The 126,267-nt window shown below is 45.7% G+C and overlaps 2 protein-coding genes across 3 annotated transcripts; both read left to right on the top strand.

Annotated features, from left to right (window-relative positions):
* The first annotated feature begins 8,511 nt into the window (after positions 1–8,511).
* Positions 8,512–14,025, top strand: LOC144141408 (uncharacterized). Its single transcript, XM_077672979.1, has 4 exons — positions 8,512–8,699; positions 9,254–9,434; positions 10,927–11,074; positions 13,936–14,025. The coding sequence occupies exons 1-4, from the start codon at positions 8,585–8,587 to the stop codon at positions 14,023–14,025; spliced, it is 534 nt and encodes a 177-aa protein (XP_077529105.1). The 5' UTR covers positions 8,512–8,584.
* Positions 14,026–28,941: 14,916 nt separating this feature from the next.
* Positions 28,942–71,390, top strand: LOC144142267 (venom metalloproteinase BumaMPs1-like). Of its 2 annotated transcripts, none has more exons than XM_077673634.1 (13): positions 28,942–29,066; positions 37,545–37,717; positions 38,449–38,541; positions 39,012–39,150; positions 40,056–40,213; positions 54,777–54,848; positions 54,922–55,049; positions 55,129–55,178; positions 56,706–56,814; positions 63,145–63,312; positions 66,200–66,338; positions 66,446–66,595; positions 70,786–71,390. In XM_077673634.1, exons 1-13 carry the CDS (start codon positions 29,021–29,023, stop codon positions 70,867–70,869), a joined length of 1,509 nt encoding a protein of 502 aa, XP_077529760.1. In that variant the 5' UTR covers positions 28,942–29,020; the 3' UTR covers positions 70,870–71,390. The 2 variants fall into 2 exon arrangements, with proteins under 2 accessions (XP_077529760.1, XP_077529761.1); XM_077673635.1 differs by having other exon boundaries at positions 28,986–29,066; positions 37,545–37,601.
* Positions 71,391–126,267: the final 54,877 nt, after the last annotated feature.

A 126,267-nucleotide genomic window follows, 5' to 3' on the forward strand; every position in this document is an offset into this window, starting at 1 on the left:
TGATTTCTTTGCTGAAGAAACCAATTTCTCTTTGAAGAATCCTTCGTTGAAGAATTGTGCACAAATTTAGGGTCAAAACAACTTTTGATCAGGGTCTCAATTTTTTTGTGCTCTAAATTTTGGCAGCCTGTCTCAGCTTTTCGGACGTGTTTCCAGCGATTATCCCGTTGCCAACATTGTTGTTTTTGTTCTCCTTGTCGCTCCTCGTATTGGTGGTGCTCTCCAGATTCCTAGGTTTGCGTGGCCTACGCATACAGATGCTGAGATGACAATGAAATCACTTGGAAGCGGGTTGTTTTCTTATACATAAAAAACTAGAGAGGCAACTGTCTTCCAGGGGAGCTGCGACGACAGCAGTTGGCGCAGCAGTATTCGTTACTGGGGTACAAAAACGGTGTACGCTACATGGTCGGCTTGGTTAATAGGATCGTCCCGGCCGGCTTATAAGCAATAAGTGCGTGTTATACTTGTTTGTTTCTTTTGCAAGAAAATGGAGGTCTGTATGCTATATCGGCGATTCTAAAGAATTTACGCACTTTTATGTCTATTGCTAAGGCACAGACGTCGACACGAAAATTACCGACCAATTAGTGGCTAACAGCTTCTCTGTTGCTCAAATACTGTCTTTTTTTTTTCAATCGTGCAAAGCGTTGTAGCACACAAAAAATCGGGCGTAGTTTGCGTGATAACACAACTGCGGCATTGCAGTGCCTCTTTGCGCATATATACGTAGAAAGGGCGGTAGTTACCTTCTAGCGGAGGTTACGTAGCCATTGCGCGATTTCCTTCTTCGGCCCGCTTTGAATCCTAGAAGCCTGTAAACAGGCATTTCAAATAAAATGCATGGCTGGTTTTCCTTTTCAAAAAGGGAGATAGCCCTACATATACAGATCCTATTACGGGCTTTCGGAACCATCGTACCACATTACTGTATTGTGTGTACAGGGATGCATATAAGGTAACTGGTTTTCCGCCAACGCGGTACATAAATACTCTATTCAACTAAAAATTTAATTAATTATGTTGCATCGTTATCTGTATACCCTTATCAAGATTTAATGCGCGTCGTATACCATAAATGGCCGCTCCTTCTCTGAAGTGTAAATATTCCCACTATGTTTTGGATTAACACACACTGTTCTCTTTGCCAGTCTACGTTTGTGGTAAGGGAAACTACACACGGAATTTTCCATTCGCAGGTGAAGAGGTCGATTAATGACACAACATTAATACGCAACGCGTTCTTGGCTTTGCTTCATGTGAGCTACCCACCCCCTTCTGCTTACCTGAAGTGTAAATTTCCTTGCTGCTGACTTGCAGTCGTCTATCAGCGAGAGTTTTCTCACAAGTTTTAAAGCGAAGCTCGCTGTTCCTCGCTGATGACACCTAAAAGCGAAAACACACTGCAGGAAAGCCAAATTTGTACAATGGGTTTTACAAAACGATGAGGATGATGAACGAAGCACAAAGCGCCTCAAAAAAGAAAAAAAAAATAGAGAAACGCTTCTCGTGGTCTGAATCGCACATACGAAGCCGACGTCTATCTCATGGCGCCATTTTGATTTGTTTTGTTCGTCACATGGTATTTATTGCACTGCAGGGAAATGCAGGAAAGGATATATACAACACATTACAACTATGACACTGTTACGTGGGCGAAGAAAGTTTGTATTTTGTCCTTTGACTCTGGTGCTTGCTTGTCTTTTTTACCAGCTTATTCTTAAGAATGGGGCTTTGATTTTTCTTTGTTGGTGATGTCCTGTTGCTCATGCTTTCAGTGACCTGAAGCTGTGCAATGGAGCCACAGCTGCAGAGGAAGAACTTACTGCTGATTGGAACAACAGGTGCCCCATCGAACCTGGAAAATACACAGCTCGCCTCTCGTTTCCTCTGCCGGATAATATTCTCACGAGAGAATATTTGGGGGTAGGAAGAATTCTAAGAGTTTTCTTAAACTTTTCGTGTCGGTTTTTTGCGTCACGCGATTACACTAACCGCTCCCACCAGAAGAAAAATGCATTACGAACCTCTAAAAGCAGCTTATTTACGTACGCTGTTGAACGAAGGATGGTAGCAGGAATTATTAGAGAGGTAAAGTAAGGAGGGCGCAAAAAAGCCCCTAGTAGTTTGACCCAAATTCATTGATCCGCACGGCGCATAATAATGCACGTGCAGAAATTGCGTTTTACAGTGCAAAAACAAAACTGAAAAAAGTTTTACATCGGCTTAAAGACAGATTAATCGTCGTCTGGGCGACATTCATAAGTATAGTCGCAGGCGTTAATTACCCTAAAAGTGAAGCGGTGGTGAGTGTAGGTGCTAAATTAGTTTGCATAGCAAACAACTACGAAATCTCCTAGCAAAGCTAACTCTAAACTTTCTTCGAAGCTAGCTCAGTCATTTGGGTTTTTTAACCCAAAGATAAAATTTTGACAGGTTCAATGGCGCAAAAGCTGTTATTCAAATTGATGCAAAGAAGGGATCCTCCTACTTGCAATATAAGCTACAATATTTTTATTTAGAAAGCAACCAAATTCACCACATTTATGTTTGCCGGCCGCAGAACACATGAGTTACACTAAGGTGACGAAAAGTTCGTATTGTGTACCACATTTTTCTTGCAACATTCACCTTCGTGTAGTCTCTCAAGCATAGTGCAGCCACGTTTGCGCCATGGCTATGACAGGTAATGCACAGTGGCGGCAAAGCAAAAAACAACAACAACAAAACACAAGTCCTGGGCACGGCCGACAGTGTTTGGATGGCCGCAATTAAATTTTTTTAATAGCAGGTTCTAATGCTATCACGAAACAGCTGTGAAATCTTACAGGGAAATACGCTGGTGGTGGAGGGGTGTAAAATGGCTTACAAACGCGTACGGAAGGGGGCCAAGGGGGTAATGAACAAGGCCTCCAACTTTGCGTATTGTTAAAAAATGGCTGAAAAAGAGGAAGAATAAATGTTAATTGCTCCCATAGATCAGGAAAAAAGAGCGGTGTACGGATGTCGATCATCAATTATTACTTTTTCTTCTGGTAACGTATAAGCCCAAACCTTACGCAACTTCCATGGTTCATTTTACGTTTACGACCAGCGGTTTTGCAACTATTCTTAGAAAAACAAAAATGGAAAATAAAAGTTACACCATCTTTCCACGTGGCAACCCTGAGGGGATGTAAAGCCGTGGAGTAGTAGCCTGTTAATTGGTTGTTAGAGTAAAGACACGTGTAGTAGCGTAATAAATGTCTTCTTCATTTATCGAGTAGTGGGGAACGTTTTGCGGCTACTAGTTTTCGAAGCGAGGAATCGGCTGTTCGACGCTGGCGTTTCGAAGCGTTGACACGTTGACAAACGCCAGCGTCCATTGTCAGCTCATCGGACGGCGCAGCGTTGACTCGACAGAAAGCAGCAACTGAAGGGAGCAGCGGCGTGGACCTGGTTATCTGAAGTGGAGAGGAGGAGGGGAGAGGAGGAGCAGCGCGCACAGGTGGTGTGGAGAGGGGAGAGGAGGAGCAGCGCGCGCTAGCGCACACTTTGCATCTAATAATCGGAGTGTCATGCAGAGCACGTCCAGGGCATTCCTAGTTTTTTTAGTTGACCACGTGTATCAAACCATACTTTTGTTTTCTTTATTTATTTGTGTGTTGTTTTTGAAGTCTCAACGTTTCTTTGTTCGATAGTCGTCCTCCACTGAAATCAAATTCTGCGAACACCCCTGGTAACTGAGCATGCTTTGTTTTAAAGTGCGTTGTTTAGAGTTCCTGGCTTGTTACTGCTTAAATGCTTTTTTACGGCAAATCCTTCTGGGGATTACGACTCACATGCTTTCTCTCTCCTCAGTCGGTTTTGTCCCCTAAGAAAGCTGAAGTGCATTGGATGGCACACAACAACTTGAAAACTTGCAATTTCAATGAGAATAGTCTTTAATCCGCAATGTGACATAAATGTTTGTAAGTATTTCGAAAAAGGTTGAAAAAAAAAGCCTTGAGCAAAGTTAGGAACTGTCAGGACCCATTGCAGACCCTTGAATAATCTTTGCATTAGCAATTACGCGAGATGGGCAGAACAGGTGGTAGGGGTTCAGAATTTCATCTTTGAAAAAACATTTGGCTGAAACTTTCAATGTCTAATGAACATAATATAATGCACTGGTGGAGGCACACCCAAATATTAGTTAAACAAATTATTCTTAGTGCGCAATGAAAGGCGACTCACAAATATTTAGTACACCATATTATCTATATGAAATGTGTAGTGGACAAATATAGTCGGGTTTTATAACGGAAAGTTTTCTTTTTGAAAACATCGAAAATATTAGTGTTTAATTATTTTCATAAATTTGTTTTGAATTTCCCGCCGTGTGGTTTGAAAAGCGGTTATTGATCACCCTCATGAAAAAAAATAAAACACCGGTTAAGATTTCACCCTGCACCTCCACTAATAGCAATAGCAGGCGTTGTGATTTGCCTGGCTGTACTGCATCGGTGGAAGAAAGTAGTTCTTTGCCAATAATGCCAATGGGTGGAAGAAAGTATTTCTTTGCCAATGCCAGAAGCAGAAGAATCCGCAAGAAGGTTTCATCACAGGACTATCCTAAAAATATGTTGACGCCCTTTTAACATGCAAAACATAAATAATCACATGTATCCGGCTGGCTTCTTGCGGGTCTCGCCAGATTAAAGGGACAAGCTCTATCAGCTACGTAGGTAAATAAAATAGGAATTTGGTCTCACACTGTAGGGCTAAATTTGGCAAAAAAGATGCCTCAACAAATATGAAATATTTAAACCGTGAATATCGCCACGAATAAACTGGGACTAAGAAGCACACCACTGACGCCTTGCGCGTTAGTTCCCGAACAAAGTGTTTTATGATGGGCGCCATTGAAGATGATGTACAAACAACTTCTGCTGACACCTTATTTCACGATTTTTCAAATTCTGTTGTGTATATTTTGTCCTGTGCATGAGGGGGGCATACGTAATTGTTCAAATAAAGGCCATTGAAAGGACATCCAAATTAATGAGGTTATACAGGTAGAAGCTATAATTAGGCTATCAGGCGCGCCGTAGTGTAAGGCTCTAGACTAATTTCAATCACGTAAGGTTCTTTTCCGTGCTCCGAAATATTGATACCTTGGTGTATTATTCTTTCGCCTCCCCGAGAAAACGGCTAACAGGGCCAGGAGCCAAACCACGTCCTTGGACCCAGCAGAAAAACGTCTAAGTAATACAATGCTGTGGTTGAATATAAGTCGCTTACTGTATCAGCAACACTCTGTAGCCACTGTAGCAAGCACACTTTGCACGTGTAAACGGACTTTGCGAAATTTTTTTGTTTATTGTATATTGTGTTTCAGGACGGGAATCTTGTTGTCACCCTAGAAGTTGAGAACGACGGGAAAACCGTGGAATGTGTCTCACTACCCGTCAAAGTTGACGTAGACTGACAACTGTTTTTACTACAATGCCTTGAATATTCATCGAAGAATAAATGAATTGGAGATGTTTCATATAGACAGCAGATTTTCTCATTACATGCACGAAAAGAACGGATTTGAAAAATAAACAAATTCCTGTCACAAAACTACCTTGAAGAGAATTTCTGGTTCGTTTTAAATGTACCACGTCGGCTTTGATGTCCATTTTAGCTACACAAAGAGGTGGCGCTTCGGAAGTGATGTTTTTTAAGGGGTACCCACATGGAGTGATTTTGGCGTGTGACGCGACAAGCGTAGCCGAATAGTTTACAGTTTGCTAGTAGTGTGGTCGCCGTCCCTACAAAATACACTGCCGCCGAAACAGGCCCCCATTCACTGTCGCTTGTGCCGGCCAGAATGAGCGACACTACCAGCTGTCAAGAAAGGTTTGATTTGAGCGAACTTTTTAACGATTCTCAGACTATTCATCACTAATAAGGAGTAGCTGTTTGTATCAGGGTTTTCATGATACCAGGCCATGTTAGAGGTCTGTTGATTCTCTTTGCAGCTTGAAAAACTATCATCTGTTGTTTATTTATTATAGTAAAGATTTTCTAACTTTGATAATTTCTTGATAATGGCAATAACGCTCCAGACTAGGTTGATAATTATGCGGAAGTTAACTCTAAGCAGCATCGTGACGAGTGTTTCCCTGCAGTGCATTTACGGTAATTTATAAGCAGCGCATGTATGCTCGTCTGTCGATAGTACTGCCGATGTTTTTTTCACTTTCGATATTTGAACTGTCGGTCATCTATCCACAATATTCAGAGATGCGCTATTTATAGTTATGCATCGCCCCTGCGTAGCCATTTCATGTGGCCGGCTATAAAGGTCATGTTTAGATTTATCTCTTGTTATGTCAGTTCCCACGGAAAATACGAGAAAACAAAGTCGCAGGTTGATTTCAGTAAACAGGAACTTTTGTGCGAAGTGAGGGTGCTGGTTTAGAAGGATACCGTGGCCTCCGCGATTTGCTGCCGGCGGCGAGCAACGGCGCGCCGCCGGTAGCCGATCGCGGAGGCCACGAGGATACAAGGACCAGGGTAGTAAAAGGAAACAGTGAAAGCTAAAACGGCGAAGGCATTACCTTGCATACGTTGTTTTTGTACTCGGGGTTCTAATTTACGGGAAAAGAGAAATTAAATGTGGTGCACAGCTCTGGCTTTATCCAAGTGTTTAGTTTCCTACCCCAACAATAAAAGAGACCATTTGGCGAGGGAAATCTGTTACATGGGAAAGGCTTAAATCTAACACTGTCGCACACCCCATTTCCATTGGAACTTCTCAGACATGTAATCACAGACATGCAAATCGTGCGGCAATTCCTGTTTTTTTTGACGCACATGGTGGCGGCTTTTTCCATCGAAAAGCCTCAACATTAACGGTTTAACCACACACGTAGGCATCTCTAGCACTATGCAATGAGAGACTTTTGTTCAGCGACCAAGACCACTTCATGAACAAGTCATCAAGCTGGCGGGAGATGCCTCTAGGGATCTAGAACCCATGGCTGCCGTCTAAGGGAAGGGGTTGACACAACTATATCGGGAATCAACCCTTTATTATCAGCAAGTGATAACGAGGTTTACCTGATCGCGCATGGCGGCAGAAACCATAGAAAGTCGCGTCAAAACGGCGCAGATTACTTCTTGCAAAGCTTTTTTATATACCCTACTGTCATTATGCGCTGCGGTTTTGTGTGCAACAAGGCTAGGCGTGGACACCAGTTTATGCGGTGTATTTATTCATTGATTAATATACAGCTTGTAGAAGCATTAATAGAAGCTTGTAGAAGCAGCGTCTGTAGAAGCATTAATGGCCGTTCATAAAGCATTGTTCATAAAGAATGAACGGCGGGTAACGACATTCGGTTTTCAGGGCGGTACAAGCCCTGTATTTTCTGTCAGCACCCAACGCTGTCTACTGGTTCCCTTTGAACAGCCTTTTTATTTTTTCGAGCAGCTGCTAAATGACCGCCCTTGCTTCGTCATTCCCAGCGTTGACATAGAATCACGGGTTTTGACGCGAGCGCCACGTGGCCTCAATCCCTAGCAGTACTAAAACATTTATCAGAACCAGTGACTTTTAAGGCGAAGCTTTCTATGCCTTACTAATAGCGGCCGTTCCTACGCCAAAAGGCACTGCAGGAAAGCCAACTCAGTTTCGCAAACGATGATGATGATGATGATGATGAGCAGCACACAAGCGCCACAGGAAAATAAACGCTTCCAGTTGTTGGAATCGAACCTGCTTTTCTCGCGTTGTGAAGCCGACGTCTATCCGATGTCGCAATTCCGACACGGTCGAAATAGTTTGGAAGCAAGCCCATAAAGCCTGATGAAAAAAATCAAACGTCCGTTCGCCTAACGGCCAGTCAACGTCATACTCATATTAAGTCGAGTGGTAGTTACCGGTTTGCCAGATTTGACTTGAAACTGGGATGTCATGCTTAGCAACACACTGAGGAATACTTGCGACGCTCCTTTGTTTACAGGGCGCCAACCTTACCCAAAGTTGGTTATAATCTAGAAAACACGGGATGCTTCCCTAAGAGTTGGAGTTCCTACTTTCGAAGAATCAACCGAAGGAGCCTAATGTTGTTTTCACACGAGAACAATGTCTCACGTCAAGATTAGATATTGCGCAATTTTAAATCAGCGGGATATGTTCAAAATGGCATTCCTTTTTGGAAGTGCGGAGCGCATAGGTTTAGCTCATCCCATTTCTCGTTTTTGCTCGTAGAGAAGCGTTTACATGTAAGGGGTGTTTTACAAAGCTAATGGAGTGGTTTCCGACAGTAATGGTTGCCCATTAAACAATTTTTGTTACAAGGGTGTTTTGTTATCATTCCCAAAAACGGAAAGGGAAGATCGCTGTAAAGGTAAAATAACGTAAATCAGACTGACAAACCACCACACGTCGAGATGCATCCTGCAAATAATCTGCCCATCCGGTGTTACCGACGTACTGAACGGAGGCTTAACTATGCCGGTTTGAATATCTAAAATACAAATATTGGCGTACTGCCTCGGAGGCTAAACGAACCTAGTACGTATAAAAGTCACCGTTAGTTAAAGGGTGGTGTTTATCGGAGCAGTTGTAATGCTGGTAACAAGGAACATGGGTATACAAAAGATGTTTGCTGCCGTCTACCTCTTTGCTCTTGTTGGTCTTTCAGCGTCAGAAAACCAGACACCGCAGCTGACCGACTGTCCAGGTAAATTTACTAGAAATGTTGAGTTAGGGTCGACGCAATGTATTTGTCTCCACTGCTGTGTTTGGGGAGTGAAACAGGGGGCTGTGGAGCACGTAGTTTCACGTTCGATTCCACGAAGTTCTTCGGTATTTAGTTCTTCGGAACAGCGAGGAAAATTCTAAGCACGCCAATGAACTTCCGGCCGCCCGAATTTTTCCCCAATCTTCCGTTACTGCGAAACCCGTTGCGTAACATCAGTGTCGGAAAGTATGGTTTAATAACAGTGCCGGTGTCCTCACCGAAAACATATAAGGTTGGGAAAAACAAGTAAACAATAGTTTATTCGTTTATGCGCGTAAACGTCTTACTCTCCGTAATGTTGTACATATACCAAAGGTGGCCATTATTTAGTGTTTTGAAAATTGCGTGTTTGTTTAAGATTGTTTCGAAAAACATTTACAAAGACTACTTGCGCGCACGGCATGAGAAGCACGTAAAAATATATTATTGAGAATACCGAATTTCAAAATAAAAAATCTATGAACTCCATAAGTGCGAAACAATTTTTTTTGCAGGTGAAGACGAGGAATTCCTGAAGTTTTACGGCTTCACCATCGAAGACGCCACATTGGGTGGTACGTTAAGGGCTCACACAGAGGTTAGCTTTACCAAGGAGTTCACTAACCCGACGCTGCACATCGGGATTTCAAGGCCAGATGGCACGGAGCTTCCTTGTATCAAGGGGCTGTGGCAATGGTAAGTTAGTGAAAAACTGACGTTTGTAGAAAACGTAACACCAGACTTGATTAGTGTGGTAGTGAAAACGGCGATTACATTGAATGACATTTCTGTCGACGGCGCGTGGGCTTCCGCTGCTGAGCTTGGCAAACATTTCTAAGACCAACTTGTGACCGGGTTCTAGATTTTTAGCTCTTTATTCTGTCTACGAAGGTTAACTTGTCCTCATACGACTGGTCACCGTTTATGATATTTTAAGGCTGTTGAGCAGACCAACAGGTCATAATGGGAGTTACTTTTAATGCGAAAGCTGTAATGTGAAATGGGAAAACAGGGGTTGGCGTTTGCGTCGGCTCCTACGTCACGAATCGTTTAAGCATTTCACAGCGCAAGACTGAACTCGCCGATAGCAAAAGGAAGCCATGCCCTCAGTGCCTCACAGTTGAAGTGTGTAGACGGAAGAAAGCAGCCAAATGAGCGAAGAGACAGGTAGCGACATACACTATGGTCTTCAACTGTCCCAATTCGTTTAGTTGCACCAGCTCACAATCTACACAATGAAACTTGGGCCAAACGAACGACCACACCGAAATATACAGACAGACGAGAGCTTGCCCATTTGTAACAACGGATCAATTCTTACTAGGTCCGCTCGCTGTAATGGTTTAGCTGATAACAAATGCTTGATGACAAGCGAACTGTTAAGACAAAAGTGGGTAAACAACGGTTATAGTGTATTTGAACTAGGTGCGGTTAAACTGAAATTTCTTTTTATCTCTGTATCGTTTTGTGGTACCAGGGAGGGAGACAGGGGGTCGGGACAAACACACCTTCGTTTTATTCGGTTTGAGAACCCGCTACGCCCTTTGGCCGCCGCAATATCCGCGCCTCTATGTGACGTGACGCAGTGAGCGAGAACAAACTACGTGATATAGAGGCTTCCGAGCAACTTGTTAAAGGACGTCATTATGGCGGAATTGCTGAGCAGAATATGAAGAAACAATTCAAACGATTGTCGGGCAATTAAACAAGAAAATATCCGCTTGCAATAAGTAAACTATATAAGTTATATTAAATGGTCACCTACGACTGCGGAAAGGAGAGGCTGCAGCTGTTAAGAACGCCAAGAAAGGCAAACAGAAAAAGGTGTTCGTCATTTGTTCCTAATGAAACGAATGTAGTTTTTGAGGTGCGTATAGGATAGAAAGCGGAGGAAAACCTGCTCCCCGGGTGAGGCCCGAACCCACAAAGCGCGCAATACTGCTGCGATGCCATACCGCCTAGGCTAGCAGGGCGGCTGCGCTGGCTTGAGAAGGAGTAAAACACGCATCAGTAACAATTTATTCCCTTTTTTTCTGTTTCAGCCCAGTACCCTAAGATTTTATTGCCACGTAAAAACGTTTGTGTGCTGGTCTAGTCGTGCCATCTAGCAGCACGAGTGTTGTAATGGCTTGTTTAGTAACCATTTTGTTTTGCTTGTGGTCCAATATGACGGCGTATATGCATGCAGTGACCTGAAGCTGTGCAATGGAACCACTCCTGAAGAGAAGGAACTTAACGCGGATTGGGACAACGAGTGTCCCATCGAACCGGGGACGTACACTGCACGTATGTCGTTTCCTTTGCCGGATACCAAGGAAACCCGAGCATTCTTTGGGGTAAGTTGGCCTTGAATCTCTTTTTTTTTTTTGCTTCGCGTTCAGGCATTAACGACGTCTTTTTTTGGATGGAAAATGATTTGAAATGAGTCATACTACAATGTACCACGCTGTTACGCTAATAATAGTGATCTTAGCCATTAAAAGACGTTGGAAGCTCACATAGCAAGGCGTCCTTTGACGCCAATTGATTAACCATTGTCTGCAAATTTTCATGACAATCTATAAATTACGCTTTCAAATTTAAAAACGTGAAACAAAAGCTCCATCCAGGCTAGATTCAAAGTTAAGCGCCCATTCAGGTAGCCGCAGCAGAGATATTCTTGGTTGTTAATAACTTACCAAGATTGAAACGTAAAATCAATCTATGGGTGTCAGAGCGTGTTAAATAAAAAATTCAATATAATCTTCTGGCAAAGCAAGCTTGTTTTTTTACGCGTTGTAAAGCGAGTGTGGGCTATGAAGGAAAGTTTTCTGCCGGTTGTATTGCACAACAAGCTCTCGGTGGAACCCATAGAAAGATTTGGGCTGGTATGACTGCAATGCGAGCTTAAACACTTTTACTTAGGGCGCATTAACTCTAGTACTTTAATTATGCCAATTGTGTTTTGCTCTTCTGGCAAAGCAAAAATGCCGAGAATACACAGTCGCACACAAGTTTCTCCCTCGAAACGCATTTCTGTTACCTGTACCCTTGTGCTTCGCTACATTGTACTGCAGCCCTATCCCATTCCCGGCGATAGGTTATCCTAAAACGGCGGCAAAGTAAAGAAAACTACCCGCGTCCAGTAGCTTCCTAATCCAGTGAAGAGAAAATAAAAGCTTTTAGAAACCAGAAATAGCAGATACAATGCTACACTCAAGAGACACGAGAAAGAGATACCAAGAGTTCATAGCTAGTGCGCCTACGGTAGTTCATGAGGAGTACAAAAAATTTACTACTCTCAATTTCAAACTGTAATGTTTGTATCGTACGTTCCCCGTTTAGAGCAAGTTTGTTGCGGCAAATCGTTTTGAATCGTCCCACTTAGATACCTTTCCCTCACACGGCTCCGAGACACGACAGACGCAAAGTTGAAGTCCAGTTTACAGCCTATAAAAAGTTATAATCCCCAGTTCCTGTTTTATAATGTTGTAAGCGCAAAATGAACGCGAAAGTATTTTATTCTCAAGCAGGCTGAATTTAATTTAAAAAAAAAAGTTGAAATCCATAAGAGCACACAGCAGGCATATTATGCATTTACTGCATTGGCTATGAGGGCAAAAGCACAGAAAGCACTTTGTGCGTTCAAAATGTCAGCGTTGTGAAAAAGATAATGCTTCTTAAAATTTTACTAGCCATGCAAAGGGAATAATGCGAGATGTTCAGGCACACACACTAGCACCAAACCTCAGTTTCACAATGGACCGCTGGATGCACAATACTAATCACTTGTACACTGCACCATCTGTTTTTAAATATGTACCAAGTTAAATTAGTGGTGCGTTACAGCGACGAAAGGTCATTTATTAAATACCAGTGGTGGTGGTGGCGTAGTTTGTCCAGGTCGTGCTAGCCTTCCATTACAAGCAGTCAATCCTCCACCCGAGTGGCACCTGATGCGTCCAATATATGCCTCCTTCACCATGAGTCCGAGAGTTGTGTCCGGAAGGAAGCTGATAACGAGGCGTGATACCTCTTTGCGTAGTGTCCAATGACCTTCTGGAAAGATGATGGGGTCCGAGGCGATGTGTGGGGCTGTTGACTTGTGCATCGCCGATAAAAATGTTGTCCGTTTTGCAGCAAACTGTAAGAAAAACATTGCATAGTGTTCCACATTTCGTAACACCACACATGCTGTGCACAGGGGCGATCGCACTAGCACCACTTTTTATCTCCAAGGGGTGGTCTTCGCTGACGGTGTTCGAATGCTGTATAATAAAGTGGCATCCACTCTTGAGGCCGCTGATGAGATGGCATGACATGCACTGTCATTTACAACTACTGTGAGTTGATCATGCCTTCCGTATCGTCTAAAGAAGGGAGTTAGCGACCATTTCCTTGAAATAAACTCTGCGTGCCCACCAACATTAACCTTGAAAAATGTAAAAAGATTCGTGATGAAGTATTTTTGATAACCTTGATTTTAATTTCACGCTGATCAGCCTGCAACATTACAAATAATTGCACACACAGAAACCCCCGAACAATTGAATGAATAAAATATCGTTCTCCTCCGGCTATAGAACCCGTGCATGTCTCGCCGTCATTGTGTTTTGCCTCGCTGTATTGAAGAGCTAGAAGCAAGTAGGGGTTTAAAAATTTATTCTCTAAGAGCGGGTAGCAAAGAATGCGTTGCAGTTTTTGAACTTCATGTTGAAGAAGGACATTCGCGTAATTACAGAAAGCAGAAACGCAAAATATTTGATGTTATGCGCATGGCTAGTTTTGAGTTTTCTCCAAACTGCTGATACCCTTAAAATCAGCAACCGAGCTTAATAATAAATCAGTTATGATCTACATGACACAATACTGTGTAAAAGATTCCTAAGAAAGTTTTTAATCTTTAGAACTGTGAGTAGCTCCAAAAAATAACAAAGATAGCATGGACGGGGATTTCACAAATAACGCCATTTTTTGTAGTAACCGTTCCCATCTCTTCACAACTACAAGTTTCCTGATCATCTAGTGAAACAATCTCTTGTTTGGTGAAGCATGCAATTTTTGTATCCTTTGTTTTTGTTCATTTCTGCAAAAGATGGTATCATTCACTTAATAAAAATTTGACTGTATCAGGAACATAAAGCAGCTCAACCAAGAATACGTGGCATATGTTGGTGAGCAGGCATGCAATTTTGGTTTATCATGTTATGTATTTCAGGATGGAAATGTTGTGATTACCCTCCTAGTCAAGGATGGCAATGAAACTTTGGAATGTGTCTCACTACCTATGAAAGTTGACGTCGACTAACAAGAATATTTCTCTTACACCGCTTTGACTGTTTGTTGGTGATTGAATAAATCAGGGATGGCCAATATGAACAACATATTTTGTTCTCTTTTGTCTTTGGAACATGCCTGCAGCTGATTGAAAACAACTCACTTGTAAAAGAAACTAATTTTTGTACAAAGCTACCTGACAACAACATATTACTTCTAAGGAGTGGAATTTCCGAAGACGCACGCGAAAATATATAAACGCCGCGTATAAAACTAACAGCATGTTCGGTGCATCTCTCGGCTACGAGCACTAATTGATAGCCTCGATTAAACAACTTTTGAATGACTTATTTTTTATTATACCTGCATTGCTATACTCAGTTAAATTTCTGAGCAAACAAATGAGAGATTAGGAGGTGGGAAGTGAACTGCTAACAAAAAACACCCTTGTACATTACCCAAACATCACTCGCACAAAACGCCTGGTATTTTGAATTCCTCCCCCCTCGAGCCCTGAGTGGAGAAGATCATTTAAAGCGATTTTCTCACGTAAAAACATTGCGGTACCCTCAGCCAAGCCTACTAGAGGAAACACACGGAATGGAGAACATACTCAGAATACGGCCACCAGGAATGCACTCGCGCCGTTTGTAAAAAAAATGGTAACAATTTACGGTACCGAAAAAAATAACTTCGGATTTTGTCGATCTGTAGTTCATTCTGGAACGTGAATGGACGGCTTAAAATATGTTTCCTGTTTTCGAGTTAGGTGTATTGTGTAAAAAAGGTTCAAAGTTTATTCCCTCGAATCTTAAAGTAGGTATCGTAGATTTATGGGCGCATCCACTATTATCATTACTGCGAAGAAAGCGCACCGCAATTTTAAAACTTTTTGCGACTGCTGGGGCGAAGCCAGCATACGCCTACATATTTAGTGCCCAGGCAACACGCGGCCTTCATAAGATGAATTTTCTCCGAACATTGTTAGTACTGCTATGAAGTGGCACAAAACTGGATAAACAGCTGAACCGTTCTAGGGTGCATTGGCGAAATATTTCGTCACGCATTACTACCGGGGAAGCGTTCGTACCCACGTCGTCTGAACGTAGTGCATTTGGGTTTGAGTTGCTTTGTTACGGAGTATACCTGATGGTGCTAATGATGGTAAACAATACCCCATCTTCGAGATTGTCTCCTTTCATTTGCTTGTGGTGTTTAAAAAAATGCAACACTGATTGCTGCTTTTGCAGAGCTTTGGAGACCAATAAACAAGGTGCTCTGTTCTATACACAACAGCCGACAATCGTGTGGATGGCTAACCGTGGTAAAAAAGCGGGAGTGTGTTTTTATGGACAAAAAATGCTCTAAACTTACTGTGTCTGATATACGTAAGCCTGTTAAGCGGCCCGAGCCATAGAGTGTGAATTCCTTTTCGGAGAATACTCAGCTATGATCTCGTCTAGGTTTACTTTACCTTAAAGCGTTGTGCCAGCTAAAGAAGATGACCTAGGTTGGCTCTTAGACTACACTTGTACATTCACTTCAGCATTTACAAAGACTAGACACACGTTTATGCGGATGCCTTGGTTACAGCGGATGCAATAGCTATCGGCATGTGGGTCCGGTCAGCCCAGTGCTCCATGAAAGAAACACTAATTCAGAAAACTGTCTCGACCACTACTGAACCGGCAGCTGTGAGGGCTGCCTTTCATTACGTCAGTCAATCCCATCCAAGAATGGGTAATCTTTTTCGTGATAAGAGGATGGTGGTTGTTCCTTACACTCACCGCGTGGCCCACCGACCGAAGAAGGTTGATGGGAAGTTTGATTTTAAGGTTGTGTTCTCGGCAGTAAACAAATTCTATTCTTTATGTGGGGCTATTGCCAGAAAAACCCACCAAAGGAAAGAAATTCGAGGAGAAGGGTGCGGGCTCAAGCATGGAAAACAATACGTAAAATGTGCGAAAGGCGTTGTTTACGAATGCAGTTCGATTGCGGTGGATCTTAAGTATAGGCCAGACGGGCAGGTGCCTGAACATCCGTCCTCGAGAACACTCCTCTTCTTTAAAGGGGGACCCATGTTCCCATTTATCGGAGCACTGTAGGAATCATGGGTGTGTGCCTCTGCTTGAAAAAACAGCAGTTTTATTTTGGTACTCCAAGCAACGTACTCGCGAGGTGGCGGAGGCTTACTTCATCTTTTTGTACAATAAGAACGGAACTTGTGTCAGCGCCTATTGTGTACCCCTTAATAAGGAATTTGCCTATCTTGTAGATAGCTTTCACTAAATAGGCGGTAAATCTCTTGGCTTCACAAGGTTCGGTCGCACTGCTATCGATGTGCCAACATTCGCGCGGAACGTTGGCCAACTGTTGCGGCGCATGTGTGATTGCTGATTTCTTCCCCATTGTTGTTTAGTCATGTTGGTTTTGTACCGTAAGCTACACTGGCCGAGGTTGAGTAGTTTCTCGTGGACCCTGAAGGGCCGTGCTGCGCAAGCGCGAGGAGCATTGGATTGGGTTAGATTTGATTGGATTAAATTAAATTCTATTGAATTGGATTGGAAATCCAATTTAATTAGATTACGGGCATCTAGAGAACTGGGTCTGCACATTTGCTGGTCTGCGCATTCCAGAGGAGTGACGTCATAGCCACCGCAGCCGTACTGGCGCTGGCGCGTGCCCAGCTATGCGCCTCCGTGGCGCAGTAGCGAAGTCTGTCGGCGCACCGGAGTCGCTTGATAGCCATTTCGCGTGGCTCCTGGAGAGACGTGCTGCGCATGCGGGAGGAGCAGTGACTGGAGTGGACAGGACTGGACTGGACCGGAGTATAAAATCAGGGAGACCGGGGTACTTTCTTCGTCAGCCTTACGCTGATAGCTGAAGCGGTCCTGGAGCTCCCTGCCTGGTAAACAGACCGGGAGCCGATCCGTCGGAGCTTGATCTAGGCTCCGACGGCCACCGTTTGAGACTTCTACCCTTCACCTTAAAACACATCGCCACGGTTGAGTACAGCTTATGTTTGGGGGCTCGGCGTCCGCGGAGTCACCAATACCGTCACCAAGATTACTCAAGGTGCCCCGTGCGGGGCTTACGATACTCTGAAGTACGAACGTATCTTTAGATCGCAAACAGTGCAAGCGGCTCAAGATATGTATTGGTTTGCGCTGGGATCTTGATATCTTCCGTTTTTAATTAGTTCTTTCTTTTCTTCGCTTTCTTGATATTTTGGTTCAGCGTTTACCCTTACGATTTCCGTGTAATCTTTCCTGTCTCAGCTTTGTTGCACCGTTTTCTCTTATCCGATTTCGGACGATTTTTTTCCTTCCCACTCCTCTCGCAATTTCCAACATTCGCTGTACGCAAGTAGAGCCATGCCAATATAACGCACCAAGCCCTCCCGCCGAGAGGGCTGACCTTACCAGTTCACATTACACAGCCGTCTCTCTCGCTTTCTCTTGTACACTTAGTTTGTTTAGTGGTAGCAGGGGGCTAGAAAAATAGGGTGGATGTCAGAGGAACATTAAAAAAGTTTAATTTTTAATAAAGCATAAATGCGCGAGTCAGCCTAGGTTGAAGTGTGCCATTTTCGTAAAGAACTAGAAAACACAAAGAATTGTTCTAGCGCTGATTCTTTTAACAGAGTTGTGGACGAATCAAATGTGTCACACACCGTTATCTTCGAAGGCCACTATATTGTTCGAAGCAAGCCTACAAAGCACATCAACGTAAAAGCCCAAAGGTAGATGAAAACTTAAATATCGGTTATGGGAGCACTGGGCATAAGGTCAAGTGGATACTGAACTCGCTTGAGAAAATAAAAGACAAAGGTTACGAGAGATGCTAAAAAAGAAGTACGGTATTCTCACTACCAGATGTCGTTTAGAGGTAGCCAGGACGCTGCAAAAAATCAAAACTTAGGGGCAGCGAAATCGCCTGAACGCATTGTGACATCACATGTATTGAAGCCATGCACGATTTGAAGCCATGCCCTTCAAAAAGTGCATGGCTTCAAAAAATATATTTCTGTATGCGCAAGGCGGGACGGGTGATATAAAGAGTGCCGTCATCGCGAATAAAGCTGAGAGCAAAAAAAAAATTACGACTTCATATCGCCCGAAACCGGAAACGGTAACCTCGATTACTTTAGCGCAACAAAATGAAGATTGTCTTCCAACCGAGTTAATCGGGTGCAAAAGACCGGAACAGCTTCACAGCAAGGCGGAGTAAACGCGTCAAAGAGAGCGCACATCAAGTCACTCACGGATCAAAATCACGAATGCTTTTCTATTTCGTTTAATGCACGTCTTCGCAGCTATATAGAAGACCCCTAGGTGTGTCTTTTAAAGAATGAAATATCAAAATGTAATACAGCATCACTTACAACAAAACGAGGAAATACGGGCACCGCAGGCTAGAAGTAAACCCATGGAAAAGCAAAATAACATTTCTTTTCTGTAACTTTTATCGCGTAAAGGTGGGATCACCAAATGTGCAATTTGGTTTAGAACTTGATATATTCAGAAAACATGAACGTTTAAAGAACCGATCACACTAAGACATCCTGCAGGCGTGAAAAATACTCGTGAGGAAACCTTCAGTCATTCCAAATCATAACTATCAGATAAAGGGCTGGGGAGGGAATGATAAGCGCATTTTTCAATTGGAAGTATAGAAGAACGGACGCATTATAAAAGAGATGACAAAGAATTGTAGCTGTTCATCGGCATGTGCTTGCTCCGGTCCTGAAGGCTGGTGGTCGCCGAATCACGAGACTGCTCACATCATAAAGACAAAGATCCCGATACGCCTCTCGATAAGAAAAACAAAGCTTTATACCGTTACTACCCTTGCCCTCCCCCCAACACACGCGTACACACAGACACACCAACACACAATTGCCGTGATTAACCTGATGATTCTGCATTCGTTCCCACTATCCGGTATTGCGCCCCACACTTTGTTATGGTGAGCAAGTCTGTAATTATATTCTTCGTTACTCTCCTCAGGTTAGTATAGACAGGTATATCATGACACTGACGATGCCTTATGGAGTCACGTACCTAGTGTGGGAATCGTGGAGAACCGCGACCTGCGATCCCGAGCCAGCGCGCGCTTCGGGAGAGACGCTTGCGCGCTGAAACCGGTCCGGCGCTGCGTTGTTTCGTCGGCGTCCCCCGAGAGATGGCACCACCGATCTATGCGGGCATAGGCGCGCGGGCGGCGCGGGAGACGAGGGAGTCTCGTCGGAGACCCGGTCGGGGCGAGATCGGCGGAACGCGGCGGTGATGGATACTTGTGTCTCAGGTGGGAGCTTTGTTTGTCGCGCGCCGTGAGTGCCTGCCTCCCGTTCGCGGTCACGACCCGGACGGCGTGATTCGTGAACGCCGTCGAGCCCTGTGCTCGCATGCTTTGGGATTCCCCAAATAAACGGCTGTGCTTCGGCACTACTGTCTACTGTGTTCTCGTATCGGCGAACCTCGCTGGGCTGCCGTAGCCATGGGAGCCCGCGTGGTTGACACGCCGGGAGCTAGCGTGGTGACCTTACGCCAGGACTGGCTGAGGTCCCCGAGGAACCCCTCGTATATCCCACATGGCGCCCGAACGTGGGTCTCGTATTCGGACGAATTCGAGGTTGCTAGCTCTCCGAGAAATGCGTTGCTGCAGTCGTAGCCCGCTACCCTTTGTCCGGAAGACTTCGGACGAAACGCCTCGCGCCAGTCGGTTGCAGGCAGACAGTTATGATGCCCGATACAGCCGTGACGGCAAATGCGTAAACCTTCCTACACGCACCAGGCGGTGAGTCAGTAGGATGTTTCCCCCAGGCGCGGCGGACACTACCGAGCGAGGGTGCGGTGTTTGGGAGTTCGCAAGCCGCACGATGAGCCCGCCGCTACTGCGCTTCGAGTCCGAGGCGGAGTGTTTGCCGATTTGACGCCTGACAAAGAGCGAGGGGGATCGCCGAAGAATCAGTCTCCTCTCGCTGCGGGGGGAAGCGGGAGCAATGGGACCGTTGTCTCCGCGCTTCCGGAGTGCGTGCGTCTCGATGCCGTGAAGTCTCCGCTTGAGATTGCGTTTAGGCAGTAAGAGCTTCGCGCGGCTCGGCAGCGGGCTCGTTGGTCGCGAGAGATCGCCAGTCTTAGTAAGAGACGGACTCTCAGGCGACCTATACCGGTGATGTGCGCCCGTAAGCCGCTGGTATTGCGGTTGGCGCTGGCTCTACGGCAGCTTGTATTGCTGCGAGTGAGTTGCAGGAGCCCGCCTGCTTGATGCTGACGCTGCTTTGCCGACCAACGCACCAGGCCGAAATAGCTCGGACGGGCGTTTCGATGCCGACAACCCGTAATAGTCAGGCGAGCTGCCTCCAGGCGGGGGTGGCGGCTGGAGCACAGTTGCCGGACTCGTGATTCCGCGAGCAAGCGAACGTGCAAGGGGGAGTCCCCTCGGGCATCTTTGTTACCCTATTTGGCGAGATCGTCGATAAGGTTTCCGGCCAGTCACAGGAGATTGCGGAGTCCCGCTGCTCCCCACTTCAAGTTCGGGAATCGTTTAAACTGGACGGTGAGAGCGAGACCTGCAGCATACGGATACCACCGGGAGCCACGCCAGTCACCACTGCCACGGACAGCGAGGATGGCCTGCTGAACCACCGGCGGGGCCGAGCGCGGTTCGTGGAGCTGCTACTCCAGTTGCTGCTCCGGCCTGCCGGGCGGCAGCCAACCGTTCGGGAGGACCTGCGGCCGAAGCGGCCACGGAACCCAGGAGGCGGCGGTATCTGGCGCCTACGCGAGCGGCGCGAGCCTTCGGGCAGCCGCAGTGGGCGCGGCCGTTCCTGTTGCCGCCTCGAGCTGGGAGTGGGGGTCGCATCATGGCGCGACCCCGGCGTTCGTCGGCTGCGGCTGCAGCTACCCCCGGGCCTGCCAACCTGCTGTGCTGCCCAACCGCGAGAGACTTGGAACCATTGCAATGTGTTTGCGGGTTTGTGAGGCGAGCATCGCGACGGCGGCATCGTGTGGCGAACTTTGGTGTGGAGTGGCGTTCGGTGGCTGTTTTGCTGACTTGAGACGTGACGAGTGTGGTGCACTGTGGCGTCACTCGAGCTCAAGTGGCGTCCAGTTTTAGGGGGGAGGAGTGTGGGAATCGTGGAGAACCGCGACCTGCGATCCCGAGCCAGCGCGCGCTTCGGGAGAGACGCTTGCGCGCTGAAACCGGTCCGGCGCTGCGTTGTTTCGTCGGCGTCCCCCGAGAGATGGCACCACCGATCTATGCGGGCATAGGCGCGCGGGCGGCGCGGGAGACGAGGGAGTCTCGTCGGAGACCCGGTCGGGGCGAGATCGGCGGAACGCGGCGGTGATGGATACTTGTGTCTCAGGTGGGAGCTTTGTTTGTCGCGCGCCGTGAGTGCCTGCCTCCCGTTCGCGGTCACGACCCGGACGGCGTGATTCGTGAACGCCGTCGAGCCCTGTGCTCGCATGCTTTGGGATTCCCCAAATAAACGGCTGTGCTTCGGCACTACTGTCTACTGTGTTCTCGTATCGGCGAACCTCGCTGGGCTGCCGTAGCCATGGGAGCCCGCGTGGTTGACACGCCGGGAGCTAGCGTGGTGACCTTACGCCAGGACTGGCTGAGGTCCCCGAGGAACCCCTCGTATATCCCACACTAGCTAGTAAACACACGAGCTGGGTGAACTAAAGTCTGCTACAAAACATTGGCGCAGCTTGTATTAATGTTGCAAAGCTGGAGAAACTGCAGAGCTGGCTGCCTTTGTCGGAGGCCCGGCTGTTGCACCTCACATTTATTTCCGAACTTCCCACTGAAAGGTCTCCATGACTAGCAGTCCTGGATCATTTTTTTCGCAGGGTTTATCATCTCTCTCAAAGTGTACAGCGTTAGCACCCACTACATGCGGCGGCAACCGGCTTCGCAAATTCGTCCTCTGTTAAGCGAACTAGGCGTCCGTTCTCCCCGCTTCTGGCTCCAACCCACTCGAACTGTTTTCTTAGTGTTTTTGCGGGCTCCTGACCTGGGCAAGCCCATGTTCAAACCTGGACGACACCGGGCACTCCTTAAGGTGTGTAGGCTCACGTGCAATTGGTATTTTTTGCAAAGAGTGTTTGCGAACGCCACCAGTTCAACCACAAGATTAAACAGCTGTCCTGTTAAAATAGGTCTGATATCAAAAGCTTGCTAGTGAGCACAGTCAGCACGAGACTGCTTCTAAAGGGGAGAAATCTTGTACAGTGCTTTGAACTTATCAAGCGTTGAACAAGCATTAATAAATTGAGTTGAATAAACATAGCGATATTTGCTACAATATTCAGCTGCGACCCACCGTGGCGGCTGAGTGGCTAAGTCGTTGCGCTGCTGAGCACGACGACGCGGTTCCGGTTCTCGGCCGTGGCGGCCGCTTTTCTGATGGAGGCGAAAAGCAAAAACACCCGCGTGTACGAGATTTCAGAGCTCGTTAAAAATTCCCAGGTGGCCAAAATTAATCCGGAGCCCTCCACTACGGCACGCCTCATCGCCAGCGCTGCGTCGGTGCGTTAAACCCTACAATCAATCAATCAATCAATCAATCAATCAATCAATCAATCAATCAATCAATCAATCAATCAATCAATCAATCAATCAATATTCAGCTACGCGGAATAGAAGTTTGATGCGGAGACGCATGCGTGTGCATAAAGGTACCGCGAGCATTGGGGACATCTGAGAAAGGTGGCCAAGACCACATTAAAAAACATTACTATATTTGCACGTTACGTTATGTTGCCGCGAATTTTCAATTAGATCTGATGTCCCGCAGCTTACTTTTTTCTAACCGACCTTGGCTGCCGCCATTACAGATTCATACCTTTTTTCTGGCCAATTGCTCTCAATCCGCGAGAAAAAATGCAACACCCTCCCTGCCCCAGGAACGAATGAAACTCGAAATTTGTGTCTTTTAAATACTTCAGCTTTACATCTGAATATAGCACAGATTCGTTGGATGAATTTACTATCAAAGCTCGGAATACGTTATCACGTCATCACTTCCACACTGCACTTCAAGACGCTGTCCATCTTCCACAGCTGCTTTGCTGCCTCGTCTTGGAATACAAGGATAACGTCTCTCGACCAACTGTTATTTGATGAGTGGGTGGAACAAATAAATAAGTCCAGGGAAGCTTGCACGAACGCGCAAGACTTGAATGGTGAAGCTCTTGTAGGTGAGCATTGCCGAACACATAATTACGTTTCAGTGCCATTGTTTATTTGCATAGTCGCGGTCGTAGTAATTGTAGTAATATACATAGAAGAGGTCGTCCCCTTCGCGGCGAGTGGTAAATGCAATGTCATCCTAAGCATTGTAGACTTACATAAGCTCTTCGTCATCGACTCGAGGCAGCGGTGGCGGGATCTGCAAGTCGTCTCGGGAAGGATTACAACACTCGTAGCTATGTCTTAAGTTATCCATAATTACTTCTCACTAATGCTTCGGCCGCGGTGACTTCTCCCAAGGAGGGTGAATTTTCTACATCAGCATTAGCATTGAAATTTTTTTACACACGTGGTAGCGCTTAAGGACAGCGCTAGAGGTCTTTTTAACAGCGAAGCTATTGAGCAAATTGTCAATGTAGCGTGTCCGCAGTTAAAAAATTTCCCCGAGGGGAAGAATGTGAAAGTGCGAATGCACGAGTTGAATTTGCGCGGTTCGGTAATGTTCGCGAAAGAGAGATCACACACACACACACAACTACAAAGAAAGAAAGATGCATTTATTCACAGACACCTATTTGTGTTGTCGTTGTACTTGATTGCTAGAGCGGATCTCAGCTTTGAAATTTCGTGTAAGTACTCCTTTAAGCGGGTGCATTAGCCCTTCTCACGCCCGATTCCTGGCCAATCCCCCACGTGGGTATGTGCCATGTCAGCAGGAACAACAACAAGAATGAGCCATGGGGACGCGGCCAGGCAGCGCGCGCCCATCTCCCCCCGTTGCTATGGAAGACGAGGAGCGCGCGCACCCGCAGCTGTTGCTATGCGGACTACGGCGGCGGACGATTCAGGCTCGCTTAAGAAGTGCATTCGCACTTAAAATATCAAGAAAATTCACAGCGCACGTGAGCGCGTTCTTCGCGGCGACAGCCTGACAGTTAAAACAAAGTTGCCTCCAATGCACGCTGTGAAGCTGTTTGGACTGCGAAGCTGTAAACGACGCCCACAACGCTTACCCAGGCGACGTCACTTGAAGTCACACAGGTGGCTCTAAAAAGTGTGAAACCATAAACTCTGGCACCCGTTACCTGGGTTTCGCGGGGGTGCGTCCTAGTACTGGGTAAGCGAATGCAGCGGCGACACCAAAAAGAAAACGAAGCGGAGCGTCTGTTGAAGGGCGAGGAAGAGGGCGGCATGCGTGACTCCCCCTAACTGTTGTTTCATGCGTCGCCGCCAAGGAGCGTCCTCTCCGCACTCCGCCTCCCCAGACGCTGCTGCGTTCGCCGCTAATACAAACCACGTGTACGCCATTATCATACATTATGCGTTTTGCACTTCAGACGAGGGCTTTCAGTGAGAGCAGGGGGTAGACCCGCCGCTGTGCTTGCTGAGTACACCGTCTGTCTACCCGTCTCCTCGTGTGGGCGTAGCTTAGCCGGTAAGATGAGGGGCGTTCACTCCGTTTCTCTATTCTGGTTCAGGTCCGATTGTTGACGGTGCCAATATTTCTTTCATTTAGCCTGGCGTTTTGTTCTGACGCGGACACAAAACTTTTCTTGGCTGGTGGAGTCATACTACTTCGCAATAAAACAAGAAAATGCCGAGCGTTCTTGTGTGCGTGGCTTGCAGTGACTGCAAGCTTCTCCGCCGCACAATGGTCAAGCCAAGCATATCCACTTTTGATGATCGGCCAAGATTGCGGCTACCGCCCGGTAATTAGAAAAAAAAACTCGTGTGTAGTGCATGACTGGCGCCGTCCACCCAGTACCCCGGGTGCGCGTTTGTCCGGCCAAGCATGCCCACTATCATTCGCCAAGATTCTCCAAAAAAATCATTGCAACCCTTGTTCCGAATGAGATAGCCCGTAATAGCGCAAGCCCTTCCAAGGTGATGTCCAATAATTATCACTTCATAAAAAATGAAGGAGCTTCACAGTTACAGCAACAGTAATAGAGTAAAGGTCGTTGCAGCAGCGGAGAAGGAGCAAGTCGGCTGCAATCATCGACTTAAGATGTCGTGGTGGTCGTGAAGGTTGCGGAGAGGTTCGCTACCTTCACGTCTTTCGGGTTAGTGTGAGCTTCCTTCAGTTTTTTTCCATCCGCGATAGCGCTCGACGACAGCACTGGACTTGCTTTTTGATAAAGCCACTGCTCCAGCCGGGGACTCGGCGGTCACCGCGAGGCCCGCCTTCATGAGTGCTCACCATTTTGTAGCTCTTCGAAGTTCTTGCCAGATTTTGTTTTGGTAATGCTGCTGCGCGTGCCGATGGCGATCGGTGGTCACCGCGAGGGGCGTGTTCACGACTGCCGGGCATTTTCTCGGTATTTTTTTTCCTGCAACGGCGAACTAACCTTTCTACAACAGCTCTGATGTTAAAAATGCGGTGGCGAGGCGTAGACAAATACAGCAGTGCAGTGTAGCACTGTGGGCTTAGCCTAAGACTAAAACGAAGCTTGGTGGGACCAGCATCCGGTGGCATCCCACCATCCTCAATCATTGGTTGTCGCATGTTTGCCCTGCGGCCACGTAAAACATGCATTTTTTGGCCATGAATTCTCAAGGACATAGAGAGAGAGAGAGAGAGAAAGAGAGAGAGAGAAAATGAGGGAAGGAGGGAGAGAAGAAGGGAGAGAAACTTTATTTGGAGTTGAAGTGAGCATATTTGTGGTCGGCGTCTGCAGTCCAACACCACTCTGTTACGGCCGGCTTATTCACGCATGTTTTATACCTGCTTCTTTCTTCATGCCACTCCATTAGCAGATGATGCCTCCGTGTGTACAGACTAAACCCTATCGAACGAACTAACCGGGAACCTCAAAATACTTCGTTAAATCGAGATCTTTGCAAAATATGTACTGCTATTTTACAAGCAGTTGATTCTACAAATTTGCTGTTTAATTCGAGGCGCATCCAAGCAGGTATACAATGCCTTCGTAATTGCGGAGGCCACGCGGCACTCACCTGCCGATGATGTAGACATGCGCTGAATGACAGCGAAAAAATATTAAGCTACCCGGGGCTTGCCCTGACGTTGTTGCACCCCTGCAGACCCCTGCACCCCTGCACCAGGTCGCAGCCCTGCTTTTTGTTGTAACACTCCCTTGCTGAACGGCGTATTCATTGCTCTCATATCTACGAACCACGTAAACAGCGTTTCTTCCATATTCTCGTGCGGGGTAGTCTTGAAGGTCTTGTTCTTCGACGCAATTCCAGGTGAAGGGACATGGATGATGGCGTTCTCTCCTTCAAGGTTGTGGAAAGCGTGCTGGCCGAAATGCCGTGGTTTGTGGCACCCGGTACGGATGATTATCTTACAGAGCTCCGTAAAAATAAAACTAGATGCTTCGTTTTCTTTCTCAAGGGGCGCGGTGTTTTGAATGTGGTGTTCTAAAAAAACACATTCGGAATTACTCCTTTCTAAATGTGTGTTTCTCAAAATGCGTCATTCAATCGAAATAAGACATTAAATGAATATTTTGTTTAATCAGTGTGGTGGATGGTTTTGGCTAATCGGTGCTGCGGATGTTAACCAACTTTGCTCGTAGTTCTGTACTGATCAATATTCTCCCTCGACTTCTAGTATGGTAGGAGAAACGAAGCTCGATCCGCCTCAAAGAATAGAAAAATATAAAGTGCCCCCAAAGAGATGATATAAAATGATGCTTTCTTAATTTCCGGGTATTCAGCGTGATGGGAAACCCTTCAACGGACGTGATAAATGAGCTAAGCCTCTCAATGGTCATAGAGGAGTTTTGTGTGTGGTACAATGTGATGGACAGCTGGTAAGGCTTCATGAAGACAGCGAGAGAAAACGAGCAACACATCCTTGCCACAAAATAGGATTCGAAAAATTCATTCACTTTGCGCGAACAACGGGAAACGTAAAAAAAATTATCATCTGTTTTCTGCGCTGTTTGTGTTGCTTAATATTGCGCGTGTATGTATTCATGAATATCCGACCCGGTGGCCTTATTCGTTGCACTGCCTGCTTTTAACCTTCGTTTGTGTATACCGTATTTACTCGCATAATGACCGCACTCGCGTTGTGATCGCACCCCTGAAGTTTGTCGTCAAATTCTGAATATATAAATTTCCCGCGCAATGAACGCACCCTGCACTAGCCGCAGTAACATGAGATATGTGTGCCAAGGCTGCCTGCTGATGGGCGAGCTTACCTCAGTTTCCTTTTCTTTCAAAGAGGACGTGGCTGCGTTATTGCGGCAGATTAGCGATATCGGCAACCATGCGTTCAGTATTGATGATGGAGAAACTCTCACTAAATGCACATGACTTACTCACAAGACAAAGAAAAAACGCACTCAGGTTGCTGCGTCAGCAGCCATGTCTGTTTGATGTCCCGCGCTGTGACAGTGGCAGCTACTTATTCGTCGAACTGTTGTCACCTCGCAGCAAACTCGCTCCGCGCGTTGCCTTATTCATGAAAACAACTGCATTTTGCGTCACTTTGCAAAGTGGCTGGCGGTGGTGGGCGGATGTTGTATTATGTTTTTATTTATTATTTTTATTATGCTAATAAAACCTATTGTAAAAATGTTGACCCACAACTTGCTTGCGTTTTCTGGGCTCAAAAATTTTTCACGATAAATTTACCCAGCGTGATGAACGCCCCCCTAAATTTGCATCAAAATTCTTGAAAAAAAAAAGTCCGGTCAATACGCGAGTAAATACGGTATATCACTGCTCTGGTGGCTCCCATGCAAAGAGCTTCTTATGGAAGAGGAAGGCGCACTTAGTCTTTTAGGGCAGATAGGGGCGAACTCTGGCAGCCACAAGAAACGTCACTCCTGTTTTTTTGATAACTAGAGCACCACTCCAATTCAAAAATATAGGCGTTGCCAGAGGCCCGTGCCTGTGGTCATTACTTGATTGAGTTGTTTAATTAGAACTTCTGTATTCCGCAGATACTTGGGTTATGATCTTCCCAGCCAGCCAAGCTTGGCTTCACCCTGGATGCACACCAGTTACAATATCTGTATTCTGTGGCTGCATTTAAAACGCACCCGATGGGCAGACAATATCCAGAATAAACAGTTCGGAGTTATCAGCAGATTCGAACGTTTCTTTTAATAGGCGGGGAAGGTCGTCCCATTAACAAAACGGCCAAGTGCCATAGTTCGTTGGGTTCACGGTTCCCAAGCAGTAGTAAAACAGCAATCAGTGCTGATGAAATAAAAGATATAGCGTGGCTTTTTTCGGGTTTACTGCTGGATTATAACCTTTGTCATGTACACTTTTTCTGTAGAGCTTCTCTCGTTATTCATGTGTGACTTTTGCGTGGTTATGCAAAACTCAGAAGAGGAAGGTTATATGCACGCTGGGTATACATACTGTTATATAGACTACGTAAAACACGTGTTTGTTATAGCAGGAAGAAAAAAAAATGTTTTGGACTCGTGTTAAGTGAATTGCCGATAGTTGTAGCATAATTTTATTCTCTTCTTTCAAAGAAAGAAATCATGCGCAGAATACACTTTTAGTCTATTGTTCTAATTTTTTGCTAGGTTGTCGCTTGTTTGAGTACCAGCACAACTTTCGCTTTCAAAAAGAGTCACCATTAAAGACGCAGCCGTTTGCTCGCTCTGAGATTTTGTCTAACCCCGATTGTTGAAGGGTCCCTGATAAAAAGAGGGGAAGGAACCTTCGGTTTTTCGAACTGACTGCCATTCACTGTCTAAAAGGGCACTCCAAAACATGCCCGAGTAGCAGGTGCGGGGTCTTTATAACTGTGTTTGAAACTTACAGACCCCTCTATTCATATAAAGTTTGAGGTGCATCTGGAAGGAAGTAGATAGTCGTGGACCCAAAACATGTCTGTTTTCAGCGTTCTCATTTTCCTTTGGAGCTGCGCACTGGGTAAGTCAAGTGCTTGTTGTTCTTAGTTTTGGCGTATTTGGTCACTTACCTTTGCCTGGATAGCGTAAATCTGGTGGCAACAGTGTTTCTGACATTTATTTATTTATTTTATTTATTTGAAAAACTGCCAGCCTCTTTTTGAGACCAAGGCAGGCGGGCATACAAGGGTGTATTCATGTACATACAAAAGTAATTAGTCGGTAGGTGGTACAACAGAAATAAGAACGAAATGCCAAAGCAAGAAGAAGGGTCAAATAACTCTGATGTAAGCGTCATATTTTTTAGATTACACATATTTTTAAAGGATACAAACAAGTCAAACATGTATAAGGGTTGAGCAACGTATAATATAAGCATATTAATTTGAGGTTCCTTAGTTTATAAAGGATGCCAACAGGCAATGTGCACTAAATTAAGCAAAAAAAAAAGTAACTTGTCTAAAGAAAAGAAATTGATATACAGATGAACCATACGTTGCACGAACCATAACGAACAATACCGCGCCGAGCGGAACCGTAAAAAGGAGTCTCAAAACCATGAGTCATCAAGCAATTACACTGCGGGAAGTTTGCGCATGCGGGTATATAGTATTTACTTCAAAGCAAGAAAAAAAAAGATAAAGAACATTGCGAAGCAAGACATACATATTGTATTCCGAGAAAGTATATTACAGAAAAGTAAGTACAGTCAAAATTCGCAGTGACTGAACATGATGCTGTACTTTATGCAGACGCAAGTTTAGGTGTGCTCGCCGTGAAGTGTACAGAATACATAACATTCGAGTCCACACTTCATAAACATTAGAGTTGCATGTTTTACTTTCCTGTTAATTTGTAATGTTAGCGATTCTGGACAAAAAATGAGTTAGTGAATCCGTGTTAGTAACGGATGGGTCCCAGCGATTCCATTCTCAGATAGCAAGCGGGAAGAAAGAATATTTGAAGGCGTCATTATTGCAAGGATATTCAGTCAAATTGTGCGCGTGTATTTGCCTTGTATGCCGGGATTATGAAGGGTGGATGAACATCTATGCGTCGATTCTATAACGATTGTGCAATAGTTGAAAGAGCTATTTTAGACGGGCTTGTTTAGCTCTAAACTCGAGTGTATGAAGTCCACAGTCCAATAGCATATTACTTGGTGAGTCAGTACGTTTATATTTATTGAAGAAAAATCTTACAGCTTGCCTCTGTACCTTTTCTAGTCTTTTTATGTTAGTAAGAGTATAAGGGAACCATACGGTGCTGGTGTATTCTAATACTGGTATGATATATGTGGTGTAGGCTAAAAGCTTAGTTGATTTTGGTGCGAGCCTCAGACACGTTCTAATATAAAAGAATTTGCGCAACGCACTGAATGTAATGTGAGCGATGTGTGAGTCCCGTTTAAGGTTGGATGTTAAAATTACGCCTAAATATTTGTGTTGCTGTACTTTCACCAGTTGCGTGCCGTTAATGTTGTAAGGACAATTCATGGGTTCTGTCTTTCTCGTTACGGTCATACACACTGTTTTTCTGAGGTTAATCTTCATTTGCCACTTAGTACACCAGTTATCAAGTTGGTTTAGAGATTCTTGTCGAGCGACCTGGTCTTTGGAACTGTTGATTTCTTGGTACATAATGCAGTCGTCAGCAAAAAGTGCGATATTACAGGAAATGTTTGTTGTTATGTCATTTATCAATATAAGAAAGAGCAGAGGGCCAAGAACTGAGCCCTGGGGGAGTCGGGGTGTTACGGGCATGCTATCTCAAGGTACATTTTCAAAGATTACTAATTGCGAGCGGCCGTATAAAAAGTCTTCTATCAAGTTTGTTAGGTTTCCGGTACCAAGTATACTTTTGAGTTTTGCGTGTAATTTTTTATGGCATACTGAATCAAATGCTTTCAAAAAATCTAGCAGTGTCAAGTCTGTCTGCGAGCGGTTATTAATAGAAAACGTTAGGTCATGTACAACTTCAGTTAGCTGTGTTGCTGTGGATAGCCCTCTTCTAAATCCGTGTTGGTAAGGTGATAAGGTGCCTTTTGTCTCTAGGAATAGTGTTATGTGCTTCAGAATGATGTGTTCAAGTAATTTACATGATGTGCTAGTAAGTGAGACCGGTCTGAAATTAGATGGGTCTTCGCTATTGCCTGTTTTAGGTATCGGTGCGACCTTTGCTTTTTTCCAATCATCCGGAAGCTTTGAAGAAGATACAGACTTACGGAAGACTAGTCCTAAATACCGGCTGCACCATTCCGCATAACCTTTTAGAAAATTGTTAGGGATTTCATCGGGCCCGCATGCTTCTTTAGGATCGACGTTCAGCAAGAGGTTCAGAATAGCCTCATCAGTGATAATCAAGGGGTGAATTAAAATAACATCGGCGAAAGGGAGGCCTGGGGTATTTCTGTAATCTTTCGTGAATACAGAGTGAAAAAAATGATTGCATTAATTAGCTATAGCTTTTTTTTCTTCTTGAGAAAAATCTGGGGTGTCTGTTCTAGGAGGGCGGATTTGTTTCCAAAATCTACATCGGTTATGTTTTATGAATGAAGGGAGCGTTATTTTAAAGTAGTTCTGATTTGCTTCTTTTGTTATTTTATTATTTTAATTTATTTTAATGCTTTTCTATTTTATTTTATGTGTTTCAGATTATATTTAACAACGTTTTTATTATATACTATTGAATTGTTGGTGTCGTTCCTTCTGAAGCCTTTGCAACCGTTGTGCAAAATAGAAATATTTATTTTTTGGTTGTAAATTCTCAAACTAAATATGCATATCAAGTTAATTACAGTCATCGGGCTTAGAAACAATTCTTGAGTGTTGAGGTTCTACGGGTGCAGCCCTGCCCTGGTGTATTTAACTAACGCAGAGTGAACATTATCTTTTCGTGGTATTTGAAGGTTCCGCAAGTTTTTAGAACGCATGAATGGGGCCGTTTTTTGGAAGAAAAAACGTGCCTTAAAATAAATCGCATATTTGTCTTCGTAAGTGCTGATGCCTGCACAAAGCGTTTTGAAATGGTGGCAGTAAGTACGATAACAGGAAATGAAGCCTACTGTTGTATAGTGTTCATCTTCCATATTCTCTATATCACCCTGCTTTGTTACAACGCTCTTTTCTTGTGGCCTGAATAGTTATTTTTCTTCTTTTGGACAAACGTTGTGCATGCTAATTCTTTTAAATAGAAATGTAACAAACCCACATGTGTAGGGCGCGATTTCCGGGAAATAAGAAAGCACGTCTAATGGGTGAGATTTTTTGCGTAGAACTGGTGAATTTGCGCAAAATTAAAGGGGTTCTCAGTCATGAGTTGTTCATGCCTGAACCCTTTGGAGGTGCGCCAGAGGGTTTGGAACTTTCTAAAAAAAAAATAGAGTGATTTCTACCGCCATTTTAGTTTCAATACCGGCTCCGCACAAAACGTCTAGAAAAGCTACGCCAAAAACATGTAGCCTGAGTCACTCTATTTAAAACACGCGTTAAGAAAGTATTTGGTGCTGCACTACGATGGTGTGTATTGAAATTACAATTGTGGATGTGAAGGAAGTGCCAACGCCCGTGTAGTGGTATGACAGCTAGTTTGATTGTTTTCAGGATGGTTTTAGTTAGACATTTTTTTCTTAAAATAAAATAAACGTACAATTTTCCAGTCACTGGACAAGGCAGTTCAGTGTCCTCAAACTTAAACTATTTTTTATCGGGTTTTAATGTTCTTTATGGCTGGGAGACCAGTGTTGCCGGTACAGGATGTGTGTTTTAACCGCCAAACTTCGGTAGCGTAAAGTAATGCTTCAAAATGAAACAAGTTTTTCAGCTTTACACATGCGGGCCTTCAATAACAAAAGCGTAAACAAGGAGGAGGTCATGCTTTGACGCAACATGCATTACTCGCTTACCAAAATGTACAGTGCTTTTCGGATTGAAACGCGACACTGCGAGCGCGTGGCCCGGGGAACATGCAGCGCCGCCCGTGGACGCCCGTGGAAGCTAGGTGTTGCATTGCGGTATACCACGAGGATGAGAGCGTTTTAACCGTAGGCTTGCTGCTTCCGGTTGCCAATAAGCGGGGCTGCGGTTCCCCGCAGCGACAGCGGTGCGCTGCGAGCCTGGGGTGGAGGAGCGCGGTTGTGCGCCGGTGATAGGCGCACGGCGGTCCGCACAGCCAGTTTCGCGACATCGTATGCCCGCGCGCTCTTCTTACGCCTGCCCTTCCGATGCGACACAGATAAGTTGCGTGTAAGGCACGCTCACGCTTATCTGAATAAAACGAGCGTCTGCACGACGGAACAGCCAACTTTATTCCGTGATATAAACTAAAAAAAGAGGAGAGCCGACGAAGTACTAATGCACCGCACCCTACGCGAACGTGCCTGCAAAGGCGTATTTCCCTTTTTTAAGAGCGAATGCTCTTTATAAGCGACCCCAAACCATCCACCGCCGGCGTCGGCGGCGGCGTCCGCAGTGCTCTTTAAAGAAAAAACAGCATCCGGCGCCAGGTTTCGATCCGAGGACTCTGCGGGCCGCAGCGCGACGCGCTACCGACCAAGCCACGGCCGCGACGGTGATATCAGTGTTAGACGCGCCTTATATCTTTAACGCATTCAAACTACGTCGTCAGCGGCGTGCGTTGGCGACTCAGCGGCGTTATAGCGGCTTGATAACTGCGTGGTGTACACGTGATACTACAAACCCGATGGAAGAGATGGAAGAGAAGGCAGCGAGGCGGTGGGCTGCGGGGGCCGAGCGCAAGCGCCGCAAGCGGGCCGACAACCGTGCATTCGCACTTTCACATTCTCCCCCTCGGGGAAATGCGGGGGAATTTTTTATCTTTAGTTTACATCCAGGTATAAAGTTTGCGGTTTCTTCGTACAGAAGTTTCTTTTATCCAGATGAGCGTGACTGTACATTACATGAACATTACTGTGGCGTATTGGAAGGGCACGCGTAACAAGAGCGCGCACACACGATGTGGCGAAATCGGCTGCGCGCACAGCCGGGCTACCACCGTCGGCCCACAAACGCGTTCCAGCGCTCCAGGCTCGCAGCGCCCCGCTGTCACTGCAGGGAACCACAGCCCTGTTCATTGGCAACCGGAAGCAGTAATCCTACGGTCAACACGCTCTCATCCTCGCGGTATACAACAATGCAACACCTAGCTTCCACGGGCGACCACGGGCGGCGCTGCATGTACCGGCGGCCACGCGCTCGCAGTGTCGCGTTTCAATCCGTGAGCACTGCGCGTATTGAGCAGTAAAATGTGCCGCCATCTTACGGTTTATGAAAATAAATTTCAAAGAAGTTCGCACTACAGCAGCGATTTGTATTCCTGGTTAGGTGAAAATGAGTTTTTCAGTGCCAATAAAAAGTGATTCTTCCTTTGTGCGGAATTCCAAGCACCAATTATTTTTTTCAAAAGCGCAGCAGGTTGTACGGATAGCATTTTTACGGATAATATGATCGCTTTTCTAATATTATTTGTTCGATGGCTCGTTGAGCCGAGCTAAGTTTGTTTTGTCGTTGTTCAAATAGGCGCGAAGTTTCAGCTCCATATGTCATAACCACAGTTTGACTGGTTGTAGAGTTTTCTTTTGTGTGACAGAGGTAGTCTACTTTTCATTGTTTGGGAGTGCTTGCCGAGTACTCCCCAACCCATACCTATTCTGCGCCGGATTTCTCTCCCGTGGTCTGGGTTAGCACTAACCATTTGTCCGAGGTAGTTATATATCCTTTTACTTCATCTAGCGTTTCGTTTCCTAAGCTGAAGAGGTCGTTTTTTCCATGCCTATTCCTCACTACTTTAGGTTTATTCTAATTAATTTTGAGCCCTATTGCATTGATTTCTGATTTTAGTTCCTCAAGCGTTGTTTGTACGTGTTCGGGAGCCTCAATCAGCAAGACTATGTCGTCTGCCAACCTGAAATGGCTCAAGTATTCCCCGTTTATCCTTAATCCTCTGCTTTCCCAGTCAAGCTTTTTGTACCCCTCCAGACATGCTGGTAATATATTTGGCGAGATGGTATCTCCTTGTCTTACTCCCGTACGGATCGGCTTTGCTTGTGGAGGGTTTTCCTGCCAGGGCATTCCTTATATATGTCTTCTAAAAGTCTTGTGTATGTTTACTCAATTACCTGATATTTTAGGGCTTCTAGGACGGACGCGGTGAGTACGGAATTCAATGCAAACGAATAATCTATCAATGCCGTGTAAAAGGGTTTAGTTTTGTCTACGGATTTTTTTGTCACTTGATTTACTACACGGATGTGATCTATGTTCGAGCACCCCATGCTAAACCCAGCCTGCTCTCCGGGTTTGAAATCCAGGCTGTCGCCAACCCGGCTAACAATAACTTTCGTACAAGGCTTGTACAAAACGGAGAGTTTCCTGATGGTTCTGTAATTTTTGACGTCCTTGGGATCTCCTGTCATATAAATCAAAATAATGTTGGTTGGCGTTTCTCCAGGCTATGGGCACTTTCCGAGTTTTAAAGCATTCCGAAATTAATACACCAAGTTTCCTAGTACAATATCTCCTCCGCCCTTCAAAAGATTACCGGTTATGCCGTCGTCACCTGCAGCTCTTCCTCCCTTCATGCCTTTAGGAGCCTTTTCTACGTCCTCTTTAGTTAGTAGTGGGACATCGCAAGTTGAGCTTGCACTCTCTGTGTTCCTGCTCGTCTAACGTCGCTGGCATACAACCAGGTGTAGAGTCGTTCTGCTATGTTTATTATCTCGTTCAAGTTGGGCGTTATGTTACCCTGCTCGTCTCTGTGCTTACATTCTGTCCTTGCCGATGGCTAGCTTTGTCTTATTTGCTTTCAAGCTTCCACTTATTTGCAGCGTTTCTTCAATCAGTGCCATGCTATATATATACGAATTTCGTTGCTTTTACTTCTGTTAATCAGTTTCAGACGCTCGGCTGATGCAATCGAATCCGCGGTACTTGACACTTTCATGTTCTTACGTTTGACAAATAGTTCCTTCGTTTTCTTAGTTTTCCAATTAGCTTCTTGCACGTTGTTTCTCCCACAGGCGCTGCTGATTCACTGAGTGCTGATGTTAGGTGGTCAATTAGGCTGTCTACACTGGCCTCGTTCTGCTGCTTCAGAAGCTCGAATTTATTTTGAGGAGGTATTTTTAACGCCTGGGATGTGGCTCTGACTGGCTTTATGCTGGATTTCTTAGTTTTTACGAGTTTCCTCCTTTCTCTTTCGAGATTCAGCCTTAGATTGCATCTAAACGTCCTACGATCACTGCTCCTAATCTAGCTTAGCACCTCTACGTCCTTAGTTGATGACCTAAGGTTTATCAACCTTAGGTTATTCCGAAGTTTCCCACTGGCCTTAATTCTCCCATTGACTTCTTACTGACCTTTGCGTCTCCCGTCAAAAGTGTATCATGTTGGACTAGTTGGTGGTGAGATACAAAGGAGGGAACAGCGCGCGTTATGACGAAGGAGAAACACACACCACAAGCGCTGTGGTGTGTGTTTCTGCCCGCCCTTCGTCAGAATTTGCATTGTTCCCTGCTTTTTATCGCCCTTAAAAATCGTAAACTGCGTTGTTGCCTTCATTGCTGATTCGACGTCCTCGTAGAAGCTGTTCATGGTTTCGCCATTATACCTGGTGCATTGATCATCACCATAGCTGGTGCATTGGTGCATCATTGTTGTGCATTGGTGTGTACTATCTTTAGCCTGTATCGCTTGTTTACCTTGATCACAACAGCCACGACTCTCTCTATAAAGCAAAAAAATTCCTCCACGTTTCCTGCTATTTCTAGATTAAAAATCTCACCTCATGTTTTACCTCCTCTTGGGGTCCACTGTAACATACAGTGCACTCGCCAGTGAGCTATATAAAGCGTTCTTCCGTCGTAACTTACCCTAACCCTCTACTATCCCACTTAATGTCCGACAGCTCCTCCAGTAGTACAGCTAAACTTCCCTCACTAGACAAGGCGCGTGCCTTGAACATTGCCAGGGTCAAGTTCCAATGGCGACCTGTCTGGACCCAGATAGCCTTAGCATGCTCTGCAGTATTGCTGTTCCGACGCCAGCGGTGGACAGGTGTGCCACAGCTGCTGAGAGCTTAGGGCAGAGAGTTGTATAATGTTCGGAATAACACTCAGGGACAGGAAACGAGCTAGTTGGATCATAGAACGAAGTAGAGTAGAAGATATCATATTGCAAATAAAGAAAAAGAAATTAACTTGGGCTGGTCACGTAGTGAGACGAACGGACTTCTGGTGGACAATTATGGTAACATAGTGAAGGATACCAAGAGATGGTACTAGAAGGGGAAGGTGATTAACCCGATGGACTGATGAAATAGAAAAAGGGGGGTAAACTTCGGACTCGAGCAGGGGAGGACAGGAGCGGTTGGAGGTAAATGGGAGAGGACTTCGTACTGCAGCGGACCTGAGTAAGCTGATGATGACGATGATTAGGGGATCGTATTCACTTTAACGCATAAAGATGTACCAATTTTTTTGCAGTTCTTGCAGCCCCGCAAGTAGTTTTCCCACGGCTTCTTGAAGAACGCAGTGAAGATGGTGAGATGTTTTTGCGCATTAGCGATGATCTGACCCTGACACTTCAAAAAAGTTCAGTGGCGGCACCTTCACTGCGTGTGGTCAGTTTTGAGAATGGACAGGAGGTCACTGAATTTGTAAGTTAAACACGAAATCAGACAGTTTATTCTTAGATTAAGGAAAATAACGTTCAGAGATGTTGTTATTTATACTGGGACCACAAGAAAAAAGGCCGTCTTTACAGCTTATGTTGCTTTCTGCATGCCGCAGGAGCAATGGTTGATTTAGTCAGAAATAGTCTAGGTCAAAACACCGCTGTTAAAAGTAATCTTGTACAATTACTTGTGTTGAAATACTCTGATTAATATTTGCTTCAATCGTAAAAGGAGCACATTCCGACGCACAACTTCCTGTTTTGTTGCGAATGTGATTTATTGATTGATTTATTGAATGATTGATTGATTATGAAGTTCAACGCTCCGACGCTACACAGGCGATGATGTAGCCGTAGCAGAGGGCTCCGGACTAATTTGGACAACCATGGTACCTTTAACGTGCGGGGAAATCTCTAACACGCAGGTGTTTTCGCTGTTCGCCTCTTTCAGACGAGCGGCCGCCGCGACCGTGAATAGAACGTGAATCCTTAGGCGTAGCAGCACAAAAGCATGTTTTATTGATTTTGGTTCAGGCTTGTGAGGAAGTTTTAATTAATACGTTGGTAATTTACTAGAACGGGCCAATCTAGTCACCAAAAGTCCCAGGTGTTAGTAACTGGCCTACATGCATGCCTGCTAATCACGTTCTATTTATTAATGTTTGCCAGATTGTTGCTTGATTTATATTTGTGTGAACGTTGACGCTTTCGCAGCATAATGGTGTGGACATAGAAAGCAGCCTGTATCACGACCCAAAAAAACTTGCAGCAGTTTCACTTACAAAAAAAGACTCGGGCATTGAAGTGGTAAGTGCATTTTTTCCCTTTAGTGCGGTAACGTAGACGGTCTTCGCATGTTCTCGACCTAAATTGCCGTAAAGTGACACGCTATCCGCAACACATAAAAGTACATTAAAGTTAAGAAACTTTCACTGCAAACAGCATCAATATTTCCTCAGCCTTATACCCGATATCGAAAAATAGTTGTTGCACAGGGTTATATAATAACGGGAGTTTGTTCTCGCTTGTGGTTTTCTTTTCTTCTAGCACCAAATGGCCCTACGGTTTTAGCTGATAGCCAGAGATTCGCAAGAAAACAAAGTTTTGTGTTAATCTTATTTTCCTAAGTTTTCAACGCCCAATCAGGTGTTTAGCAGTTCTGTCAGTCAGATTTTACATTGATGCCAGTTGTCACTGCCCACTGAACCCGTCTTAATTGAATATGCATATAGAAACGTGAATTTTTTAGACGAGATTTTTGTTATCTTGTTGTGCAGGAAGGTGTCGTCGGGCCGTACATGCGTATTGAGCCTTCCCCGACCAGGGAGAGATCAGAGGACGGGTTATTTGCTCATGTCCTTCACGAAATACCCAGGACGGCGTTACTGGATGAGTCAATTTACGCTGTCAGTAATGGTGAGTGCCGTTAGACACCTTATGAGCAGTTTCGTTACACACTGCGAGCAAGAAAACAAAACAAAAGTTCGTTAAAGCCTTAAGAAATGTTTTTCAAGAAGGCCTACTCTGGAAAACGACATGTGAAGAACGCATTACCTAAAGCTTTATATTCTAGTTTTCTATTCTATATTCTAACTGCAAACTATATCTACGGAAAATTGGTAACTTCGTAACATGAATTTTATGTGAATTGATATTTATAGCGAAAGCGAAAAATCTTTTAAGTTTTTAATGTACTGGGGTGGGCTGTCCTTATAAGTGCACCCAGCGGTTAAGTAACGTTATGTGTATACCCGTTCCATCTACAATATTTGAACAGTAGCGCACCTGCGAGGCTTACGAATGTATATAAAGAGGAATGTCAGTAGCGCCTTGGTATATTCGTCGACATACAACCGCAACCTAGGCTTACAAAATGATAACATTTAATCATTTGAAGAAAATCATGAGCCTTTACATGTGGACTGGGTGTGAAATAGATAACACTTTGAAGAACTCGCTGTCTTTGTATACGTGGTTTGCTTGATTCAAATCACTAACAGCGTGTATAATGCTTCCATTGATTTAAAATGAAGGAAGTTGCTTAACTGTGCTTCGCAAACCTGATGGCTCATAAATATACAAATTTATATTGGCCACAATAAACAAAAGAAGCTCAGAAGCTTCAAATAAAACAAAGCAGTTACTACTTTGATAATATTCACTCAGAAGCCAAGTGCGCCCTTGGCGCGCAAATTCTTTATAAAAAGCCTAAGCCGTCATTCCGGCTTTAAATACTATGTGCGACAGTTTCCTGCTACCAACCTTTAAATTTGAAATGGTGGCTGTAACATGCTGCGCGGCATGCCTCTGCATTGTTTCAGTATCAAGAAGCGACGTCGTTGAAAGAACATACAATCGAAATCGCCGTGTGCCAAGCGCTGTTCAAGTCGAAGTCTTCCTTGTTGTGGATACCTATCATAGCAGAAAGTTTCCAAGCACGTCTAAACTGCTCCGATATTTGTGCGTAATGATGGTGACTGTAAGTAAAACTGACAAAAATTTTATTACGCTTTTTGGTAAGGTACAGGGTGCAATCTTTGATTAACCTTCATATATTGCCATCATGTTGTCTTATCACGCATCTTGAAGCGATTTCATTGTAGGAATTTATAAGCGGCTGATATTTTTAATCTCTGTTGGTGTCTTCGAATACAAAAGCATACTTTAGGAAGTTTGTCTGCATGTATGTATATATATATATATATATATATATATATATATATATATATATATATATATATATATGGGAAGCAGGAAGAGGACACTTACACATAGCTCCAGAGGGTCCACGCCGACGTCGATGAAGCGGTGTATGGCACGGGCTCAGCTCGAGCTCTCATGGCCGCTTGTACAGAGTTCGTCATGTAAATACATCGCTGCTCCATCGTCCAGTATTCGTCTCATCTTTACCTTTTCGCCACGGAATATTTTGGTAAAGCTGCGGGGTACGTCACGTGGCGGCAATGTTCCGTGGCGACAAGGTAGAGATGAGACGAATATGGGACGACGAAGCAGCTGTGATTTTACATGATGAACTGATTGATTTGATTGATTGATTGTAGGGTTTAACGCGCCGACGCAGCCCAGGCGATGAGGCGCGCCGTAGTGGAGGGCTCCGGATTAATTTTGACCACCTGGGGATCTTTAACGTGCGCCGAAATCTCGTACACACGGGCGTTTTTGCTTTTCGCCTCCATCAGAAAAGCGGCCGCCGCGGCCGGGAATCGAACCCGCGACGTTGTGCTCAGCAGCGCACATGATGAACTATGTGCAACTGGCCATGAGAGCTCGTGCTGAGTGCGTGCCACACACTGCTTTATCGTCGTCGGCGTGGACCCTCTGGAGCTATGTGTCAGTGTCCTCTTCCTGCTTCCCGTAACATTTCCCCCTCGCCAAAGGCGACCACCCTGGCCGAGGTCACAATACTTGGACTTTCTTTCCAAAGAATTTGGAAAGAAATAAAGTGGAGAAAAAATGCCCGCCGGGTGGGATCCGCTTTCTTTCTTTCTTTCTTTCTTTCTTTCTTTCTTTCTTTCTTTCTTTCTTTCTTTCTTTTTTTTTTCTTTCTTTCTTTTTTTCTTTCTTTCTGTCTTTCTTGCCAAATTCTTTATCTTTTTCAATGACATACCACATCCTCCCCTTTGCTTTCCGAGGTTTTCTTGTTTGCCAACCCTTACTTCTGTCTTATTTCAACGAGCCCGTCATTTTCTATTCTGATTCGCTATACGCATAGCGGGCGCCTCTGTTCTGGCAGTCTTGGTGCCATAGGGAGTTTAAGAGGGTTCAACGCTGGTCGACCACTCTCTACATGTCGTAGACACTCGAGTAACGGCCCGGGGGTTAAAAAGAAGGTCCCCTTCACCCCGAGTAGTCCGAGTGGCGCTGTCCACCACCCCCAAGCACAGGAAAAAATTACATTGACATAAATACCCCACAAAGTGGAGGGGAAAAATAGCCCCGCCAGTAGCGTAGTGGTTATCGCACCAGACCGGTATTCTGGAGGCCGTGGGTTCGGATCCCACCTGGCGGGCATTTCTTCTCCACTTTCTTTCTTTCTTTCCAAATTCTTTATCTATTTCAATGACCTACCACATCTTCCCCTTTGCTTTCCGAGATTTTCTTGACTGCCAACCCTTAGTTCTATATCAGGAAAGTAGAGACAGATATACGCAAGAAAAACATTAAAAATAAAATTAGAAGTTTACTGATATATATATATATATATATATATATATATATATATATATATATATATATATATATATATATACCGTATTTTTGCGATTCTCAGCACCCTCCCCTACTTTCGGGGAAAATACTGGAAAAACGTTGCACGCGAATCAAAGCACCCCCTTTTCTAAGCAGCCATCGCAAGGAGGTGGATTTCAGACGCGTGGAAGCGGGCCCAAGTTGAAGTTATGGCCAAGTCATTTATGAAGTTTTGAATTACAAACAATTTCAACAGAACAAAACATGATCTGGTGGGGGATACTGCGAGCGGCGGCCCAAGCGGCACAACAGACTGGAAAGGCAGTAAGGGTGACTCAGTATCAGACGTAAGCGCTGGGTCCACTGTGGTAACCTATTTTTTTATTAGGTTACACAATCAACGCTGTTTTCATCATTATAACATCAGAAAAGGTGGGCCCAGCATTGTTGCAATGGTACGCTGCGGATGGTAGCGCGAGCAGGGTTTAAGGCTGAGCAAACAAAATGTCACACCTTCGGCATCCGGTACTGTGGCTGGAAACGGCGAAAGCCCACACCGAAAATGTACATACGTGTTGCATTTCGGAATTTTCCTGGAAAGTGCAAAATCTTCAGAAATGTGACCCGCAGTACTGGTGTATTGACTAAGCCTTTGGCTGCTGACAACAAGGTTGCGGGTTCGATAGGCGCCACCGGTGGTCGTTTTTTCGAGGTAGAATGCTTAAGTAATGCGTAATGCTCAATAATCTCGGGAGAGCAGAGCGGTCCGAGGTAGATTGCGAGGCAGTGGAAGTGGTAAGCAAATATATCGACTTAGGCCAAGTAGTGACCCAGGATCCCAACCATGGGAAAAAGATAATTAGAAGGATAATAATGGTGTGGAGTGCATTCGGCAGGCATTCTTAGATAATGAATGGCAGCCTATCATTGACCCCTAAGAAGAAAGTGTATGACAGCTGCATTTTGCCGGTACTCACCTACGGGGCAGAAACTTGGAGGCTCACTAAAAGGGTTCAACCTAAATCGAGGACAACTCATCGAGCAATAGAACGGAAGATGATAGGTGCCTACACTTTTGGCAATATTAAAATCAGTAAAAGTAACCTCGTGAAACATCTGGGCGTAAGGCTTACGTCTAACCTAAGCTGGGAGTCGCATATTGAGACTGTGTGTTCTAAAGCACAAGGAAAATTGGCGTTTTAAGGAGAAAGCTTCGTAATGCACCTCCTGACACGAAACTAACTGCCTATAAATATCTTATAAAACCAGCCCTAGAATATGCAGATATCATTTGGGATCCGTATCAAGAACATCTGGTTAAGAAAATAGAACGGATTCAAAACTTGGCTGTTCGGTTAATTTTTTAAGATTATGCTTGACATACGAGCGTAACAAATCTGCTGAACAAAGCCCAGCTTCCCTCATTCGCACATCACAGAATGACTTGCATACTAAAATTTTTATATCCTCTTTATCATGGCCGTTTTAAAATTCCACGAGACGATTACCTCTTTAAATCTTTTAAACATTCTTCACGAACAAACCATAACAAAGTGCTTCGACAACCCATTTGTCACAACAATGCCCATAAATACTCTGTTTTTCCCTCCTCTATTTCTTACTGGAACCGATTACCGACAAGCGCTGTAAACTGGGATACCGTGCAAGCATTTACTGATCACATTCAGGATTTGGAATGTGTATGAAATATAAAACTCATGTGGTATTTGTTTCTGGAAAAGAGAATTCCAGCTGTTAATTATTGTCTTTATTACCTTTTGTTTCGTTATCTTAATAATGTCATGACTGTTTTATTCCCTTTATGTATTTATGCCTCTCCGTGGGACCATGCTGTAAGTAATAGTTGAGTGTATTCTGTTGTACCACTCCTGCTTGGACCGCCAGTCTGCAGTATATTCAAATAAACTAAATAAATAAATAAATAAAACAAACGTTAAGCGACAAGAAGAGGGCGGAGTGGGTCAGAGAACAAACGCGTGTTAAGGACATATTAGTAGAAATTAAGAAGAAAAAATGGGTGTGGGCTGGGCATGTATTGCGAAGGGAGGATAACCGTTGGCCATTAGGGGAACAGAGTGGATCCCTAGATAACGCTAGCATGGCAGGGGGTGGCAGAAAGTTAGATGGGAAGATGAGATTAAGAAGTTTGCGGGGATACATTGTTTGAAGTTAGCACAATACAGGCATAATTGGAGTTGTATGGAAGAGGTCTTTGCCCTGCAGTGGGCGTAGATATGCTGATGATGATGAAAACCATGCATGTGTCGGGGTTTGGACCCACGTTTAATATGCCCAGTTGGCCTGACTACTCTGCCGCTCTACGACTATACGGTGGGCCTTATAGCAAAGGAATCTGTAGCTTTGGGGCATCAAACGCGCCAATGTGTTTGTAAAGTATGTTTCCACGGGAAAACAAGAAAAAAAAGTACTCCCAGATGGGTTTAAAATATTTTTCGCGGAGTTCACAGGGAAATGATTTCTACAATTTTCGCTGCCCTCAGTAAACGTAAAAGGACAACACCAAAACAATGGGTTTAGGCCCAGACTTCTTTCCTTTGCCTGACCTTTTACACAACCAAACTCGTGATTTCGTCCGAAGGATGCGCGCCCTGTGGTGCCTGACGTGATCGACAGCTTTTCAGAACTTGTAAACGGACAAGTGCGCGTTTATTTACAGAATTCAAATAATGATAATAAATGTAGCAAAGAAAACCATTCACGTTCAGTCGGCCTTTTGTCTTTTTGTAAAGAAGTGTATGTCCTCACTTTGCAGGTACTGGTTATTTTGTCTTGGATAAAACAAAAGGCAACACTAAAGCAGATAACGCATGAAGTAAGAAAGGCTGGTCCCAAACCCTCTCTTTCGCCCAGCGGCCATACCTTCTGCGTTTTCTGGGGTTTTGCCTTTTCCAGGGCTGTTGCGTTTTCAGAGATGCACTCTTATTGAGTAGTCCAGCTCACGATTCGGCTGCTATCTACGGCCCCCGGTTCCGGAGTAAGATTGCTGCTTTTGAGAAATTTAAAAGCGTCTTCGCAAGAGAGTTCCATCTCATGTTGGACGTGTCAACGTACCCTTTCCGTTTGTAAACTCATAACCTGCAATAATATCCCGCAGAGAAGTGGGAGAAACGACAGGGGGTCAGGCGAAACGGATATGTATTCATAGGGACGCGTACTACAATGATGGGTATTCACCTTCGCCTAGTAACGTGGTACCGATGCGGGGAAGCTCGAGCAAGCGAACTGATAACGAAGCCGCCGATTGCGGTCCGACGGATGAAGGTCATCACGATGAGATAATGACCTTGGATGATGTAGCGTAGTAGACCTCTCGCCCTAAAAAAAGAGCGTTGGAATGTGCGAAACTATAACCAGAGTAGTCAGGCGCGAGTAGAGGCAACCCACCAATGCGGACGGAGATACCCAGCATAATAAAATGGCTCCGGCTTAGCTCAGCTAAGTTTGGATATGCAAAGCAAAAACTTGGCTTCATCTGGTTGAGTCTTGGTTTCGCTTGGTTAACCTTTTATTGAGCTGTATTGCCGACCATGTCTCAAAGCCGTTCGGTTCCGTGCAACGCTCACAGAAGGAAGCAGGGTGAACGCGGCGTTCATTCATGGGGAATGCACCGCTCCTCTTTGGCGGGCGCAAGGCGAGTCACGTTCCCCAAGACGACCTATCGCCGCATGCATGGGAGGCTGCGGGGGTGGTCGGCTGCCTCGGCCGCAGCGACGGCGGCGACTGCTGCTTCTTCTGCGCAGCACGACTGAAAACGTGGCCTTGAGCGCAGCGCCTACAGCGGTCCCGGTGGATCACGCGATTTGCTTCGAGGGGTGTGTCGCGGGAGGAGTGCTTCCGTTCAAAAGGTCACCTTGCGCATTGTCTGCGCGATTGCTGGACAAAAGTAGTAGAGCTTTTGCTTTAAAAGGGGGTAGCTTCTACAGGCGGGGACGCAATTTTGTGGATCACGCGAGCGCGTGGCGGAAACTGCCGCGGCTAACTCTTGGGCGCCGGCGCCGGCACCTGCTGTCGAGACAGAAGCGGTGCGCATGCGCGTAGTTGTGTATTCGCAGGCACGCCAGTTCTGTCGCTTCATCCGCCCTGCTATGACTGCCACTAAGGTACTACGAGGCGACGGCTTCGTAGCATTCGTTTCGCAGCGACGACCAGTCTACGGCCTATTTTGCGCAGGTGTTTTTCATGTTCTAACTACCCGCGCCTCGAAAATGCTTTTTTTATGAGTAAAAGCTCTGCTAGGCTACATTTTTCGAGGTCATTCATCGCGTCACAACGAGTTTGAGCTTTTGGTTGGGCACCGACGTGTTTATTGGTTTGCTCACTCGGAGCTTTGCCAAGGCTTTGCCGCTGCGGTAAGACGTCACTAGGTTGTTTACTCGGCTGCTCAGCCGGCGCCGGTGCTAAGCGGCCGCTTAACCGCCGCATTATCGCCCGGCGGCTGCTGGGCTGTCTGTGTGCGCGCTTCACCGCAAGCACACGACGCGGCTAGGCTACGGTTTACGACTGATATATGAAACACTGGGTTGACTGAGGTAAAAGGAACGAAAACTAGAGAAACACACTCTGCACAAACACTAAAACGCTATATTCCCGTGCGGCTGCTTTGCCGGCGCGTCGTTGGATCTCGTTGCTCACTGGATCCCCAAGACCCCTGTGTAGCAGCATCCGTGATACACATCCTCATTCAATGCAAGGCACTCGACTTTCCTCGAAGCAAACACTTCAGAGAACTCCAGAGACAAAATATCCCATTACATAAGTCATACTTTTTAGGAGACGAAAACCTTGTTTTCGGTTCAGAGCACCTTTAAGTTTCTCTCAGAGGTTCACTTCTTGCAGCTCATCTCATGCCACCCATAGTTTTACCCCTGGTCCTATGCACCAGCCACCTTATTTATGTTTTAACCAGTTTTTGTCTTCATCCTGGCCCTGTACACCAGCCGTCCTCATCGCCTTTAATTTATTTTATTCGTGTTCACTCAAACCAATTTTAATAGTCACCTATTCATCAAAACACTTCCTTGATGCTCTTTGCCCTAGTTGGGCTGTCGCCATTACATTCAAACATCATCATCATCTTCATTATAATGGAGCGTGACCCTGTCGGCTTAACGTCACCTTGGCAACGTGGGCCCTGTTGCAAAGGCAGCTCTCCCGGTTCTATACAGAAGTTTTCTCTGCGCGGTGTCCCCACTCTGCCGTTGTTTGCTCTGATATCGCTCGCTCTGTTTACAGATACATGGGGCTCTGTGAAGCGACGCAACAATTCTAACGACATGCGGCCTGAATTGATTGTGTTCTAATGAACTATCGGCTGCGCCAGATCGATGCTATGACGCTCCCCGCCATTTTCCACCGGCGCACGCGTGCAGCAACTCTTTACAGACGAGCTCACCAAGCCGCACATTTCCGTATTGGGAAATTTAATGCGCAGCAGTACTAAGTGAGATGCACTGTTAACTTCTCAAGGAAGATTGTACACCGAGTGCGTGGTTGGTGGTCTCATGTCAAACGTGAGCTGTACCGGGTGAATTGGAGCGAATAGTTGGGAAAGTTGGTTCGGGAATAAAAAGCGTATTTCCAGGCGAAAAAAGACGACAACGCCAGAGAAGAATGCGGGCGAGATAGGCGCTGGCATCAAATGAACAGTACAGAATGGGTGTGTCGCGTGGCATGATACACTTTTTATGGACTGTCCCAAACAGGCCAACCAGTGGTCAGGCTTGTTTAAACCATTTTCAAGGAGAGCCAACTTGCATGTTGATTTCGAGGAAGTTCTTTCCAAACAGACACTGGATCACTTGGCGAGAAACCCTGCACTTGTTCTTCAGTTGTTGAAAGATACAGACCATTTTGACTCGGGGTGGTCGGCCGTAGAAAGTTCTATAAAAGTACTGCTACGGCGGAGTATTTGGTGGCACTCCCAAGAAGGGTTGGTCCATTCCTCGAAACACTCTCACTCTCCCTGATTAACTGGGGGAACACTTTTCTTCATGGTGACGCGCTACATTGTACATTGCTGTTATTCGCACTGACGTTGCCGTATTAGTGACGTCTGGTGGGGTCCTATATAAAACTTTTAAATATTAAAGTGGTTCTTTACTGCTTCGGGGCACACACTACCTCCACAAACATTGGCGAAAATGTTACATAAGATTATCTTCCTCATGCATACTGAAGCAACAGTTTGGTGTTTTTTTCAAACGAAGTAAACTCTCAAAACAAGATCTCTTTTCTTTCCAGCCTATTCCTTTATTGCTTTCGAGCTTTTGTGTTGATAGCACGTGAAAATGATGATAATGATGGTGATTAACAAATTTGTTATAGAAGGATAGCACTCTGGCTTGGTTGGGAAACAGGGGGAGAAGGTAGGGGTTAAGGTTCAATAAAGTTACAGCTGAAAATAAACATCTTTAGGGCGGATTTTCCAGCATGTGGTTTCAGGAAGAAAATAATTGTTGAGTGTTTTGAAAATGCAAAATCTCACGTAGGTGTTCGTCACAAATGGCTGAAGAGCAATAACTATTAGTTGAGAGAATCGACTGATTGGACACGCTGACAACTTCTATTTGGACGTTTGTGTGCGAACAAAGGCATAAAAACTGCATTAGAAATCGGCCGTTTGTTCTACCTTTTAAAATATTATACAGTAGAATCTCGATAAAAGAAAATCGCTTAAACGGAATTGCTGCTTGAACGGAATAGTAGCGTGTAAGTTCGTTGGTTTTGTATTCAGATAACGTAGAAAAAACTCGTTAATTGGAACTAAAATTTCCACGTCATGGTGTAAACGGAAGGAGAAATGCAACTTCTTAGTTGTGAAACCCATTCGGCTTGAGAATGAGATTTTTACGGTTCAAGGTGTATAGTTCTTGTTTTTTTCTCCAAGATTTTTTAGCCTATAGTTGGCCTCGTAAGCCTCATCTCTTTAGTTGTCAGCCATATTAGCGCAACAAATGCAACATCGGAGTTCTTGTTTTAGTAGTTCTGTGTCAAATCAAGGCGCCGAGGTTACCGGGCTCAGCTTCTGCCACCTCGTTCGTACCATTGTGGTGCTATTCGATCTTGATTAACGTGTGGCCATCTTCTAAATTCTGTAGCTCGTGAGCACTTGCGAAGTTGAGGCCTCTAGCCTCCATGAAGATGCAGTTGCAAGGACTCAAAGATAATGGATACGTTTTGTAGTGCAAATCGACTCATTGTTGCCAAATAAACTTCGCGAATGCTGTGCCTAAACCTCTTGTAGTTTTCTTGCTTTCTGAAAAACTATCAGCTACATTCACCTTCGAGTGCTTAGACTTCCATGATATTGTAAGGGCCTTGGTTACTCCGTGAGGTAAGGCGTTTATTGTACGACTAAGCCATCTCGGAACACCGGGCCAGCAACTAACGAAGATGATGATCAGTCTCGTAGAAGACGAAGCGTTCCTCGATGTGTTTGGTGATGGGGATAATGGAGCAGTGGAATAAATGATTTTCTACGCTTCGGAGCTTCGCGCTCACTCTTATTCCCCCCCGCCCATGAAGGCGGCCTCCCGGCCGCAATCACACGGAAAGACGACGATGGAACGGCTTGAGCCGAGACACGTGCACAATCTCGGTGCCACGGCATCGGCGGTCGGCAGGTGGAGTTACGGGGGTTATGCGGAAGTTGACCGGTGAGGTTTTCTCTAGAACGGTGTACGGTCCAAGGAAATGGTGAAGGAATTTTTCGCAAAGTCCAGGAACCCGGAAAGGGGTCCAAAACAAAACTTCATCGCCAGGTCGGAAATCAACAGTCCGGTGAGATGCGTTGTAGCGCTCTGTCCTGTCCTGCTGACACTCAGTAGTGCGGTCACGGGCAAGCTGGTGGCAATACTTCACGCGAGAGATGAACTGTTCAATGCTTGGAGCAGAACGTGATACAGGGGCGGAAAAGAAACAGGTGTCTAGTGGCGAGGACGGTTGGCGGCCGTATACGAGGAAGAATGGGGAATAACCGGTGGTGCGTTCGGTAGCCGTATTGTAAGCGAATGTTACGAAAGGGAGTATGTGGTCCCAATTGCTGTGATCAGGTGCAATGTACATTGAAAGCATGTCAGAAAGTGTGCGATGAAATCTTTCAGTAAGTCCATTAGTTTGAGGGTGATATCGGGTGGTCAATTTGTGAACAGTTCGTGAAGCATGCAGGACTTCTGCAACGATGTTCGAGAGAAACGTTCTCCCCCGGTCACATAGCAGGACACGAGGGGCACCATGCCGCAAGACGATGCGGTGCAAAAAGAAGCTAGCGACCTCTTGGGCACATCCAGTACGCAAGGGAGCCGTTTCAGAATAGCGTGTCAGATGGTCCACAGCTGTGACGATCCAGCGGTAACCGGTAGGAGTTCTAGGTAGCGGCCCGTACAAATCAATCCCAACAACCTCAAAAGGCTCAGCGGGGCACGAGATAGGTTGTAGCTGTCCAGCCGGAGGTGATGTAGGGCGCTTGCAACGCTGGCAGGAGGTACAGGACGCGACGTACTTGGATACGCTTGTGGACATGCCAGGCCAAAAGAAACGGGCTCGGATGCGGTCATACGTTTTCTGATATCCGAGGTGGCCAGCGGTCGCACCGTCATAAAAGGCCTCCAAAACGTTCTGCTGCAGTGCCCGGGGTACAACGGGAACCCACTTTTCTCCGGTAGGATGATAATTTTGACGATGCAACACGCCATCAACAACCCGAAATTTTGTTTGCTGGCGTCGCAAGCGACTGTTTGGAGGCTGTGTTCTACCACTCGGTCTGTCAACTATGCTTTGACAATAGTGGTCTTCTTGTTGAAACGTTTTAAGCTCAACGCGTTCACCGACCGCAATGGAGCTGACAGGCGCAAGCGGCCACGCTTTCGCCGGCGGCGTTACGCAAGCAGTATGTGAAGGCGATAGCGGGCACCGCGACAGCGCGTCTGCATCGAGGTGTTTCTTGCCCGACTTGTATGTGACGAAGAAGTCGTATTCTTGTAAACGAAGAATCCACGTCCAAGGCGTCCAGTAAGGTTCTTTAAAGTCGATAACCAGCAGAGTGCGTGATGATCGGTTACAATGGTGAAATGGCGGCCGTATAAATATGGCCGAAATTTCTGGACAGCCCAAACGACGGCAAGGCATTCCTGTTCTGTGATGCTGCAGTTTTTTTCGGCGGGCGTGAGAGAGCGACCGGCATAAGCAACAGGCCGCTCTCTTGATTGGTCATTCCGTTTGAGGAGAACGGCGCCAATGCCGGTCCAACTGGCGTCGGTATGGAGAAGTGCGGGTCCTGTCTCATCGAAATGGCACAACACTGGGCGACAAGTAAGCGCACCGTTAAGAGCGTGAAAAGCTTTTTCACAGTCGTCGGACCAGGTGAAGGAAACGTCGGATTGCAGAAGCCTGTTGAGAGGTGAAGCAAGGGTGGCAAAACCGGGAATAAAACGGCGAAAGTAAGAGGCAAGGCCGAGGAAACTGCGGAGGGCTTTTTGTTGTAGCGGTCGTGGAAAATTGGACACAGCTGTTATTTTGTCAGGGTCTGGTTGGATGCCTTCTTTGCTGACAACATGACCGAGGACTTTGATTGTTTTGCTGGCAAAACGGCATTTCTTTGTGTTGAGCTGAAGTCCAGCATTTGCTAAACATGTAAGTACTTCGTTCAAGCGCTCAAAATGTTGAGGAAAATTCGATGAGAAGATCACATCATCATCCAAATAACATAAACATGTCCTCCATTTGAGTCCACGCAGGACTGTATCCATGAGACGCTCAAAAGTAGCTGGGGCATTACATAATCCAAAAGGCATAACATTGAATTCATAAAGTCCGTATGGGGTGGAAAACGCGGTTTTTTCTTTGTCAGATTCATGCATCGGGATTTGCCAATAGCCGGATCGGAGGTCAATGCTCGAAAAATATTCCGCACCTTGTAAACAGTCCAAAGCGTCATCTATTCGGTACATGGGGTGTACATCTTTTCGGGCAATTTTGTTTAGTGCACGATAATCAACGCAGAAACGCACTGATCCGTCTTTTTTACGAACCAAAACGACGGGCGACGACCACGGGCTAACAGAAGGGCGAATGATGTTGCGTTCAAGCATGTCCGAAACGTGGTCCTCGATGATCTTTCGTTCAGATGAAGATACGCGATACGGACGGTGGCGGATGATACGAGAGCCATCCGTGTCAATGCGGTGTGCTGTTGCGGTAGTCTGCCCCAGCTTCGACGAAGAGAAGTCAAAACAAGCTACGTGTTTTTCAAGCAAAGCAAGGAGGGACTCTGCCTCTTTAGGGCTGAGGTCAGGGCTAATGGTTGCGACAAGAGCGGCCGATGACGATGCAGGATCCGAAAGGCCCTGGTCTTCTGACGACGAGCAAATGGGCATAACAGACATGACGTGGCTGTCAGCAGCAGCAGTAGCAATAGCAGCACCTTTGGGCAGCAAGATCGGCTCTGAACTGACGTTCGTTGCAGCAAGTACCGCTGACCCATTCGAAAACCGAACGAGGCAGGTGGGAATGACGACTCCTTTAGGAAGGAAGGACCCTGCAGGAACGGCTAAAATGTCACCATCTTGAATCCTATCTGAGCACATTGTCATTAGTGTCTCTTGCCCAGGGAGCAAAACTTGATCAGCTTGTGCCACCAACCGAGGCGGCTCCTCATCATCAACGCTGGAGAAGTGGGTAGCCGTGAGTTCGACAGCCAGTAAATTGCAGGAAATGACAGCGGACGCAGAAGATAGAAAGTCCCACCCCAGAATCAATTGGTGTGCACACGGAGAAAGAACTGCACAGGGAACGTGATGACGGCTTCCATCTATGAATACTCGAACTGTACACTGCGCTGAGGGTTGCAGTACGACTCCGTTAGCATTGCACAGGGAAGGACCAGTGTACGGAGTTTTAACCTTACGGAGGCGCGAACACAAATCTGCATGAATAACCGAAACGCTTGCACAAGTATCCACAAGAGCATTAACAAAAATCCCTTCCACTAGCACAGATAAAAAGTTTGATGGTCGTTGAGGAGGACTTGAGCATTTTCCGAGCGACGCAGTTTCACCTCCGAAAACTGCAGGCGCTAGTTTTCCGAGCGGTTGTCGGGAACGTGGGAAGCCGGGTGAAGAGGAGACACGGACCGTCGATACGGTGAGGGTGATCGGCGGCGGGAGGAACGATTGGTCTGAGGCGGTTCAAACGAGGGAGAGGGTGGTGATGAGCGTCACGGGGTTGAATCATACACACGACGTTGTGAACCGTAAGGATAAACGAAATCTCGTTCAAACGGTGCGTACCCTCTTCGTTCATCTTGCATACGGCATCGTCAGAAGCGGGATATGTGACCCCGGATCCCGCAGTAACGGCAGACGGGTCGGTCGCTCGAGAAAGCCTGGCGAGGGGTTCGCACGTTGGTGTAGTACCCCCGTGGAATGGTCGCTGCGGAGATCGCTGTTACATGTGCGGGTGCGAACGGGGCATCTTGAGGCCGGGGCGGTCGCGATACCATCGCCGAGTAGGACGGGGTCGGAGTTGTAGTAATGGGGGGTGGCGTCGGCATCACACCCGTCATGGATGCCAGCTCCTCCTTCACGAGGTCGCGCAACTGGAACGCTTCCGAGCGAAAGGAATCGCGTGGAAGCGACGGCGGGTCATTGAACTGGAGCTCTTCGCGGATGATTTGACGTATGAGGGCGCGTAGGTCCACGTCCCCCTGTGGTTGCATAGCAAGACCATTTGCTTGCAGTCGGACGGCTTGCAGTTCGTCCAGGCGCTTTCAGGTTGTCCGGATATCGCTGATGGTCGAACGATTTTGAATTACAAGGGCGCTGAAGGCAAAAGGTGCTATGCCCTTCAGGACATGGCGAACCTTGTCGGCCTCCGGCATGCTTGCATCAACACGGCGACATAGAGCAAGAACGTCCTCTATGTAAGACGCATACGTCTCCTGAGGGCCTTGAAGGCGACTGGCCAGCTTCCTTTTCGCCATGTCTGACCGAGCGGTTGGCCTACCGAATATCTGGCGCAGCTTCTGACAAAAGGTGGCCCAGTCGGCGAGCCGGTGGTTGTCGTTAAGAAACCATGTTTGTGCCACCTTGTCCAAGGAAAACCCAACGTTCTGTAGCTTCGCCACGTCATCCCAACGGTTAAACGCACTGACTCGAGTAAACTGATCCAGCCAGTCTTCAACGTCTTCATGGTAGAGCCCGGCGAAATGAGGAGGATCGCGCTGGCAGCTGGTGATAGCAAATGCCAGAGGCCCAGCAGGGGAGGTGCCAGCGGGACTGCTTCCGGCCTCACGCTGCATCGCTGCTACAGGCAATCGCCTACCTGAACGGAGCTCCAGGGGTCTGCTTGGAAGGCGTTGAGGACGGGATCGAGCGCAACCTCCACCACTTGTAAGGGCCTTGGTTACTCGATGAGGTAAGGCGTTTATTGTACGACTAAGCCGTCTCGGAACACCGGACCAGCAACTAACGAAGATGATGATCAGTCTCGTAGAAGACGAAGCGTTCCTCGATGTGTTTGGTGATGGGGATAATGGAGCAGTGAAATAAATGATTTTCTACGCTTCGGAGCTTCGCGCTCACAATATAGTATTAAGAGTGTGTACGCACGAAAAGTTGCACTTTCACCGATCTATCTCAGGAAACGGCACTCTCTTAAACTGAAATAATTTTTTCGGTGCCTTGAAGTTCCGCTTATCGAGAATCTACTGTAGTACCATTTTCATCATTTTGCTTCAAGTTCCCCTTACGCCATTCGAACGCGTGTTTAAATAGTCCGTATTTTATAATTTTCAGGCAAATATTAGGTTTGCAGAAGCGAGAGATCCAGCAGTACAACTGATAATCACGGGAATGGAAAAAAGCCAGGTATGATATGATTATTAATCACAATATTTTTTTCTGCAAAGAACTACTAACTATTCCTAATTTGCATTTTTAGAATGAACCGTACCTAACTAACAAGGGTGGAATACTAAGCGGACAAGTAATGTTGATGGACTTAAGAGCGTACGCCGAAAAAAGGAAGAGGACCTATGGGGAACCCGACATCGTGTTTTTGGTGACAGGGTAAATAGTTACTTCTATGTTAAATCCATCATGATGATTGTAAAAGTGAACCATAATTGGAAACGTATTCGGCTTGCAGTCGAGACACATACACCATAAAAGACGGAAAAGTGGAGAGAAATTTGGCAGGTGAGCAATTTTGTCTACCGTTGCGTTTTTGAGCGAATTAGGTCCATTTATGGTGTAATGGTGAAACAAGTAGTTTTCCTTTCTGAAATATGCATTGAATAAACTTAATTACAATTCGCGTCTTGATCATGTTCATCGCCGGTGGTGTAGATAGAGGAGGAAAGTAGCAGGAGGGGGGGGGGGGTTAGTGTGTGGATTAAGTGTAGTCCTGTAAGCCGGTTTCGTGAATATACAGTCGAGGACCGTTCTCTGTAGACCCTTCGTGACGGGTCGACTCCCGCAGCGTTTTTGACTTGACTTGACGTGGCAATAGAGATAGGTTTCGGTTCGCAGATCCTGCCAGATAGGGCACTTCCATATCAAGCGGTTGAAGTAAGCGACATGTTTAGTTGTGGGAGTCACATAAGTTTGTCCAAGGCCGCAAGAAGTTCTTCGACCAGAAAGTTAGGGCTTGCTCGGGCTCGTTTTTTCTTGTTCACAAGAACATCTCGTTTAGCGAAAGTCAATTTGCCTCGAAGACCAACCTTTTACATTTGTTGGCATTGCTTTTCCGTATAGAGTCTGTATTTACCGTACTACGAATTGTTCGGGACAAGCCGAATGCGCAGACAGTAGTATGATGTAGTTCTTGAATATGGGGGTTGTATGCTAGAAACTAAACTAAAGCTCGCTCCCAAAGTTTTAGTTGGTTGTGGCCACATTATTTTGTGGGTGCGACCGTCGACAGTTTTTGTTAAGTTGACACAGGAATTTAACGCAGAAATTTGGGCTAGTTGGTGATACAACTTCAACATGGTAAAAAGCGCACTAGACGGGACAGAAGAAGAGAGAGTGACACGAGACTAACGTTCGTCACGTGTCAAGCTCTCTTCTTCTGTCCCCGTCTAGCGTGCTTTTTACCATGTCGAAGATGACGGAGGAAATAGCAGCCGATATTTTTGAAGCTTTCGGAAAAAAAGTTGCAACAATATTCTTCCACGGACAGACAGCAGATTGAGGCTTTTGCACGAAACATTAGTTAAAGTCTAAACCAAAAGATGTGGAAACGACGTGTAGCCGGGGGAGCAGAATATTCGGTTGCAGCAAATATATTTTGTTAGGTGCAACTCCGTGCCATAACGCATCAAACCTCCAGTTTAACTTCCCTTGCAGTGAATGATGAGTTTGCTATGTGAGATTGTAGGTCTGTAGTATTGAAAAAGCGTGTATATAAGTGTCAGAACGAGGCAGGCTTTCCCAAGAAGGCGCGTTCTACAAAACTTCTTGCAAATGTTTTCGCTGTGCTCGCCAGATTCCCATACCTGACATGGGTTAGCGCACTGCTGATCTAACTTTTTTTAGTTTGGAACCGCGAATTCTTTTTTGTTTTTCGTCTGACTGCTGTCAACGCTTCTTGTTATGTGTTTCAATGCGGTACGGTGTAATTGATTTTCAATAGTGGATTTTGTCATTGTTTATGTGATAGGCAATACTTTTTCCGGAAAACAAATTCACACTCGACATTTGTTATTTTCTTTCCAAACAAAGGTGTGGCATATTTGGCTGGTTTCTGTACCAACTTGTTTGCTGGTTACGCAGAAGACACGCCTGGGGTGTACAATGGAATCCACACTCTCACCCATGAAATCGGTCACTTGTAAGTGAAGGTCTCCTGAGTGTATGTAAAAAAACTGTTTTTTTATGTTCAAGTAAATAGTGCCTTATATATTTGTAAAACTTTTTTTTTGCTCAATCTTTTAAAAATCTGACTCCTGAAATATTTGCGGATAGTAAAGTCGGCAAATCTTAGGATTTCAATCTGCCTATAAGTTCCTAAATAAGCCTCATATGCAAGAAGAACATAATATAGCAGATATCGCATCTGATCACAAAACGTCCATACTGAAAAACACTGGTATGGAGAATTCAGAGGCCGTATATACTTGGTCATATCCTCCCCAGGGCCTAGCCAGGCTTCTTAACTACCGTGAATGCAGCTGTTAAGAATGTTGCTTGCGTGTTTTCTACGTTTCGTGCCGTTAAGGCTTATGTAGACTTCTGTGTCATTTCAAAGATTATTTGTTTATATGCTCACTGACAAAAACGTGTTGAATTGTTGATTATCCTTACTTTTATTCAAGCAATAGGTGTTTGTGGTTAACGCTGATGGCTTAGTATTTGGCACGGAGGGCCAAGTTTGTTTCTACCACAGGTGATTAGATTTTTTTGTGGCTTCGACTACTATGCACTGCCGAAGACGTTTCTAATCCTCGGTCGAACATAGGTGCGTTGGAGGCTGCCAGTGGTGCGGGTGCCGACCGAGGTACCAACCAATAGAGATTGCGGAATGAAGACCGGAGGTTAAGGTCTTGGGCTCTTAACACAGAGCATATTCAGTATTATGAGCTGAGTCTGCTAGAGCGGATGTCCATACGAAATAAGGCAAACATCTGTTATGCGGGAAGTACAGACCAGCGCATTCGTATTTAGGAGGGGGGGTGAGAGTTTCCTCTCAACGGCGACAAACTCTTACTGCGTTGTCAGGTTGGCCTTTGTTCTAGCTGCAGCGCATATCTTCACACGACAACCTAAAGGGACAGACAACCTATTTTTGTGGAGTGCACGCCGTCTAGCTCGTATGGAAGCCAGGGGTTTGCATACTGATTTTGTAACAGCAAATTATCCTAAAAAACCAGCGAAAATAAGTTTAATTTGGCACTAAATATCTGAAGTCTGAAAAATGGCGGCGTTTAGTATCGAAACGTGACACTAGCTTACGTGTACTATCAAATGCGGCGATTTCAACGCGTATTTCAAAAACCGTTGTCGCTTCCCGGGAGAAATTTTTAATCACCTCTTTTCATCTCACGTTTATTAAAGGTACTCTGCCGCATTGCCGCATGATTACCAGAATTCCTTTTGGGGGAACAGGTATGTCTGCTAGATCTAAAAATTCCGATTTCTAAAGTATCTCGGGCGCTATCACCAAAACCGTTTTGGACTAAAGTGTTTCGGTGATATCTTTATTTGGGTTAAAGAAAATATGCTCGACAAAAACAGGTTGTCGGTCCCTTTAACGGTGGCTCTGGAAATTCGAGTGTCAAAACTTTCGCGGAATTTACGACACCAGGCCACCAAAGGAACGACCGAAGCGTGAACGTATCCAATGGGGAGAAAACACAGTGTGGCCAACTGTGTAAGGGAACAAGCGAGGACGTTTTCGCACGCTCCGCCAAGCGCTTATGGCGAGACGACCAGAGAACCGGAGGCAGCCGGCACATACGCCATGGCTAAAACAGCGTATCCTCTGCTACAGCGTTCCGTCAGGTTGCCAGAGCTAAGAAACGTCGCTCTTTAACACTGAAATGAACGAAAAAATCAGAGGCGCATCGGCTGACTTCGCTGCAAATGTCGCTGAAAGACAATGGTCTTCTGCCAATGCTGCCACGCAAATGCATCTTTTCTCTTTCCCAACCACGTCTCACGCGTTCTCCCATACCTCTCCTGTCGCGGTAAACAAAGCAGAGGTTCGCTCAAGTGAATTCAATTTTACCGTGTTTTGCTGGTCGCACCATGTACTGGAACCTTTGTTTCTGTTGAGCATGAAACACTGCCTTGAGGGCTCACCGCGAGCGCTTTTATGTAATTTGTGGCAAAACGTTTTTAAGGCGCATTTTTTATTTGCAATTGCGAAAATAGGTAAGCCGTGTATTTTTATTAAAAGAGCAATGCAAATATTACTTGCGTAGTTATGTCTTGCCTCAAATATGCCTAATATTTCTTTATGTTCAAACATGTTGCCAAGAGCATTGCCTTAAGATTTAGTAGTTCCGATATGTTTTGCCTACATAAACGTCTCGTTGAGGAATTCTTTTGAGTTTTTCCCGGGCGGCTGAATCGAGGGACTGACAGAGAGACCGAATAAATGTTTCGTGTTTAAGTAGCCCAGGAAATACTGTAGCCTTTAAAAAAAATTCCGCCGTTTCAGAATTTGAAGATGGCCGTCCAGCAACGCTGAGTCGGTTCTGAAAATGTTAAGGCGGCACTTTCCCGGCCAGTATGTTCCGGACTTTCCTATCGGCTATGACCGTTATCAAAGCAGTGTGTCACACACGTTGCAGCTCGAGCCAAAATGATGACTGAGAAAGTTTCTTCGGAACCTGGCGCACGCGCCCTTGAACTCTTCCAAGGGGCTACTTTTACGCCGAAAGGTTATTCCCGGCATTCTCTCGCGCACGGTATGCGTCGTCAGTTGTCGCTCGTCGCTAGTGTGCACGCGGGCACGCTCGGGGGACGCCGGGGATAGCTGTTAGCACGCCGTAGAGAATCAGACTCGTGTCGATTTTAGCGGGCGCTGTTTGCGTCGCATTTTCAAAGTCAATAGGCACCACTGTGCGGCCCAATGTGAGAAAGACAGTTTACGAAAGCTAAGCTTACACCAATCTTTTAAAAGTCGGCTTCACTTAGACAGAACTGAATCACTGGTAAGGCATTTTTTCATGGACAATATCGGCAATCATATCAAAATTTGCAGGACCTATGACGTCATCCATGTAATAGTAGTTGTAAGCCGACCCAGCTTACAGCAGTAGCCATAAAGTCGGCTTCACTCTAAACGCAATGGCTCAGTTGGGCCGACATTTTTTGATGGGAGTATAAGCATCGTATATCAAAATATGAAGAATCTAGTAGCACATCGGTGTAAGGTATCTCTTTGTGAGCTTGTTTTTTGGAGTGCGTTTTTTCGCGCGGACGCCATAAAATCCCGCAAACTTGCCCATAGACCGTTTCGCGGCTAAACAGTATCGGTTTTATTTGTGAAATAATCGATATCTTTGTGGCGTTTCGATTTTTTAAATATACTGCCAAATTACATAGCCACCTTTTATCTATAACGGGGGGACCACCATATTCTAAGCTTTGAAATTTTTGTACATCAGACTGGGTGAGAAACGACTCAGAATACCGATTGAAATTGCATTCGGGCATAGCGCTAGAATTCCTTGGCCACGCGTTTGTATATCTTGTCTTCACCATTGGACAATGGTATAAAGCCGACATTGAATACGGCCAGAAATAAACATGACGACGGGTTTGTTTCGGCTCGTATAGTAGAACAACAGGCGTCAATTTCGACTGAAGTTAAGGCGTAAGCAGTCAGGAAGGCTAACAGCTGGGCAGCGTTTGAGTAGAATCCTCAGGGTTGAAGCAGGTTTCGCACGGTCAAAGATGCATATCATGCTCACACGTCTTACTTCGTATGCTGCGTGCTTCAAAATGAGTCATCGTGGTTATTTGTTATTGCACTCGCATTTTCATTGTCCGCAAAGAAGTACAAGAATATATTTTCACAACGGTATCAGTAGCCCTAGTTGGCATTTCATAATTCGCATAGTGAAGCCCAAAAATGGACTCACACGGTGAGAAAGCGCCCTTCGGAATTATCTTTTCACCATCCCGTTCCATTTTTTTAGCTAAAATGAATAGAACCTCTTCTTCGGTAGCCCTAACAATTCTATGCAGACAACTTTCTACGTCGTGGTTGGGCACAGGCTGGTCTGAAAGAGCGCGCGTAAAGTAAAATACTTTGGCCCCTCGTTGCCACCAAGAAAGGCGAACCTATTGAGAAGTATGTAAGTTTATATAAAAATGCTGTGAAAAAGCACGATGCTTTTCGTGCATGAAACCATAGCAGTTGTCTAGCGAGAAAAGAAACTGCTTGTTTATTTGATCCCTTAAATGTGAAATATTTCCCAGCTCTCGCCAGCTGAGCGGCACGGCTGTTACGCCGCGCGGCTGCTGGCGCCTCGTGGCGCCCGGCCACATGTGTGAGCTGTCAGCGATTCTCGCCACCTGTCGACGTCACCACTTCGCGAAGCACGACGCCCACGCGCTTGCTCACTCTCTTTAACAGGTGGCCGTACTGTAATAATGCGCAAAAGGCCAACGGGCATGCATATCCGCGATGCATCGCGGATATGCATGCTCGAAAGGAGCTCGGAATTGGGTGATCGGGGCAGGTATGTGTTAACAGTGATTAGCAGTACGAAAATGACCTTCTTGGCAGGATGTTTCGGGAGCATCAGTAGGAGGAATTCGTACGGCGGTTGATACATGTCATTTTTATGCATTCTTGGTAATACACGAAAGCAATAGAAATGACTCCACGTCGGGCGAATGGTTGCTCGGTAGTTTTGCAGCCTTAAGATTACCAATTTGCTGCTTTGAAAGGAAAGTCTTACTTGCGACTCTTCCCGACTTTCCAGGCGTTGCTGGTGCGGGTTTCCTTGGTAGCGCCGGTGGAATTCTCACAACCCCCCCAGATGGCGCTTGGTACAGCGCATCCAGGCCTTTGCCATTGCGGCATCGTTTTAGAGTGCACGAATCTCGCATTCGGTTCAGTTCCTGCAAGCGAACAGAAACATACGGAGTTTATTATCGTTGACGGTGTGAGCGTCACGTTTGTTGCGTTAGTCAAGTGTGGTGAAGTGAACATCGCTTTGTCCAACCTTTGCGTCAGTGCGGCAGACAAATCAACGAATTAAAGACTTCGTCGTCCTGCAGTTCGTGCAGTATGCACCGGGGTGGTGATTCCTCGTACGATAGAATCTAAGACAAAACAAAACTTTTAGGTTTCACCACATCTAACATTTCAAAACCTGAAAAAGGGTGCTTACCGTCTTCATAGCACGTATTCACGCCGTGCTTCTTCTTAGCTGTCACCCTTCCCAATCACGCTGGCCCACGTCAAGAAATGCGGGTACGATTGTTCACGTTTTTGCCGGTGGTATTGAGACAGTGAATGCGTCGCACCACGTCTCGAATTTCTGGAAGAACTGTTACGCGGTTTCCCACTTAGGTGCTGTATCAACAAATTCTAACTTCATTCTTGATCTCTCAAAAAAGCCATTTTTGCTCTTTTTGGTGTTTTTTGTTAAATTATGCCCGTCTTGGTTTGGAATATTGATACTGATACATACGCGCTTATTCCATCATCAGGAGTGCTGAGGTGTGCTCTTGATTTTCGACACAAGTTTGATTATGCGTTGAGCATTTCAGCAGATGCAACAATATTTTGTCCTGACTGGTTGAGGGTAATTTGTGTTTGAACAAGCGAGGACTATAATATCTTGGCAGCCAGGCGGGGCCATTGCATCAGAAATTGTCGAAGCCCATATGTCTATTACCGCAGCATAAAACCGTGATTTTAAGAGAATGGTTAAACCTATCCCTGTCTAGCCAGACCTTGTGAGTCGAAGCGCATGCCACACATCGAGTTGGCATTGCTCATACTAGGTTTATTTGACTCCCCGTTACCTCGTTTTGATCAGCAGGAATGCTCCTGTGCGTTTCCACTAACCGCCTGTTTTATCAACAGTCGACCGCTTATTTTCAACTTATACGTATAGTAATCAATACCCATAGTTATTAGTCAAGACCCGTACATCATACTCGTCATTCCAAAGCTAGTCCTCTCTAGAAGTGTACAGTGTTCCATCATTTTCCATTAATTGAGAAGGATTGCATTTTTATAGGTCAGCATCCACGCCAGCTGAATGGAAGTGCGATTACGCCTCCAATAAGAGAGAGTGGAAGGTCAGCACCATTGTCTGTGCTGAGGAAGGTGATTGTAATCGACACTAGAAACAGTGTTGTTTGATTCGTCCGTCGCAACAACAGTGCGTCTGTGTTTTAAGGCATACAAACTACATGTACTTGTCTTCGCGTTTTATGTAGTTACACTTTTTTGAAGCAAGAATTACACATCAGCTTTTATTTCCAGATCGAAGTGGTATAAAAGCTTTAATTAAAACAAAGCCACTAAAATTTGAAAGTTAAAGATCACGTGAAATATTTGAACCGTTTTGTCTCAGAATAGCGATTGTTTATCGTAAATTTTTTTCTCTCTGTCATTGCATCAGTGTTCCTGCGGTAGTTGACTGAGTTCAACATGTTAATGTCACGGCGATGAACACTTCTTTTTTAGGTTAGGTGCATCGCACGACGGAGCTGGTGATGAAACCACCGATCCAAACCGACCAAACTCACTTTCTTGTTCTTGGGAGCTGGGGCATCTGATGAGCTACATCGACAAGAACTACTTACATCATTACTTTTCCGGCTGCAGCCTCGCTCAAATACGCTACACTGTAAGGTGAATTACTGTTTTTAGCAAACATGTTGCACCATTTGCCGGAAACGTCCAGAAATGTATTCTGCATGGCTATGCTAAAGTACTTTTGCCATTTTTAGGGTATTGAGGGTCCCTGTGCCAAAGTACAAAAGGGCTAAAATGGCACACAGTAAGACTCAACAGACACGGTCGCTCTGTCCGTCACTTTTATCGTCAAGTGTTTCAACAGAACTTGTGTCTCCCGTTTCTTACTGTCTCCCGTCTTAGCGCTTTTCCACCTTGACATGTACCAACTCACCAAGCCGAAAACTCTCCTTCTTTTCCAGCATACATTAGCTCAAAAGCATAGAAGGTAAACATTTCGGTTGATGGCGTAGTGTATAACAAAAACAGCTTCCTGTGAAAAACCTTATCACGCTGAAGTAGCAAACTGGCGCACTCGCAGTGGTAGACATGTTGGTACACTTACATTGTGGGTTTTTCTGAAGTAATTTACTGCTAAATTACTGTAGGTGGCGCGATGTTTGTGCACTTTTGCATTAGGTATCATAAGTTGCATGGTGCAATAGATACTGATTATCTTCATAAAGCGTGAACATATTTGCAGGCAGTTTACGGTACTACAAACTAATCGCACAATAATAGAAAATACAGCACGTTTCAGCAGAAAAATAAAATGGCAAAATTTAACTTTATTAGAACTTGACACTGTGGGGTCACAAAATGAAAAAAAAAAAAAACTGACGAATAACTAGACCAGTATATAAATGTATGGTGTGGACGCGGGAAAGTGCGGTAACAACTGAGTAGGAAGTAGGATTTTTAAGAGGAGTGTTATAAAAAATGCTGTAGAGTCTGTAGCATTCGAGATGTTGCTTAAATGAACCCTTTCCTATCTTAGTGCCTGCATTCTTTTGATGGGAAAAGGAAGCTCGCATTAGGCTATAAGGCGGTTAAGGCGGTCCTTGGCTTTTAAGTGCTGAAAGGGAACAAACTGATTCCTAGGCGCCTTCTTCGTACTTAGAGTTTTGTGAATCCGGCCGCTTGGAACTTGGGCTTTCCAATTATAAAAGAAATTCCTCTATAATTTGCTGTGTGAGTGAAAGCCGCTGCAATTACTCGTGAATTTGGTCGTTGCGCCCGAAGAAATGAAGCGCTGCAACGGGTTTTGCGCTTGGAAGAGTGCTTTTGGTTATTGTTATGCCATTTGCACATTAAAAAAAGGGCAATACACTTAGTATTGTGAGACGTTCGCTCTGACTGGCTGGATGCGGATCTGCGCAAGTGCAATGCCATCTTATATTTTCCTGTGACAAAACGTGGGGAAACCAATAACGTAGTACCAAACAAGCTTCTTGGCCGCAGTACTACAAACATTATTGTGTAATTCCAGTTTTATTTTGCGCGCTGTTTTTTGCACCATTGTGGGGTTAAAGTTTGGACAAGTGCGTTAGGGCATAGCAAGGACGATGGCACGGGAACGTACACAAAAACAAGGTAGTGCGGTGTTTACGTACCGCAGCACGGCAGACGCTCCACGGACACGCTCACTCTCAGTTTAGGCATTCTCCTCCGCTTCGATTGTATTGTCCGCCGTTTGGCAAAAACGTCTGCCCAAATTAGCCTATCTAAAACAAAAAGACAAAAGACAGACAAGGTTTTTCTGTTCTCGAACTATTGTGCCAGTGTAGAATCTGGCTCACTCGGAGATAAGAAATGGCGTATTAAAACGGACGATGAGGAGTGCAATGTGACAACGGTGAATGGAATAATTTAAATAGGTCTTTCATGAATCCTGGTGTATTTACATGAATGCAAAAACTTTGCCTATTAATAAACACGCAGAAGTCTGCACTGCTTCAATGTACTTTGTTGTTCTTATCTGTGTTTTTTCTTACGGCCAACGGGTTCGTATTCTTGTACCTGGCGTGTTCGAAGGTAGTTCAGGTTGTCCAACTTAGGTTGATTCCTCATTCACATATCGTGCTTAACATTACCTGGAATTTTCTATCTAATAGGAGAAGAACTATTTGATTGGCGGCGTAGGGATTTTTTGGCTGTTAGACACCTGCTGCTATCCAAAAATGCTATGAATTTCGGCGTCACCAAATTACCACTTTATTTAAGACCACCTAAATTTTCAGTTTTACTAGCATAAACACATATTATGTAAATTAAAACGCACACAATATAAATTGCAAATATTTGAAGCTAAGCCTGCGGGAACCTATAGGCATCAAAATGTTTTTGTATCTTTTATGCAACCATTGAAAAAATGAGGCATCTAGACACACTGGGAGTAGGTAACAATTATTTGTATATGTAACTAAATGGCTGAATTTGTTTTCCATCGACAGTTAATCACTAGGCTTGTATGAATGAGTAAGCCTACATTTACGCCAATAGCCAGAATTGCCAAAATTATGCGAAACACCGCTACTGATTATAACTTTCACCCGTTCACATCAGGCACTTTATCAATGACAAGGTCAGTGTTGTATCAACCACCCACGAATTACCTTCATCATTGAAGCGATGTGTGTTCTTGCCTTTGTTGTAGTATTGATTTCATACATTGTAATAAATGGTTATACGCAGGGGATGTAAACAAAATATCACATTTGTGGTTCCTGCTCCGGGAGGTACTTTTACAAAATATTTTCCGTTAAGTGTTATTAGAGGCTAACATAGGCATTAGGTTTCATTAGAAGCCCTTGATGACGTCACTAGAAAATAGAGAGCAGGAATTCTTCGGTCTGCCGGGATGCTATCACCACCCAATGATCTCGCATCTGGCATGTTGCAAAAGACCCCGTGGTTTAGGCATTGCAATAACCGTTCATTAAACCTAGCACTGACTCTTGCATTGTGTGGTTAGCATATTCTCAGAATTTTATCGTTTTAACAGACTTCGAAAGATGTCGTGCTGGATGGTGAAAGCGAAGCAGGTGTACAATGTTACTCAAGACTATCCTGGGATGATAATAAATCAGCAAGCATACTGCCAAAAGTTATACCCCTTCGAGAAAAATGTTACCGCTGACCTTGTAAGTTGCAGTCTATACTTCGTATCTGACTTTCAGTGCCTACATTTGCCTGCATGCCACGTACTCACTCTGAAAATCTGGGCTATAGAAGTTTTCTAATGTTTCAGAATACACCGGCTCTGAAATCTCTTTGCAAGGTCCGCTGCCTATTTATGAGGTATACCAAAGAGACCTGGGGGGGCCGCGTCAGCTGGGCTTGGAGACAATACCAAGTCTTTAGAGCGGCACTTGAGTATACGACGTGTGATGCAGACAAGGTATGTGCAGTGCTCTTTTCTTTCTTAAAAACATTGGTGGGGAGATAAAAGCAACTGACCTTTTCGTAACTTGCCGATTGTTTGAACTGGGAAAAGTAAGTTCCCTAGAGAGGAAGCAGGGACGTGAGAAATGAAGCAGAGAAAGAGGCATTGAAAGCGTGCGCCTTGCAGATGGTCTTCCCTGCTGTTCGAGCATCGCCTTGCCTTGAGCAGTGTGGAATATTTGACTATTGGTCTCCCGTCGGCAAGCATAAATATTTATCTATAAAGGCATGATCGGTTCGTTATTTATTTATTTTATCTCCCCTGTTTCATGTGACATTAGTTTGTTGGCTTTGCCCTTCCACGGAAACGGAGCGTTTTATGGCCGTCTGTTATTAGTCGCAGCGAAATTGATTGATTGATTGTAGGGTTTAACGCGCCGACGCAACGCAGGCGATGAGGCGCGCCGTAGTGGAGGGCTCCGGTTTAATTTTGACCACCTGGGGATCTTTAACGTGCGCCGAAATCTCGTACACACGGGCGTTTTTGCTTTTCGCCTCCATCAGAAAAGCGGCCGCCGCGGCCGGGAATCGAACCCGCGACCTCGTGCTCAGCAGCGCAACGCCCTAGCCACTGAGCCACCGCGGCGGGTCGCAGCGAAATTACCAATGGCTGAAGAAATTTACACCACCTTCTTGACTTGGTGCCAAGCATAAATTGTGTGTACACAACCCTCCTAATATATGTCTTTTACAGCTTAGAACCATGTGAAGTGGCATACGCAAGCTAATAAAGATGTAGCAGCAGCTCTAGGATCCTATTTGTCAAGAACGTTCGTGTGCGCCTGTACATACGAGGTCTTGCATGTAACAAATGATTAAATGAAGAGTGAAGCGATGATGGATAAGGATAATATATGCGTACATAACGTTACGCCCTTTTAAAAAAACACCTGGGTCATTTTTTAGGGTGATTGAAAGTCGTGGTGCATATCTGGGTCGTTACTAAGGGCTGCCCAAAGGGACACGCGCACAAAAAATATTACTGGGAACCAATGCGTGGCCCTCCGCTAAACAACATGATTGCGTATGCTTAGACGGGTGTGAGGAAGCCGGCCTTCTTCTTACTATAGGCCCGAAGTGGAAATGGGTGGGTCTACAGAATTTCCTTTTTTTGTCTGGCTAATGGTACCGGGGTCCTGAAACCCAGCCGCCGTTCCCAAGAAAACAAAGTCCCCGGAAGGCGCACCTTTCCTAGCAGTTGTCTCCCCCCCTTCATATGTTCCTTGCAAGGTCCAGTTAAGTATCAGCTGAATTCCACGCAGTCCGCCAGGTCCTATCGTACCTCGTTTCGCGGGCATCCTTTATGCAGCCGGTAAGCAGTGTTGTGCATTGCCATCACGGTAGATTGAGCACTGCCACAGTTGCCTTGTAACCACAGGTTTCATAGTGTAGACCTTATATTCCGTGTACCCGTCATACGCTGCCTGAGGCAGGATGGGTTGTGGCACAGAGTTGATAACGGTTGTGCTTGGCGAATTGCTTAGAACGCCTTGGCTGCTGTTTCGAACTGCGCACTGGTGCAGGAGAAGAGACGTACCAAACATTACTGTGAATGAATTAGCCGAGACTGGTCCCAACTATCACTCTTGCTCTGTGACGACTACGAGTCGCGCATTGCGGTTGGGAGTGTGGTGGCTATGATGTACAGTATGGTGCGGGTTGAACACGAAGTTTCTTGAAATAAAATTTGATTGTTGTATTAGGTAATATGGTCACGGAGAAGAGGGAGGTGGCGAACCATTCTAGCCACATGTGTCATAGTGGGTGGCCTTTGCTGTATGTACAGCGTGTGCAACTAATTTGCGTTGTGGCCCATTGCGGCCCGGCCCATTGCGGCCCTTTGGTTCTCCAATATATGCAGATCAAAAAACACCAATAATAACGCCCCATTGCGCCACTTTTGTTTTTAATACATGCACATACGAAAACAGAAACAATAACAGCCAAATGCGTTTATGGTGAAATTTTGTTTAAACGCTTTTCACAGGAACTGGAAAATAAAACGTATTATGCGAAAATCGTAGTATCCAAAAAAGTTAAAAACGAGGAAAACATGCATACTCCGTGAGCAACTCACTTTTATGCAACAACATCTGGTCTATTTGAGCTGCACTTCCTGCTTTTCGACGTCGAGTAGTGAATCCTTCTGAAACGTAATAAAGAAGCTGCGGTATTCGCTTTCCGGGGCCCTGTTTTGTACTACACGCCGTATCATTCATTAAATAGGAAAAGACAGCCACGCGACGTTCGGAAGTATTCAATATCCAAGAAGAACGCGAAGTGGTGATTTTTCTCGTGTAGGACTGACCTTCAATGTTCACTCGTGCCGCTATAGGTTCCTTGAACCATGTAAGCAGAAGGTCTTTGATGTGCTGATGCTTTGCACCGACTTTGTTTTACACTGGGGCCGAAAACTTGCAGCTTCTTTCGAAGCTGCTCTTGGTTAATGACATTTGGGCTGAGCCTTGACACTGATATGACCAGCTAGCGTGCCAAGTTCACGCGCTTCCTCTTCGGGTTCTATTCGAGTTTGCCTACAATTTCCACTTTTTCTTTCGCACTGAACGCCTTGCGTTTAATCTACATTGTGACAAGCCTGGGAGCAGCATCGCGCACAGCAACAATGCAGCCAGAGAAGATGAACAAAATAGCCCCAAAACAGGAGAAGCATTACAAAACGCAGCAATAATTAAGGCAGAATGAGAACAAAGAACAGCGTGGGAAGCGCCCAGCCTGGAGAGCAGTTGAAACGAAGTGGCTGTCTGCCGATAGCATTGCGCACATTTCTTGAATATGATACGTTTTCATAGATGTTTTGATGCATCACCTGACGTAGCATAACCATTGGACAGAGCGGCCACGCCAGGCGGCGATGTTTTCGCCGCAAAACCGGCGCTACCGCGGCCTCAGAGGATCTGCAACGTGCAGATCGTGGCTTAATATGCGAAGAATAAATGTAAAATTTGCGAACAATGTCGGTGAAGGTTTAATTTCCCGGTCGTGATACCCAATTTCCGGCCAACATATGATGCTAATAAATCCACAAAAATGCTGTATTTCGAAGTACCATCGCCCAGGATTGAAATGAAAAACCTTTTAAGCCGGAAAACGTATTATGCCCAATCGCATCAAGGAGATTCCAGCGAATATATGTCAAAAGTGTAAAGGTGCAGTAACTAAACTAGTAGCCTCCTTGTAAATTGTGTCCTGGGTGCTCCGTGGTGTGGGCGAGCACCTCCTTCTCAGTGACTGGCGGAGCGAGCTTTTTCATCGGTTGCAGAGTAGTCGACCAAGTAAATGCTAGCACATTCAGCCCTAAAACTGTAGTACTATAGAAAAAGGCAGTTTTCGAGTATTGTCATTGATTATGACCTCGACTTTTTTCAAAGGGTAACGAAAGGTTAATTTGAAATCCTTTCGATATTCAGTAGCAGACAAAACGCCGTTCACCTTTTAGTCAACTTTTAAAAAAGACCTGCTTTTTATTATTTCCAACTTGAATTATATCTCTAAATTGTATGCACAAGGTACCGTATATCTCTAAATTGTATGCACAAGGTACTGCGAAGAGGTGAAATACTTCTTGCAGTTTAAATGCACGGCAGTTAGGTGCCCCTCTGTTTGAAAAACCAGCGTTGTCATGCAGCGCGTCAACTAGCCGCAGCTATAAACCGCAAAACACATTAAAAAGTGAAGTTCCTTAGCGGACTTAAGGTTGCAATTCCCATAGAAACGTTCCCCTCAACGCGAGATCAGCACCGTAGACTACACCTAAACCGCACATAAATATAAATCAACGACTTACCTCTGCTTCTCCTAAACTGGACTAGTTTAAGAGAAGTTAGATAAGTTTCGAACCTTCTGTAAGAATAAAAGCTGGTTATTTGATATTGATGATTAATTTGGTGTTGTTTCACAAGAACTACAGGAAGAATAAAAAAGTGTCCAGAATATGTCGTGTTGCATTTGACCGGCCAGCTTACATATTGTGCAAGTAAAAGGAGTTTCCGTTTACAAGTTTAGAGCAATCCTTTGATTGAAACTGCAGCCATTTGTATGCGGGTAATGAGGAGTTCTAAACAAATGAGAGTATTTTAATACATATATATTTGATAGTGTGTGTAATGAAGTGTCATTTTTCGACAGGTCTGCATCCAGGGAAGATGTGTTCCTAAGCCAACAAAGGAGCCAATTACGACGCCCAAAGGAAATAATAAAACGGCCCAATAACGAAATAAAATGAATAGGCTACCTCACAAATTTCAATTGCCTACGCAGCAGTACAACTTCAACTATTATAAAAAATATTCACAATTAACCTTTTAGAGTGCTTTATGCAGGATTAGTGCAGTCAGGCGGATTTCAAAATGTCCACAGCCTCACAAAATAGCACAATACAACAGCGATACTCCAACACGTCAAGCCAAACGGAGTTCGCCAGTAGACACATTTTCGGTTCGTTTAAATCGTGATGACGTTTCACAGTACTACATAACTTAAAACCCTTAGAGAGTAAAAAACAGGGTGCTCCTCACATTACCACCTCAAAGAGACGTAGTAGTAACCCCGAATGAGGGACCTAATATTTTCGAACAACAGTGGTATATTCCTAGTGCACTAAGCTTGGCATGTTAAGGATTCTTCAGGGAACCTAGGCCTACTCACTTACCCTGAAGGGCCAGGCGTAGTGCCTCCTCCTGCTGCTTGCAATTCCCCTTGCAATAGCTAATAAAGTCTTCTTTACTACACAGCGTTTGCGTGTATTTATTTCGTTCCCGCGCTTTCTCATGATCGATTTCCAAGCCGCAGATATGTCGAAAATCCCCTCTGAGAATCTACTTGTCAGTGACATAGGACCCGGCGCGAATCACTTGGACAGCCTGAGTGGTGACACGTATGGCACTTCTTCCCAAAATTAGCATTCCTCGTTGATGGGCTACCCCTGTATTTCTCGCTTGTTGCCACGTGCACCTTTTCTTAAGAGCCGTAGTACCCTGTCACCGTACCAAGCACTGTTCTCTGCGATCCTTTTTTGGTTCCATCGACTGGGATAGATCAAGTCAATATTTTTAAGGTGGAAGGCCAAATTGTCTAGGTGCCAAGCACGCGCGTTACGGGCTAACCGAAATAAGATTTCATTTGATTGTAGGGTTTAACGCGCCGATGCAATACAGGTGATGAGGGCCACCTAGTGGAGGGCTCCGTACTTATTTTGACCACCTCGGAATTTTTAACGTGTACCGAAATCTCGTACACACGGCCGTTTTTGCTTTTCGCCTTCACCAGAAAAGCGGCCGCCGCGGCCGGGACATTCGGGAGGAACAAAAAAAATTGGGGCAGCTTGCACTAGATGTGCAAGGCTGGAGAAACAGCGGACGTGGCGGCCGCTGTTTCTTCGTCGGAGACGTGCCTGTGCATCCTCCTCCTCCTGCTCCTCCTCCTTCTCCTCCTCCTCCTCATCACCATCATCGCCACCACCACCACCCGCACCACCATCACCATCATCATCATCATCAGAAGCAGCGGCAGCAGGAGAACATTAAAGCCTTTTTAAGTGCAATGCACTTCTTAAGCGACCCTGAACCTGCATCCACCGGCGATGTCCGCGCACGTGGAGATGGGCGCGCGCAGCCTAGCCGCTGACATGGCACATACCCACGTGGGGGATTGGCCAAGAATCGGGCGTGAGAAGGGCTAATGCACCTGCTTAAAGGAGTACTGACACGAAATTTCAAAGCTGAGATCCGCTCTAGCAATCAAGTACAACGACAACACAAATAGGTGTCTGTGAATAAATGCATCTTTCTTTCTTTGCAGTTGTGTGTGTGTGTGTGTGTGATCTCTCTTTCGCGAACATTACCGAACAGCGCAAACTCAACTCGTGCATTCGCACTTTCACATTCTTCCCCTCTGGGAAATGCGGGGAATTTTTAGCTTTTAGCCAAGTAGCCACAAGCTCATCCTCTCCACCCCTCTCCGGTTTCCCTCGCGTCGACTTCTAGCGCTGTCCGCCATGATCTTCCTAGCCCGCCGTACCTTCACGTACGCAACGCACATCGGCAGCGTTTGGCGCTGTGTTTTTGAAGCAAAGCTTTACTACTTTCGTCCAGCGATTTCATAGAGGACGCGCAAGGTCCACTTTTGCCGGGAGACACACCTGCGGCGATACACCCCACTAAGCGCATCGTGTGACTCACCGGGCCAGCTGTTGGCGACTGCGGGCGCCGACAGCGGTCGCCGCCGCCGCTGCCGACGAGGCAGCCGACCACCCCCGCAGCCTGCCATTTCATGCAGCGCTGGGTCGTTTCGGGCAACGTGACTCGTCTCGCATCCGGCGAAAAGGAACGCCGTGTTCGCCATGAATGAACGCAGCGTTCGTCCGGCTTCCTCCTGTGAGTGTTGAACGGAACCAAACGGCTTTGAGACGTGGTCGGAAATACATCTAAATCAAAGGTTACCAAGCGAAATCAAGACTCAATCGAAGCGAAGCTTTTGCTTTGCATATCCAAAAATTAGCTGAGCTAAGCCGTCACCATTTTTCCAGTAGCAGGAATTTCCTCATCAGCTCTGCATTGTAGAATTCAGCAGTAACAATAATTTGGGCCACAGTATCTAGAAAGAAACCAAGTGCCGAATACATACACGGTGACTGACCACTGTTAGTGATTGCACCCTTAATAATCGCGTATCGACGCGGGGCTACTGCACTTTGGTGGGGACTCAGACTCAAGTGTGTTCTCAGTACATGGAAATCACAGCAGTTTTAAGGCTCCTGATTGTGATTTGAGTTCCTCATCTTTAGAGGAAAAATGACTCACGCCTCTTTATCAACTGTCGCTAAAACGAGATGGACGAATTCCGCTTCATCCATGTATGTCCCTTCCCTTTCACGTCCTCCATTTTTTAGCCCGCCCATCTAAAAATATTGAAAGTTAGAGACACTTCATGGTTGTGGTTAAGGTACGTGCTGCCGCGTTTTCGAATGGGGACTTGAGAAGTTAGACATGGTTCAGGTATCGGGATATGCAGTGTATCCATGCCAAAAATTATAGTGTGGCAATTACTCTACATGCAAAAGTTTCCTATTTGTGAAAGTAGCAAATCAAAACAAGCTACTCCCAATAAGTGCACCGTTTCAGAATATAAATCCCACCGCAGTCGAAAATATATTCCTTGAACGTGTACTTCCAAAAGCAGTGCCGATCAAAGCCTTGCTCATCTTGCGTGTATGCGCCCTTAACGACGTTTTGGTTTCCAGGGTAACAACATAGGACCGTATTCCCCGGCAGTCACTAAGCTCTTACGAAATACTAGTAGCCCCGTCTACATAATCACGACATAGGCAGGTCAGCGCTCACTAGGTGGATGTGGCTACGGATTAATATACAGTGGCCGACCGATTTTTCAGACCTTGTGGTGAACGAAAGATAGTCCGAATAAAAAGAGCAGTCCAAAAAATCCGCCAGTCGCAAAACAAACTTTCTTGCATTTAAATAGGACTGAAAAATTGGCGAGTGGTTCTCTTCATGTGCTTGCATCTCTGCAAGCGTCCTTTTTCTTCGTAAACATTGCATAACAACGCCAAAGCGTTGGCAATGTAACCCGCCGCGGTGGCTCAGTGGCTAAGGTGTTGTGCTGCTGAATACGAGGTCGCGGTTTCGATTCCCGGCCGTGGCGGCACCCTTTGTGATTGAGACGAAAAGCCAAAACGCCCGTGTGTACGACATTTAGGCGCACGTTAAAGATCCCCATGTGGTTAAAATTAATCCGTAGTCCTCCACTCCGGCACGCCTCATTGCCTGCGTTGCGTCGGCGCGTTAAACCCTTCAATCAATCAATCGTTGGCATTGTATGGCCACGTATGACCTGTTTCCGGTTTTCTAGATTGCTTCGCGAGAGACTACATGGCGTCCAAGATGAACGTTTGTTACCCCGGTGGGAATCAAGCCAACCCCAACCAATCCGAAGCTAGTTAGGGGGCCTAAATTTCAAAATGGTGTCGTCCTAGAGTCGCGCCGTGGCTCTGTCACGAGACATTGTGTCCGGAAAATCGAACTTCTGGCTTTATTTTGCCCAAAATATCTGTTTTTCATATACATTACTCCTATGGCACAAGTGGCGGTTCCTTGGGGAAGTTAGGAACATCCTGCACAGCCGAATATTCGGAGTCCGAAACAACGGTCGGCTACTGTATGCCTCACTATCCAACCTCTCGATGGTTTCGGTTTTCCATGCCTGTCTCGTCGTCTGCTTCCCGTCTACTCCAATCGGTGTTCGTACCTGCCGTGTCGCTGCGCAATCCTAGCTATACAGTGGCTGTTTGCAGAGTTTTTAAATAACCCAAATGGCTCATATATGGCTCGAATTCGCGATAAAATTGCCGGCGTATGGCGTGTGGCGTGTGCATTACGGAAGGAGTCGGCGATGACAGACTACAGCTTACAGGCAGTCCCGTTGAATCGACGCCTCCCTGGCACGCACGGCGACAAAAAAGTGTATTTTCCTCCCTCCGTCTTCGCGAACAACCGCGCTTTGGCTGAGGGTGTGAAAAAAAAAGTAAAAAACCAGAGGCCGAAGACCCCATCACTCGCTCACCTTGCTCCCTCTTCTCTCTACGGCTAACACTACCTAACCGACCTACCTTAATTATGTAGAATGATCCTCTAGTTTTGCTTGTTTTTACAATCAAAAGTGGAGTCCATATCAGTGTGGAGGGGACGCTATGCTCATCCTGCCAGTGTAGGAGACGAAGCTGTATGGGGCCGACCGTTAGAGCCGCGAAGCTGTCGCCAAAGTTAAAAAAAATGTTTTTAAGCTGTTCGTTCAGTAGCCGCATTGGCAATTTTATTGAGGTGCTACGAGTTACCATGTTTCTTCAGCGTATGCTTTTTGCTATCAGTTACAACCAGTAGTTTGGAGGCAAAGATCGTTGTTGCAAACACGTATCTTTAAGTGCAAGTTTTCCCAACGGAAACAAGCGTCAGCCGATGAAGATTTTATTGCGGAAGAAGGGAGTTCTACTTAGGCGAGTGTTCGGATGCAGTGCTGTGTGAGTGGCACAGGTCGCTGTGCAAATAGCCTTCTCTTGGCAGCTTATTGTGAGCTCGTTCCTGGTTGGAATACTTAAATATTTACGCGAGCATTCAGGTTGATGAAAGATAACACGGAAGATTTTGTATGGTTTCCAAGTGTTGTGTATCTTTATTAGCTACCTGCGATCGTAATAAATAGTCATGTTTTAGTTATAACTTATTCCGGCAGCGTTGGTGTCAGCCATCTGCTCGTTGCTCGTTGCTCGTCAGCCATCCTGCTTTTAGTTTTGTTTAAAAAAAAAGAATTGGTGCAGATTTAGCCAGGTAAATAAGCTACAACGGTGAACGCCCGAGAAGCTGCAAGCATTATCTCCGGCTGGAAGCGAAAAAGGGACAACATGCACTGCAGATGTTTAAGCGACCCGACCCGCCTGAGATTCTAATTCATTCTCTGCTCGCGGATGTTGCTATCGGTAAGGCGTGCCCCCGCCGGGTTCGAACCCTATCGCCCGTGAAAGGTGAGGCTACTTACTGCAGGGGTTATCTGACTAATCTGAACTTGTGCATTTTCCGCTCACTGCGAGCCGCCTTTGATAAATAATCAGTGCGTCATGAGCGCATAGCTCTACCCTTGTTATGTTTGTGCCAGGTGGAGCCGCTCCGACGTTTGGCCATTCGGGCAGGAAGGCTACTCGAGACAGCTGAAGGAAGCGAGTGTGTATTTCACCCTAGATTGGCGCGTGGAGGGAGAGAAGAGACTAAGATGTACGTTATCTTCATACGCGCTGAGATGAAGTCTGCCGCATGAGCGGGTCTCCAGCCGGGCAGCCCCTCTCGCGCGATATTTGAAACGCCACTGGTCGCTGCTTTGTTCACGGCCAGCGTGAAGTCTGGGTGCCCGGTGTAGATAGAAAGAACGGCCGCCAGAGCGGGGAAAATTATTTCTCGTTTGGTTGGTGGCCCGTAATAAAAGTCAAAGCCAGCCTCCTCGGTCAAAGATACGTTCTCGGTGGTCGGCCATGGCTTGGTGACGTAAAAGCTACAGTTGCATGATCGCACCTGTGCCTCGCTACTTTTTTGTGACGCGATGTCTACGTCACAAAAATATGAAAGGGAAGGGGGAGAGAGAAAGGCCAGCTTTCTTTGCGCATTTCTTAAGAAATACTGCATCGTTCCTCGTCGAACAAATGCTGAGGGTGCTAAGAAACGAATGATCTCTTAGTTAAAACAAAATTTCATTCAGCCGTTAGTGTGTCTTTAAACATTGGCCGAGCTAGTTAGCCCTGTTGACCCAAAAACGGCCGCCATATTTTGTGACTACCAAAACAAGCCCCAAGCCCAACTAAATGCTTCCTGTTAGTATACCCTAGTATAGTACAGTATACCCTATACTATACTATACTAAACTAGTATACACTAGTTACTATACCCTAGTCGTTAGTATACCCTAATCACGGCGTCTGAATACTAGCAACGCTAGTTATGTCTACTAGGGATGGTTGCGTGTTGTACTGATTTAGTGAAGTAGGCTAGTCGGCCGCTAGTCAGGCGTTAGTCTGGGGACGCGAATAGGGGCCATCAACTCTATACTATTGTTAAGGAGTAATGCTGGCTGATCATACTATTCTTCTTCTGAGTGATTATTTACTTGCCACTTTAAAAGGAATGCAGCTAAACTTCATTGGAGCAGAAATTTCAGTTACTTTTCGGTACATATAATTCTGCCTAAAATGTGAATTTGTTTTCTGGTTTATGATTCTTTCTAATATTGTCGTGTTTGGGGTGCATCAGATGTTGCTGCAAGGTATACTTATGTAACTTTACCTGCTCTACCACACGTGCTGACATTAAAAATTTTAGAACATTGCGATTTTTTCAGAAAGCTAGTAAAACCGTCATACACTGAAAATGATTTGTATGCATAGGGCTTCTAATTTACATTCTCATTAAAGGGACACTTAAGTGAACTTTTCAAGGTCTCGTTTTTGCTTGCACTGCGTAGACTGGCTCAAATTAACACACTTTTCATCGTTTATCCGGTTTATAAGTCGGTAAATATTTTATGAAGCCCCAAGGAAGAAAAACTACCATGAGCGCTTTGCGGCGGGCGCACAAACTAAATGTTGTTACGTCGGGAGGAGGTGCACCGTGATTGGACGATGTCCAAGATTGGCATACAAACAAGTTTCTGGTACCGTTAAGCAAAACAACATGCTTGACATCCGACGTTATCTTTGGACGGGCATTCTCGATATCTCAATAATCATGAAACCGCGCTTCCGCCGTGTTGTCGGCTGCAAAATGCCTGAGATCAGCCTCCCAGTACGGCTTGGAATTGTAGCAATCACTAGTCGAGGCCCACGCAATGGATGAACACCCTCCGCGTCCCCGCAGACGCTCAAATGCCATGCGCTTTCCATCCATATTTGGAGCTTGCCTCACTCATGCGTGTATCGTAAAAAGCGTGTTCGCACCAGGCCGAAGGTCGGCTGATTCTGGCCTGTCCCCACTGCCCGCAAGCAGTCAGTAGTTATGGCAACAACACGCTAACGAGAACTCGCTAGCGCGTCAGTGGCACTCTGCGAGCGTTCTGCAAACTCGCTCGTGGAGCAGTGCACGTTAAGGCCCAAAGATGGTGACCTCAGTATAGAAAACATCGGCCGAAAACGAAAAAAATTAAATTACAAAAAAGAGAACGTACCCTCGGGGTTTCGAACTTGCGACTTTCAAAACCACCTACCTAGCGACCGAGACCACTTGGCCACGGGCCAGCGCTGCTGGCATTAGAAATATAAGGTTTATAACGTATAACCAGTTTACACTTTTATTTAGTTTTAGAATTTCAAGCAGCTCAGGTGAATTTTTGCTGTATAGCGCTCGTGCAGTTAGTGTCCCCCAAAATTGCACAATATCTCACGTCTAGCAATTCCAATTCTTAGCCGGAAAAGCGTTCGCAGATGTGTGGTCGTGGTGCTGACCGCTGTGCGTGTTCACCCAGCTCAAAAAAGTGGTTCCTGCTACCTAGTGTTAAGCTGTACGGTAAAAGTTTCAGTTCATTGAATTTTATTATTACCTATGTTGAATTTTTCGACTCTTCTCCCCCCTTTCAAGTGGCCTTATATTTTCGTACTGGCGTACCAGTCAGCGAAGCGTCGCATGTGCGCTTGTGCAGCGCTTGTATGGAGCGACCTGGACTTGGAGCTAGATACAGTGTACAAAGTAAAGACAGGCACATTCTTCCATTCACCAACGTGTCGTGGCTTCGTTTCAACTAGCGAACGAATGGCGACGACCCGTCGTTGGCCGGCGGACTAAACGCTGGGCCCACTGACTCTGTCGGAAGGTCGGCGAGCCGTGCAGTAGCGCATGCAAGCCACGTCATTTCCTCCTGACGTCACTGGAAACGCCACACAAAATGGGTGAGGATGCAGAGAGGAGGACAAAATTTTCGAATTGATTTTTTTACTAAATAAATTCGTGTAAACGCACTCAGAGGGGCCGAAACATGACCTATGAACTCCGGACTACAATTTGCCCTAGTAATACTGCAATGTGTACAAATCACTTCGGTGTCCATTTAAGGGAGTAAATTTCATCGAAGTGGAACAGTTAGCTGATTATCGAGTAATGTGCATTGAATCGAACCAAATACAACCAATGGGTTTCACCTTCAACGCAAATTATGGGGAAAAATTTAAATAACAATAACTAGCATGAGAAGCGACTGCGGGGCGCGAAATGCAGGTTGTGGTACCGTAGCTGCCAAATCTGTGGGCGCAGTAATGCGCGATAGAACATGCTGTTCAACACAATTCATGCACTTCGTTTAACAAATGAGAACTGTTGTCTACAAAATTAAAGAAATTTCCAAGACCATCCCGTGATGGTTTAGAAATTTTAATTAATGTACAGTGGAGCAAGATTTCAGCAACTGTAAGGAGTCCGAGGAAAGTGTTGTTATTGCTTTCCACATTACGTTACAGAGCGATTAACATCGAAAGAAAACAAGACTACGAAGAAGCACACAGAACTATCGCTCAGATATGTACAAACTGGCCCGCTTGCAATCAATGTTATACCGGCAACAATTTATGCAAAGAAATTTATCCGGTAATCATGGTATAGAACCTATTACTTTTAGCTGTTGCTCGTTTGACCTTGTCCAGCAGGAAATTGTGAAGCTCATCTGTACTGACGTCGATATTTACATTTGTTTTTGATGCTGCAGTCTCTAAACTGTGGTGTGCACCTGCAGTCCTTTAAACGTAGAGCGTGCCTAGTGCCCGTCCTTGCGCTCAGTGAGTTGGCGTGCTCCATTAACGGTCGTTGAGACAGCGTCGTGGCAGCACACCGTATTATTTTCCACACCACAGTGGTACATGGTACACGGCGGTTTCTTTACACTTCACAGAGAGTTTAACAGAAATAATAGTTGACTAACGCGTATAGCTGCATTTTCTGGTTCATAGTGGCTAGAAATACACAACCAGTGCGAAAAAATCAACTACCTCTATCGGAAACACAGTGGGGGAGCGCGAGGCTTTCCAAAATCAAGTCCTCCGCAACCAAATGACCCCAGAAGGAAGCGGACCCTATTTACTTATGATGGTGACTATGTCTGTAACGCGATTCCAACCTTACGTCTATGGTAAGGTGGTTAATATCCATCCATTCGCCACTAATGCGGACATTACACGTTTTTTACTAGCGTTCAATCGTCGTCGTCGTTAGACGGAGGGTCCTTTTTTTGTCTAATTTTTCACGTTCATGCACCCCACTACAAATCCAAACTGCTTCGACCATGCCGGAATTCTGCAGTAGAATAGACGTCGGCTTCATAACACCAGGGACCCAATTCGATCTCCAGCTCGGGAAGCGTGTTAATGTTTATTCACTTCACCCACAATAATCATCATCGTCAGAAAAAGTTCGTTTCTGGCAGTGCGTTTTGGGATGGTTTACAGACGACATCAGTGAGACGCTGAGCGCTTCGCTTTAAAAAGACGCTGGACACAGAAAGAAACCCATAGGACAGCCACTTGTACCCAGGTGAGATCATGTGCTGAATTAAGGGCAAAGCATTGCTACAAAGTGCGACGACAGCTCGTTTTCAGTGTATTGCGGAAGCACACGTTGGCGATTCTGCGTTTTACTAGTTTTGAGTTCGCGGAATCAAACGGCAAAAGGCCTTTGTTTTGAAAGTGGTTCACACATCCAACGCAGGCGTTCTTCGTTCTTAAAAGTTTCTCCAATATCAAGAAACCCTAGGGGGTTTCTTGATAAGAGAATCTACCTCTTCAGTGGTGGTTTCTGAGAAGTACCCCCGGCGGGTAGTTCACTCACGGAGTTTAGTTCTTCAGAGCAATCTTTAAAAACCGTGATAATGTTATCTGCAACGCGGCGTATCACTTCGTTAACGTGAAGGTTTTAAATTATCTGAAAATTGTCGACAAACATAAAAACCGTAATACATTGTGCGTCGTCAGGGGCTTCTTGTAGCGTGTGGTGAAATCTGACTAAAAAGGTATGACGGAAAACAAGCGGTGAGCAAAACCTTATTCGTATGCTTCCTTTTTGCACAAAGGACTTGTTGTCTAATTTGACCCCTTTGTATAAAACTATACTGTTAAAAGTTGTGGAAAAGCTTCTACAGCTATGCAACACCAGTTTGAAATGCAACCGTCCTACATTCTCCAATGAGTTGACGCACTTCCAAGAAAAGTGTAGTGTTAGGAATGCAGTCAAAGAAATCCTCAATGTCCACTGAGGATGCCGCATTGCACCTTAAAAGTCATCAGTTGAACATTGTACAAGAATTACGGAGCTTCTTATCGAAAACGGGACATCAGGTTTCAGAAGTCTGAGTGATTGTTTTAGAAGTTTCCCGATCACATTTTGCAACAAACTTGTTTCATGACAAGAGCCCTGAATGGAATGGGTATACAGGGTTGCGGGTCTTCCCTGCAAAAAAAAAAGGGGGGGGATGTCTTCCTTCCGCTTGTTAACTTCGCTCTCCAACTTCAGAAAGATCTCTATACTCTGCGCATTGAGGGCATCTGCTTTTTTTTTCATGAGTTGCGCATCAGCAGATCTAAACAGTTTTCTTATTGTCTGAGATGGGCGGTTCTTGTGGCCTTTTTCTGTGTGCGCCACCATTTTTCACTCGTTTTGTATTTTCAGCATAGCATCAGTTTTCACCTGTCCTGCATCATGCTCTTTGCGCCATGTGTTCGCGATATAGCTGACAGAAGGAGTAGGCCTCAGGTGTAGTTTGGCGGCATTTAAGGTCGCGCGTCGCGGTGAGTCGACCGTTGTGAATCTACGCTCGTGCTTGATCTGTACACCAAATGTTAGTCCCCGTTATTTTTTCTTATAATTTATTCTTCTTTGAACTCGATGGACGATTTGTAAAGAGGACCTAGACCATCGGGGACGACAATGTATTCTAGGTAACATGACTAGAATTGCAAATTGCACAGTGTTTACTGCTCATCATTTACTGCAGTGTTTACTGCAGTGTTTACTGCAAACATTAGTAAAAAGCTGCATGTTACTACGCGTTGGAAACGTTGGCCTTAAGTTGTCACCCCTTTGTCTCTTCTTGTTTAACCGCATGCATGGCCGTCAGAAGAAGGGCGCAAACGGGACACTTGCCCATCCCCCCCTCCTCCAAGCCACACCACAATTGCCCACTTCACTCTCTGTCACCTCCCGCAATGCTGTGTGTTTGAACCCCTCAAGAAAAAATCCTACCGACCGTCATGACCGCATGTAGTCGTTTTTACGAGCAAGCCTGCTGTGCTGAGCCTCCCCACCCGATCTGTAACGCCTTATATCTGCCCAAAAATGTGTAAAGAGGGATGTTGTCACTTATTCGTTTAACAGCTTAATACACGAAACGTAACCGAACCTTAGAATTGGTAGCTAAGTTTGGTTATCAGTAGCTTTTATTAGGTAGCCACCGTCTGGTTATTATTAGCCCCACATTGACGCCATCGGTCACTCAAAGGAGAAAGAATGAACTGAAGATTTGAAAATGAAACAATTAAATTCAAACATGCTTTATCAAGCTCCCTCGCAGGATAAATAAAAAGAAAGGTACACATTAAGCAAAAAAGTCCGGCAAAGGAAGCTGATAATGAACTACCCACATTACAAAGTACACCTAATCCATCACCCTCACATGATTACAGGAAACAAAAACAAAACGAAAACGAAAGCAGCAAAAAATACACAATGATGAATGAAAATAAATCTTATGAAGTCAGGATAATCGAATACAGCACCGCTGTGCCATTAGAAAAAACAGTTCTTTGTGCATAGCTGTGTTCTTAAAGTGAAACCAAGCAATTAAAGGCATGGAGACAGGGACGGGGCGTAAACAGGCTTAAGGATTACTGGATAGTTCAAATAACTTCTAATTCTTCGTACCTTCCACTGAAGTGGTGCTGGCTTCCCTAGAATTGTATTCCTGTATTGTTTTAACTCAGGTTCTCATCGCCCTTATTCGGCTGTAGTCAGTACCGACAAACACCATGCATGTGGTTATGTTGCGTACAATTTGTTTTCAATCGACCAGATTTAGGGGAAATCCCCAAGGTGGAGTAAGATTCTGTGAAGGAAAGTTTGACATCCACCTAAATGCAGCCATACGGCTACAAAGGAAAGCTGTACAGCTTGCTCAGAAACTTCGCAGTTGAAGAAAAATTCGTCCTGGTCCAGGATTCGCGCTACTAACGACTAGCCTCCTGGTTAGCTCAGTTGGTAGAGCGACTGCTCCGGTTAAGCAGTGGTCCCGGGTTCGATTCCTGGACCAGGACGAATTTTTCTTCAACTGCGAAGTTTCTGAGGAAGCTGTATAGCTTTCCTTTGTAGCCGTATGGCTGCATTTAGGTGGATGTCAAACTTTCCTTCACAGGATTTTTTTTCAACTTGCAGTTTTTATGTACTGCCCCTGCTGTTTGATGCCAATTGCTTTCCGTACCGATTTACAGTTTTTAGGCCTAAGTGCAAGAAAACATGCAGAGAAAAACAAAACACCTGGTGAAAATCAAGGATGCTTGGCCTAAGAGTCTGTTTAGTATATTCACAGGAGGAAATACTTAGCTGTCATTTAACTTCACAAATAAGAAGGGCTTTTTCATGTTTTTTACATTGAACAATAGATATACTCAATGTAGAGTGGTGCAGAAGAATGTTTGAGCTCCGCGCAGTATTTTGCACATGCTATTTCCTAATGTTGCCAGATTGTGGGAGAGGGACAATATTTCGGAAAACAGCAGCCTTTTTGAAACTTCGTTCCTGCGCATTACCAGGGCAATATTCAACATTGCACCCGAGGTAATCCAAGTCAACGAAAAGAATTCGGTACTGATGCTCATCCTCTTGTTAGTAGAAGGCTATCCTGCTATATGTCGAAAAATGGTTCGGAAAAAATGAACTGTCGGTGAACGAAATACTCTAGTATTTCTGTCGTTAAGTGCATTCTTGCTACACCTTGATTTCTTACTCCTTTATTGTCACCTCAGTTTAAAAACCTGCTGTACCATGAACAGCTTTATCCTTTCAGAATAATATTCCAGGGCTATTGTTCATTTAAAAAGATGAGCATGCTTTTAATGTCTTTCAGAATATAAAAAACTGTATTTGGAAGACATTTTTCAACTATAAGTGTCTTCATTTCCTATGAGCTATTAAATTTTCCCAAAAACCTTATATTTTGTATTACAGAGAATCTTTGTCGCCTGAAAATAAATTCGGTTATTTTGTTGCACAGTACCAACTTAGCGCGGCATATTGATATTTCAGTAAACATCTCGTCTTTCTTTGCCAGCATAGTCCCGATCAGAAATTATATTATAATCGCAGACCAATTGTCGTCACAAAACGTGTTTTTTGTGAATAATTGACGACACGCTGAGTTCAAAGGGGGGTTCTTGAGATACAGTTAAATTGAAAAAAGCTATTTTTTTGTTTAAAACGTTGTTTCTTGAAACGAGCTAGTTTAAAGTCTGCTGTGCACGTTTCACATGTTTCAAAATACTAAGCATTAGACGTTGACGTGCGCACCGCTACTAGTCAAGATTACCTTGTCCGCCGAAAGGTGCCCACAAAGTTTTTAAAAGGTTTTTCATCGAAGAACGAAGCGAGATCAGAAGGCAATGTGCCGGCCGATGGCATTTTCTCTATGGGCTTTCTCCTTCTTTGTGTTTCTTCAAAGGTCAGCAGAATATGAACCAATGACACGTGTGGTCTGAATATACAATCCAAGAACTGACCGAAAATATTCCTGGAGAAGAAGCAGGCATGAACTAACAGTGCATATGAAAAAGCAAACGGAGCCATTAAAAGTTTACTGCGTTAAGATCCCACGAAGGCTAGCAAACTCCTAAATCGAAGGGAGCTAGTTTGACCAAATGAACTTTACAATATACAGCCCTCTTTCGATGACAAACACTAGACGCAGAAACAAATTGTTTACATCCTGTGTAAATGTGCTTAGGAGCAGAATTTCATGCTCCACAGCTGGTAGTTTACGCATCAAAATACATTTAAAACGGGAAGGAATAAAAAATATGGGGGCGCGTACTGCGAAACAACCGGATCGGTAGCCTTAATTACAAAAAATCGTGGAAAACCCGCATGCACTGGCGCTTATAAAGCGACGTGGAAATCTCATTGCATGTACGTGCCACACCGAATATGTTTGTTACACGTTTCTAGGCTCAACCGTATGCATGCAACCTTCACAGTAGGTGCAAAGATTTCTTGTGGTAAGCATTCGTAGTGCCTGTGATGCCGACTCATTACTTGGTGCGTGCTCCAAGACCACCAAACGGAACGTGTGCTTCCGAAGTACTTGTTTCTAATTATAAAGGGCTGTCCAATACAATGTGTGCAATCCAGTCGGGGTTTACTACTTTAGTATGATAACAAAATAATGTTTCCGGCTCTTTTGTCTGCGTGCGTGCTTTAAATGTATACACGCAGCGAGACTTAGTAATAACTTCGCTGTTGCTTCATTGCATTTTGGCGTCGTTGTTTCATTCTTTTTTTTTTTTTCGTCGCAACTTACCTTGCCCAGCTTATTCTCTGCTGCTACCGTGGCATCACTTCAAGGCACCATGCGGCTCGCTCTATTTTACAAAGTTTTTGTTAGCGAGTTATATTTTTGTGAATTAAAAAAAAGCAGGCACAGTAGCCCAACGAAGATTTCGATTTCTACTTACTTGCCCAAGTGGGTACGACCCACGAAGAAAAAACAGCAACTGCAATTTTTGTTCTTGCGCTAGAAAGGTGAAGAGATGGTGCAGGCAAACAGGGAAAGTCGCGTAATAATGTCGCTACTTGCACGTGCCACAGTGCGTAATCTTTTTCTTCTCGCCAAACTGTGATACGTGATACCAAGGATACATTTCCAAACGCAGGTTCAAAATGTAAGCCATTTTTTCTGTGTTTATTTCACCTTGCACGTGGGAACACATGATCCGAAGTTATCTTTTTCCACCTGTAAAGCAAGGAGGGGTTTGAATTGGCTCACGTTTTTTTAAGCGTACTGTGAGCCGGTTTTAGTAGTGCGGGATGTAAAATGTTAATTTCTGAGGATTTGGGTGCAAACTAAGCTATCAACTGCATTTCCGGGCTTTATTGTGTGAACATAGAATGAAATGTGTTGCTTTGAGGGATTTTAAAAAGAAGTGATGCAAATGTTTCAATGCCTCCGTTACATTTACCTTGGAGTATTTGTCGAACGTATCGAGAAAACACTGATGAAAAACGCGAAGGAAGTGCTGTTTAAAGCACCTTTAAATTGTTCAGTGTATGGCGCAGGCACTGCCAGAATGCTCTGTCAGGGGTGATAAAGATCGCATTCCCCGCCCGAATGAAACATATTTCTTAAGGTTGCACATCAACTTTCTGATGGTGCATGGATTAAGGAAAAAGGAAATTTCCTTGGCTGCTCCGCAACCTGCGGCTTTTAAAAATAGCAAGAAAGCATTCAGCTCGTGTTGATGGAGTGCTGGGACGCCATCTTATTCTGGGATGTTTTACGGAGAACGATTCATTAGAGGACGATCATAAGGGAAATTCGTTAGATGAACGACCTAGCCATCACACACTCTCGCAACACAAACTGCTCTTACATAAGGTTAGTCTCACTTATCTCACTCACGCTATAATATACGTATTGGCCTGAGATCGCACGTGCCAAACGAAGCCACAAATCTTCATTCAGAGCAATGAAGACAGAAGTGACCATCCCGATTTTCTCTTTACCGTTCAGCTGCGTATTGCTTCACCCGCGTATTGCTTCGGTCTCTAAGCAGAATGTCATACACCAGCCGCCCTGAACGTGCTAAAAAAAGATGTCAATTGTTGCTTTGTTTCCGGTGCTTTGCGCAAAGGGTAGACGTTTTGGATATTTGGTGGAGTTTTCTTGGAGAAAAATACGGAACTGTTGTAGTAATCCAACTGAGGGCCTTTATTAATTTTTCCGAAGCGCTTTGCAAAGATAAAGTTCTGTTCATCCTCTTCATACTCTAAGCGGATTTTGTTCTGTTCTAATCTGTTCTAAAGTTCTGTTCACCTTCATCCTCTAGGGGGCTTTTTATACTGTTTAGCCTAGTGAATGCCCCTTTTACATCAGATACTAGATACGCTGCACAATAACGAGCTGAGAGAATTTGTTTCAATGGCTCAGTGCAGAAGCAATGCAGGGAGTAGTTTTCCAACTTTTCAATGGCATTTTTGAAACACTGATTACTAATGCCCGTGTTGCTTCGTTTATAGTGATCCAGAAGTGTAGAGTAATAAAGTCTCCTTAACCCTAGAGAAGGCAAGCGTTGCAGGGGGCGGCAGAAAGTTAGATGGGCAGAATAGATCAAGAAGTTTGCGGGGATAAATTGGTCACAGTTGGAACTGGACCCAGGTAATTGGAGAATAATGGGAGAGGCCTTTGCCCTGCAGTGGGCGTAGATAGGCTGGTGATGATGATGATGATGATGAACCCTCGACTGATATGCCCAATATAAATGTGGATCGGAAAGCTCCACTATAGCGTCAAATAAATCCAGCACATTGCTGTCTGGAATTATAAGCCCTAATTGTAATAGACTGAAGTGCGGTCCATGCAGGTACACAGGCATATATCTTGTTTAACAACAACAAGCTATTGGCAATGCTTCTGTGAATATATACTAAGGAAAACGTCAACATTGTGTCCCAGTCAAAACGAAGGGGGGCATTCAAGTGTCACGGACTCTTCAATGACGAGGCGATGCTATCAATTTCTCCGAAGTTAGCCCGGAAGCAGATGCCTGTAACGGCTCGGGAAAACGAAGTAAAAACACTCTAATTCGGGTGTTCTGCTCGTGGCTGCATCGTCACCAAGCAGTCAAATATTTCCATTTTAACGTAGTCATAAAAAACGCGTTTGCGTCCAGCTGGCGTCCTGAAACCTCATATTTCTGAAGTCAGAGTATTATCTTCATAAGGAAGAGTATATAAAGACCGTAGAAATTTTCAGCCATTAAGGATGGTCGACACGACATTGGGTATAGTTAGGGTAAATATCAGTCACCTAAGACTGTAACCAAAGATGACCTGGTCAAGAACCGATTGCTTTTGCATGGTTTTTAATGCACTGTTTTAGGCAGCGAACTGTTAGATATTCGGAGTGGTTGCCTAGAAATGAGGTCCATCATCTTGGATGAGGGTAGCAGCGAAACCATCACTGAGGTCAGGGCATTGCATGGCACACAGAGTGCGAAAGCTGAGGTTTACAGCCTCGTGCCCAAGAACGGCTCGGACAATTGAAATCATGGAGTGGTTCAGGCCATGTCAGACTGATCCCACAATTCAAGAACCAGCGACGTATGTGGAGGCATGCTCATCTTGTGCTGTTGAAAAACCAGGAATACAAATTTATGTGCAGGGGCTTCTGGCCAATTGCACATTACTGGTTTCTTCTGAGGCAGCAAAGCGTGGAAATATATCTCACACCTATTGTAATGAAAAAACTCGTTTTCCAAAGTACACGATGTACTTTTGGTAAATTGTCGTCTAGATTCTGTAATTTTATAGCTGATTCTCTGAAGGATTGTGTTTGCATTCAGGCTACCGTGTCTCGTAAAATCGGCCGGTGATATTTTTGAACAGTTAGGGGCTTTTGTACACTCTTAGGCAAAAATTTAAGGACTAAAATAGGGACTAAAATACAGCCTTTAGTCTTCAGGGGCCACCGGTCATTTTCAATGGGAGTATCTGTGGCAGAGTATGTGCCGTGTGCACAAATGCGGACTAACTGTTCGTCCCTGCGGATCGCTAAGGAATAACGGGAGGACGAAACACATGCACTTAGTCTCTTTGCTGCATCGTTAATCCCCTAATGGCGTCGCCGTTGTCCTTTCGCGCATATGTATGTGAACAGTTTTAGATTTCCGAAACACAAGTCATTGCAGTCAGTGGGTCCTTTAGATGATGCCACGGAGAAAATATCGATGTTAATTATAAGAAAATCGCCTAGGGTTAATAGAGCGTTGGGTAATGGCAAGAAGCGACGAGCGCGATGGCCAGACGCTTCTCGGCGATGTTATGTTGATACGCTGTGTTGCTACGATTCGTGCGAGGTAATAACGTCCAATGAAAGCTTTCAAGCGCCTTAACAGTAACGCAAAAATTAGTGACAATAGCAAAAATGGATTCCTGAGCGTAATGAATATGTATATGTTTAACATACGAGAAAACACGCATGTTGCTGATGACAAATGCAAAATGAAAATGCTCGCTACAGGTAATCGTCTCGAAGTTATCTTTTACACTCGGCACACAATTGTCTTGGGCACCAAAGCTATGACAATTCTGCAACTGCTGTAAAACCCGCCTGCATTTTTCAGTCGCAATTGTCTAGCGACGCGAATTCGAAGAATTCAGGCTAAGCAACACCGAATTCGCTTTCGCCGATGCAGGAAAATATGGCATGTTTCCTTATTCTGACACTCACACAGACGACACCTTTCACATACGTTACATAGAGCACTTAACATATGCATCGGACACTAAGAATACACCTAGTTTACGCTAATTTGTGCGGAAACAAATGAGTCGTCCGATCGCCCAGCTACCTACCTCAACTAGGCGACAACGAGTAGATTGTATTTACAAGAAAAAAACTACGGTTGTGAGGCTGTACTTAAAATGAAACTGAGGAATAGTCCCGAAAGTTAGCAAAGCGCTAAGCGCTAAGCGCAAATCCTGCTCAAGTTCGCTTGCACGGATAGAAATTCGGACAAGAGATGCAATGGATCTGTCGCGTTATGCACATAACTACACGCTGTACACTTGAATATTATCTACCACTGCCTCCACCCGGCGGCGTGGTCCAGCGGTAGCTTGTCGGGTTTCTAGCGTATATTTCCTGGCGGTGGTGGTTCGATCCCTGCAGGTGCCAACGTTTTTTCGTTTTTCCGACTCTACGCGGTTCGTCCTTGGGGAGTATCGGAACGGACCATCCGGGTGAGGAACTAACCGTTCGTCCCCTCGCAGTTAGTCCCCAAAGGGACAAATGATTGTGGCAGAGGCCGTTAGTCCCCGAAAGGACAAACGTTTAGTCCTTTTTGCCTAAGTGTGTATCTAGAGATAGCCTTACAGTAGAGGATTCTTCTTCCAAAAGCTAAAGGGAGAAAATCGGTTGATCGTTTTCGCAAACTGCAGGTGAGCAAAACGAGCTACACTGAAGTGTGTTCTGTGCATTCAAGTTTTAAAAATACACGACATATACGACATGCGCCCAGCCGAGTTAGAACGATGCTGTTGGGGCACCAAATGTTCCTGGAAAGTTTTGCAAAAGGTGAATAAAATGCAGAGGCCTTTCTGCAGGCAAAGGTTTTTGCTTCAGAGGCGTGTTTGCCATTTTCGGGGCTAAAATGCTACCGGAACCTAAACAAATACCATATATGTCCTCAACGCACTGGACAAGAAGGGACTAAAAACTACGTTCTACCTCAGCAAAGCGCCCTCTCTGGACACATACGCCGAAGTTAAGGCCATTCGAGGAAGGTTACTGCTCAGAAAGATCCCATGAAGGCTACCATACATCCCAGCCTGAAGTACCTTTACAGAAAACACTCACGGCTTTGCAGTAACGACTACATGTGGGCGTGGAAATAGCATGCACATGCTGTGAAACCATGTAATATATTTTCCGGCCTGACAACTGTCTGTAGATAGATGCCGCACAATGTTATGTTTACAAAAAAATTGCTGAAGTAAAAAAATATTTTTTTTGGGGTGGGGGGGGGGTGCTAGGTACTGCGAGTGTTCAGTATTTTCAATCTATTGGTACAGATATCATTACGAGGTGCTTTCCAAAAAACAAACAAAAACGCTGCGCGTGAAAGAAGAATTGGATGAATTGTACGGTTTAACGCGGCGACGCAACGAAGGCAATTAGGCGCGCCGTAGTGGAGGGGAACCCTCCACTAATTTTGACCACTTGGGGATCTCTAACGTGCTCCGAAATCTCGTACACACGGGCGTTTTTGCCTTTCGCCTTCATCAGAAAAGCGGCCTTCGCGGCCGGGAAGCGAACCCGCGACCTTGTTCTCAGCAGCGCAATGCCGTAGCCACTGAGCCACCGCGGAGTTTTTTTTCTTTATTGCATATTTTGTCAACAACACACACATTACAAAATCAACCTTTTAGGTTGAGGACAAAAAACCTCCGCCAAACTTTTAGCTGGTGCTGACATGTTGGTGCACTTTCATTACACTAAGCTTATTTAACAAACACAAAACTTCATGATCACAATGATCATTATTCACCACTTCTCGAAGACTACAGACGTCTTCAACAAAATAACTATTTACAGACCGCGTGTCAACTGAATTGTGACGAACGTCCATTCTGCTACACAATATTGCGTCAAACCTAAAAGAAAGAGCAGGTCGTATGGAATACTGTCCGTGTTTCCTGAAAGGTATCTAATTCCTTCGGCTGTTAGTGGCAAGTCTTTTTTTATAGTTCTTTGAAGGACGTCCCAGAAAAAGACTGCCTCCCAGCAATCCAGGAAAACGTGCTCCACATTTTCGGGTTTTTTGCACAAAAGGCAGTCTGAACCCCACGGCAAAAACAGCCCTCTTCGCTCTTCCCATGTCAGCACCGGAATGGTGTCCGTGTGGAGCTTAAAGAAAAATGTCTTTGCAGCCCCTCGCACTGTCATTTTTTTTACCCTCTTTAAAACGTCGCGGCCGGTGCTGTCCCGGTACCTGGATCGGTAGATTGGTTCGGGGAACAGGAATTCAGTTAGGTCTCTAGAAAGACGCGTACGGGAAACATTGGACAGGTATTTCATCGAAAATCGGGCCGCGAGAAAGCGGAAAGATGCGACTACTTCCCGCAGAAAACCCCTACCACTGTGCCTTACATAGTCAGCAGAAGAAACAACAAAATTTGGCAGGGCCGTCGCTAGTGACATTTGCAAATGGGTCCGAACGAAAGGGTCTGTCTGGTCCCTTAAAAGAAAAACCTTCACACTAGCTGTTTCACGAAAAGATGTGGTAACACCAGACCATCATCATCCAGTGTGCGGAACAAACTGCTGCGGCTTGTTCGCTCGAAAACCGACTGCCAAAGGAAAACTGCAAACAGGCGATGGAACGTTTGCACATTCATCCGGAAACACAATAAAACCTGCATTATAACCAAATCTTGGCCACCAGAAACAGGTTGCATACAGTTGCACGCGCAAAAATTACCACCCCATTTTTCTGTCTGTGCACGCATTTCATTCGTCCTATCGCCCCCAAATACTTTGACAGATAATTTGTGACAGCGTTGTGAACCACTGGACGTTTTCGTAAACAGCAGGTACCTCTGCCCATTCACCATGCCACAGCCCGACAGTTTTGTTGACGTTTAATTGACTACCCGTTATATCACAAAAAGTGTTGCGTCATGCGCAGCGCCTTACACTTTCTTTGTCTGAACAGAAAAAAGCCACATCGTCAGCGTATGCCAACACTTTTACTTTGCATGCCTGCAGGCAAAAACCACGTATGCTACTACTTGCAATTATCTTTGCGCACAAAGGTTCTATGTAAAGGGTAAAAAGTGGCGGGCTCAATGGGCACCCTTGCCTCAATGAGGACTGAACGTGTATTTTATCTGTTAATTCCTTATTAACAAAAATTCTGATATTAAAATTACTGTAGGCCATTTTAACGCCGTCTTTAATTACCGACCCTAAGTTAACATGCTGCACTATTTCAAACAGAATTTTATGACATACACAGGCGAAAGCTTTCGCCATGTCTATTTGTATACCATGGCTACCGTTCGAAAGTCGGCATCACAGTACTCCAATACGCTGCGGGCTACATGAATATTTGTAAATATAGTTCTTCGCTTTATACCACAGGTTTGGTGAGGCCCTATTAACGATTTGATAACGCCTTGCATGCGTTTCACAGGAACTTTCATTAATATATTATAATCAGTATTATATGTGTAATAGGCCTGTAGCCAGTTACTTTGTTCGATTGATTGCTGTCCTCCCCCTTCGGTATCAACACCATGTGGGCATTTCTGCATGACAGCGGTAGACTCCCATGCTCATAAGACTGAGAAAAACCCCAAGAAGTAGTCCCGTCACTTCTACCGTCAGGCCCGGGCGATTTGCCAGAGTTCAAATCATTTATGGCATCCTCGATTTCGCTTAATGTTATCTCCCTTTCCGAAAGTGCTGTCTCTTCACTTTCCAGCTGCGGCAAACAGTTCAAAAATTCTGCTTTATACCCTTCTTCTTTAGGTTTTCGCAAAGCAAACAAGTTACGATAGTACTGTGTGAACGCACGAGCTATCTCGTCTTTGTTTTGAGTAACTACACCTGCCCACTCAATTTCTTTTACGTCTTGCTTACGTGAATGCCTTTTTTCGTCAGCTAGAGCGCGTTTTGTCGGTTACTCACCTGCCAACATTTTTTCCGCACGAGCCGTCACAGTTGCGCCGTGGTATTTCTTGACATCAAGGTCTTCCAGGGCGCGTTTTGTTATTCTTTTGTCATCTATAAAAAACCGGGTTCTTTTGTTTGTTCCTGCATCGACTGCTTAAGGATAGTTCGGAGGCCTGTTTCTTTTTCTCCTTCTTTCCTCTTTATCTTACTTGATCGCTCTAGGGCGATAATTTATTGTTTTGTTTAAAATTTTCCCAGGCTTCACTTTTGCTGTTACACTTCAGTTCATACTTATTATCAAAGAAATTTTTAACCCTGTCGAAAAAAACCTTATCATCAAGCAATTTTGCATTCATCTTCCAATGTGACCTGTCTGGTGAAACAAGACCGCTCACCCAATTGATGACTCCCACGAAATTTATATGTAAGATGGTTCTGCTGGGCACCGATATGCATGATTGCACATAAGGGTACCACTAAAGATGCAATTCTGGAAAATTATAACCACCGGACAAAGTAAATTTCCGGGAAATACTTTTTTGAATACACATTTTCGCGAATACCGAAGAATTAGCTGCCACTTTATAAAGACAAAAAATGCCCAACGCCACCATAAAAAACAAACGAGCGTTACCAGAGCGTAAAACGAACACTCTGAGCTGTGATAACTGACGTAAGCAACAAAAATTGTGCCATCAGCAAGGGTGGCCTTTATTTTGAATTACGTTATACTTAGCACTGATAACAAATTTTACGGAAAAATATTTCTAAAGAGGACATGTGGACATAACCTTTAACGCACAATCGCATCTTGACCATGCTTAGACGTAGTCTAGTAAATTGGTGGCGCAAGAATTGGTCCGCTTGAAGGGGACACACCACCCAGCGCTTTTCGGCGGAGAAAGACACTACTGTTAAACTTGCATTGTCACGCCATGGGGTCATACGCTGGACCAGCTACTATCAATACCGATACGTAGGTTTTTGTTTGTAATAGGTCGAGCCAAGGTTGCTTGGCTGGATGTAGAGCAACACGGAACCTATATACCGCCGTTATGATTATAAACGCACATAAGGAGAGCACAGAAGAATTGAATAAACTGTGGGGCAATGGTCACTAAGAGTATTCGGCAAACATTCTTCGATCCTGTTTGCCGTGGTATGCCAACACTGTCTCAACCCAACGACAAATCGTCATCGTGATATTTGCTAATGGGGTACGGAAGCCTGGCAAACAGGATGAAAGAAATTGTATAAAAACCTCTGAACATAAATCCCTCGCATTATGGGCTTAGTGCCTACCATAAAAAAAAAAAAAAAACTAACTGCCCCTATTGTGACCCGATTCAGGGAGAAAGTGACATTTCGGTTGAGGTACACGTAGGATGGAACAGAAAACATGGTGGTCGGACAAGTTGTTCCGAGCATCGAAGATGATATTATGACACTTGAAATTAAGTTTTATGTTTGCAGTGAATGAGGCATGTCAGAAAATATTTGCACAATTTATCGTTGGAGAGACAACGACCAAAGAAGAGAACTGAAAGAGCGCGTGTAGATAGGGGTGATGTCAGGCAACAGGGTGGCGGAATGTGCGTCGGTGGCGCTGTGTTCGCATCGCTGCCCACTTTGTTGCTTGTGGGAGGTCAAATATAAGAATTGTTTGACGCGCCAGTCGCCGAGCGCCTCGACCGACCCAGACGTCGTTTGTGGGCGTTTAAAATTGGTGTGTTTTGTGACTGCAGGGCTGAGTGGGATCAATAGGGTATGAAATTGGTTTGGCAGCGAAACAATGTCCCCCCATCTGTGCAACAAAAGGAGCTAAATGACGTCCGCGCTGCTGTAAAAGTACGAAAATTTGAACAGAGCCTGTTTACTATTTAAAAATATGCTTGTATTCATAGAGTAGGATAAGATGTTGATTCGTTCGGTAAAGAAAACGGGAAGACACTAGCAATATAAGAATGCGCGGTAATCCGAGGCCAGCACGAGGCAAACGCCAGAAGATTGGAGTCATCCTATATGACAAAAGACGAAGAAAGAAAGGCGGAGAATGAGACGCAAAAAAGCGTGTCACTGGATAGGGCCGTCAAAAACGTTCACGCAAAAGGCAAGCAAAGAGAAGCGAGGAATAATACGCAAACAAAATAAAGCAACAAATCAGTATTTATCAAATGTCAGATGGTTTCTCATTTTCCGATAGTAAGCAGGGTTATATGTCCCGAGGACATCCTTGCGAAAGCATGAGCTTTATTTTGACGCAACCTTACGAAATGCTTCAGAAAAACGTCACAAAAAAGCAATGCCCTTCATCGGCATTTGGACTAAAACACTGCATTTACTTTTCTTTAGCTAGCTTTCTCGGCCGGTTCATTTGAATGCACAACCTTATAAATTCGGATACATACTTAAACCTTTGCCTACCACAGCAAACAGGGTTTTTCGCGTCAAATATCTTCATTATAAAATTAACATACTTGCCTCATTTCTCGTTGTCAATGTTAATAATAACATTGAGAACGTGCCGAAGAACATCATAGCGCGTATTACGTGCATGTTTCGGTCTTTGTAGAAAAAACATTACAGAGAACGTTCATGTAAGTAAAGGTGGTAGAGAAAGATAAGTGCCATTTTTTTCTATATGTACTGTAGCTTGACGAGAAATAAGAAAATCAGAAAAGTCGGCCCTGGCAAAGACGGATGAGCCGAGCAGCTTGGAATAAAATGTTTGAAAAATTGGCACTGCTTACACCTCTTGAATTGGTTCTTCTCCTTAATGCATGTGAATGTCAGCATACGCAAGTAAGCACATTTACATAACAATATACAAGTTCTGGTGAAAGGGTGTCCTTTATAGATCTTAAATTCCCCAGAGGCACCCACAAAAAGCTTTGAAGTAGTCACTAATAAAGCAACGTTAATCCCAGGTATAAATGTGGTAAGTGTCACTAAAAGTTTTGAGTAGTTTACCAGTAGTTTCGGTACTGGGAACACTATTCGGACTGCCCCGCACGGGGCACCTTGAGTAATCTTGGTGACGGTACTGGCGATACCGCGGACCCCGAGCCCCCAAACATAGGCTGGATCCAACCGTGGTGATGTGTTTATAGGTGGAGGGTTAGAAACCATGAACGGTTGCCGTCGGAGCCCAGGTCAAGCTCCGGCGGATGGGCTCCCTGTCTGTTTACCAGGCAGGGAGCTCCGGGACCTCTCAGGATATCAGGGTAAGGTTTGAGAAGAAAGTACCCCGGTCTCCCTGCTTTTATACTATGCCCTATGGTAATTACAAAAACCTCCCCCAAACGTGATCGGTCCCTGAAAAGGGGCCGCACCGAAGTATCTTTTCCTTCATTGCCATCTTTGACATTTCCGGAACCAGATCATTACTCTCGATTTCTTGTCATGGAGTCCCTCAATCCAACCCACCCTCTTGCATCTCAGTCAGTCTTCTTGATCGCAAAATATCTTGAAGCCATAATAGGAAAATTATATAAGTGCAAAAAACAAAAGTCTGGTGAACTACTAATCGAGGTAAATGACAAGCAGCAGTCCACGAAGCTTCTAGCTCAGACTAGACTGGCTGATCTAGACACCAGGGTCACACCCCATCGGAGCCTCAACAGCTCGCAAGGTGTGATATCCGAGACGGATCTCTTGAACGAAACGGATGCGGATCTCCTTGCCGGCTTGAAGGATCAGGGCGTCACTGCCGTGAGACGCATCACTATCCGCAGAGACGACAAGGAGATTCCCACCAAACACATTATCTTGACTTTCGACCGCGCAGTTCTTCCACAATACATAAATGCAGGTTTTATCCGTTGCTCCATCCGTCCCTACATCCCGAACCCGCGGCGCTGTTTTAAGTGCCAGCGGTTCGGGCACGGTACAAACTCTTGCCGTGGCCAAACGACGTGTGCAAAATGCGCGTCGCATGACCATCCGAGCGACAACTGTCCATCTGACACCCTATCGTGTGTAAACTGCGGGGGGGCGCATGCAGCCTACTCCCGCAAGTGCGAAAAATTTCAAATTGAAAAAAAGATAATCAACATCAAGGTAACTGAGAACATCACCTTCCCAGAGGCGCGAAAGAGGTTCGCTCTTTCCCCCTGGGGAGGTACGCCGACGGAGCTCGCCGGGGGCGGAGCGGCGTCTGGTTTCCACAGGGACCCAGTTCAGCGAGTCTGACCTGGTCCCTCCCCGCCCCCCCCCCTGGGCTGCCTCAGGCAGCCCAACCCGCCACCACGCCGCTTGCTGAGGCAGCAGCGGTTGTGGTGCCAACCTCTTCCGTCGGCACCGGTGCCGCTCCCGCCTCTGTCTCCCCGTCCTCCAGTGCGTTGGAGGGTACCGAGGTGATGGACACCACGGGCCCCGCACCGGTTCCCACCGCCACCGCACCGCCCGTGCCCCCTCTGGCGCCCCGGACGCCCTCAGCGGTGGCGGCTCAAACGAAGGGCTCCCGAGGGGGGGCCAAGTCCGGGGGGCCCGGTCCGTCGGGCACCCCTCGGACATCCGACGACGAGATGGATGTCGGGCCGTTCCTGCCTGCAACGCAGCGCAAGGAACGCGTCCCGACGCCAAAGCCTCCCGACAAGCCAAAAAAGGCGAGAGTCACAGCCCCGAAAGACGACACATAAACAACACAGTCCAGTAGCTCCGAACACTTCATAATGGGAAGAGAGAACATAGTACAATGGAACTGCAGAGGCCTTCTGAATAATCTTGACGACGTGTATGAGATTCTGCATAGCAATCAGCCAAGTGTAATGTGTGTTCAGGAAACACATTTGAATTCTAAACACACAAATTTCGTGAATAGTTACCTGGTATACAGGAAAGACAGGGATGGCTGCACACACTCTTTCTGGCGGTGTGGCCATAATCGTCCGGAAATCCTTAGCATGCCACCCTGTCACTTTAAACACTATCCTTGAGGCTGTAGCAATACGCTTAATAATATTTAATAGGTTGATAACGGTATGCTCCATATACATTCCTCCTGATGTTACACTTTTGAGCTCTGACTTCGAGGCGCTGGTTGACCAGCTGCCCGAACCGTACATTCTAACAGGCGACCTTAATGCTCACAGTTCTCTTTGAGGCTCTTCTCGTACGGATGCCCGGGGTCACCTGACAGAGAGGTTTCTTACATCCTCTGGAGCATGCCTTTTCAACAATAAACAGCCTACATATCATAACATAGGACACAACACATACTCATGTCTTGACTTGGCTATTGGTTCTGCAATTCTCTTTCCATGTCTTGAGTGGGGTGTGGGCACGGACCCATATGGTAGTGACCATTTCCCTACTTCATTAACGTACATAGGTACAGGCCCGAGCAGTCCATCTTCCCATGAAAGGTTTAATGAAGCAAGAGCTACCTGGAATACATTTACACAGACATCCCAACTACACCACACATCCATAGGACACCTACACGTTGAAGAAGCTACCCAACTGCTCACGCGCACATCCTCGACGCCGTCGAAAAGTCCATTCCCCACGCCTCTGGTGCCCCGCGCAACCAGCGGAGGCCGTGGTGGAATGAGGACTGTAGGCGGGCGCGAGAGGCCCCGAACAAGGCGTGGGGTGTCCTTCGTCGGTACCCCACGTCGGGTAACCTCATTTTGTTCAAACGGGCCAAGGCGTTAGGAAAACGTGTGCGCCGTGAGTCAAAACGAGAGAGTTGGCGTTCCTTCATAACATCCATCAACTCCTACACAGACACACGGAAAGTATGGACGAGAATACGCAAACTCAAAGGACAACAAACTCACAGCCTGCCTCTGGTCAGCACTACAGGGGACACACTCGAAGACCAGGCTGACGCACTCGCACAACACTTCCAACACGTGTCCAGTTCAGCACACTACACGAACACTTTCCTGAGGTATAAAGGCTCTAGTGAAAAGAAGTCACTACACGACAACAACAAATCACAGACTTCTTACAACTCTCTGTTTTCACTACATAAGCTGAGGGCTGCCCTGAGTACGTGTAAACCCTCAGCTCCAGGCCCAGACAACATTACATATGCAATGATACAACACCTGCACGCAGACACGCTTCTAACACTTTTACACCTATGTAACAAGTTATGGCTTTCGGGGCACATTCCCAACTCTTGGAAGGAGGCTATAGTTGTAGCTTTCCTGAAGGAGGGTAAGGACCCGTCATCCCCCTCAAGTTACCGTCGTATTGCCCTGACAAGCTGCTGTGCAAGCTCTTCGAGAAGATGATAAATCGCAGGCTCGTGTACTTCCTTGAGTACAACGGTCTTCTAGAGAGCTACCAGGCAGGCTTCAGGGTGGGTCGATCGACGAACGATCAACTGTTAGCTCTTGACTCGTACATCAAGGATGCCTTCGCGCACAAGCAGTATTGTTTAACTGTGTTTTTCGACCTTGAGAAGGCATACGACACCGCTTGGCGTTATGGGATCCTTAGGGACCTCAAGTCATTCGGTGTTTCGGGTAACATGTTGAACGCTCTTGTCGGTTACTTGTCAGACAGAACGTTCCGAGTATGAGTCGGTGGTGCACTCTCAAAAGCTCACGTGCATGAAAATGGCGTGCCACAAGGTGGCGTGTTGAGCTGCACTCTCTTCATAGTAAAAATGAACTCTCTTGGTAAGGCACTGCCACCTACAATCTCTTATTCCATGTATGTAGATGACGTCCAGATATCCTATAAATCATGCACTATGTCAATCTGCGAACGTCAAGTCCAGCTTGGTGTAAAGAAACTTGCCGGCTGGGCAGACAAGAATGGTTTTAAATTGAATCCTGTAAAAAGCTGCTGCGTTGTGTTCTCCAGGAAGCGCGGGGTCCATCCGGACCCAGACATTACTCTGAATGGCGTGTCGCTTCCTGTGAACAAGGAGCACAAGTTCTTAGGTGTTGTGTTTGATCAGAAACTCACATTCATTCCCCACATCAAGGAACTTAAAAATAAATGTCTCAAAACAATGATTATACTTAAGGTTCTCTCCCACCAATCCTACGGTTCCGACAAAGAACTCCTGCTTCGTTTGTATACTGCATTGGTTGGGTCTCGTTTAGACTATGGCAGTGTGGTGTATGGGTCGGCGACCAAGACAGCCTTGTGAATTCTGGACCCAGTGCTACACTTGGGGCTTCGTCTTGCTTCGGGTGCTTTTCGCACTAGCCCTGCCGAGAGTCTTTATGTCGAGTGTGATAAGTGGAGCCTTGAGAACCAACGAACGTACATGAACTTGCTTTAGGCTTTTAAAATTTCGTCGCTGAATAATCATCCTTTTTATCCTGTCTTTAACGATACATCAACATCTTTGCTCTTTGTAAATCGCCCATCCGTTCCTCTGCCCTTTTCACTTAGAGTGAGAGAGCGAGCCTCGGATCTCAGTGCTTTGTTTTTAGATGTGTACAGGACATCCTTTTTTAACAGTTTACCGCCTTGGCAAGTTCGCCCTGTGTCGTGCGAACTTTCTTTTATGAGACTTGACAAAAATCGTGTACCACGAGCTGCAATACTGCAGCACGTTCTGTCTTTGCAGTTTAAATACACATGTGCAGAATTTTATAGTGACGCTTCTAAAACCTCCACTATGGTGTCGTGTGCTGCTCATGGTCCAAACTTCAATGCAGCCAGAACCATGAGCGTGCACACAACAATTTTTTCAGCAGAAGCGTATGGAATTTTACTGATTCTACGACACATTCTTGAAAATCAAATTCCCAATTCCATCATCTATACAGATTCTTTGAGTGTTGTCTGCGCACTGTCATCGCACAAGCCCACCAAAAACCACATAGTTAATCTTGTATTCAACACTATCATGTCCGTGTATGCACAAAAGCACGAGCTGGTCCTCTGCTGGGTCCCAGGACACGTAGGCATCGCTGGGAATGAGTTGGCAGGCGAGAGGGCCGCTGCAGCTGCGCTCAGGAACACTGTAGACATTACAACGATACCCTACACAGACCTCAAGCCTCACATAAGACAACACCTGCGCAGAACATGGCAAACACACTGGGACGAACCGACAGACAACAAACTACATGTAATAAAGCCACACTTGGGACGGTACACATCTGACTCACACAACAGACACACGGAAGTCGCCTTGGGTAGGCTGCGGATAGGGCACACCCATGTGACGCACTCGTATCTGCTGACGGGATCTTCTAGACCCCAGTGCAGCAGGTGCGGAGAGGCCCTATCCGTAGTGCACATACTAATCACATGCAAGGCACTTCACACAACACGACACAAACACTTCAGAGAACTCTACAGACAACATATTCCCCTACATCCATCGTTTTTCCTAGGTGACGAAGCCATTGTTTCCGTGAAACGTGTGTTTGAGTATTTGTCGGACGTCAAGTTTTTAAACCTCATTTCCTATCACGCATCATGAAATCTGGCCCTATACACCAGATATGCTCATTGCCGTTTTGTTATTTTACTTTTGTTTTAAATGCAGAGCATTTCAGTAACTCACGATGTCACCCGCGTTGGCGTCCGTAGTCCGCACGCTCACTGCGCATGCGCGTCGAGTCGAGGCGATAGCGAACACTCTCTCGCGAGGGGCATTGGATTGGATTCGAACACTCTCTCGCGAGGGGCATTGGATTGGATTCGATTGGATTGGCTTGGATTGGATTGGCTTGGCTTGGCTTGGATTGGATTGGATTTGGATTGGATTGGATTGGATTAAAGTGGATTGCGTTGGATTGTGTTGCGTCATAGCCGCGGCACGTTGCGTCATAGCCGCGGCAGACGCGCTGGGGCCGGCGCATGTGCAGTACTCTCTCTTCCGCGCTTTCCTCTCCTTCGGGCGCGCTGCGCATATAACCGGTGTGCCGTTCTCTGGCGAAGCAACATCCGCGCTTGGCTCAAACACCTAGAGTCCACGCCGCTTTACAAGTACGCCAACGTCGTCGACTGGGACCGGCTTACGCAGTCCCCTCAACGTATATAAGCGGCGGAGCGCGCGTTCGGAGTTCAGTCAAGGGCGTCTTTGCTTGGCTTTCGCTTGACGTGACGCTTTGCTTGACTCGAGTAGATGCGACGTATTTACTCGAGTTCCCCCCGTGGGAAGATGCGGGCGGCTTTTTTTTGCTGATTTTATTTAGTGTTTAAGGTATCACCTCTCATATACGACTATTGTTTTGGCGCTCTTTGCCCCAGTTGGCCTTGCGCCATAAACATCAAATCATCATCCTCACTATTCGGACTGCTTATCAGTGCGGGAGAATTTGTCAGTAAAGAGTATTAGAAATAAATTGCGTGAACTTATAATTATTGCAAACGTATTTACACACATCTTGTTTAAAGCATGCTCAGGGCTGCCTAAACGATTATTTGTCATTTCGGTAAATGTTATGAAAGAAAGAGGGTAGAAACATGAAGTACTGCGCGGTAAAAAAAAATTTCAGCACAAGAAGAAACAGTTCGTGGCTGCGTAATACTCGGTGAAAAACTGCCCGCTTTAAATGAAAATAATGGGAATGCTGTGAACAATGTATAATTGACATCCCCTTGAAAACGTTCATTTAGAAGTAGTGTTAAATAAAATCGCTAAAACTCACCAACAATCTCTGCAATTTAAGGAAAACTAGTGCAAATAGAACGGCAAGCGTTATGAACACGTGTTTGACATGGTATTTTCGCAACAGAATAAAAACGTTCGAGATGAACTACGCTGTACGGGTAAGTCACCTTGCCGGGGTTCGACTTTGTCAGAACAGGCAACGTCGCTCAAAAAAGCTTCACGCCGTGAAAAGGAAACGTTATGGCTAGCTTGTTGAGCAAAACACTGATGATAGTTCGTGGAGCGGAAGGGCAATTGCGGGACGGTTATGGCGATTTCCCATTTGTGCGACGCTTACTGTTCTGGCAACGCTTTTTTTCTGTGGCGACAATAAGTTTGGCACTATGGCAATTTTCATTTGGACCAATTTAGTTTTGAGAACTCCGCGTTTGAATAAACGAATACTGCACAGTGTCGCGAACACATTCTAATTACAACACATACAATGTTGTCACAGTACCAAGCTGAAGAATTGCAGGTCTAGAAGTGGTTCGCAAACGTTTCTCTATTCAAGTTCATCTTTCCTACGATATAAGTGCGGCAAAATGTCTTCTCCTAATATTGCTACGGTGGACTGTGACGACACATTAGCGTGAACATGGTGAAGTGTAACAAATTAGAAGCCGATGCATAATTAATATTAGTAACGTGTGCGTGAAAAAACAAGCCTCCATTATTACTAAAGTAGTCAATGTGTCTATTCTGAAGTTTTATTGACAATGTACACGAGCGAAAAGCAAATGTGACGGCGCTGTGGTGGTGTCTAGGCGGCAGCAAATAGCACCTCGTCTGTGGTGCTCTTCAAACGTGCCAAAAAGACTAAAACCTCCATGCTTGTCTTAAGTAGGAACGAATACAATGATTTAATGTACACGAAAATGTGGCCAGAGATTTTCAAGTTCGTGTTTGGGTTTCCTAAAAATGCTAATCAGTTTGAGTTGTAACTGCGGAGGAGTTGCTGCTGTGTCAAGCACAATAATAGTTACGTTCCATCCATAGACTCGCCACCGATTTCAGTGAGAAACAGTGTTCATAAAGCCAAGCATTGGGCAAAGTACTTTTAAGCCAATGTCTTTTGCCCAATCTTGCATCGAAGCATTGATATTCTGCGAAGAATTGTGGATAGAAAGGTAAGTTCAAATGATTGCGCTCGTTTCGCGAGCCTCTACCCACAACCTGTAGGTATCTATGTTTGCAAACGCAACAGTACCGCCCACAAAGTATATTTATTTCTTGAAGTGGAGGCCACGCATTGCACGCGTCTGTACCAGGTGCTTGCCAATGTAGCGTGTGTCCAGCTGTTATGCACAAACTGCAGTTACAGTGAGTCGAGCTAAAGGCGGGGGAAATGGTGGGTGCGTGCTCTTCCAATTGATCAACGAGGACACGCCAAATGTGGGGAAAAAGGGAAGTCCCTACCACACCACACCGCGCTCTGCAGGTGGCGTTGAAGTCACGTCAAGACGTCATGTTCCAGAGGCCCAATAGAGGCGTAAAGTTTGCGTTGGTAAATTTCTTTGCCGAACACCACCTATAGATGCCCACTGCCTAAACTGTCTTCATATAGAAATTTTTGTCATTAAAATAGCTGTCCCGAAAAACAACACGCCACCTACTGCAATATCACATGGTAGGCTCGAAATATTAAGCACGCATACCTTTCAGAAAAAAAAAATTGATTGCGGAACTGAGATATTTTAGAATCACAGCATACGGGGCTTCACCAGCTTTCGCCTTTACATTTCCCTCCTGGGGTAACATGGGGAGCAGTAATTTCCTATCGGTGCCATGCAGCTGTGACAGGGCGTGTTGAAGTGGTACAGTGCCCTTAATGGCTTTTTTGAAAGTATAGGTGGTATTTGACGAGAAGACGGTGCCCTTGAAGGACAACAGGCGGCTTTATTGAGCGTCTCGCAGACCACCCTCAGCCCGCGTCTATGACCGAACATGAAGAGGTGAAGAATAAGTGCATGAGCCGGGCCCATACTCCAAGCATGCGCTGCAGGCCCAGCGCCACCATTCAATGTCACTTCTTTTTCCTCCAACAACAAAAGTTCCAACAACCTGCCCCTCACGAAACTGAGAGGGCAGGGATTATGAGTTTTTCCTCAGAACGCAATTATAAGGGGAACAGCATCTGAATGGAACGCTGTAACTGCGATCCATCAGCGAGTTTGTCAAAGCAGGTCCCAATATTTCGTTGGCGTCCAACGTGAATATATGTGATGCGCGCCAGTCTCCAGGTTTAACGAGGCCTGAGAGGATCATCGAGTAATACGATGCCTCCTGCTCTGACAGCTGCTGTCGACTTGATGGGGCGAGATGATAGCTCCAGCAGGTACTCGGTTGCCCATCTTCGCCAGAAGGTTTCCAGAGAACTTGCCTTTTTGCCCAGAGGCTGCAAAGATGCGGATGTTGGAAACGACAGAGTTCTGATGATGTCTGGCAAGGAACAGAGGTCAGTCGGATCCCTGTTATAAAGTGGGCTGGAGTTGAGGCTCGGGTTCCTGGCTATCGTTGAAAACGTAAGTGAGTGGCCTGGAGCTTATACCGGCCTCCACTTCCGTGAGGACAGTAACAAGTTCATTACTCGTTACACATTGTTGTCCCAGAGACTTTTTCAGTGCTAGCTTCGGGGAACGGATGAGACACTCGTAAAATCCTCGCCACAATGGCGCCCGCTGCAGGATGGCTTTTCATGAAACCTTGTGGTTGGTAAAGGCGTTTTTCACTTGTGGATCGCGAATTGTCTCTCAAAGTTCTGTGACTTTTTTTTTCTGCGCTTGAAGGTGAGGGCGTTATCTGTGTACACCACAGCGGGGAAACCTCTGAGTGAAACAAAGCGACGAAACGCATTCAAGAAGGATTGCGCTGTCTGGTCGTCCATGAGTTCGATTTGTATAGCCCCGATTAGAGCACAAGTAAACAGCACCAGGTACACCTTTGTGAACTCTTATGCCGTGCGTACGAACAACGGTCCCGCGAAGCCGATTCCGACAACTGTGAACGGCTCGGTTTCTGTGACTCTGGAAGGGGGAACCACTTCCTTCATGGGTTTTGCATGGGGCCGTCGACAAAGAGCACGTTTTCAGAAATAACTTCCTTCACGAGCTGTCGTCTCTGAAGAATCTAGTACCGCTGTCGAAGGTCTACTAGCGTGTCTCTCACACCGGCGTGGAGAAGCTTGCGGTGATGTTTCTGCACAACAAGCTTAGAGTAGAAGTGTTGATTCGGCAAAATATTTGGATGGCGCTCAGAATACAACCGCTGACTGTGGTGTATTCTTCCTGATACGCGCAGAAGAGCCTCGTCACCGATAAATGTGGTAGTGTTTCAAAGCACTGAATGCTTGGGTTATGAACCTGGCTCGTGCATTTCGTCTTCAACTCTTCATGTTTGGTCATGGACGCGGACTGAGGGTGGTCTGCGAGACGCTCAATAAATCCGCCTGTTGTCCTTGAATGGCGCCGTATTCTTGTCAAACGTGGTGCCGAACTACGTGGGGACGACGAACCAGCGACGGCATCCAGATCACCGAAAGGCGGACAACCGTTTCAAGGCCACCGCAACCGTGCCAGCTAGACCTTCCCAACACTTCGGCCGGCACCATCGCGGGTTAGCTGAAAAGCAGGCGAAAGTCGCAAAGCTCTCTACTAACGAAGCTAATTTCTGAAACAGAGGCTGTCTTGGACCGAGACGGAGTGAGTCTGAATGACTACGTTACCTTCCATGACCGCGTTAGTGCGATGTCTACCGAGCTGAAGCAGACGGACTGCGACATCGAGCCTCATTTGACGGGACCAGACATGGCGCAAGGATATCTTCGAACCGCAGAGTATAATGGCAAAACCGCCACTTGTTTGTATAAGCTAAGCTAACGCATCGACGAGTTGACAGCTGGAGCCGCTGTGTCCTCGGCCGCCAAGACAGAACCAGTTCCGCTGCGTGGGGCCAGCCACGGTGTCAAGCCTCTACGCATCAACTTACCGAAACTTGATGGCCCTCCACGCACCTGCTGCCCATTCCGGGAGCAATTTGAATCCACTGTCCACAACAATCCGACGCTTACCGACAGCGACAAGTTCGCGTACCTCAGATCATCTCTTATAGGAAACGCATCGGCTGCCATTGCAGGACTCACCGCAACGTCTCCATGCTACAAAGACGCCAGAGACATACTTTGCGACAGATTTGCGAAGTAGGACCAGATCGTGCAAGATAACATCGAGAACCTCATTTATCTACAGCCCGTCCGCTCATCTGAGGACGTCCTTGGTCTGCTTCGTCTCTACGACACAGTTCAGGCACATAGCCTTACACGTCGCAGAGCACTCTTTCTCTACTGTGCTCCGCCCCAAGATTTTTCGGCGACTTCTAAAAGACCCCATTGTATAGTTTAATTGGCGCTCGGCCCATCAGAACAACGCAGCCACTTCAGGTGATGCAACCACTTCCAATCCTGTGAGTTTGGCTCCTCTGCTTGATTTCCTCAAAGCAGAGGTAGAGTCGAGAGAACGAACGTATGGTTGGTTGCGTTCTAATGAACCAAAACGCCCGGTCGTAGCGAAGGACCTCAGAGTGTGTCGAAGAGTTTTTCACCGTCCACTACTCGAGAATTCGCTCCAGTGACACCCGGAAGTCGTGAAACCTTTCCTTGTTTCTTCTGAAAATTGGAGGATCACTGTACCGACAGGTGCGACACTCCCATTACAGTCCGGGAAAAGAAGGCAATGCTTTAGCAAGATGGTCGATGCTTCCGCTGCACAGCCCAGAATCATATGACCAGAATCTTCCGGAAAAAGGTCACCTGCACCAAATGCCACTGCCGGAATGCTTCGACGATGTGCGAGCCCGACGTAACTTCCAGTTCACGGCATCAACGACCGCAGGCTACTCCCGTACAACTAAAAGCATCCACGTCCCCAACCATCGCCACAAGGAAAACCGTTTACTTATAAACTGCCGTTGTACATGCGCCTTCATAGATAAAAGAAATTATGGCACGAATTCTATTCGACGGGGGCAGGCAACGAGCCTTTTTTAAGGTTGGATTAGCCTGAAGATTAGCCTGCCCCACAGTTGTCCATGAAAAGCTTTCCGTGGGTTTCTTCGGCGGACATGACATGACACGATAGAGTTGAGATTGCTCTGTGTGGAATCAAGGAAGGCACTTCTCGTAAGATTGACGCCCTTCTTACAGCACAAATCTCCGACAGGCCTATTCCTGTACCTACCGAAAATGCCTTGAAAGAGCTAAGCAAATGTGGTTTCACTCTAGCAGCAGTTGAAGTTACACACCGGTAATGCGGTTACAGATGAAATCGATATCCTCGTCGGCACTGAGTATCATTGGAACTTCATCACAGGCTGAACAAAAACCTTGAGAAATGGCCTGAAAGCCGTCGAGACTCTACACGGACCTACTTCTGAGTCAACAACCACAGCACTTTGTTCACAAACCGTAGTACCGAAAATTCATGCGGCCACCTCCGAACCTTTTCTACAACGGTTCTGGGACCTTGACACCATGGGGATTCACTCGGAGGTGTGTGAGCAACCGCAAGACGACGAGCACGAGCCGGGCCGATACCCCAAGCATGCAGCGCAGGCCCAACGCCACCATTCAATTTCACTTCTTTTTCCTTCAACAACCAAGTTCCAACAGTATTCATTGAAAAGTTTAGCGGGGGATATATATTTGCTCAAAAAAAAAAAAACCGGCGTGAATGGTCTGCCGCGTTTTAACCCGAGTCTAGGCGGCGGCGTCAACAGATATATTAATAATTGCACTCACGTTATGGTAGCGCTCTACTTTCCGTCGAGCACTTCGCATCCGTCGTCTCGGCCGTTGAGTCAATATATATGAATAATAGCAGCGACATTTTGAAGTGATGCTAGGACAGAATAGAGAAAAGGGAGGATTGAAAAGGCGAGGAAAGAGTAGAGAAGAGTAGTTACACTGTGGTTTATCCCGTCGCAGAAAACACACCTCAAGTCCTTCTAGCTGGCGGCATGCTATCTCCGGGACACGAGAAGCCTCGAAGAAGGAAACGGCGTAGCGTGGAGGCAAGCGAGGTTGCGGTGACGAGGAGTGAAATCTGCGGCGGTTCCAGGCACTTCGGAGTTCGCTGGAATGGAGTGCGGCTGACAGGCGGGTACGAAGGAGCAGAAGCTGACGCTCGGCGGCCCACACCAGCAGGGGAAAGCCAGGCGACATCCAAATCTAGGGCCACGGCCCACGTAGACATCGGGCCGCCGAAACGAAGTTCCTCTGAGAGCGCCCGGTGGGAAAAACAGGGCTACGCGATACCTGCTGGCTCCGTAATCGAATACGCGCATCAAAACCACGTGCGAGCTGAGGGTGCATTCTGCCGCGGCGAGGAAAACTTTTGGTACGTCGCTTGGAGTGAAAGGCACCAACGCATGTTTCTCCACAAGGTAAGGCTTTTGGTCTCTGTGAGACGACTTGGTGAGCGTGCCGCCATGACGGTGGCCGCACGTCCTCGTTGCTGAGGTAACACACGTGGTTGCCGGCCTGCACGCCACGCCAGTAAATACAACCTATACAAATCAGCGCCTACTCCTGAATTGGCCAGGGGTACGCTTTTAGGCAAGGAATAACATTACAGGCAGTGTCTACACCGTGTGTTTATCAACTAACTGCGATGCTATAGCAGCTATTTCCCATGCCAACGCAGCGTTAATTCCAAGAAAAACGGGTTTATGGGCGCAATGCACCGCCGAACCGGTGGAACCTGTATAGCAGAAGACGAAATTTTTGCAGCAGGTTCCTACAAGTCTGTCAGTTTGGGCCGAACAAGAGGAATTATTTCGCAAAGTGATTATAATCAGAAGATAGTCAGAAGCAGACGTATTTCACAAAGCGATAGTGATCTGCCGTAAATATTAGGACGGAGGCAGACGTGTGTGTAGGGAACAGTAAAAAGAAAATGGCTTCTCCTAATACTAATATTAGCCGGCCACTCTACATGAGCTAAGATTTTATTTACGAAGTTATAAAGAATGTGCCCCATGTAAAATGTCCGAACTAAAGAAATGAATTAGAAAAAGTCTAAGCTCAGCACGGTGAGACGCTTTGCCACCTGTCCACAGCCCGAGAAGCATTTGCAAACAAAGCGAAACACGCAAGAATGACGAAAGACACGGAGGTCTGCGCGTAAATGCTGCACAACCTTTCACTCCACTACCTACACACCCACGCGATATCAAGCTCCAGTCCTTCCCCGAATGCTCTTAGAGTGTCTTTCATTCGAGATGTGGCCAGCTAAATTCGAGTCAAACCCTGCCGTAACCGGCATGTAGTAAGTGAAACGATCCTGGCCAATCCCCCAAGTGGGTATGCGCCACAAACTGCGCAGGAGGCCGCCTGGTTCTTGCTTCGGCAGGAAACTAAACATCCCCCTCGCGAGGGGCATGATCAAATGCAGAGCGTTTCCGCGGGCGCACGACGTTAAGTAGTTTGCGTTACGTTAATGTTGTTGCACTTGTTGCTGTTGGTTGTTGTATTGTAATTAAATGAGGAGACGTAATTACGTGGTCACGTGACATCATTTATTAGCAGGTGGGTATGATTATTGTGGCGCAGTGGGGAGAGCACCATGTACCTCGCGTTCCGCCCACAGGTAGTGAATGCGTTGTATCAGCAGCTTCTTGACGTAGTTTGAATGAGTCAAGGATATAAGGCGCGTTCGTAGCCCTCCATTCTGTGTCGGCTTTATGGCGCAGTGGGTAAAGCACCATGTACCTTGCGTTCCGCCCGCAGGGTCGTGGGATCGAAACCAGGCGCCGGTAAGTAGTATTTTTTTATATAGTGTAGGGGGAGGGGTGCGCACGACGATGGACAACTAGAAATGGTGACATCGTGAGTTAAAGAAATGTTCTGCATTTAAAATTACACCATGTTCTCGTTTGGCGCCATGAGGAGGATGCGAAGCATCATAGGGGTTCCGTGTAGTTTCCATTGTGTTGCCGTTATGTTTCTTTTATCGGAGCACGAATGGGGACGTAGTGTAAACCCTCATGTGGAGACAGACAAATGTAGGGAAATGTAGAGACAGCGAAGAGACCGACACCGGCGTTACCTGATCGAACACCTCCTGGTTCTCGCCTTTCTTTATTGCGTGGTCACGCTCCTACCCCGCTGCCCGCCCTCTTCGTCCTCTTCTCTGGTTGAGCTGCAAGGCGCGTGGCGCTTCCCGCCACAGCTTTCCCACGGGAAATTCAACATCCTCTTCTAAAGTTCTCAGTTCGTCATTTCCGTTGACGTTCAGCTTCGCGTGCCTTCGTTGTATCAGTAGCTTCTTGACGTAGTTTGAATAAGTCAAGGACATCAGGCGCGTTCGTAGCACTTGCTCCTGTCTCGGACACAAGTAAGGACGCCAAGCCCGAAAAGGAGGACGCTATAGCCCCACCAAGTGAAGCACCAGGCGACTGCAACGTCGAGACCCCAGTCAGTGCAACTGCAGAAACCGACGTGGAGGATGGAACGGGAACAAAGCGACCGCGACAAGAACACGAACAGCAGCTGAGTGACGAAGTGCCTGGTGACGGAAAAGTGTGTGCGAAAGAAAGTCCATGCTCTAAACTGAAATCGAGCTCCTCGCTATACGACCGAGGGGCATCAGCGGCGAAGCCCCCGTGAAAGTGAGGTCGTTGTTCAGAGATATATGATTTCCTTCACGACGTCTGCTTTGATGAAACTGTTTAAAAGGACTGCCTTTTTCTACATCTCCAAAATTCATGTTGCAACTAACTTGACTGAGCTTGTGCCTGTTCCTTGTATTAGGTGATTGTAATGTCCAAACGGAAGAAGCTCTTTCTCTCTTTTTTGTGATATTATTATCGCGTTTCGACGCAAGGTTTTCAATTTCATCGTCGGCTGAGTCTTGTCCAAAAGAACCAAACATAAAATGATACATTTCGAAAATTCTGTACGAATCACCATCCTAAATGTTCGTGGGCTTTCTGAGAGAAGAAGACAAGTTCAAGTTAACCGGCTAATCACTGACAAGGAACTTTACATAATGGCGATACAGGAAACGAAGATTGAAGGGGAAGACCAGACCCAGAAAATGGTGAAATTGTTTGCTGCACATTATGTTTGCATTAGCCATGTGGTAGGGTTATCCGCTGGATGCATGCTTTTAATTAAACAGAGTATTGGGGCAGTCATACAGAGCATGGTAACTTGTTCGAAAGGTCGATTTATTGTTTGCGACATTACCTACTTGTCAATCGATTGGAGTATAACAGCCATACACACACCAACGAGAGTCGAATAACGAAAAGTGTTTTTTCAGGAGGTTTGTTCTTGGTTGCAGACTCAACGATTTATTGTTTTCTGGGGGATTTTAACTGTGTGGTCTCAGCGCATGACAAACCAAGTAAAATGCCTTTCCGCGACGGCAGTTCTTCTGTTGTCCAAAAGGCAATTTCAGAATCTTGTTGTGAGGTTATCGGTGAAGTAAATGTGTGCGCACGACATGTGCAATTCACGCATTTTCAGGGAGAGAGCCACGCCCGCTTGGACAGCGTTTATGTCTCTGTTGATCTATTGCGGGAGTGTCATGATTATTGTATCACACCTGTGTCATTTAGTGACCATTGTTTAATATCCTTCTGTCTTGTTAGGGCGAAGCAAAACGTGAATTTTAATTGGAACCTCCGGGAAATGAACAATGACTTATTGCAAGACGAAGATTTTATGCTTGCTGTGAGTAAAAAATATTAAGCAATTAGCAGGTATGACTAACTTCGCCCATAGTTGGGAATGTTTCAAGCAAGAAATAAAAATGACTGCATTAGACAGGTCGTGTGCTATGAAGCACCCAGAACGTATAAAAGAGGAACGTCTCCGTAGTACCCTTACATCGCATATTAACGAAGAATGTCACATACCTGGGGTACACAAAGAGGATTTTAGGAAGCTGAAAGCGCAGCTCGAGGTAATCGATCAGGATAAGTACCACGGCGCCCTACTAAAGGCAAGAGCGGAAAGAGTGCTGATAAGTGAGGCACCTACCAAGAGAGCCCTCGGCACTGAAAATAGCTTTGCCAGTAGAAAAGAAATAACTGAAATCGAAAGTGACGGTGTGGTGTTAACCGATCGTGCTGAAATAGACCTTTCCAGAAACTGCAGCGCCACTCCTTCCCCTGGCGGGCCCGCGCAAGGCGTCATGGGAACTGCGACTGCGCGCTGTGCGAGCGGCGACGGAGCTGTCGCGCCGCGCGCCGCGTGCGCGGAGCGAGCGCGTCAAAGGACAAGTTTAAGTAGAGTGCAATGCTGTGCTTGCAAAGTTATGTTGCGCATCAAGTAAAGCATCTTTGAACCATAGAACCCAAAACAAGAAATAAACTCCGCATCCTTCTGAAACTGCCTGCACCGCATGAGAACCTTTTGTCGTCTGCTAGCTACGTCGTCTGCTAGGGCCGAGTGGAACCAGCTGCTTCCGGTTGAAAAGCGTCTTCGGGCTGCTGGCTGCCCGCGGGAAAAGAGAAATTTCTCAACACAAGGAAATAGAAAGCAAATGTGACTCTTCAGCTCCCCGCGAAAAATACAAATAACCAGCTCTTGCTTCTGGCAGCCCGGGGAGCCGAGTGGGAAAACGAAGAAGCCCATATCATTTACGCACGTTATTCGTGATGCATTTCCGCGTGTGTCAAGCTACACTCGTTTACGACCTGCCTTAGCGATTGTAATTTACGCGATACTAACAATATGGCGCCAAGGAAGCTGCAGGAGGCGGACAAACTTGCTGTATGCCCGGTTGTGGCAACAATACGCTACGAGACCGGCATGTTTTATTGCACAAGTTTCCGAAGGACAAGAAACTTAAAAAGGAATGGGTTTGCCGGATACATCGCCAGGGTCGTGTTGGCCGGTTCGCTTTGTTGTGGGAGCCGCCCGAGCATCACAGGATATGTGGAGCCCATTTCAACGCGAGCAGATGCAAATGTTACATGGACCGTATGCGACCATTTTTCCACACCGGGTCCTCTCCGAGAGGTGTCCTCCGGTAAAGACAGGTAAGCCCAGCATTATGACGTAAATTATGCTTTTGATATGTTTTTTCCTAGCTTCCCCGAAGTGAATGAAACGCCGCCCTCCTAAGCGCCGGTCCCGCTTCCAGGCATCCAAGACGAACTAGTGATATGCAGCACTGTCGAGATACTCCTGTCAGCTCAGAGTAATCAACACCCGTTTTGTAATAAATTTTATCACAAAAGGCGTAACAGGGCGATAAAGCAATACTTTCGCTCCAGCAGGCAACGATGCGGTTCTCCAACGACAGCGACTGCCTGCAGCCCGTTTCCTGCGGCATTGGAGGAGCGGGGTTTCTGCTGTTGTGAGTTCGGCATTTCGACTATTTCGCTTATTGTGGAATTATTATTTCCCACTTTTAAGGTGTGGATTTCTTCCTGTGTGGAAACAAAGGAAACAGCTCGTCATAGCTGACCCAGGATTCATTATCGAAGATGTGGTCCGAGAACTAGGCGTAAAATTGAACAGACCCTGTATGTTAAATGGTCGGCGTCAACTGACAGTAGCGGAGGAAACACGCACACGGCAGATCGCCTACCTGAGGAGACACGTTGAGCGAGTTATTCGACAAGTGAAGAATTTGAGAATACTGTGGTATGTTTTTCCAAATGCGATGGCTGACAAGCCAAACTAGATACGGAAAATTTGTTGCTACCTGATCAACTTCCCACATGAACCACATCTCAATTGATAAGTAAGCAAAATTTCAACTATGCTTGTTTTGTATTGGAGCCATCTGAACAGTTGTACCTTTTTAGTGTGTATTTGTTATTTTTTCTAACGGAATAAAAGTGTACGTGTCTTTTATTGTAATGATACCATACTAACTGCCTCATCTTTTTTTCGACTGAAATAAACAGTTCTACTTTCATATTTACACACAGCCGAAAACAGCAAAAGAGCTCAGGATTGCACAATAAGACTTGCCACATCTTAGGTAACAGTACTTGAAACAAATGCAGACATGGTGTAGCATGAATCGATGGGATACACACTGCAACTCCCCCAAAATGCAGCACTTTGTTGAAGAAATGCGGGCTGTGGTAATAATGCTGAAGTTTGAAAACGAAACCAGTCATCAAAAGAGCTGTCTAGGATAGCAGGTGTTCTGCATGCATCACACAATGTTAATCACCGAAGCTGCACCGTCAACAAATGCCGCCTCCACAGGCGCTGTCGCGCACAGCACGGCTTGGCACGGAAGAGCTACGTAAAGAGCGGCGCTCACAGTTCCCAGGCTGCCTTGCGGCCGCCATTTGGGGGCGCGCGCAACTTTCCAGAAAGGTCTATAGCACGCGTGTTTAAAGAGCATTATGACGCATTGTTTTTTTTTATTCAAGCGATTTAGAAAATTTTAAAAGCGAATTTATGTATTTGTTGCCCAGGCTAGATTATGAAATCAGGACAAATCTCGAAGCGCCTATTACCGTTGGTGATGTTAGTCAGGCCATTGAAGAGTTAAGCCCTGGAAAGATGCCAGGTCCAGACGGCTTAGGAAAAGCCTTTTATAAAGCTTTCAAGTGTGAGCTGAGCCCAGTGTTGTGTCGCCTTTTCACTGAGGCGTACGAGAACGAAGTGCTTCCACCGTCCTTCACTCTCTCACACACTGTACTCATTCCAAAAAATGATGATAGACTGAAACTCAGAAAGGTCACGGCGTATCGCCCCGTTTGCCTCACTAACATGGATTATAAAATACAAATGAAAATACTTGCAAGACGATTGCAGTTAGTAGTACAAGATATAGTTGGAACCCATCAAACGTGTGGAATAAAGAGCCGTACAATTACAACAAATATACATGTAGCCAGATGCATCTTAGACTGTTGTGATAAAATGGATCAAGCGGTGTCAATGGTACGGATAGATTTAGAGAAGGCCTTTGAAAAGGGGTCAAATGAAATAATAAGGAAAATTCTTAAACACGTGAATCTAGGAAGAATAATTACCGAAGGAGTGCGTATGACGTCCAAGGAGTGCAGCACAAGTATTATAGTAAACAAATCTGTCAACACTCCCATTAGAGTGAGGCGCTCGGTTAGACTGGGCTGCCCCCTTTATTCTTTGCTCTTTTCCATTTACATTGAATCGTTTTGTGCCAACATCGTCCGCAGTCATAAAATTCGGGGCTTTGCTTTGCAATCTTGCTAAGTGCGCGTACTTACGTACGCCGATGATATCGCTTTGTTCTGCACGGATACAAGTAGCATAAAAGAGAGTACTGATATTTTGAAAAGATTTTGTAAATATAGTGGTAGTAGCGTTAACTGGGATAAGTGCCTTGGTTTTTAGCATGGTAAATGGCAATCGAAGCCCAGCGTATTTGCACTAATAAATTGAGTAGTCACTCCCACGAAATACGTAGGCGTCCCGCTTTAAACTTATCGGAATGTGGCTCGTACTGGCGAAGGCAAGCAATCGAGATACGGGACAAGGCCGAAAAGTTGGGGGAAAGCAGCTATTCGTTTTTGCACGTGCTGCTGTTTGTAATTTGTTTTTCGTTTCCAAATTGTGGTACGTGATGCAGGTATTACACTGCGGGCGTGCCAATGTACAGAGATTGTACCGTGTGTTTGCCGTGTTTTTATGGGGTTCCACATGGGAGCGAACGAGTCGGACAAACATGTTTCGTCGTCTCCGCTCCGGTGTGCTGTATTTGGTGCACTTATTCTTGCGCCAAATAGTAAACCGTTTCTTTTTTCTGCGAGATGCACGCGACCGTTTTTTGCGCACAGTGTGTCAGGTTCGTTTGGGTGCAGCACTGCCCGAATTGGTTGTTCCCTGTTATGTTCATGGTGGTGGAATCCATGGCTACCTACGTGAAGCTGTTGATGCCACAAGGTTTCTTTGTGCCCGCTTCACCTTGGAATATTTATCTCATGTGCCGAGGAAGAAATTGTATAAGGATGTCGTGGATACGGTGTGGCCGATCCTGATTGCTTCCCATGCAAAAAACCAGAGACCATCGAACGCGTGTTTATAGATTGTTGGGACGGGGTCTTCCTATGGGACGCGTTAGAGCGTACCTTAAAGAAACAATTTTCTGTGGATAGTCATCGAATTCCGTTTTTAGCCATAGAAAATGAAGGGGGTGTTCCATACAACTTCATAATGTTACTGGCCCTACACGGTATATCGAAGGCTCGCATGGCCCGTCGGTACAATGATGTCGATGCGAGTCCAGGGAGGGAATATTTTTGTGAAAATGTTCGCTACATAGTAGAGGTGTTGAAAGCCGAGCCCAGTCCACTCGAGTGGATGACTATGCTGGAGAGTGTGGCGAGACTACCGCCTTTTTGAACCTGACACACTAGCAAGGCATGTGCTAGTGTTTTTTCATGTGGTGCAATTTTGTTTATCTTTTGCGTGTATGTATTTACCCAAACCCGGCAATAAAAAAAGTTTTGTAGTGCAGTGGGAAGAGCGTCAAGTACCTACTTTTGCGTCCAGAGAGTCGTGGGATCAAAACCGGGCGCCGCGAACTATTCCTTTTTTTTGTAGTGTAGGGGGAGAGGTGCGGATGGACGGACGACGGACGACGAAGCCGAGAGCAAGAGATGCTTCGCGTCTAAAAGCGGGTTATGTTTGTACGTTTTAGCGTCATACGGATATTACTATACTCAAAAAACCTGATACATATTTTTTTTTATTCAGGGATTATAAACACGCATTTCGTATACAAACCATCAAACTACTTGTTGGCAAATGAAGTATGTTAACAAGGATGCTATACAAAGCATAAGCGACGTTATTTATTTCTGAAAACTAAGGAAATACGCTACAATATGTAACAAACGTGTTCAAATATAAAAATCACAATCGTAAGCATGCTGTTCGTTCGCTTCAGTATGAGGCCTCCCTCCATTTATTTCACCTGCCCCATTTCGGCGTTGTTCGAATACATTCTTTGCCACCAAATACTCTTGCGGAATCTAGACAAAGGAAAAGTGCGCAGAGCAGAAGACCAATCCACAGTGAAGTTAGGAGTGCCAAAACTGGTTTAATTACTTGGGACCTAACGCTTACACCTAATGTTACAGCATTTGCTTTATTATTCGATGCAATAATGGCCTCCTGTGCATGTAGAAATGTCGCCGTGGTGCTACCTACTCCCGCACATGGGAAACTGAGGTGGTCGAAAAATATTGAATTTTTGCTAGTATAAAGAAGTAAAAAAATTAATATTTTAAGAGAGAAAAACAAGCAAAAACGATATTTGTGCAGTAGTCCTAGGGGCCTGCTGAAAAGTGCTCAGAATGATTGCTAAGTTTTAATGCTTCAAGCTTCAGCTCCTTGAATACTTGTTCAATGACCTTTGTGAACCGACAGAGTTGACGCAGCCTCAAAATACCCAAACATATCTCTGAAAGGTCACCAAAGTCGTTTGTGAAGCCGCTGACCTAAGCAGATTTTCAAACCTCTATGTAGACAAAAGGTATGGATTCAAAAGTGCACTAAAATTGCTAATAAAGTCAGGGTGTCCCCTGCCCGCAACCCTTGTGTTGATTATTTTAAGCTTTCTTTCCTTTACCCCGATCAAACAAAATCAAAGGCATTATAATAACAACATGTGTGTCCGCAATCTTGTGTTCGTTGGTATATACACTACGCAACCTACAAGACTCAAACAGTGTGAACCGTTTTTTGTATATACTTCTATGTTTGACAAAATTTCTCTAAAAACGTCTCCTGAGTGACGTATGCAAGCTTGTGACCTTCTGTTGGGAAAGTATACATCTACATTTTTTTCCTATATGTTCACGGACTTTACAATGCTATCCCCCATTTCAGGTGCTTGAACCTTGAACATTGTTCTTTTTTGGATTATTCCCTCCCTTCCTTCATGTCCCTTTCTTTCCCCAACAGGGCTTTCATGTCCCCTCTGATAATAAAGGCATTCCTCCTCCTTATACCAAAAGGGAAAGTTTTAGACTTAATGAAACAATATAGTGAGGAAATGACGGGCTCTTTGACGAAATACAGAAAGGTAGGTAGGCAGTCTAAAACGCCAAAGGAGGCCTATGGGTGTTGTGATCTCTTTTTTACTACAGTTATTGAAGTTAACATTTTTTATATATACGTAAGAAAGAAAGAAAGAAAGAAAAACACGCGCCCAGAGTGGGGACCGAACCCACGCCTTTCGATTACATGTCGAATGCCTTACCAATTCGGCTATCTGGGCGACTGTGTTCTCCTTCGCTTTCGGGGGGATTTATCTTTACTAGAACTGTATCTTACACTTGAAGGTGGTAGCCAGCGCCACTCTGACGACACGGGTGGAAGGGGACCTTCTTTTCAATGCCCGGGGCGTGACTCCAACGTGTACAGCCTGTCATGAGCGCGTAACTGGCCGGAAACCCTCTTACGCTACCATGGCATGAAAGCTGCCAGAACCGAGACCCTCGCTCGGCTTTCGCAGTATAATATAGTTAGAGAATGAGGGGCTCCTTGACCAAACAGAGAAAGATAGATCGGGAGTCTGCAATGCCGAAGCAGGCGTAGGGATGTTGTAAGGCTCTTTTTTTACTTCGGTTAGTTAACATTTTTTAAAACATACGTTAGAAAGAAAGAAACAAAAACACGCGCCCAGAGTGGGGACCGAACCCACGCTTTTCGATTCGACCTCGAATGCCGTACCAATTCGGCTATCTCGGCGTCCGTGTCCTCCTTCACTTTCTGGGGGTTTATATTTACTAAAACTGTATCTGACACTTAAGGGTGGTAGCCAGCGCCACTCTGACTATATGGGAGAAGGGGACCTTCCTTTCAACCCCCGGGGCGTGACTCGAACGCCTACAGCCTGTATTGAGTGCGTAAGAGGCGGGAAACCCTTATATGCTACCTTGGCATCAAGGCTGCCAGAACCGAGACCCTCGCTAGGCTTTCGCAGAATAATATAGTTAGGGAATGAGGGTCTTGTTGACGAAATACAAAAAGATAGGTCGGCAGTGTACCATGCCAAAGGAGGCATAGGGGTGTTGTTAGGCTTTTTTTACTAAGGTTAGTGAAGTTAACATTTTGAAATATAGGTAAGAAAGAAAGAAAGAAAGAAAGAAAGAAAGAAAGAAAGAAAGAAAGAAAGAAAGAAAGAAAGAAAGAAAGAAAGAAAGAAAGAAAGGAAGAAAAACACGCGCTCAGAGTCGGTACCGAACACATGCCTTTTAATATGATCTCGAATGCCTTACCAATCCGGCTATCAGGGCGACTGGGTTCTCCTTTACCTTCTTGGTTTTTTTATTTACTAGAACTGCATCTGACACTTGAGGGTGGTAGCCAGTGCCAGTCTGACTATATGGGAGAAGGGGCCTTCCTTTCAACCCCCGGGACGTGACTCGAATATCTACAGCCTCTCATGAGTGCGTAACTGGCGGGAAACCCTTTTATGCTACATTGGCACCAAGGCTGGCACAACCGAGATCCTCGCTAGGCTTTTGTAGAATAATATAGTTGGAAAATGAGGGACTCGTTGAGGAAATACACAAAGATAGGGCGGAGTTGTCAAACTCCAAAAGAGGCATAGGGGTTTTGTTAGGCTCTTTTTTTACTATGGTTAGTGAAGTTAACATTTTTAAATATACGAAAGAAAGAAAGAAAGAAGGAAGGAAAGAAAGAAAGAAAGACAGAAAGGAAAAAAAAACACGCGCCGAGTGTGGCGTCTGAATCCACGCCTTCCGATTTGATCTCGAATGCCTTATCACTTCCGCTATCTGGGCGACTGTGTTCTCCTTCACTTTTGGGGGGATTTATATTTACTAGAACAGTATCTGACGCCTGAAGGTGGTAGCCAGCGCCAGTCTGACTATACGGGGAGAAGGGGACCTTCTTTCCAACACCCGGGGCGTGACCCAAACATCTACAGCCTGTCATGAGTACGTAAATGGCGGGCAAACCTCTTCTGCTACCTTGGAATCAAGGCTGACAGAACCGAGACCCTCCCTAGACTTTCGCAGAATAATATAGTTAGGAAATCAAGGGCTCGTTAACGAAATACAGAAAGACAGGTCGGCAGTCTACAACGCCAAAGGAGGCATAGGGGTGTTGTTAGGTTTATTTTTTACTTTGTTTAGTGAAGTTAACATTTTTAAATATATGTAAGCAAGCAAAATGACAGAAAAACAGGCACCCAGTGTGGGGACCGAACCCACGCCTTTCGATGTGTTCTCGAATGCCTTACCAATTTGTCTATCTGGGCGACCGTGTTCTCCTTCACTTTCTGGGGGAGTTATATTTACTAGATCTGCATCTGACACTTAGGGTGGTAGCTAGCGCCACTCTGGCTATACGCGGAGAAAAGGACCTTCTTTTCAACCCCCGGGGCGTGTCTGTAACGTATACAGCCTGTCATGAGCGCGTAAGTGGCGGGAAACCCTCATATGCTACCTTGGCATCAAGGCTGCCAGAACCGAGACCCTCGCTAGGCTTCCGCAGAATAATATAGTTAGAGAATGAGGGTCTTGTTGACGAAGTACAAAAAGATAGGTAGGGAGTGTATAATGCCAACGGAGGCATAGGGGTGTTGTTAGGCTCTTTTTTACTACGGTTTGTGAAGTTAACATTTTTAAATGGTGGTAAGAATCAAAGATAGACAAAAACATGCGCTCAGAGTGGGCACCGAACCCACGCCTCATGCCCACCCGATCTTCCGGAAAGTATACTTGGGCGTTCCCTCCGCCCTGTCTCTCGAGGCCCAAGCAATCACTAACACAATGTTATCCTTCGCCGCTGCTAGTAACTACGTGATCCTCACCGACAGTCCGGATGCTCTTTGCCTGTTCCGGGAGCAGTTCCTTATCTTCAATATGATGCGTACTCACTATACTCATCTGGCCATAATCATCTGACCAGAAGGTGTCTGGTGTCTGATGTTGGTTTGCGCACAACGAGGGTGCGTTGAGGAAGGGTAGACGATTTGCATTGATGGTTCTCTTTTCCAGGCGAAGAACAACTACAATAATGCGAATTGTTACCTGTTTGAAAGGTTCCGGAATGCTTTGCAAAGACGACTTACGGTAGCACTTTTTGACCTCATCATGCGAAAACTTCTTTCAACCTCCGTCCCCTTGCTGTCATGACGTTGAAGCCGTTTTACTCGGCACCGCTTCTTCACTGCTCTTCGCAAACTCCGACCCCTCTTCCAGAAGTTTTATCGCCTTTACCACTACCAAAGCTTCTTTCACAAGTTGCACAATCATGTGACGACTGCACTAGCGCCGTTATCAGCAGTTGAACTTCACGCTCGCTATGAGACGGGCGAGTGTCGTTCACTTGCAGAAGTAAGAGCTGAAATCGAAGTAGCGTCGATGCAATAAATTGCCGGAATGGGCGCAAAAACAATGGAAAAGCATTACCGCAGAACTAGCAGCCGCTCCCTCCTCAAGCTCCACATCGTCGAGTTTAGAATTTTTGACAAACCGCGCGTGAGGGTGCAGCTAGTAGTGGTAACAGCGCTGACCTAAAAAAGTTTCCAAGCACTTAGGGAATTCAACACATCATACAACAAATGTTTGTGGCGGGAAAACAAGCTGCTGCAAAATAAATCCACAGAAATTCACAGGTGTTCCAGTACGTGCGAGAATTTCTCCCGGATGAAGAGCAGCTTCCCCGGCCGGAACGCCGATGGGAGAGCCAATAATTCTTGCTCAGCTTGAAGGGTTTTCGGAACGAACTTACACCGGTGTCTTTCACGTTTAAGCACTCGCCCAGTAGCGGTGGCGAGTTAACGCGTGCGCAGGTGGGGTAGATAAAGAGAGGAAGGGCGTGCCCACGCTGAGAGGCTGCTTTGCTTCACCGATAACATGCCCCTCGGGCTGGTGGGAGTTTTAAACATGGAAGCCTCACGGGCCCATGCGACTTGTCTGCCATCTTGTGTGGTCGCGTGGTTTGTACTCTTGTACAGTCAAACCCGTTTATAGCGAATTGCAATATGCACCGCGATTAGTTCGATATATCGAATAGTTCGCTATAGCCGAACCCGCCTATAATGAACTTATCGTTCCAAGTTCGCAATCCGCGGGAGCCCCCCTCTCCCTCCTCAACTCCACCATCCCCGCATGCAAAAACGAACACAGTAAAGTAGCCGTTACCATACCCAAAATAATACATTTATTGCAAGTATTAAAGCTACTTTCCGCCTGAACTGCCTACTTTGCAAAGAAAAAAGCGGTGATTTTTGTTTTCACTTAGGTTTTGGCGGCTTCAACTAGCATAGCATTCTCTACAGGAAACATTATTTGCAACAGTTCGAGTCCGCGTCCTCCAAAATCTAAGAAGCATGGGCGGAGCACATTGACTGCCGAAAGCGCTTCATTATAAGCTTCGGACGGCTTTCACTCGCGACATCATCGGGAATGTGGGGGAGCTCTTCCCACAGTTCACCGATGCTGCTGTCTTGGTCCGGACTTGCTGACTGCGCGGGTTCCGTCGGGAGTCCCGCGCGTCGGAAACGGTTACAGAAAGTGTCGGGCGTCATATCGCTCCGTGCGAGGCACAATGTCTAAGTCGCAACTCTTGCTCCGTGATCGCGGCCAATCCACATCTCAATCGGCGCTCCTTAACCATGCATTTCGGCGGCCATTGTAGGCGCGCAGAGTTCGATATATCGGATGTGAACTTCGTTATAAGGAATATGTTTCCCATGTATTTCCGTAACTGAAATATTTTTGTTCGATATATAGCATAATTCGCTCTATCCAGGTACGTTATAGCCGGGTTTGACTGTATTACAAAGACAGTAAAATGCACGAACGCCGCGGGAGCGAAACGGACAGCCCTGCGATTCTCCTCTAGACTAAAGTATGAGCCCTTCCAAGTTCGGTTAAACTAATTGGCTAGGATGTGTGTTCAATTGTAAACTACAGAAAAACGTGTTTTGTTTAGCTCAATTCATGAAGCTCGCCAGCTGCTCTGGCATCCTTCTCCACAGAGTAACACGGCACTGAATTTCTTATACTTTATATAGTTTCGAGGGTGCCTTTCTTTAAAGCCAGAAGCGGCCACAAGATAACCAGCTGAGATAAGGTGGTTCGATTGCTTTCTGAGGCTCATGAAGCTGCAGTGCACAGAGGTGTTTCATTATTGAAGGGAATCCTAAATCAAACATTTCAAAGGACACTTTTTGCTACTTAGGTTGGGCGAAAAGGCATCGATAAAATGTTTCTTTGGTACGTACTGTATAGGTGGTGTTAGAAAAGCGTCCGTTTGGGGTTTAAAGTTTTGGTGCTCTATCATCTAAAATGCCATCACTGAGAAACCCTCTCCAAATAAGGCTAAACTTTGTTGATGGTCAATAGAGCCCGCGCTATGCTGTTGTCAATACCAAAAAAAAGCATCAACACATTGTACAGTGCGATAAGAAAAACGGATACCCTCTTCTTTGATGGCCACTGCGATGCCGTTATTCCCGCAATCATTAGTGTTATAGCGGATGCGTGTGCTGGCTCAAACAAAAGAAGGAAGATAGCTTTTGTCTGAGTGCTTGGCACGTTAGCTCCTCGCCATGAAACTTCTTAGCGCTCCAAGAGGAACTCTCCCACTGAGATTCATCTACGACCAAAATAGCTGGTGCCACAGTGCCACCTGAAAGAAGAAAAACACATAAATATCAGTTCATCTAGATGGTACACAGGACATCTGCACAGGTAGGTAAAATACTATCTGCCTAAAACCGCAGCCCAACCAGACCTGGCACACACTGGGTTTATTTTGTGTATATGCGTCCTCGTGATTAAAAGTAGGTTGTGAGGTGGTTGCCCTTTATGTGCTCAGACAGCTTGCCCAGGTATGAGGTGCACCTTGTGATGTACTATCAGCCCTGATGTGGGTAGCGCTGAAGCCTTCTCAAACACCGGGGCATTCCCAGGCACACATCACGCAACGGCTCCGGTTTTTGACCTCCTCTTTCCAAACAGCTTTGATGAGTAAAATTGTGGGGAGTGAGGGACATCTACTAGGGCCGCAGCCTCTATGTCAGACGGCACCATTTTTGTGAAGCCGTCAGGCTGAGCCGCCTTGTCGGGCTTCGACTTTTTTGGTGTTAAAAAGCCAGAAATATTATTAAACTTTCGCACACGTGTGGCATATTGCACATTACTCGGTTGTTATGAAAGACCAAAGCTTCGAAATCAATCTTGCATTTCCTAATGTAAACAATCTGTCTTACAAAAACCCATTTTGCGCGCTTGTTGCAAAGTACCTGAATTGTGTGGAGTTTAAATAGTGAAAAGGCTGTGCTAGTGTTGGGACCTCTGATAAGCTACGTTGGTTAATATTATTAACTGCATAGTGCAGTAGTTCATCACTTTTTTATGAGGACGCGTTCTTGCTTTAACTAGTGCTTAACCAAAAACCTAAAATAAAACGTCGCGGGCTTTTTTTGGAAACCAGATTAAAAATACGAGCTTGTCTGAAGCCCGCTGTGTACATTTCAGAAGTTTTAAAAATAACTAGCATTTAACCCACGCACAGCCGACGTGGAACGATACTGTTCAGACGCGAAAGTTTGGAGAATGTGAAGCAATAGCATAGAGCTTTTGTTAGCCAAATGTTTTTGCTTCGGTGGCTTGTCGGTCGCTTTAGGCTCATAAAAAGGCAGCGAAGCCTTCGCCAGCGGCATATGACCTACAAGCATAAGCCAAGAAGTGGCTGAAAATAACGTATGAACTCAGAATAGTGAGAACTCTGCAATTTCCCAAGAGAACGCCGTGCAAAGAAGGTTACTGTGAAGAAAAATCCCACGAAGGTTAGCTTAAGTGCGCCATTTGATTCAGCTACGGCAGAGAATGAACCCATGGCTTTGACGTTAACCGCCACATGAGGGAGTGGAAATAGCACTACAGTTGGCACTGTAGCTAAAAAAGCTAGTTTTTTTCTACCGGAGAACGTGTATACAAACAAGTTTTGAAGTACCAGTCACGAGTTTTTTAGGTGCGAAATATGTAACTTTTGAGTATTTTCGGACTGTTAGAAGTGATATTGTGATGCAATGTTTTCGGGAAAAGCAGAAAAA

The sequence above is a fragment of the Haemaphysalis longicornis genome, unplaced genomic scaffold (assembly GCF_048455015.1).
Source record: "Haemaphysalis longicornis isolate Haplotype H1 unplaced genomic scaffold, Haemaphysalis longicornis Haplotype H1 scaffold_6, whole genome shotgun sequence".
NCBI classification, from domain to species: Eukaryota; Metazoa; Arthropoda; class Arachnida; order Ixodida; family Ixodidae; genus Haemaphysalis; species Haemaphysalis longicornis.

Excerpts from the sequence above, each read along its gene's own strand:
- LOC144142267 (XM_077673634.1), top strand. The coding sequence starts at position 29,021 with ATGTCTGTTTTCAGCGTTCTCATTTTCCTTTGGAGCTGCGCACTGG. Across the intron at positions 29,067-37,544 it reads CCTTTGGAGCTGCGCACTGG|TTCTTGCAGCCCCGCAAGTA; the intron begins GTAAGTCAAGTG and ends ATTTTTTTGCAG. Across the intron at positions 55,179-56,705 it reads AGTGGAGAGAAATTTGGCAG|GTGTGGCATATTTGGCTGGT; the intron begins GTGAGCAATTTT and ends TTCCAAACAAAG.
- LOC144141408 (XM_077672979.1), top strand. The coding sequence starts at position 8,585 with ATGCTGGTAACAAGGAACATGGGTATACAAAAGATGTTTGCTGCCGTC. Across the intron at positions 8,700-9,253 it reads GCAGCTGACCGACTGTCCAG|GTGAAGACGAGGAATTCCTG; the intron begins GTAAATTTACTA and ends TTTTTTTTGCAG. Across the intron at positions 9,435-10,926 it reads ATCAAGGGGCTGTGGCAATG|TGACCTGAAGCTGTGCAATG; the intron begins GTAAGTTAGTGA and ends ATATGCATGCAG.